At 42.7% G+C, this 123236-nt stretch overlaps 2 protein-coding genes across 3 annotated transcripts; one reads left to right on the top strand and one right to left on the bottom strand.

The window, feature by feature from the left end:
* Positions 1 to 3036: 3036 nt before the first annotated feature.
* On the bottom strand, positions 3037 to 27602 carry gcdhb (glutaryl-CoA dehydrogenase b). Its single transcript, XM_084328959.1, has 12 exons — positions 27536 to 27602; positions 26398 to 26518; positions 25788 to 25820; positions 25235 to 25375; positions 21066 to 21128; positions 19961 to 20131; positions 18120 to 18249; positions 14846 to 15062; positions 12501 to 12604; positions 11761 to 11886; positions 6932 to 7092; positions 3037 to 4245 (listed from the first exon to the last, which is right to left on the bottom strand). The coding sequence occupies exons 2-12, from the start codon at positions 26504 to 26506 to the stop codon at positions 4172 to 4174; spliced, it is 1329 nt and encodes a 442-aa protein (XP_084185085.1). The 5' UTR covers positions 26507 to 26518; positions 27536 to 27602; the 3' UTR covers positions 3037 to 4171.
* Positions 27603 to 36144: 8542 nt separating this feature from the next.
* On the top strand, positions 36145 to 116453 carry LOC311239948 (choline transporter-like protein 2). Of its 2 annotated transcripts, none has more exons than XM_084328393.1 (22): positions 36145 to 36280; positions 79934 to 79982; positions 80670 to 80743; positions 81981 to 82065; positions 83470 to 83554; positions 86070 to 86183; positions 86353 to 86413; positions 90678 to 90798; positions 96023 to 96106; positions 98600 to 98712; positions 100563 to 100694; positions 101321 to 101420; positions 101657 to 101749; positions 103863 to 103947; positions 104707 to 104969; positions 105753 to 105847; positions 108350 to 108453; positions 109149 to 109222; positions 109404 to 109474; positions 109740 to 109828; positions 111125 to 111209; positions 115341 to 116453. In XM_084328393.1, the coding sequence occupies exons 1-22, from the start codon at positions 36253 to 36255 to the stop codon at positions 115448 to 115450; spliced, it is 2115 nt and encodes a 704-aa protein (XP_084184519.1). In that variant the 5' UTR covers positions 36145 to 36252; the 3' UTR covers positions 115451 to 116453. The 2 variants fall into 2 exon arrangements, with proteins under 2 accessions (XP_084184519.1, XP_084184518.1); XM_084328392.1 differs by lacking the exon at positions 36145 to 36280 and adding an exon at positions 68448 to 68636.
* The last annotated feature ends 6783 nt before the right edge of the window (positions 116454 to 123236 follow it).

Here is a 123236-nt window from a genome sequence, read left to right as displayed (position 1 = left end):
GATCGGGGCTGTATCGGGATGGAGGAGCGGGGACCACCGTTATGAGCCTTGGGGAAGTTTGAAGTTCAGTTTGTGGTTTGGAAATGTTGGAGTATGAGTTATTATATGTAAAATATCTCATGAATATGTATTAACATTCTGTGTTGTTCATTGATGTCCATGCGGTTTAAGCCTGCAGACACCAGCACTATCATTAGTACCCATACTGTATGCATCAAGCTTGTCAAAGAAAGGAGTCCTGATCTTGGACCACTAACCAGGTTCCCTTTCCCATTTTACTCATTATTATCTATCAGGCAAAACTGGTCCTAGATCAGACCTTTGATTCTGACAGACTGATGGAAACCAGCGAGAACAAAAGTCAAAAGAACTGTTCTATTCCCCATTTTGTCTCGTGACCCTGTTCCCCTCTGAAGGCCGGACCCCACTTTGAGAGCCCTTGCTGTTTCCCTCGTGGCATCTGTATGAGTCATGATAGTGTTGAGCAGAGCTGCAATGACACTGCTATCAAAGTGCTGTTTGATGGTCAGTTAGATAGAAAATATTAACTACACTATATGTTCGGTGGTGGTATTTATTAATAATAAATTTTATTTGTGTTGCACTTAATATTTGGCATCTCAAGTATTTAACTTAACACCTAAAGGATAACTGCTATACTGTTACTTATCTTCACATTTGTAATGTTTTACTCATAGGCGGTGGTTATATATAGGCTAGGCGAGGCTATGCCTTACCCAAATCGTTATGATGGGAATCTTGAAATGTATATAATATATGCGCAGGCTGCTGGCTATTGTGTGTGTCTTGTGCTGCAGCCGGCTGGCCGAGGTGTCAACGACGAAGGTGTCAATCGGTGGCAGCGTTTAACATTCCAGGTACAGGCAGTAACCAATCACACATAGGCTCAGGTTAAATAATGTAGCCAATCGCATCATTCACATGATCATCCTGATCCCGCAGTAAAGCAAACATCTGCGTTCCGAATCTCCGCCCGCCGATCGCTTTGTAGCGAACACCAGCGGCTATTTTGAGTCAAATTTCTAAAAGCAAAATGGATATACGGTATTTTTCCAAGGCATAAACAAAGTAATTTAGAAGCTGCCCTGGACATAACTACCGATCACCTGAGGCTGTATGTTGTTTTATCTTGGCAAACAAGGGCTTGCTCTAAGAGGACATGATGAGAGTCCGAGTTCATCAAATCGTGGAAACCTTTTAGAGCCAATGTATGTACATTGTTTTCAAAGCATGATGAGATCTAAATTACGAAAAACTTTCCCTTCATTGCAACTTGTGATTCAAGTTGTGAACGGTCTTTCTCACCAAGACGAAACGTCGCATTTATCTGCATTAAGGTAAGACGATGGTTAATATATTATTGGATGCCTTCCTTTGAACACTTAATTTGCACTATATGAAATGAGTGGGGCTCGCTGTAGTAGCCTAGTAGTGTGTGTGTGTATATGAAATCAGAACCTGGACAGCATCATTTGCGTGCAACCAAAAAAAAAATAACATTTTGCGCGCTCCGCGCTAGGTCCATTCTAATGTCAAGCTCACCCGCCGCCTATGGTTTTACTCTCTTTGATTGTCAGACAAGACAATTGTGAATAGATGTTAAAAACATTTGGTTGATTATAAAAGAAAAAGTTGTGATTACTCTTGGATGCTTACCATTCTTCTCTGGTTGTCACAAATAATTTATCACATTGAAAGAGCAGCGCATCATCTTAGGTGATATTTTTAGAAATCAAACCCATCTCCTTTACTGTATTCCTCAAGTCAAGAGCTACAGTATGAATAGCAAAGTCAAACTGCACTACAGTAAAATAAGTATCCAATGGTTGTAATGGCACGTTCCTCCAGTTATTTTAAAACGTCTTTGGTAACTTGTAGAAGATGACAAAGGCAGCCTTTGGTCGAGAATCATATGATGTTCTCAACTCGATTAGTAATCATGTTTAACACTTTAATCGCCGATGACGTGTTTAGACATCATTCCTAACCATGCTCATTCTGCCGAAGACGCCGTAACTCGTCTTTGATATCAATAATTCAAAAATCTGTGATCGAAATCATATTTCTCCTCCGGAGACATGAGATGTACTGGTGAGCTCCACTCAACTGTCTAACGGTTCAAGAGTGCCATCTGGTGGCCGATCGGCAGATCGGCCAAGAGGGAGGGGCGCGCCAAACAGGAAGTGCTCATCCATATGTCGTCCGGGCACTCGCGATCGGTAGCCGGACTCCATCTCAACACACTGGATGATCAATCGCTGGCCCTAACTCAATAAACAACGTTATTTGGACGTATATAGTATTATACAACCTGGAAATGGTTCATCAGGATCAACATCCCATAATCGAAAACTGTCTACTCCACGCTGATCGTCCAACGGCGCGAGGAACATACGGTAAGATCCAGCGTTATTTTCTAACGTATTCCATATAAACTGCTCTGATGACCATATGACCCACACTAGACGAATGGTATAACGTTGCCCACGGAATTATAAACGCCCCCTCGCCCATCCGGTCAATATCAGATGATACGTAGTAACTTCTAGAACCACGTCCAGTTGAAATTTTCTATCTCGCGCCGATTGCTATCAAACTATTTCATCATCAATATAATGCATTTGGAGCTATAAATCAAGTTCTGGATAAATCTGCAGAAAACGATAACATACTTATACTTTAGACCATATTTTAGTATGAATATGTGAATGAAAAAGTATATCGTTGCTACACCCTGAACAATGGATATAGGACATTGAATGGGCCATAATAATGGCAATTTAGCAATAGAATTTAAAAAGTTATAGCCCTGCAAAGAAGGGGAACTTCTCCATAGACAAATAGAGCTGGCTAGGGATGGTAAATTATGAATTTAACCCATGGCGAAAGTGTTAATAATTGATTTCAATATCGATCAAAATATTGAGCAGCCCTAATTACATCCCAACCCACACCTTTGAAGAACAATGTTTAAAGACATTTATATCACGCCAGGGTAGAAAGCAACACAGTTGGTTTAGGTATAGCAATACACTTAATTTATTAAAAGCTCTGATCAACAACCTTGACCTTTGACAAAACCATGCAAAATGTCAACACCTGGGTTTGGGAGAAATGTCAAATAAAGTGCAAACAGCATCCATCATAGAATACTCTGAAACAGTCAGCTGTGATGAGATTATTTTCAAACAAAATAGTGTAATTAGATCAAACTGAAAGAAAACTGCAACACCTGCAAACATGGGGTTCATCCGAGTTGTATTTCTATATAATTACAATATTTAATGCTGTATTACTTTAAATGTTTCACATCAATAACACCAGCAAGGCAGTACCCACACGATTCTACAAACTCAAAACATACCCGTTGATCTTGACCTTATTCATGACAAGCTTGTTTATGCATTCTGTCAAACCATTTGAACTTCCGTTATACACTGTATAATATTGGAAGTCGGAAACTGAGAATAAACCGTTGCTAGGGTATGGTGACAGAGTAGAAAAATAGCTTTATTTATTGTTGAAAAAAAACTATTTTAATATAATTAATTACACTTCACAAGAGTCCAGAAGTTCAGTGATAAGACTTCCCTATAAAATACTGACTTGTTATTTCCCCTCAAATTAAAGCTTTCATATACATATTCTACTAAATGTAAGAGAGAAAACAACATTAGCGTTGTGTGTTGGTCAGCTAGAAGTGCTCAACCTTTTTTTGTGAGACCAGATTATGCGTCTCACAGAATTCCATACCTAACTAGGTGGGGAGATAATGGTGGAGAGATTAGAACCTATGATCAGAGTAGCCACTCTTATACATTCTGTCATTGGACTTAACTTCTAGTCAATTAAATAATAGTGAAATTGAACTATTCCCCATTTTTCCTGGGGACCCACTGGAACTGCCTCAAGGACCGCTAGGGGTGAGGACCACTGGGCTAGATGACAATCCATCAGAAACAATCTGAAAGCTACGTGTGCTTTGTTATAGAGTTGAGAGGAGGCTCCTGTTAAGAGTTGTTCATAAACCCATCCCTTACCTTAACCTCACCGGAGGCATTATGTCCCACCATAACCTACAATAAGAGATGGTGAAAAGGATTTTCAAGGAAACGCGGACACCTAGCCATGAGCGCCTTGCCAGATGATCTTAGTTCCCCACAGTGAAGGACTGCAGCCCTGTGATGGCTCTGCCCAGGATCAGAGCGTGGATGTCGTGGGTACCTGGAGAAGCAGAAAGAATCAAGTTGTGCGGTGTACCGGACGAATACACGAATACAACGTTACTTTAACCACTAACAGAACGCACTTGCGGAATTTGAGTGCAGAATTGAATTCAAAACTCCCAAGTTCACCCCCTTCCCAAAATATAACTTCTGCAAAGGGTCGGATGTTGTCCATTCAACCGACACACACCACTAGATAACCTGTCATTTAGCATAGCCTCATAGTAGTATGGTGAACGCACACGACAAGCTAGAGCTGGAAGACCTAGCCCCCCCCCCCCACACACACACACACACACACACACACTCTCTCTCTCAGTGCGTGAGGAGGAATTGGTGCTATAGAGAAGGGGCTGTCTCTCTCTCGGAGATCAAATTAATTAAAGTTTACGGCATATTAGGAACGACATTCATAAACAGCAACGCACCTCCGAACAAGGTGTGATAAACATGAAGAGATATCTTTTCCTTGGCATGAAACGGGAAATAGTAATCAAACCATTAGGGACCTGCATGACACTTCTTTCTCTATTCAATAACATTTTACCCTGAGGGATGACTTACAATAAAGTGCTAAAAACTGAAAAGTAGGCTACTTACATTCTTGACGCTAGAACTCCCAAAAGACCGTTAGCATAAACAAGAAGGTAGGCAAGCTGTAGTTTACATAGCTTGCATAAAACTGTCTCGAGGTTCCACAAGTTAATACAACCCCGAAGTATTTCCAACTGGGGCTTGAGATTTCTCAGAGTGCAAATCAAATCGATGGTTTAACAAGTCGATTATTAATTTGAATATAGAATATTCGTTGACAGCCCTACTTAACAGTAATTGGATACTACATCACCCCTGAGTGGAACATGGAAAGCCAAACCTTTCCCCACTGTACCGAAAACCCGTACCGAACCGTGACTTCAAAACCGAGGTACGTACCGAATCGTGGTTTTTGTGTACCGTTACACCTCTAGAGGACTGTGTGTATTGTAATTAGGAGGGATATGAGGACTGTGTGTATGTGTAACTAGGAGGGATATGAGCACTGTGTGTATGTGTAACTAGGAGGGATATGAGGACTGTATGTGTAACTAGGAGGGATATGAGGACTATGTGTAACTAGGAGGGATATAAAGTCTAGGTGTATGTGCTACTATGAGGGATATGAGGACTGTGTGTGTGTGTAACTAGGAGGGATACGAGGACTGTGTGTATGTGCTACTATGAGGGATATGAGGACTGTGTGTGTGTGCTACTATGAGGGATATGAGGACTGTGTGTATGTGTAACTAGGAGGGATACGAGGACTGTGTGTATGTGTAACTAGGAGGGATATAAGGTCTAGGTGTATGTGTTACTAGGGGGGATATGAGGACTGTGTATGTGTAACTTGGAGGGATATGAGGACTGTGTGTATGTGTAACTAGGAGGGATATGAGGACTGTATGTGTAACTAGGAGGGATATGAGGACTGTATGTGTAACTAGGAGGGATATGAGGACTGTGTGTGTAGCTAGGAGGGATATGAGGACTGTGTGTGTAACTAGGAGGGATATGAGGACTGTGTGTATGTGTAACTAGGAGGGATATGAGGACTGTGTGTATGTGTAACTAGGAGGGATATGAGGACTGTGTGTGTAACTAGGAGGGATATGAGGACTGTGTGTGTAACTAGGAGGGATATGAGGACTGTATGTGTAACTAGGAGGGATATGAGGACTGTGTGTGTAACTAGGAGGGATATGAGGACTGTGTGTATGTGTAACTAGGAGGGATATGAGGACTGTATGTGTAACTAGGAGGGATATGAGGACTGTATGTGTAACTAGGAGGGATATGAGGACTGTATGTGTACGTAGGAGGGATATGAGGACTGTGTGTATGTGTAACTAGGAGGGATACGAGGACTGTGTGTATGTGTAACTAGGAGGGATATAAGGTCTAGGTGTATGTGTTACTAGGGGGGATATGAGGACTGTGTATGTGTAACTTGGAGGGATATGAGGACTGTGTGTATGTGTAACTAGGAGGGATATGAGGACTGTATGTGTAACTAGGAGGGATATGAGGACTGTGTGTGTAGCTAGGAGGGATATGAGGACTGTGTGTGTAACTAGGAGGGATATGAGGACTGTGTGTATGTGTAACTAGGAGGGATATGAGGACTGTGTGTGTAGCTAGGAGGGATATGAGGACTGTGTGTGTAACTAGGAGGGATATGAGGACTGTGTGTGTAACTAGGAGGGATATGAGGACTGTGTGTATGTGTAACTAGGAGGGATATGAGGACTGTGTATGTGTAACTAGGAGGGATATGAGGACTGTGTGTGTAACTAGGAGGGATATGAGGACTGTGTGTGTAACTAGGAGGGATATGAGGACTGTATGTGTAACTAGGAGGGATATGAGGACTGTGTGTGTAACTAGGAGGGATATGAGGACTGTGTATGTGTAACTAGGAGGGATATGAGGACTGTGTGTATGTGTAACTAGGAGGGATATGAGGACTGTATGTGTAACTAGGAGGGATATGAGGACTGTATGTGTAACTAGGAGGGATATGAGGACTGTATGTGTACGTAGGAGGGATATGAGGACTGTGTGTACAGTAACTAGTATAGGCGAAAAAGACATATTTAAATTGCCTTGTGTACATTGACAATAAAGTCATCTTCTTCTTACTAGCTCACCTTCGTATGTGTTGACGGCCTCCAGGTTCATGACGTGGCGGATGATGTGGTACTCGTCAGCGATGCCGTTTCCTCCCAGCATGTCTCTGGCCTGCCTGGCGATGTCCAGGGACTTGCCACAGCTGTTCCTCTTCAGCATGGAGATCATCTCTGGAGCCGCTCTGTCAGCAGACACATCAACACACAGCGAGTGAGACACTTTTTTATTTAGCCTTTATTTAACCAGGTTTGTCCCAATTGAGATCCAGGATCTCTTTTACAATAGTGGCTCAGGAGGTAGAGCGGTGAAATCGGAAAATGTTCCCGGTTTGATTCCGGCTCCTCCCCGGCAGCGTGACAACGTGCCTTTGAGCGAGATACTAAAACTATTAACTGCTCCCAATGAACAGGTTGGCACCTTGCATGGTTGCCAACACAAAACAGTCACATCTAGAGACCTCAAAACCTACTCTAGCGAGGCCTTTAACCTTGAACTGGAGAGTCTGGACTGGTCAGATGAACTCAATGGTACACTGGTTGAAGAAACTTGGCTTGGCTTCAAAACCAAATTTTCATCAATACTAAACAAAATGGCCCCCCTAAGAACCACCAGGGTAAAAAATCGCGCTGAGCCATGGATGCACACTGAAATACTGACCGCTATGAAAGCCAGAGACAAAAAATGCTCTGAGTTTCGTAAAAGTCAGTCAAAGCTTACCAAAAGCACGAGCAGTGAACTCCAAGACCACGTGACTGAACTCAAACTAGAAAGAAACAGACTAAGAAATGACGTAAACTCCATGATCAAAACTGCTAAAAAAAATTTCATCAATGACAAAACCGAGGAAAACAAAAATAAACCACGTGAACTTTGGAAATTACTCAACAATCAACTAGGCTGCAGTAAAAAACTCAAAACCAGGTTCTCAAACATAAACATAAAGACGGACAACACGCTCATCACAGACAAGCTGGATGTAGCCAATTACTTAAACACTTTCTTCACAAACATAGCCACAACACTGGTAAACAAACTACCCTCCCACTCAGGGCAGTATGGGGTAGAACACATAGTAGCATACTACATGAACCTAGGCGTCCACAAAGACGACTTCAAACTGGAAATAGTAACTACAGATGAGGTACTCAAAAAACTGAGCGCCCTCCAACCAAACAAGGCCACTGGCCATGACAACATCCCCTCCAAATTCCTCAGAGACTCAGCAGCAGCCATCACCCCAGTCATCACACACATAATAAACCTCTCCATAAAACAGGGACACGTCCCCAAGGACTTCAAAATTGCGAGAGTAACACCCCTGCACAAAAAGGGCAGCAAATTAGACCCGGGTAACTACCGCCCTGTTTCTATCCTTACATCCATCTCGAAAGTCATGGAAAAAATAGTATACGAACAGATCGAAAAGTACCTCGCGGAAAAAAATCTAATCTACGAATTCCAATCTGGCTTCAGAACATCCCACTCCACTGACACATGCCTTCTCTACTTGAACGACCACATCAAACAAGAGGTGGACGCGGGCAAATACTGCGGCATGGTCATGCTGGACCTACAAAAGGCCTTCGACACTGTCAATCACACCATTCTGATTGACAAGCTAAAAGCAATTGGTTTTGATAGTTTATCAGTGAGCTGGATACAATCCTACCTGGAGGGGAGGGAACAGATGGTGGAAGTAAACGGTACCCTATCCCCCCCCCTCACAGTGAGCTGTGGTGTTCCACAAGGAAGCATACTAGGACCGCTACTATTCCTAATTTATGCAAATGACATGTCGTCAGCTTGTGACTGCAACTTGTTTCTGTTTGCGGACGACTCAGCCCTGCTGGTCTCTGACAAGAACAAGTTACAGGTTGAAAAAGCCCTCAGCTCGGAACTAGGCAAAATCTGCATATGGCTCGCCGACAACAAACTATCATTACACATGGGCAAAACAGAGTCCATTCTCTTCGGTTCAAATAACAAACTCAGCAAGACCGACGGCTTCTCGGTTACAGTGGGTGACAATATTATCACAAGGAAAGATGAAATTACCTACCTGGGTTCCATCCTAGAGGCTAATCTTTCCTGTGACAAAATGGCATCCAATGTAATAAAAAAAGTCAACCAACGAACGCGATTCTTGTACCGGATCTCCTCTCTGGTAAACAAGAATACCCTGAAGACTCTAGCAGGAGCACTCATTCAAGGGTACTACGACTATGCTTGCACCTCATGGTACCAAAGCACCTCAAAGGCACTAAAAAACAAATTACAAACATCTCAAAACAAGCTAGTCAGACTACTACTTGACCTGACTCCTAGAACCCACCTCACCCCTGCCCACTTTGACAACCTAGGATGGCTTAGAGTAGACGACAGAGTACAGCAACTTGCAATGGGCCTGGTCTACAAGATACACTACGCGACCAAGGTACCCATGTACATGTCAAAATACTTCCCAAAGGTCAGTGAATACCACGATCACAACACCAGAGGGAGCTCCACAAATCATGTAAAACCCAGATTCGGCTCAAACAAGGGACTAAACACGTTTCGCAATTATGCCACATCAATGTGGAACGCCCTGCCTAAAGCTGTAAAGGAATGTGAATCACTACCCACCTTCAAAAACACTCTCAAAAAACACCTACGTGAGACTGCAATTCGAAACTGGCCCCTACAAATGTCCTAACCTAGTTGTACAGTAAATGACCAAGTAAGGCTTTGTCAATATTCCAATGTACAGTGTAAAATGTGTGTGTGTCCCCTACCCAACCCCCCCCCCCCCACCTCCAATGTACAGCCCTCACCCAACCCACCCAACCCCACCCCACCAACCTCCTCCAATGTACAGTTTCTACGCCAAATGTATATACACTCCTTTTCTGGACACTTTTGTATCACAAACAGTACTGTATTTGCAAATCTGATATGTCATAAATGTATAGATGTAGCAGTACTGTCTATCTGTATGTCATGTATGTCATATATGTTATGATGAATTGAAAATGGGGGACCCTGATGTAAACAAGACGAAAGTCTTTCTCTGGTCTGCATCCCCTTAACAATTGTATGTATTGAGATGTACTGTACTGTACCCATTCTGCAATCTGTTAATAAACTTTTCAATCAATCAATCAATCAAGCCTCCTCACACTATATTTTTTATAATTTAATTAAATGTTTGTTTTAAATTATTGTTGTTATTATTTTCTTAACTGTGACAAGCTGCAGATGGTAATGCTGCCCTTTACAGGCAAGCATTAGCTCTTCATCTTTCATGTGCAATATAGTTTTTCTTCTTTCTTTTGTATGATGTCTTTTTTTTGGATGATTGTAATAAGTTAGGTTGTTGTATTGTGTATATACTGAATATGTATGTATGTGTGCATGTATGTGTATATGTATGTATATAGTGTGTGTGTATGTATGTATGTATGTATGTATGTATGTATGTATGTATGTATGTATGTATGTATGTATGTATGTATGTATGTATGTATGTATGTATGTATGTATGTATGTATGTATGTATGTATATGTGTATATATGTGCGCGTGTGTGTGCGTGTGTATGTATATTTGTATGTGTATATTGATATGTGGGACTTCGGACCCCAGGAAGACTAGGTGGTGCCATTGGCATCAGCTAATGGGGATCCTTTTTTAATAAACAATAAACAAACTATATAACGAATTGGCGAATGTGAGGCATAAGTTGTAAAGCACTTTGGATAAAAGCGCTATATAAATGCAGTCCATTTACCAACAGTCATCTATCAACGGCAAGGCTATTGCGTGCCAAGAGCTTCACGCCGGGTGTGTAGAGCACAGTGCTTTTCTTTGAAGAAAGCCTTGGTTTGTATCCACCATCTCTAGACGACACCTCCTTTGATGATGGCAAAAGTTGTCCAATTGTTGAATGGTTTTTTTAAGCCCAAAATATTAAGCAAGGCTTTTGTCTGCCCGTTTGCCTTCTATTGACAGTGCCACGGTGACCAAACATGTAAATACATTGCCATGTGTTCTGAATGTATTTATACACAACTAAACAGGTGCTTAGGTCATTTATAAGATCCCACCCACCCCTTAAAACAAGCCTCCTTTAGCTAAAGAAAAGAAAAGGTCTAGGACTTTAGGAAAGAGTCTTCACAAGCCGCAACATCCCAAATTAACCCCACTGGTGTGTTTGGACAAACGATGAGCAGTGGCTCGTCTCGTTACAGCCACCTTGAGCGTGACTACAGGCTGAGGCGACTGTAGTCTCATCTCCAAGCTCCAGGGCCGTCGCATCCTAAAATATCCCAGCCTGAAGCGAGTTGTCTCCAGGCACTGTGATACTGATGGGAAATGGGTGCAGTAAAAACCCAATGATACCAGTACAACTTCTTGCCGGTCCAGAGATGTTTTTAATAAGTACCCAGAAGTTATACTTAAGTGAAAGTATGGGTACCGTCTCAAAATCGTACTCAAGTAAAAGTCAGAGTATCTGGCTAAAAACACACTTGAGTAAAAGTCAAAAAGCTTCTACTTTAAACTAATTAAAATTGTTGGACCTGCGAGATTTGTAATTTGTACTTTATAGGTCTGCATTCTAAATGTAAGGAGTAAAAGTATTTTATTTTCTTCTGAAATGTAATTGAGTAAAAGTACAAGTATACAAACTTAATAATACTTGAGTAAAGTACAAATCCCCAAAAACAGTACTTAAGTATTGTAACAAAGTACAAGTACTCAAGTACTTTACACCACTACTAGTGGCACACTGTGAGGATACACCGGTAAGACCATCTCAAAGACCCATCTAGTGCACATCAGCTCCGTTAGCTCCTGGTGTGTTCATTTACTTCTTCGCGTCGATGAGTCTCCCCAGCTGCAGACAGGCCTGCAGGCCGATGGTGATCTCGGTCAGCATGTCAGCCATCTTCTTCTGCATCAGCTGGTTCCTGGCCAGAGGCACGCCAAACTGGATCCTGGTTCACAGAACAAAACCACGCTTAGAAATAGCAGAGGTCAAGGCTTCCAAGTGTGAACTGTTTGTCCAAGTGAAGAAGCCGCCCTACACTCCTCACTCACCTGTCTAGTAGTGTGCTGTTTTAACATGAATAAGCTGCCCTACACTCCTCACTCACCTGTTTCTAGTGTACCGTTACCACCCTACACTCACCTGTCTAGTGTGTACTGTTACCGCACTACACTCACCTGTCTAGTGTGTACTGTTACCGCCCTACACTCACCTGTCTAGTGTGTACTGTTACCGCCCTACACTCACCTGTCTAGTGTGTACTGTTACCACCCTACACTCACCTGTCTAGTGTGTACTGTTACCACCCTACACTCACCTGTCTAGTGTGTACTGTTACCACCCTACACTCACCTGTCTAGTGTGTACTGTTACCGCCCTACACTCACCTGTCTAGTGTGTACTGTTACCGCCCTACACTCACCTGTCTAGTGTGTACTGTTACCGCCCTACACTCACCTGTCTAGTGTGTACTGTTACCACCCTACACTCACCTGTCTAGTGTGTACTGTTACCACCCTACACTCACCTGTCTAGTGTGTACTGTTACCACCCTACACTCACCTGTCTAGTGTGTACTGGCGTGCCGCGTGAAAGCAGAACTCTGCAGCACCCAGTGCTCCCCAGGCGATGCCGTAGCGGGCGTTGTTCAGACAGCCGAAGGGACCCTGAAGACACACAGAACAGGATCAATTCCAAAGTATTTGACCAATCACTGTCAGATACATTGACATGAGAATGAATATGTAACCGAGTACAATCATTTGTGAAATACAATTTGTTCGCAGGTACGTTATCTGGAAGATAACATGGTCAGATGACCGCTTCAATCTGCCACAGAGTGACATGACTGACCTACCAGTGAGAATTCAGCTTCATGGGAGTGGATCATGTAAAGAGATGGCGGATGAATGAATCCTCTCTTTGTTTTGGAATTTAACACCACATTAAAAACTAACTAAGATCTTTGCAGGAAACTTTTTATTGTCTTGTTTTTACTCAGAAGACAGACGACAGGCACGGTGCCTCTTTGGTAGAATAGAATAGAAAGCATTTAGGTAGACAAAACAAATCACGAATAAGAATAACAAAAACTTACCTAAGAATAAAGAATAAAATAAGCCTATGAATAAAATAATAATAATAAGATAAAATGTGGTGAACAGTGTTTTGCATGTTCATGTCTTTCGACATGTCTTTTCTTTCTTTTCTAACCTAATGTTATTAGGTTAGAATGTACATTAACAGGCAGGGAAAATACTACATGGCGAAGCAGTACTGCATGATAGCCTTCCTGCTAGCATGTACACCTCTGTGATGATGATCGCCCTACTCCGCAGTGAGCGAAGAGCAGAATTCTGATCGTGTATAGGCTAAGGCTTGCGGAAATCAACTAATTCTAGTATGGAAGACTGTCAGGTTTTAAACTGTGGATACCAAACAGAGAAGCTAAAGACGACTTTAAACTGTTAAACAGTAATCCAGAACTATTTTATTGCATTGTAAAAAAACAGATTTTATGTCTGCACTTTATGTGCTCATTTCATGTATATTCTATTCTACTACTTATTGCACTGCACTATTTTTCTCTGTCTATTCTATCTTACTCTTTTAATTATTGTCTATTTTTAAAACTGAATCAAACCATAAACAAGGCCTGTTGGGATGTTAGATCCTAAAATGTGCAAAAACTGTGATTTTATATGTCTGCACTTTATGTGCTCATTTTATACCTGTCTTTTTTCTGTTGTGAAGCACTTTGAGCTGCAGTTTCTGTATGAAAGGTGCTGTACAAATAAAGTTTATTATTATTATTATTATTATTATTATTATTATTATTATTATTATTATTATTATTATTATGGACTCCTAGCATGGAATCCCTCCCTCTATCCAAGACGCCTGGGAGACATGATTCAGATACAAGACCACAAGCTGCTTACTCTGTTTCCATGGATATTCATATTGTATTTCTAGATGTGAAGACCCTCTTAGTCGTAGACCGGCAGTGTCTCTATAGCACGTTCTCCTCACCAACACATTCAGTCACTCACGGTTAGCCACTCTGCCCCCTAGTGGCGGTTCACAGGCAATGTGTTTGGTGGAAGATCAGTTAGCTTCACATCTGTGACACTGTGTCCTTGTTTCACCAAGTCTTCCTCGACAGGATCTCAGCAGGTCAGACTGAAGCACTGTGAAGGGCTCAGGAAGCCGACGGCAGATTTCTGGGTTACGACGCCATGATGTAACGTGATACGATGACAACATAATGTTAACTCCCATTAACTATGTGTTGACTGCTTTTTGGGTTAAAAGGTTTGGAAATGTTTAAATGTGCTTAAACGGTCACAGAAGAAATCTCAACCCTTATTTTTCTCCATCCTTTCTTTAATTTTTGTTCATTTTGCAATGTTAGCATTTTCTCTACAAACTGACGTCAGTGATCCCGGCCAAGTTCCCACCCACCCTGTTATCTTCATTATATTCCATAACCCACTCACCCCCAGGCCACTTCCTGAGCCATGTTATCTTCTATTCCATAACCCACTCACCCCCAGGCCACTTCCTGAGCCCTGTTATCTTCTATTCCATAACCCACTCACCCCCAGGCCACTTCCTGAGCCCTGTTATCTTCTATTCCATAACCCACTCACCCCCAGGCCACTTCCTGAGCCCTGTTATCTTCTATTCCATAACCCACTCACCCCCAGGCCTCTTCCTGAGCCCAGTTATCTTCTATTCCATAACCCACTCACCCCCAGGCCACTTCCTGAGCCCCGTTATCTTCTATTCCATAACCCACTCACCGCCAGGCCACTTCCTGAGCCCCGTTATCTTCTATTCCATAACCCACTCACCCCCAGGCCACTTCCTGAGCCCCGTTATCTTCTATTCCATAACCCACTCACCGCCAGGCCAGAGACTTTAGGCAGCAGGTTCTCTTCAGGCACTTCCACTTCGTCCATGATGATCATGCCGGTGGCGGACGCTCTCAGGGAGAACTTGCCCTCGATCTTGGGGGTGGAGAAGCCCTTCATGCCGCGCTCCAGGATGAAGCCACGTATCTTACCATCCTCACACTTAGCCCAGACCACAGCGATGTCTGCCACCGGGGAGTTGGTGATCCTGACGGTGGGGAGGGAGGGTGAGAGAGAGAGAGAGAGAGAGAGAGAGAGAGAGAGAGAGAGAGAGAGAGAGACAGAGTCACCGTGTTTGTAGAGCTATAACTATATTCTATATTATAGCTATGGATACAATACTATGGCCCATTTGACATCAACTATCTATCGTTTAGTATGTGAAAAAGAATAAATGTTTTCATCCATATGTTCCCGTGTTATACCGTGGTGAATATAAGTATGGTTTTAGAGTGGTCTGGGGTAATTCCCGAAAGGTTGTGTTATAGCCTCATATGTGAATCCTACTATAAGCGTTGCCGTTTCTTGCCTGGACACGCTACTATTCCCAAATCAAATCTATATAATAGGTATTATGTTTCATCATGAATGCATGAAAGGGGGGGGGGGGGTAGTTTATGATTATTTGATTGCCAGTAACGGCATTCGTATTGAACACTAGAAACGCTTATCAGCCCGATCGGTATAAAAGCATTGCACGGGAGCATTGTGATCGGGAGTATTCCAAAAATAATATTCCAATTGTTTGTTCGCCATCTGGTACATCCGATGACCATTTGGTCCACGACATAACCCACCACAGCATATGGATCAGGGATATTTGATACACTTCAATGTAACCGGGAGAACCGCTCGACTGGCCCGACCCAGAAAACTGCGCCCGGAGACATTTGACCATTGCACAGGCCAAGATATAAGGTTTCAAAGGGTGCTCGATACCGCCGTCTAGCTGGATGCGGCCGGTATTGCACTTTGGCGATCTCAGACTCATTCCTATGGTAACACCAAGGTCCCTGGATGAATAATGAATAAAAATATTGAATAAAAGAATAAACAACCAAAACCCGAGATATCTCAGGTCTGGCAGCCTACGAGTTAACCCGACTTATCTCGGGTTTGGCAATTAAAGAGTTAACCGTTCAAAACATGTTGAGGCTGTTAAAACCTGAAAACTGAAAATGTATTTCAGTATGACCCTTTCACTTTCTTTAACTACAGACTTTACTCTCGGTGTTGTTACTCTTACATAACGTATATAACGTGCCAAAACAGAGGTTAATACAAAACCAGGATTCAGCACGGTGTGCGTTTCAGCTGCTTAGTCACAGACAGTGTAAAGACAGACAGCACAGTCTGAGTCAGTAAAGCCCCATATATACAGTATATAGTCCAGACAGGTCCAGTACAGATACATAAATATTTGGACATTTTCACAATTTTGGTTCCACCACCACAATGGACTTGACATTAAACAATCACGATGTGCTTTCAGTGAAGACTTTCAGCTTTAATTCGAGGGTATTAAGGACAGTAGAGGTTGAGTACTTTCTTGTGATATATAACATTCACACTGCAATTCATATGGATGGAAAATGGAGTTATATGGTTCTTCGTCTCAAGGGTTCAACTGATATTAAATTAAATACAGTCATGTTGATACTTGATTTATCAGCTTCCAATGTTAATCTCATATCAAGATATATGCTGCAGGTCCATTCTAAGCCGCTTGTCATATTCAAGGTTCCTATATTATGAAGGTTTGGTCACTGATGTGGAAGTAAACAACTACTGGAGCACCGATTGGGACGGCGTTGGTTGCTTAGTCGACAGAATCCTAGTCGTCTGTGTTAAAGGCTGAGTTTACGCACGGTTGTCAATGTAACATTATCGACGTCTAGACCTGGTTTTCTAAAAGCCCTTGGTAATAGTGCTCCTAAGAGAAAAGTAACGAATGCACACATTATTGTTCACACAGTAACATGCTGAATAACCTTTTTTGTGATCAGTTTCGTCCTATATCACGATGTCAGCAGAACCTTCAAGGTTTAACAAATGTCTCGTCAGACATAATAAATTAAGTGTGCTGCGTGTTTGTAATATGAACCACCGAGAATTTACAGAAGCTATCCAACAGGTGGCGAAGGGTATTTCACATTGACTCACCTTGTGTCAGAGAACAGAACAGAGTCCTTTGTTCAAGCTAATAATTAAAACAACTGAGTGTAAACCTGGTGCTAAACACCAAAGCATCTTTCATGCCTGAAAACATTGCTGTGAAATGTTATTCTGTGAAATGTTATTCGTTCAAGCCTTATTTACACTCGATAAATACACTGAGTAGTTAAACTCATTTACAGTGTTGTCAAGATGTTACATTGTGCCATAGTGCGTTAATAAATACAGAAACATCAGATAATCAGAAAGATTAAGAGCACCCTTTTTTTATAATTAAAAACTAAAAGAAACAGAGGTAATAATTTAGATATAACCTAATGACATATTGTGGTGACCCGATTGGTCTTCAAGGTTCTGAACCGACCCATATACATGGTAACACAGTCTTGGGGGCCAAAGGAAGGTAATAATTTCCTACCCAAAATAGTTCTTGCATTTAAATGGAGGCCTCTCAACAGAAAGTGTTTTTCTACTATTTTCACTACTTCAATTACTAGTATCAGTATTATTAGTACTAGCATCAGTATTATAGTACTAGTATCAGTATTATAGAACTAGTATCAGTATTATAGTACTAGTATCAGTATTATAGAACTAGTATCAGTATTATAGTACTAGTATCAGTATTATTAGTACTAGTATCAGTATTATAGAACTAGTATCAGTATTATAGTACTAGTAACAGTATTATAGTACTAGTATCAGTATTATAGTACTAGTATCAGTATTATAGAACTAATATCAGTATTATAGTACTATTATCAGTATTATAGTACTAGTATCAGTATTATAGAACTAGTATCAGTATTATAGTACTAGTATCAGTATTATAGAACTAGTATCAGTATTATAGAACTAGTATCAGTATTATAGAACTAGTATCAGTATTATAGAACTAGTATCAGTATTATAGTACTAGTATCAGTATTATAGAACTAGTATCAGTATTATAGAACTAGTATCAGTATTATAGAACTAGTAACAGTATTATAGAACTAGTATCAGTATTATAGAACTAGTATCAGTATTATAGAACTAGTATCAGTATTATAGTACTAGTATCAGTATTATAGTACTAGTAACAGCTCACCAGGTCTTGGTGCCGGTGAGGGTGAAGGTACGGCTGGATGGGTTGTACTTGGCTCTGCACTCCATGCTTCCAGGGTCACTGCCGTGGTTGGGTTCAGTTAAGCCAAAGCAGCCCAGGATCTCTCCAGTAGCTGGGAAGGACAGAGGGTCAGTTGAGATCTTTATATCCAATCTGATACCTTTACCACGCCTATATCGGATACCTTTATGTCCCAAGACAGATTTTCATAAAATAATCTGGAATGTGCCAGCCTGGGACAGAGACCAGCCTGAACAAAGATCTTGGTTGATTATTGGAAGCTTCACATGGCAAAGATGTTCGTATCAATCCAATCTGTAGCTTCGCTGTAGCTGCCCCAAGGCTGTGGAACTCCCTCTCCCCCTCCATCCGAGGCTCTGACACCATCAACCTCTTCAAAACCCACCTAAAAACCCACCTGTTCACACTTGCCTTCACGCAACACGGCCCTGCTCCAAAGTAGCCCACCCCGACTCTTTTCTTTTAAGCCACAGATCCCGTTGTTTTGTTTTGTTGTTTGTTTGTTTTTGTTTTGTTTCGTTTTTTGTTTGTTAATTTCAACCACTTCATCCAATTGGACAGCACCTTGCTTCCTTTTTTTATCTTATTTGTTTTTTCCTGTTGTTACTATACACATATATTCATAATAATTATCTTTTCTAAAAAATGTTTGACCCTTTCCTTGTACAGTGTCCTTGAGTCTGAGAAAGGCGCTTCTCTCTTAAAATCCAATTTATTATTATTATTATTAATCTCTTTTGTCCAATCTATCTTTTCTAGACACTCAAAGCACTTTACAATGAAATTGCCTCCTTCACCACAACCGAGCTTGGGCTACACAGGCTCAATGGCTGCCATACACTGGGACCAGGCACACGTCACACTACACAATGGTTGAAAGGCTCATGAGACAGGGATTGACATCAGCCAATTAAGTGGGTGGGATGATATCAATCAAGACTTGATTGGGAATTTGGCCAGGAACGTCGGGGAACCGCCTACTCTTTGCTATATGCGCCCTGGGTTCTTTAACGACCAAATTCAGTCGGGACCTTGTTTTAACGTCTCATCCGAAGGTCAGCACTCGCAACTGTATGGTGTCACCATCACCATAAGGGCCATTGTTACTGCCAAGTCCAGAGGACAGAGTACCCCCTGCTGGACAACAACACCACCACTTTCCCACAACGGCATTGACCTGGGGCTCGAACCGGTGATCTTCCGATTATGAGTCTAGAGTTCTACGCATGTAGCCACACTGCCGGACAAATCTCCAAATATATTCCAAATATGCTACTCAAATACTCATAACAAGAATATATATGGAATATACTGTGTATAGTTTCTGAGATTGGCCGTTGGAAGTTTAACACCTGTACTGAAACCACCAATGTGCTTTGTGTTTATGCACGTGCGTGTGTTCAGAGGTGTGTTCTTTCTACGCGTAATGCGTTCTTTTAATCGTGTCGAGATTTACATTTATATAGCAGCTTTTATCCAAAGTGCTTTACAACTTATGCCTCACATTCACCCACTCACTCACACATTCACACACCGATGGCGGAGGTAACCATGCAAGGTGCCAACCTACTCATCGGGAGCAGTTTGGGGGTTAAGTCTCTTGCTCAAGGACACTTCGACGCGCTGCCGGGAGGAGCTGGAATCGAACCGGGAACCTTGTGATTGATTACCAGACGACCGCTCTACCTCCTGATCCACTGTTGCCCCAGATACCAGATATAATATAGAAGTAAGATTTGAGCACAGCTTTGCCCGATCAAGTGTTTAAGGAACGAGGAGGCCGTGCTGTTGACGTTTCTCACCGAGCCTCGGGAGGAACCTCTCCTTCTGCTCCTCGGTGCCGTAGGCGTTGATGGGGTGCATGACCAGCGACGACTGCACGCTCATGACGGAGCGGTAGCCGCTGTCCACCCGCTCCACCTCCCTGGCGATCAGACCGTAGGCCACGTAGCTGGTCCCCGCGCAGCCATAACCTGGACGTCCAGAGAGAGAGAGAGAAGGGGTGAGGATAGGAGAAAGCCGGGGGCGGGGGATATGTGGAGCGTGACGTGAATTAAGAGTGGATGATATATTAAATCTAGCTCTGTGATTTGAGTGTTTTAGGCAGGGTGGAACACGGGTTGTCACAGAGATTTCCTCAACACAAATAAACCTGTTGGCCCACAGTGTAAATGACCAAAGTCCACTTCAGGCAGTGTTTTTTTTTTTATTCTAGAGACAAATGAGAGAGTTGTATTTAGACTTTATAGCCTATGATTACTGGTATACACCATAATAAACATATTCATTAATTCAATGTGTTATGGAAAATAATACGAGTATAGGTAGCACCGGTTAGTTTACTTTCTCTTTGGGAGATGTTTTGACTGTGAAACGCAAGTGGAACGTCTTCCAACTTTTTGCATAGAAGTGTTGCTATGTTGATTAATTATTAATTAATTATGTTGCGCTCATAGGTCCACCAGTCAGGACAGCTGAAACCCGCCCAATTGTCTGCCCTTGACTAAAAACACTTTTCCAATCAATATCTAAAAAAAAAAAAAAAAAAAAAAAGTACTGTCTTTTACTATTATGTACTATGTCTATACTAATATCTACTATGCCTATACTACTATGCTAATATGTCTATACTACTATGCACTCAAGAGTGGAGCACTCAAGTTCGGCACTGCTAGACTAACAATACCACTTACCACTTAGCTGCCAAAGGTGTAGCAATTTGTAAGTCGCTTTGGATCAGCTAAATGACTGAATCTAAATGTAAATGTACTAAACAAGACACAGGATCAGAGAGCTTCCGTGTGGCCTTCACATTTGACCACCAATATATGTAACCAGTGAACAGTATCCTTGTTAACCCTTGTGTATAGGGCTGTGTAAGGGCTGACACACAGACTCTTGACTCACCTTGAATGGTGGGTCCCAGAACACCGAGTTCACCCATCTCTGACACAATCTCTCTGTGAAACACTGGAACAGAGTGACATAACAGCCGGTCATTTACCTTTGTCGTTAGGGATTGTAAAATCAGAACCAGGAATCCTCTCTACATGAGCGTGTCTGTCAAGATCTTAGCAATCCTATGTGTTATCAATAGGGATGTCTCGATACCAATACCAAGATCAGTATTAGGTCAGATACTGTGCTCGTAAAAAACGTCATACTCAGTGCCATGTTTGTTCAGGAAAACAAAGTTGCTTGTTGAAGTCAAGAGTTTTATTTGTCACGGCATACAAGCATACAGTGAAATGCGGGGGGTCATTCCCGCAGCGATTGTGCAATAATACAGTAATAAGAATAGGATGAGAATAAGACATTTGTGCAATAATACAAGTAATAAGAATAAGACATAACAGGTATATGTACATAAAGTTTACAAAAAGCATGGTAAGACATGCTAAGGTCCTGCGATAGTGCAATACACTGTTAGCTACGGATGAGGCACTGGGTCTTATGTACACTACTATACAATGCTATACTATACAATCTACAGTTATACTATGTGTCCTTATGCTAGCTTGCTATATCCATCTGTTTACTATACAAGAACCACTCCCGTTCTTGGTTTTAAAGTGACCTTTCATTGTGTAAAGTGACTGTTGAGTGTGAGCGTGTGCAGCATGTGTGTGTGTGTGTTCATGCTAAAGTGACTGCTAGTGTGTGAGCGTATACAGTGTGTGTGTTGTGTGTGTGTGTAACGGAGGTACCGCAGTATATCCACAGTCACGATGGTACAAGTAGTTCAGTGGCTGTGGATGGTAAGCGGTACTGCAAGTAAACTCACTCCCCAGAGGCATCCAGACCCGGAAGCAAGAAGTGAATTCACTTCTTGGTATAGTGGTCTGTGATGCCGCCCGCGACGCGGGAGATCAGGGTTCAACTCCCACTCAGGGCGATCCCTTAACAGGGGTCGAATCGACTAAAACACAACGCAACAAGATCAGACCGGCTACATGTGCTCATGTGTGCTTGTGTGTGGAGAGTTCAGTGTTCAAGACTCTGATGGCCTGGGGGAAGAAGCTGAGCCGAAGTCTCTCTGTCCTAGTTGCTGGTGTTCGCAGGCGTTTGCCTGACCGCAGCAGCTTGAACAGGCTGTTGTTGGGGTGGTGAGGATCTTTCATTATTCTGTAGGCTCTGGATTTGCACCTCTTGTTATACAAGACCTGCAGGGGTGGTAGTGCAATACCCGTAGTACGCTCAGCTGAGCGCACCACTCTCTCTTATTTATATAACCTTACTTAAAATGTCAGCGACAGCGTCATGTTGTATATTTAATTTGTCACAGTCAGAAAGTGAGGAACGTCTGATAAAAATAAAATGTGTTTTTGAAAGCCACCGTTAGAACTGTGATGGTATTGTTAAGTACTCATATTGGTACTCTGCGAGTACCCAAATATATATATATAAAATATTATATTAAATTATATTTATTATATAATATTATACTAATTATCACAGATTATTGCCGCTGTCTGTATCTCCTGAAAGGGATATTAACACATTGTGCACCAAGAACAGCGTAAATCGTTATTGCCCGCCATGCGTTGAACGCCAACAACGGCGTATCACGTGTTTGGGATCAATATTTCATTTTTTCCCCATGGCATTCATAATTCATCCAGCCTCCCTCCGGATCGCAGCTAGACCCTGTTCTGATATTGCAATGCCTCAATACCGCCGCCTGGTGGATGGTCGGGCGAGTTACACTCACGCCAAACCGGAAGTGGCGATCGGTGCATCGAGGAAATTCCTCCGCCAGAGATATATTGTGGCGTGGATCAATATACTCACTCGAGTGCATTTGGATCGCTTTCAAAACGCAATAATCGATATGATTTCGCCGTTTATTGAGTCATACAAACCGGAAATGGATCTAGCAGATCGACGTCAAATAATTGGGATATTTTTCCTCCAGTCTCATCGGCGAACGGTAAGAGGAAACTAACGTTACTTTCAGCTTGATTGTCCATTTCTTTGTTTGCAATCAGTCTGATCAATATATCAACCCATACTAAATAAAGCCGTTACTGACGATCAAGGAATTATAAACGACCCCCCCCCTTTCCTTCACGCATGATGAAGCATAATGTATACCGATCATATACATTTGAATTTTTTAATATAGCGTGTATAGGAAAGAAACGCCAATCGATAATCTATCATATGCTTCAGGGCCTATAACTAGTGTTTTTGGAATTACAGCAGAAAAGCTTAAAAACATACTTATATTCAAGACGGTATTAACACGACAATGTATGAATGAAAAAATATAACGTTCCCACATCCGGAACGATAGATACCCGATGTTGAATGGGCCATAGTAATGCAGATATAGCTATAATATTTAAAAAGTTATAGCCCTGCAAAGAAGGTAAACATCTCCATAGGCTTACAGCGGTAGCAGAGAGGGCATAATGATGGGCACAATGCATGGCGCCCAATGTGTTAAAGAGTATCCAATGGAGTTTTTGACCACTAGTTGATGAAAGTGGCACTGTAGCACAGTAGGAGGAAAGGGGGGTGATGTAGAACAGGGGTTCCCAAACTTTTCAGGCCGGGGCCCAGAAAATAAGGCGTCAGAGAGCCGCGGCCCAATGCACATCGTCTGGCTTTTTTTTTTTTTTTTTTTTGCCAGGCGATTGATTTTTTAAGCCAAATATCACTTCAATCCTATTAAGTTAGTTCAAGTTAGTTATTCATTTATATGTGCTATTTATGAGAGGGCTAACTTGTTGCAAAATAATAATGATAATAATAATAGCCTCATTAAAATACTATTGTTGCTTCGGTTGTTTTCAGCGTTTTATGTGCATAATCTGTTATTTAGTTTGAAATGTTCGTTGAAATAAATAGATTTTTCGTTTTATTAAGTTAATATAAAACCATATAGTCACATTTTAGAATACAATAGAATAGAATTTTAGAATACAACTAGAAACACTGTCCTGGCCTGCTTCTAAGTTCAGTAAAAATAAATAAAATAAAAAATAAAAAAATAAAAAAAATAAAATAAAAAGAAATATATCTTTTTATTTTTTTTTATTTTTTTTTATTTTTTTTATATTTTTTTTAAATCATCTCGCGGCCCACCCGTGGCTGCTCGCGGCCCACCTTTGGGTCGCGACCCCGACTTTGGGAACCACTGATGTAGAACATAAAAAGATTTCACTGGAGGTGTGTGAATTTCACTTTTGGTTTTGGGGAAGTTGTAATGAGTTTGAAGCAGATTGATTGATTGATTGAAAATTGTATTCACAGATTGCAGAATGGGTACAATACAGTACGGCTCAATACACACAATTGTTTTTTTTTTTTTATCCACTTTTTCTCCCATTTTCTATATTTTCTCCCATCCCAATTTCGTATCATCCAATTCAACCCTCCTCTGTCACGGACGCTGTTTCTTGCCTCCCACAAGCCGGCTGCAACGTGGACTAAGTCATACATAGCACAAGTCCCCTCCGGTACTTGAGGTAACAGCAGTCGCATCTTTTCACCTGCGCAGCTCGATCTCTCAGTGGCGAGGAGTAACGCGTGGGAGGCTCACGCTGCCCCCGACACTTCCTGATTCTACTGCGCAGGCGCACCAACCGACCTGTAGGAGTCGCTGTCCACAACGCCCGATCCCCACCCATCAGTTTCCCACCCCCTAATACGGCCAATGTGTATTAGTACGGACGACCAGCTAAACTGAAAGCAAATGTGGAGTGCTGGGCTCGAACTGACGAGCCCAGCGTCTCCAGCATTTCGTGGCGAGCGCCTTGCCCACTACGCCACGTAGCCGCCCAATACACACAATTGTTAAGGGGATGCAGACCAGAGAAAGACTTTTGTCTCGTTTACATCAGGGTCCCCCATTTTCAATTAATCATATTGAATGTTCTTCTGCTTCAAACTCATTACAACTTCCCCAAAACCAAAAGTGAAACTTAACACGGATGGGATGTAAACCAAAAAAACTTTTTAAATGAAGATTTACTTTTCAGAATTTTAAAAAGATTAAATTTTTCATTCTGTATTGAGATTCTTAAAGCCCTAATACGCACCCCTAGAAACAGCCTCTGACTCAGACCTACCTTCGTTCCTGTTGGCCAGCAGGATGCGGGGCATGAGTTTCTCCTGGCAGTAGGTGCGGAAGGAGTCCCTGATCATGATCTCCTCCTCGGTCAGCTGGCTCTCCAGCTCCAGAGCGTCCTGCCATCTAAACTGCACCTTGGCTGGAGGCCGAGAAGAGGACTATTAGATGGCCCATCAAAACATAGTCAATACAGACGCTAGGTTAGAGAAACTCGTATAGCAACACTTGTAGAAACTCTTACAGAAACACTTGTAGAAACTCTTATAGAAACACTTGTAGAAACACTTGTAGAAACTCTTATAGAAACACTTGTAGAAACTCTTATAGAAACACTTGTAGAAACTCTTACAGAAACACTTGTAGAAACTATTATAGAAACACTTGTAGAAACTCTTATAGAAACACTTGTAGAAACTCTTACAGAAACACTTGTAGAAACTATTATAGAAACACTTGTAGAAACTCTTATAGAAACACTTGTAGAAACTCTTACAGAAACACTTGTAGAAACTATTATAGAAACACTTGTAGAAACATTCATAGAAACTTACGTGCTTTAGATTTCTTCTCAGCCTTCTCTGCATCTGTGAAAATACGGCCCTGCAATGTTAATGTTTAGTGAACTGCCATTTGCCATCTGTGAAATCTAACAATTTCACAGTCCTCATTAGTCAAGTTAAAAAGGATATCTGGTTGTTTTAACCATGCAAGTGTTTCAGGAAGAGGGCGAGTGGTGTTATTAAGCACTGTTGAAGGTGTTCTTCAGGAAGAGGGGTGAGTGGGGTTTTGTATAAAGCATTATTTAAGGTGTTCTTCAGGAAGAGGGGTGGGTGGGGTTTAAAGCATTGTTTAAGGTGTTCTTCCCTCACATGTTTCTCCTCAAGTCAATAATAAGAAGAGGTAGGGCTGACTGATATGGCCTGAACGTATCATATCACAACGATAGTTTTCTTAGTGATGATGGTATACCAGGATTTTACTGTATAATAATATAGTTTTGCAGTACAAATTACAATGTGATATGTCCTACACCCAGCCCTAATAACAGGGATAAATACATATACCAGTAGCCTACTTTATTAGTAGATCCTCATTCCTCTAGGATCCCTTCCCCTCTCGTTATGGACGACCTCCTTATAAGTAACAGTTGATAATATATACCTGATCTGGCAGGTGCTGCAGCTGCCGTGCCCTGGGCTCTGGAGGCTGAGATGATGGCACATCTCTGGGGGTTGAGCAGCAGACGGCACACAGCGCTTCTCAATGCCATGGTGGTTTATCTCTACAAGGAGGAGGAGATACAAGAGATTAACCTTCCATGGATACCCGTTTAGCTACCTATGAAAAACATGAAAAGAAATAACAACCATATGTTGTTTGTGCATTTATATTCACTTTCACACACTCCCCATTACAGGTATACTGTGTGATTGTGTGAAGGGCGGACTAGCAAAGTACGTTTTTCATTGTACGACAAACTGTCTGTTTTAACTGTACTGTATATTTGCATATCTTGTATGTCACAAATGTAACAGTATTGTATATCTGTATGTCATAAATGTCATGATTAGATTATTAGATTATATTATTATGTCTGTATATCTGTATGTTGTGTATGTCATAAAATGTCATTATTATGAATTGAAAATGGGGGACCCTGATGTAAACGAGACGAAAGTATTTCTCTGGTACGCATAGCTGTACTGTACTGTACCCTTTCTGCAATCTGTTAATTAAAGTTTTCAATCAATCAATCAATCAGCACATGACAATACATCATCTTGAATCTTGAATACTGAAGGAGGGGGTCATCTTGCTATGGACTCACTTCTCGTCGACCTTATTTACCCTGGAAGGTCCATTGCACAAGAGGTAACGTAACGGTCACGATCACGATGGCACACCTGACCGGTGCTAGCCTGGAAGTGATAGACACTTGTCTATGTTGATGGTAGTTTGGTTATTATTATGGTGCTAAGCTAACCAGCTAGCTAGCAGGGTAGCTAAAGTAACATACTGTATTTGCAAATCTGGTATGTCATAAATGTATAGATGTAGCAGTACTGTCTATCTGTATGTCGTGTGTGTCATATATGTCATGATGAATTGAAAATGGGGGACCCTGATGTAAACAAGACGTACTGTACCCATGTACTGTACCCATTCTGCAATCTGTTAAAGTTTTCAATCAATCAATCAATCAAACCAGTGATATATGGGTCATTTGAGAATAGCCGTAATGGCATGTCTTCTATAAACACTTGATAATGTCATAATAACGCGTAACAATAACCCTTACCTGTGATTCTCGTACAACAGACCCGTGTCCTAGTTAGCTTCCCTTCTTCACCTCTCAGGAGGTGGACAGACCAGTACAGGCTCGAACGTCAAAATAGACATCTACGTAATCACGTAAAGTAGGTGGATACGGGTAGCTATGGCTACGGTCCGTCGCCATGTTGGATGTGGTATTAGGCTATGAATTATGAGCCAATGACGAAAACACGAATAGCCTAAACGATATTCTGGCTGTAAATATTTAGGTGATAAAAACACAATACAGAAACATGCAACAGGAATGCTGATACCGCAGTGGTCGTTGTTTGAGTCTTTCTCTTCATCACTCATAATGGCTTCTTTCTCAGTCTTTCCGGCTGCCTCTAGCTGTCAACTGCAAATGCTTCTGATTGGCTTGTCCGCAGGGGCGTGAGGATTCAAGGCGTGGCGACGGTTCATGTTTCTGTTCCCAGAATAAATTGGCCCCTAGCCATTGGCCCCAGGTTGTGAAAATCTCTCCAGGGTATACATTCTTGCTTCTAGGATTCTTCTTCATGTATTCCTGTAAACATATGTATTTATTTATTGTACAGGAAACACTTGTGCAGTATTTACTTACACTGAACATCTACGGAAGGTGCCCACTTGATAGCCCCAAGGACATAACCAACCAAATTCTGCAGGATATCAGCAGCCCAGGAGGATAGGGAGGCTGGTAGGTCAAGGATGGTGAGGTAGGGTTGTTGATGGTGAGGTTGTGGACGGCAGTGGTGTTGGGTCTTTTGGGTGTAGAGGAGGATGGTGTGTTGGGTCTACTTAGAGAGGGTGTAGAGGAGGGTGGTGTTGGGTCTACCGAGAGAGGGTGTAGATGAGGGTGGTGTTGGGTTTATTGGGTGTAGAGGAGGGTGGTGTTGGGTCTACTGAGAGAGGGTGTAGATGAGGGTGGTGTTGGGTTTATTGGGTGTAGAGGAGGGTGGTGTTGGTCTACCGAGAGAGGGTGTAGATGAGGGTGGTGTTGGGTTTATTGGGTGTAGAGGAGGGTGGTGTTGGTCTACTGAGAGAGGGTGTAGATGAGGGTGGTGTTGGGTCTACTGAGAGAGGGTGTAGATGAGGGTGGTGTTGGTCTACCGAGAGAGGGTGTAGAGGAGGGTGGTATTGGTCTACCGAGAGAGGGTGTAGAGGAGGGTGGTATTGGTCTACTGAGAGAGGGTGTAGAGGAGGGTGGTGTTGGTCTACCGAGAGAGGGTGTAGAGGAGGGTGGTGTTGGTCTACCGAGAGAGGGTGTAGAGGAGGGTGGTGTTGGTCTACCGAGAGAGGGTGTAGAGGAGGGTGGTGTTGGTCTACCGAGAGAGGGTGTAGAGGAGGGTGGTGTTGGTCTACCGAGAGAGGGTGTAGAGGAGGGTGGTGTTGGTCTACTGAGAGAGGGTGTAGAGGAGGGTGGTATTGGTCTACTGAGAGACGGTGTAGAGGAGGGTGGTGTTGGGTCTACTGAGAGACGGTGTAGAGGAGGGTGGTGTTGGGTTTATTGGGTGTAGAGGAGGGTGGTGTTGGGTCTACTGAGAGACGGTGTAGAGGAGGGTGGTGTTGGGTTTATTGGGTGTAGAGGAGGGTGGTGTTGGGTCTCTTGAGAGAGGGTGAAGATGAGGGTGGTGTTGGGTCTACTGAGAGACGGTGTAGAGGAGGGTGGTGTTGGGTTTATTGGGTGTAGAGGAGGGTGGTGTTGGGTCTACCGAGAGAGGGTGGAGAGAAAGATGGTTCCATGATGCTGGAAGTCACTGTTGAGCCTTATTGAGATGTTGTGGGCCAAACTCAATTCAATGTTTGATGAACATTGTTACTCAGCTGATAGAGTTGTGCCCTTCCTGCTGACTTGTCGTACAGAACTTGTAAGTCGCTTTGGATAAAAGCGTCAGCTAAATGACTAAATGTAAATGTAAATGTTAACATCTGAGATGAGGGGTACACGTAATAAACACTTAATACACACTTAATACACACTTAATAAACACTTAATACACACTTGCCAGCAGCAATAGATAATTTAACACCATATCCTGGTGTTGGTACAGTAGGTGTAGCTCACGGCATGGTGGTGCAATAGTTAACACAGCATCACAGCAAGAAGGTCCTGGGTTCGAATCCCACTTGGGGACCGGGTTGCTGGGTTACTCGGTTGCCAGGTACCCAGGTGGGGTTTCTCCCTGGCCTTTCTGTGTGGACTGGAGTTTGCATATTCTCCCCGTGCTCGGTACTCGCAAGGGTTTCCCCCCCAGAGAAAGAGATAAACGGACGGACAGGAGCACTCGGATTGGTCCCCGGGGGCACGGCCCACACCGCAACCCATGTCTGCTCCCGGCTGCCCTTGGGGGGAAGGACGACGGGATGGGGCAAGTGCAGAGAGGACATTTCATTGGCTACCCAAATGAAAATGCATGTGCGTGTGTCACCCATCTCGCATAATTATGTGTGTTTGCTGCATGATAATGTAGCAATATGTGTGTTACGTTCCAGCATGTGGCTGCTGTATTTTGTTTGTCCTTTTGTGTCTCCCCCTCTCTCCCTCTCTCACTCACTCACTCACTCACTCACTCCACCTGCTACTCTGATCCAGGTTCCTCTCAGCCAGTCATCAATCAATCACCAGTTGACCAATCAGAAGCCCTCCTCTTGTTTTAAAAACCATGTGGCACTTCCTGTTAGTATATTGTCTACTCTAGACACACTAGGTTAGGAGTGATGCCGCACATTGTATGTTTTGGACATAATTATGTTTGGTTAGTTAGTGTAGGTAGTGAGGAGTGGGTTTTTATTTGACTTTTCTGTTAGTGTATAGTTAGATAAGTATATTCCTTACTGAGTTAGTTTTGTTTTGTTTTACTCAGTTAATTCCTTTGGCATCATTCAAGCTCCTTTTTTCCTTCCCCCTCCCCCTTGGTTGTGTGTCTTCAGAATCCACCATTTTCATTGTGTATTGGTCTGTGTTTTTGTTTGATTGTATACACTTATATATAAAATGCACAATAGATTACTTTATTTCACCTACATTTGTTGTGGGCATTGCTTTATTTTTCCTTTGGTTAATTTATCACACATTACAACAAAATCATCCTTTATGTTATTTACCCCTTCCCCTTGACATACTGGGGTTGTAACAATGTGCTACCAATAAAGACTTCAAGTCCAGTTTAATTTTCCTAATTGTCTTTCAATGGCACTGGTGCAGGTGCTACAGCCAGAAACTACAGGCACTAGGCACAGCATAGAATGATGATTTCACTTTCATTGTCATGCTATGATTCACCAGTAGGGTGCAGCATTCAACAAGACAAACCAACAAACCAAGGTCCTTGGCAAGGACCCCTAAACCGACACAAATTAGACCACAGACTCACATTTCACAAGATATTTGCTTTTAAATGCGTTTTATTACAGAAGTATATGTCTATATTGTATATGAGGAGATAATTAAAGATGAGAGTGAAACCTTATGGATTGTAAAATGGTAAATGGACTGCATTTATATAGCGCTTTCATCCAAAGCGCTTTATAATTTATTGCTTCACATTCACCCATTCACTCACACACCAACGGCAGAGGCGACCATGCATGGTGCCAACCTGCTCATCGGGAGCAGTTAGGGGTTAAGTGTCTTGATCAACGACACATCGACACGCTGCCAGGAGGAGCCGGAATCGAACCGGGAACTTTCAAATGACCAAACGACTGCTCTACCTCCTGAGCCACTGTATTCCCACGTGTGAGATTATGAGGGGGTGAAATTATAGTGAAATTTAACTATTCTTAATTTTTACTAGGGACTGCCTGGAACCCCTTTAAGTGCCCCTGGGGGTCACCACCGGACCCCACTTTGAGAACTACTGAACTAGACAAAACACAACACAAGTTTCATCAGACCATCACATTGCAATTGCATTGCAAAAAAGTCTACTTTGCAATAACTTGCCAAGCCTTGACATTCCTCAGATGGTTGTTTATTAAACTGCATGTGAACTGTTTTACAAACCTGTGCAGTATCCAGAGTTATTCACATTTGGGCCTAATTTATCCGGCATAAAAATACAAACTTTTGTATTGAGAGATTTCAAACTCACTTTCCACTTTAGGATTATTGCAGAATGGGTACAATACAGTACAGCTCAATACACACAATTGTTAAGGGGATGCAGATCAGAGAAAGACTTTCATCTTGTTTACATCAGGGTCCCCCATTTTCAACTGATCATAACATAAATGACATACATGACATACAGATAGACAGTACTGCTACATCTATAGATTTATGACATACCAGATTTACAAATACAGTACTGTTTGTGATACAAAAAGAGTTTGAAAAAGAGAGTATATACATTTGATGAAGAAACTGTACATTGGAGGAGGTGGGGGGGGTGGTATAGGTGGGGTGGGGGGGGGGAACTGTACATTGGAGGTGGTTGGTGGGGTGGGGGGGGGGATGGGTAGGCGGGGTGGGGGTAACTGTACATTGGATTATCGACAAAACCTTACTTGGTTCCAAGAAGAGGGTCTTGTGTATTACTGGGTTCGGACATTTACTGTACATTGGAGGGGGTTGGGTAAGGACATTTACAGGGGCCAGTTTCGAATTGCAGTCTCCCGTAGGTGCTCCTTGAGAGTGGTTTTAAAAGTGGGTAGTGATTCACATTCCTTTACAGCTGTGGGTAGGGCGTTCCACATTGATGTGGCATAATTGCGAAACGTGTTTAGTCCCTTGTTTGAGCCGAATCTGGGTTTAACATGATTTGTAGAGCTCCCTCTGGTGTTGTGGTCGTGGTATTCACTGACCTTTGGGAAGTATTTTGACATGTACATGGGTACCTTAGTCGTATAGTGTATCTTGTAGACCAGGCCCATTGCAAGTTGCTGTACTCTGTCGTCTACTCTAAGCCATCCTAGGTTGTCAAAGTGGGCAGGGGTGAGGTGGGTTCTAGGAGTAAGGTCAAGCAGTAGTCTGACCAGTTTGTTTTGTGATGTTTGTAATTTTGTTTTTAGCGCCTTTGAGGTGCTTTGGTACCATGAGGTGCAAGCATAGTCAGGGTATTCTTGTTTACCAGAGAGGAGATCCGGTACAAGAATCTAGTTCGTTGGTTGACTTTCTTTATTACATTGGATGCCATTTTGTCACAGGAAATATTTGCCTCTAGGATGGAACCTAGGTATGTAATCTTTCCTTGTGACATCTTTCCTTGTGACAATATTGTCACCCACTGTAACTGAGAAGCCGTCGGCCTTGCTAAGTTTGTTATTTGAACCGAAGAGAATGGACTCTGTTTTACCTAGGTGTAATGATAGTTTGTTGTCAGCGAGCCAGGTGCAGATTTTGCCTAGTTCCGAGCTGAGGGTTTTTTTCAACCTGTAACTTGTTCTTGTCAGAGACCAGCAGGGCTGAGTCGTCCGCGAACAGGAACAAGTTGCAGTCACAAGCTGACGACATGTCATTTGCATAAATTAGGAACAGTAGCGGTCCTAGTATGCTTCCTTGTGGAACACCACAGCTCACTGGGAGGGGGGGGGGGGATAGGGTACTGTTTACCTCCACCATCTGTTCTCTCCTCTCCAGGTAGGATTGCATCCAGCTCACTGATAGACTATCAAAACCAATTGCTTTCAGCTTGTCAATCAGAATGGGGTGACTGTCGAAGGCCTTTTGTAGGTCCAGCATGACCATGCCGCAGTATTTGCCCGCGTCCACCTCTTGTTTGATGTGGTCATTCAAATAGAGAAGGCATGGAGTGGGATGTTCTGAAGCCAGATTGGAATTCGAAGATTAGATTTTTTCCCGCAAGGTACTTTTTGACCTGTTCGTATACTATTTTTTCCATGACTTTCGAGATGGAGGTACGAATAGAAACATGTGATGACTGGGGTGATGGCGGCTGCTGAGTCTCTGAGGAATTTGGAGGGGATATTGTCATGGCCAGTGGCCTTGTTAGGTTGGAGGGCGCTCAGTTTTTTGAGTACCTCAGCTGTTGTTACCATTTATAGTTTGAAATCGTCTTTGCGGACCCCTAGATTATTGTAGTAGGCTATGATGTGTTCTACCCCAAAATGCCCTGAGTGGGAGGGTAGTTTATTTACCAGTGTTGTGGTAAAAAGAAAATGTTTAAGTAATTGGCCACATCCAGCTTGTCTGTGATGAGCGTGTTGTTGGTCTTTATGTTTATGTTTGAAAATCTGGTTTTATGTTTTTTTACTGCAGCCTAGTTGATTATTGAGTAATATTTTAGTTTTCCTCAGTTTTGTCATTGATGAAATTATTTTTTGCAGTTTTGATCCTGGAGTTTACTTCATTTCTTAGTCTGTTTCTTTGCAGTTTGAGTTCAGTCACGTGGGCTTGGAGTTCACTGCTCGAGCTTTTGGTAAGCTTTGACTGACTTTTACGAAACTCAGAGCATTTTTTGTCTCTGGTTTTCATAGCGGTCAGTATTTCTGAGTACATCCACGGCTCAGCGCGATTTTTTACCCTGGTGGTTCTTAGGGGGGGGGCATGTCATTCAGTACTGTTGAGAATTTGGTTTTGAAACAAAGCCATGTTTCTTCAACACGTGTACCACTGAGCTCTTCTGACCAGTCCAGGCTCTCCAGTTCTAGGTTAAAGGCCTCACTAGAGTAGGTTTTGAGGTCTCTAGATGTGACTGTTTTTTTTTTTTTTTCTTTTTTTTTTTTAACTTTTTCTCCCCATTTTTAAATTTTTCTCCCATCCCAAGTTCGTATTTACCCAATTCTTCCCTCTCCTGTCTTGAACGTTGCTAGACCATGCCTCCCACTGGTCGGCTGCAATGTGGATGAAGCCTTGCATCACGTGTCCCCTCCGGTACACGAGGAGGCAGCCGTCGTATCTTTTCACCTGTACAGCGCAATCTCTCAGTAGTGAGGAGTAACGCGTGGGAGGCTCATGCTGCCCCCGATACTTCCTGATTCTGCTGTACAGGCGCACCAACCGACCTGTAGGAGTCGCTGTCCACAACGTCCGATCCCCACCCACCGGCTTTCCCACCCCCTAATACTGCCAATTGTATTAGTATGAACGACCAGCCAAGCCGGAAGCAACGCCGAGAGCTGCATCCCAGCATCTCCTGCGTTAGTGGCGAGCGCCTTGCCCACTGCGCCACTTAGCCGCTCTGTAGATGTGACTGTTTTGTGACAGCCGGCCTTTTGTTTTAGCTTTTTGCGGGTACAGAATATCATATAATGATCGCTTAACCCGCATGCTAATGCTATAACCCCTTTACTGGAGATCTTGGACTTGTCAGAGGTCAGAATGAGATCAATGGTAGTCTGTGTTGATTCACATACCCGGGTGGGTTGGGTTGGGTGATTAGCTGGCTGAAGCCATGCAGATCACAAAACCTACTGAATGACTTGAAGACGGGTGCATCTATTCGTTGCATATCCGTGTTCCAGTCTCCAATGAGAATTGTTTCTACATCCTCAACTCCAGCTAAACACCCATCCAGTGTATCATAAAAGCCACTCTGTTCTGGCGGTCTGTATATTGTGCCGACTAATACTGATTTAGCCCGTTCAAAAAGAATTTCAACCCATACAGTTTTAAGAGTCTCCTGATTCAGGTCAGTACGGATAATGAATTTGGTGTCTTTGTGTATCAGTTGTGTATCAGTTTCCGAATCAGAAAGGTCTTTATTGCCAAGTAGTTTTCACATACAAGGAATTTGCTTTGGTCGTTTTCGGTGCAACATTAACGGACCGATAATAAAATAAAGAAGTGGAGTAAAATTTTATTAAATATAAACTAAGTTAAGCACAATATAATATAATTATGAAATAAAATATAGGCCAGGGCTGTACAACTGTAAATAAAGAGGTTGAATCAAATACAATATTATATAAACTAAATTAAATATAGCACAATAGAATATAGTACAATTATAAGTAAAAAATGAAATAAGAATATAGGCCAGGGCTGTACAACTGGGCAAGATGTTATTATAGCTTTATTACATACATTAGCCTATAATACGACATGGTATATGTTTTAGACCCATATTCTCCTTCTGTCGAGGTAACAATGGACTGTCAATGGTGATGAAAGGTGATGAAGGATAATGGGCACCAGACCAGAGTCACCCGGAATTATGGATGAGGAATAAATAGATAACGTTCATAATTGAGCTCATCCTTTTTTTTTATCAGACCAATGAAATATAAGTGTTGTGTTCTTTGTCGTTGCTTTGGATAAAAATACAAACTGCTTTAATAATGGGCCACCAGGCAATTTAGGCGGTGGGTGGCATGATTAATTTATGGGCAATAATAATATACTGTACAGTACAACTATACACACACATGCTTGTGTCGGGAAAATTTGAGTAAAGTTATATTATCGTTAGTTCTATTATCTAAAGGTGGGATTTTAGGTTAACAATGCGATGTATATCACCATCACTCAGTGTAGCTCTAAAGTCCGAGACCTAGAATACATGAGATGTGTCCCGTTAGAAAGGCTCCACCCGCGTTCCGTGATTCGCTTATGTGCTTGTCAATCAGAGTTTGTCCATTTTCATTGGTCACTACCCTCGTCTAAGGAATGTCTCTGTGTGTTGTGAACTGGCAGTCCAGATTTGGGGTGGACTTCAACGAAGTGTCATCGACTCACTCATGCGGCCACGCTAATCTGGGAATTATGATATAGTCTTCAAATTTCAGTTTATTTGCAAAAAAAATACTCGCAGCTTCACCATGGAACTGGAGGAGAAACCGCAATACGGTAACGTTGACTATTTTAAACCATAACGAGTCAACGACTATGCTTCATCATTGCATCTGTCCTGGGACATCACTCAAGCTGTAGCCATAGTTTCACTTTCTTGGGGCATGATATCCTGAGCTACTGTTTGTGTTTAAACTACAGGATGCAAATTTTTTTTTTGTTCCGCACCTAAAAAGTAGCCTAGATACGAGGCTATATATAGCCTAGTTATATTATTTTATTTTTTTTGTCTATCCGTGTCCTCATTATGGAAACTATTAAATAAAATGTTTGCTTCACATCTCTGAAGATGCAGAACATGTGAACATCTAAACATTTACAGTTTTGTGGCTAGTGCAACACATATATTATGCAGTAGTGTTGGGGAAGCTACTTTGAAAGAATAGTTTTACAAGCTATACCAATTAGCCAACTTCACACTGGAAGAAGTTGAACTACAGCAAATAATAAATAAAAAATCACATATGCAAAGCAATACAATTACAAAATATAATACAAAAGGAAGTCACATGACTGCATAATATAGGCCTTCCACTCAGTTGGGTTTATTGCACTAAAGATTCTTCCTTTATTTGACAGACAAATAAATAGTTTGTAGTTTAAGTAGTTAACTACACCTAAAAAAAGAAAAAAAAAAGTAATTAACAACTACAATAACTTTGCCAATTTGAAATTAGTTGGAACTACCAGCACGCCACTGGTAGTTGTGTAGTAGCAAAATGTAGGTAAACTACTAGTTTAATTACATGGAGTGAAGCTACTCCCCAACACGTAATACATGCGGCAGCCTACAGTATATGCTCAAATATTTTGTCTGTCATGGAAAAAACAAAGGAGGTTTCTAGTGGGACAGTATTGCCAGTAGTTGTGGGGGTCTACAATGTCCCACATAGCCTTTCCAGTTGCTGCTACATTCCTCAGATTATTATGGCAGGCGAGAGAATGACTTACCATCTTCGTGCAGACAAGTCTGTCACCCGGCTAAGTATAGAAAGTTTAATTAGGAAACACGGCACCTCAAAACATTAGAACGCTGACTTAATTTATCAACTGGACGAGTAGATTGTATCTTGGGTCAAAATGTGATACTGGATCAGATGTTTTCCAAAACGTAAACATCGTGGCCTTTATTCAAGGCATATACAGTAGGCTGCGTTTCCTGCAAGATCTTTATTATAGGTTTGCCAGAGCAGAGATTATACTCTGTAATTTAATGTTGAGCATGTAGCCTTTGGCCTGAATGCTCCTCAATATAGTACACGTGTTTTAGTAGCGAGTGACACACCCTTACATATGTTGGGCATGGCATGCGCCCTTTCTGCGTAGCCTGTGCAATAAAAACATTCACTAAAACCCAGTACTACTAGTCCTGCAGATTTTCTAACAGGCTCGCGCTTTTCTTGTTTATCAGATCATTATGTGGGACCCCTTGATCAACAAGATGGTGGTGGTGTGCGATGGTCTCTGGGTAAAGGGAGTTCAGTACACACATACTCAGATGTTGTTTCTTCTGGTGTCTGCAGGGCGCTGTCAGATTAGGACGGAGGAAGGAGATGGTTTAATGGGTGTCTCCCCTCCTCTCAGGCAACCATAATGCAGCGTTAATGCACAGTAGTGACTTTTCTCCCCACCCCTCCGCACCCACCCTCTTCCTCTCTGTCCTCCCCATGAGCGCTAATTGGTTTTCCTTCCCCCGGTGGCTCAACTCAACGTCAAACACTCATCTTAAGCCCTCCTGCTTGGCGGTGGTGCTGTATGGTACACATCCTGTTCTTTTGGTAGCTTTTATTTCTCGTACAGAATGCTGCTTTTCGAGCAGTATGGGTCAGAAACTGTGTGTCTCAGAACGAGACGTCAACTAGTACAACAAAGTAGTAGAGAAGAATGCATTTAGTCTCAGGGGAGAAGTGAGCAGTGACTTGACAGGAAAACACAGCTGAGGAGGACTGTCTATGGTCTGAGAGAGCTGGGATGTTGTCCTGAGTGGGCCCTCAGGAACACTTTCACTGGTCAGGAACACTTTCACTGTTTCAATGTTCTGCCACGTCAACATTTCTCATAGAAACAACGGAGGCATCCTGTGACTGGACTGTCAGAAAAGAGAGACGATGATTGTATTCTAGTGATGACTAATGAGAGGATATTTTAAACAGTCCCTTCCCTTATTTTCGCTTAGCTATTGGATGATCCCAAATGTTGTCGTTGCTGCTTCTGCTGCTTCTGTTGTTGTTGTTGTTGTTGTTGTTGTTGTTGTTGTTGTTGTTGCTGACAGTGTTTTTCATAGTCATGTTAGATGTTTGATCATAATATGAGATGGTCAGAGAATACACGCATTTAAATTCTGAGTTATGTATCATATAGGATTTATTATTGCACATTTTCCACTTCTAAAGAATAAGCCTTAAAGGGATTGTTCAGATCTTTGGCCCCCTAGCCCTATTTCTTACTTACAGTAGCAACAATGATGACGATGATGAGTCCTTCCTCAGCACAGTACATGCTGTTCCTCACACTGGCTCAGGGTAGTTGACCACAAACAAATGCAAAGTCAATGGGGTCGAGCTCCCGCCACAGTCCATGCTGTTTCATACCTGCCCTGTACACATGCTGGCAGAGGTCCACTGAAATCTACGTTGTGTGTACTATGGAGTGAACTCTATCTTCATTGTTAAGTGAGATATAGGGCCATTTCTCCAAAAACTTTAACTATCCCTTAAAGTGTATCTCTAGCATCATTACTCTTTTACTTGACATTCTTCCGTTTCCTTTGCTGTAATAATTTAACCCTTTGCACTGAAGAACCATATGTCCGTTTTGAAATTTCTTGGACAGCTCATGTATTTGAACTTTGAAGTTTTAAAATCAGTCCAAATCACTTGGAGTATGAATGTGATATGTCACCAGAAAGTACTCAGCCTCTACTGTCTTTAACTACGAATGAATGAATGAAAATGAATGAAAACTTTATTTAACAGATTGCAGAATGGGTACAATACAGTACGGCTCAATACACACAATTGTTAAGGGGATGCAGACCAGAGAAAGACGTTTGTCTTGTTTACATCAGGGTCCCCCATTTTCAATTCATATAGACATTTATGACATACACAACATACATGACATTTATGGCATAGGGACATATAGGTATTTAGTACTGATACATTTGTGACATAAACAGTATTCAAATATACAGTACTGTTACCCCTAGATCCTGACAGAGTATATACATATGATGGGGAGGGGACTGTACATTAGGAGGGGGTGGGTGGGTGGGAGAGAAATATACATACGGCGGGGAGGGAATATATACATGCGGTGGGGAGGAGACTGTCTATTAGGAGGTGGTGGGGGTTTTGGGCATTTACGGTGGCCAGTTTCGAATAGCAGCCTCCCGTAGGTGCTCTTTAAGAGCGGTTTTGAATGTGGGTAGGGATTCACATTCCTTTACAGTGTTGGGTAGGGCGTTCCACATTGATGTGGCATAATTGCGAAACGTGTTTAGTCCCTTGTTTGAGCCGAATCTGGGTTTAACATGATTTGTTGAGCTTCCTCTGGTGTAGTGGTTGTGGTATTCACTGACCTTTGGGAAGTATTTTGACATGTACATGGGTACCTTAGTCGTATAGTGTATCTTGTAGACCAGGTCCATTGCAAGTAGGGTGGACGGTATGGTCTAAAATTTATATCACGGTATAATTTGAAGCATTGACGGTAACGGTATATATCACGGTATCATCGTTTTTGATAAAAAAAAATGTAATTTAATTTTATATAATTTTTTTTTGTTTTTTTTATAAAATATATATATTATATAATTAGACTTGTACTTGTATTATCTGCGAGACATCGCCACCACGCAACAAGCTCCACTGTCTGTGTGTACTCTAGTAGCCTCCAGCTACGGCCAGGATTCTCCGGAGCTGCACCTGGACCAGATACTCGAGTAGCCTCGAGCAGAGCTACGGCCAGGATTCTCCGGCGCTGCACCTGGACCCTATTGTATTGGTATAACGTTACTTAACTGTGCTCAGCAAGCCCTTAGCTCGAATACGCATCGAATCAGTGTTATAAGACATTGATATCAGGAGCTATCTGTAGCTACTGCTAGCCGGATAATATATAACGTTAATACAACGCCTCAGTGAATTATTTAGTTCAATGGGACATTTCGTTTTGAACGGTGAACTAACTTGCGTTAACGTGAGCTAACAGCTAACAGGTAGCACACACGTCTCTACTAGACTTTGTGGAGCGTTTGTTGATGTCAGGAGCTATCGGTAGCTGGCCGACTAGATACCGTTCGGTTAGACAATGGCTCATCATGTATTAAACTAAAAGTGAATAGTTGACTGGGTCATTTTGTAACGGTAGCTAAGCTAACGTTAGCTCAGGGAGACGCCGCCGTCCTCCTGTGTCCCGTCCCACTAGACTACTAGACCCGTGTTTACATGCATGCGGTAGGGGCTGGCACGCCCACTGCGCGAAGCCTCCTAAATAACTTTTTCCAGTTCGCACATATCTATTATCTATGACTAATTCGATCTATTTTTAGGGGCAAATGCGAGTGAAATAGTCGCGCTGTGGTTACATGACGTCATTGCTATTTTAGAGCTGCACTACCGGTTACACGGTATAGTCAAAATCCATACCGTAGAGCAAATTCATACCGTTTATACCGTATACCGTTTATACCGTCCACCGACGTCTACTCTAAGCCATCCTAGGTTGTCAAAGTGGGCAGGGGTGAGGTGGGTTCTGGGGGTAAGGTCAAGTAGTAGTCTGACCAGTTTGTTTTGTGATGTTTGTAATCTTGTTTTAAGCGCCTTTGAGGTGCTTTGGTACCATGAGGTGCCACATGAATGAACACAACACTCTTAACTCACCATCTTTAGATAATAAAGTACTCAGCCTCTACTCTCTTTTTTTTATTTTTTTTTATTATCTTTCTTCCCCTCCTTTTTCCCGATTTTTCTCCCATCCCACCCTTCCTGGTTGTTGCGTACTTTCCCCTACTGTTGGTCCGGGAGACCGGAGACTGTCACATGCTTTCTTCCGACGCATGTGCAGCCTGGGGCAGGCCAACCTGGCCGCGCAGGTTCTCACCGGGGAGAGTGTAGCGTGTGGGAGGCCACACTATCTCTCCTTAGTTCCAACCCTTGCTGAGCAGGCGCCCCGACCGAACTGTAGGGGTCGCTGTCCACAACGCCCAGGACCCACCCTTCAGCTTTCCCACCCCCTGATACAGCCAATTGTATCAGTGTGAGAGGCCAGCCAAGCTGATAGCAACGCCGGGAGCTGGATTCGAACAGGCGAATCCAGTGTCTCCCGGTGTTGGTGACGAACGTAATCTCCGTGCGCCCCCAGCCTCTACTCTCTTTAACTATGCATGAACACAACACTCTTAACTCACCATCTTTAGATAATAAAGTACTCAGCCTCTACTGTCTTTAACTATGCCACAACACTCTAACTCACCATCTTTAGATAATAAAGTACCCAGCCTCTACTGTCTTTAACTATGAATGAACACAACACTCTTAACTCACCATCTTTAGATAATAAAGTACTCAGCCTCTACTGTATTTAACTACGAATGAACACAACACTCTAACTCTCCATCTTTAGATAATAAAGTACTCAGCCTCTACTCTCTTTAACTACGAATGAACACAACACTCTAACTCACCATCTTTAGTAAAGTTTGAAAACATTGTTGAAACGTCAAACAGGCTTATATGGTTCTTCGTCTGAGGTACTCAGTTGTATTCATAAGGTTGTAATTAAGTCCCAGTGGGCGGGGCAGTGGGCGGGGCACCTCATGCCACTCCCCTAACGCACTGAAGGATCCACTTCTCGTTCACATCTTGGAGTAATTTCAGACTAAGATATAAAAAGAAACCTAAATGACAGGATCTGAGCCAGCCTACAGCCATGCCCGGCTGTAGATTAGCTGTAATTATAAGCCATATTTAGGAGACTGGTTTTGAAACCTGATCTTTAGAGTCTCTGATCTTTCAAGGACAGGCATTTTGCTAGATTGTATATTTTCATTTAAAGCCTTTTGAGAACATTTAGGCTATATAGGCCGACTTCTTGGGTCTACTTCTGTTTTCTGTTAAAGCTGCAGTAGGCAACTTCGTAGAAATGAGCAAGAGTGAGTTGACCTGCCCAGCAGATATAGAGCGAGCTCTGCATCATTTCTCAAGCCCATGCTCACGCAATGTTGTGCTTTCCAAAGGCTCCCAGAGGCACCAGCAGCTGTAAGCTGAATTAAAAGAAATATATATTTACATATCTTATATATATGTATATCAAAATCTTTTATCATTATCATATTATCTTTTTTAAATTCAGCTTAAAGCTGCTGGTGACTCTGGGAGCCTTGGAAACCTTTGTTGCGCATGCATGGGCTTGAAGCTCGCTCTATTTTCTGCTGGGCAGGTAGAGTCACTCTCATTTCTCTGAAGTTGTCTACTGCAGCTTTAAGTATGCCCTGTTCTCACCCTCTTTTTTAAATTGATTTTTTAGAATTTTTGTATGGCATTTTCTGCTTTATTGTGGATAGGACTGTTTGGGAGAGAGAGAGAGAGAGAGAGAGAGAGAGAGAGAGAGAGAGAGAGAGAGAGAGAGAGATGGGGAGGACATGCAGCACATGTCATGGGCCGGATTCGAACCCAGGACGCTGCGGTTCTCACGTGCCCTGTTCTCACGCTCTCTTTCTACTGAGTGAGTTGACTGCAGCGAGTTGACTGCTGAGAGTGACATCCGTGCCTGTCGGAGGAAAGACGTCTCCACTTCCACTCTAATGTGCTTGATCATGGCCGTAAAAAAAAACCCAAACAGAAGCACGTGACTGTCTGGTGATTCTTCCGTCCAGCCAGCAGTTTAAAAGAGCACTATGGGAAATTCACTTACCGTCTTCTCCAGAGCCAGACATGACGATATATAACAATTTCCTCTCTGTGTGTTCAGTAGAAAGCTATCTAAAAACTCAGGGAGAGGTGTTCTTGGCCAACAGCTAGGCTAGCTGGTCCATATCCACTTCCATTCATTTGTGCTAAGCTAGGCTAGCTTGCAGCCAGATAGCTTTCTACTGAACGCACAGAGAGGAAATTGGACTCTAGCTGATGGTTTTAAATGACATAGGTTTTAGACTCTAGCTGATGGTTTTAAATGACATAGGAATTAGACTAGCTGATGGTTTTAAATGACGTAGGTATTAGTCTATAGCTGATGGTTTTAAATGACGTAGGTATTAGTCTATAGCTGATGGTTTTAAATGACATAGGAATTAGACTAGCTGATGGTTTTAAATGACATAGGAATTAGACTAGCTGATGGTTTTAAATGACGTAGGTATTAGTCTATAGCTGATGGTTTTAAATGACATAGGTATTAGTCTATAGCTGATGGTTTTAAATGACGTAGGTATTAGTCTATAGCTGATGGTTTTAAATGACATAGGTATTAGTCTATAGCTGATGGTTTTAAATGACGTAGGTATTAGTCTCTAGCTGATGGTTTTAAATGACATAGGTATTAGTCTATAGCTGATGGTTTTAAATGACGTAGGTATTAGTCTCTAGCTGATGGTTTTAAATGACGTAGTATTAGACTCTAGCTGATGGTTTTAAATGACGTAGGTATTAGACTAGCTGATGGTTTTAAATGACGTAGGTATTAGACTCTAGCTGATGGTTTTAAATGACGGGCTATTTGTATGGTGTGGCCACTGAGCTTCTCTCCTGAGAGCCAGTAGCCATAGCCGTTGGTATTGGCTGATCTTGTTGACCCTTAGATGTGAATCTTTGATAATGGGAATACATTCATTATTCTTTATATGTGACAAGTTTCCTTAAATGTTCCTTAAAATTATTTGTCCAAAGGTGATAATTAGGAGGACTTGGCAACATGAATGAATGAATGAAAACTTTATTTAACAGATTGCAGAATGGGTACGTAGTACAGTACGGCTCAATACACACAATTGTTAAGGGGATGCAGACCAGAGAAAGACGTTTGTCTTGTTTACATCAGGGTCCCCCATTTCCAATTCATTCAATTCACACACACACACACACACACACACACACACACACACACACACACACACACACACACACACACACACACACACACACACACACACACACACACACACACACACACACACACACACACACACACACACACACACACACACACACACAAAACAAAGGTCAAAGAGGATTTTGAGGTGAAAGCATGTTATCATGTTTAGACCTACTTCCTGGTTCGTTTTTATCTGCGTGTCCTTTGTAGCTTAATTAGATTGATTCTGTCTAGTGGCCTGGTGCTGAGTTTCTGTTTTGTTTATCTCCACATTGTGGAAGAAAAGCTAAAATGAAGCAGCTGAATGGGGATGTTTGTTTCAGTGGCGTGGTTTCTGTTTTCTCTGGCAGAGAGAGAGATGTCCTGACGGGCCGCTAGCCGATCCAGCACCACGGGAGGAAACAACAAGAGTCAAACGCTAGAATCTTATCATTTCCCAACATGCCTGCAGACAGTAGGACAGGGGTGATGTTTCACTCAGACACCGATACAGTCAGCAGGGGACTCCACTGAGAATGTAGTACAATATAGGCTGAAGATGACGAGGAGAGGATTGTGTGGGGAGATGGATTGAGGTGGATTGTGCGAGGCTGACAACATCGCCGACTTACTGTACAGTATAGTGGTGAGGGAGCCAGGGTTGAATTGCTCTGACTCCAGGGAGACGTCCTAAATATAGTGGATAAATTAATAAATATACTGTACCGACTGATGCTTGATAGGGCACAAATATCATTACGATTATAACAGATGTTGCGATTGCAATGTGACTTGCAATATAATCTTTATCCTATATTCCTATTGGATCTCCCAGTAATGACCAATCTCCTTGTATTCAGTATGGACCTATAGTATTTTGTGAGTTAAGTGCAGGTCATCTAACAGACTCTTCCCAATCTCATTATCTCGCTCACACACACTCTCTCTCTCTCTCTCTCTCTCTCTCTCTCTCTCTCTCTCTCTCTCTCTCTCTCTCTCTCTCTCTCTCTCTCTCTCTCTCTCTCTCTCTCTCACACACTCTCTCTCTAGTCATATCACAGTCTTCGTGATATGGATATTGTGTTCTTTCATTTTGCGCCATCGATATATGAATTTGATCTATTGTTCAGCCTTAAAGGAACACACCAACATTATGGGAAATGCTGTACGTGCTTGAAACACTTGATTTTTCATCTCTTTGGGGCTTTTCTGCTATTAAAAGAGGTTTGTGACGAGAGGGAAGTGAGACACAGTGTGGATGGATAACAATAGGCTTTCTTCTTTAGGCTCAGGTTCACGTCCTATTCCAACTTGTAAAACCACAGTCTGGGCTGCAGCTGTCATCTCATCTCTGGCGGTCAGCGGCAGCACGCAGGCTCGCTGGCTGTGGAGAACTCACTGCAATACTGTCAATCACAACATGGAGCATATTCTTGCGTATTCAAGAAGCGTGTTTAAGCTCCTGTTAGGCCCGAACGCAGTTGTTGAGATCTGTGGTTCTCACAGTGAGATCCGGGGAACCCCCCCCCCGGGTTCCTCGAGGAGTTCCCCAGCCAAATGAGTCATTTAATTTCACTGTTATTTCTCTGACTAGAACTAGAAGTTAGCCCAGTGAGAAGAAGGACTACTCTGTCTGTCATACTGTCTCTGTCATAGGTTTCACTTTCTCCTCCTGAGACCTACTGGTTTAGATGGTGTGTTTTTGTGGATTGAGTAAGATAGTGGTGTTGCTTCCCTGTGAAAACCAGAGTTGGGTAAATAAATAGACAGAGCAACTTGGACTTCAACACTGGTGTGTGTGTGTACGTGTGTTAGGTGTGTATGTGTGTATGTGTGTGTGTGTGTGTGTGTCTACGTGTGTATGTGTGTATGTGTGTGTGTGTACGTGTGTATGTGTATGTGTGTGTGTGTGTGTGTGTCTACGTGTGTACGTGTGTATGTGTATGGGGGGGGGGGTTAAAGGAAGGTCACTGCTACTATATCAGAGTCTGCCTACTGTATTGGCTGGGTATGACATCATCCCTGTGTCTCATGTTTTGGTGTCCTGCATTAGTGAATATACACACTCTAACTACACACTCTCAAGATCCCTACACTCTGCATCTTCCAGGCAGCCTGAGACCCACTCTCCTATTCGGGCTCCTGGAGGGTCATTGAAACAAAGCAGGCCATTCCACGGTGGTGGAGCGGACGTCCCACCACAGTCAGGACAACTGAAACATGCCCAAGTCTCCGTCGTAGACTGAAAACACACTTTTACAATACATATCTGAATAATAAAAAATAAGAAAAATTTAAAAATATATAATAATAATATAAATACAGTAATATATTTGATTTGTAGTGCGCAAATCTCAAAGCGCTACATTTGAAAATAACATAAAAACTAGCAGGAGTAAAAAATCATATAAAATAAGCAAGACTAAAGCTGGTAAGGAGTAAAAAGAACACAAAAACTAGTAAAAGAGTAAAAAAACATAAAATAAATAAGAAGGGCTAAAACTAGTAAAAGAACATAAAATGTGTGGAGCTAAAACTAGATAGAAATCAACAAAAGGCTCTATTAAAAAGACGAGTTTTGAGGCCCGTCTTAAAACCCCATATATAACTTTATTACTGTCTTTTACTATTATGTATTTGCTACTATGTCTATACTACTATCTACGATGTAGTATGCTACTACTACTACCTAGTACCTACTATGCTAATATGTCTATATTACTACTACTACTATGCATTCTAGTGTAGCACTCAAGTTTGGCACTGCTAGACAAACAATACTACTTACCCTTGGCTGCCAGACTTGTTGTACACAATTTGTAAGTCGCTTTGGATAAAAGCATCAGCTAAATCATTGAATGTAAATGTGACCTTGACATTTGACCAATGGACACTGATATGTAACTAACCAGTGAAAATGTAAATGTTAATGTAAATGTGAATAGATGAGGTCTAACAGTGATAAACTTAAAGGGATAGTTCAGATTTCTGAACCCTATTCCCATGAAATCTGCTGTGTGTGCTCTGCGGAGTACGTTTCGGTGAGCTTCAGTCAGCTTGCACAGACAGGAGCTTGACCCCATTGACTTTGCATTAGTTTGTGGCTAAAAAGCCGAAGCTAGCATGGATTGTGCTGAGAAAGGACACCATTGGTAAGTAGTAGGGCTAGGGTTCCTAAAATGAGAACTATCCCTTTGAGTGTTGGTTGTACAGTATTAGAAAACATGGTGATTCAAATAGGTCATGTACTCTTATAAGAGAATATTCATCTCTAGGTGCATCAGTGAATACTGTATAACAAAGAGCATTGTGTGGGCTAATTTGTACACACAGCTATTGTTTTTATTAATCTGTTTAATTCATCTCCCTATAGTTCACTTTCTGCCTGGTCTTGTTTTCAGTTTTCATTGTGTTGAGCGGTGGAGGGTGGGAGGTGGTGGGGATAGAGGGGGTGGCGACCTGTTTCACATATGATTTTCTTTTACTGTACATGTACCATATACCAATAAATAAATGTATACATCTGTGAAAACTGGCTAACACGACACTATACGACTAGCTATAAAGAGATAACACAACACCATGGCTACTGTATGGAAGTATGTACAGGAAGCATAACAATGTTTTCTAGATGGTAGAGAGGTGACAGTTTACTGGCAAGGTGATAATGGGGGAAACTTGGTTCAGGAAACTCAAACTTGGATCCAAAGTAAATAGCAAGACAAAAGTTCCGTGGAAACAGTCCCCAAGACATTCTCCTCTTAAAGGGATATTTCACTTCAGTAGAACATTTAAAAACAATCTTTAACACACAGCCCCATGAGTTTATTAGCAGCAACTAACGACTATGCAAATCATATACAGTATAATACAAATATTTTTTATGTATACCCCCCCCCCCATGTTCTGTGTCAACATTTCAAGGTTTTTTCTGTCCCTGCTCTTTCCTCCGGATTTCCTGTCATTTGCTGTCCAATAAAGCAGAAATGCCCTACAACTATATATATATATATATATATATATATATATATATATATATATATATATATATATATATATATATATATTTCATTGATATGATTAAAGTACTATACAAGGACCCATCGGCCAGGATTACAACAGGCACATTCATCTCCGATATCTTTCCGGTATCACGCTCAGCCAGACAAGGTTGCCCTCTTAGTCCCGGACTATTCGATCTATCATTAGAACCTTTAGCACAATTTATAAGACAATCCCAACACATAGAACCAATAGTAATCAAGGGCACACATCATAAAATTAGTTTATATGCGGACGACGTAATATTGTTCATGCAAAACCCCAACAACACATTGCCGCTTATACTCAAGTTGATAGAGAACTTTGGTGATTTATCGGGATTTAAAATAAATTGGCCTAAGTCGGCTTTTCTTCCTCTTAACACCAGTGCAAAAAAAGAGACAACCCTCCCAGGTGCGATACCCATGGTCAAACATTTCAGATGCTTGGGTGTGGAAATATTTCCCACCATAAGACAAACGGTGAAGCACAATTACACAAAAATACAGAACAAAATCAAAGACGACCTGGACAGGTGGGCAAAACTTAAAAACTCAGTACAGGCAAGGGTATCAATAGTTAAGATGGATGTATTACCAAGAATCAATTTCTTCAGCTCAATGCTTCCGTTACCTCCTCCAGAGGGCTACTGGAAAAGATTACAAACCTCCACATACAAATTTATTTGGAATAACAAACCACCTCGCATAAAAAGATCCACCGCACAGAGAAATAAAGCAGACGGTGGCATGGCAGTCCCAGATTTTTTACAATATTTTAATGCCTTCACATTAAGACCATTGAAGAAGATATGGTTTGACCCCGAGGCTTTGGTATCTTGGAGAAAATTAGAAGAAAACATAGTAGCCCCACAGAGATTGAAAGACATAGCATACACTAAACTTTCAATCAAGCATTGTGAGCGAGAATTTGGCCCAATAATTACCCATGCAATCAGGACATGGCGGGAAACACAAAGGAAATTTCCTAACCCTCAAGTATGGCATAATCACACTCCCATATTCAATAACAATGCTCTCTTAATGGGAAAACGACCTATAAGATTCCCTATATGGGAAGAGAGAGGCATACACTCATTAGGGGATATTTTTAATAACAAGGGCCTCTGTAGTTATGTCGAAATATGCATAAAGTTTAACCTCACCGAGTCCACATGGCTTTTTTACATACAGTTACGACAGTGGAGGCTGCTGACCAAATTTTTAGGTGAAGCACAAATTATTATATTATATTATATATTAAATTATATTTTTTAAACATCCCCAACGCTGTAACACCCCCATTCCTCCCATGTGTCAGGCTCCTCATTCGCTTCCATTCATTTTGGGGACCATGTTTAAATATCATACTTGTCATACTGAAGTATAAACAAACTATACTGCTGTGACGATTTAAATAACACAGACCATTCTGAGTCAATGGTATGCAAAACTGTACATTGGAATATCTAACATGTATTTAACACCTTCCTCTGCACGAGGCCACAGATGGGTTTTTATGTAACACAAGGACAATGAATGAATGAATGAATGAATGAATGAATGAATGAATGAATGAATGAATGAATGAATGAATGAATGAATGAATGAATGAGAGAGACCACGGCGGGTTTATATTAACACAACAGAACTGAATGAGAGAGAGAGACAGAGAGAGACCACGGCGGGTTTATATTAACACAACAGAACTGAATGAGAGAGAGTGTGTGTGTGTGTGTGTGTGTGTGTGTGTGTGTGTGTGTGTGTGTGTGTGTGTGTGTGTGTGTGTGTGTGTGTGTGTGTGTGTGTGTGTAATAACAAGTATACTATAATCACAGGTGTATTATGGTGCAGTGCAGGGTCCATGTGTGTGGCTTGTGTCCAATAACAATAGTCCATGTATCTTTTGTGTGTGCGTGTGTTTAAGACTGTGGTCTTTGATAATGAGAATGTTATAGTTCTTCGTTCTACACTGAATGAATGAATGAATGAATGAATGAATGAATGAATGAATGAATGAATGAATGAATGAATGATGAATGAAAACTTTATTTAACAGATTGCAGAATGGGTACAATACAGTACGGCTCAATACACATGTTAAGGGGATGCAGACCAGAGAAAGACTTTCGTCTTGTTTACATCAATTCAGTGCCACATACAGTACACACAGTCCTCATATCCCTCCTAGTTACACACAGTCATCATTATCCCTCCCATACAATACGCACAACACAACAGACTAACTCGTCTTGCTCAATACTTGTTTATGAGTTTTAAGAGACAGCACTGTAATCTCTCTCAACCAAAGCTCTGACACCTTGCTATCTGAAACACTGACACCATTATAATATCAACCTAATAATATCAACCTGATAATATTGAAACATTATCAATATAACGTTAGCTACCAACTTTAGCAGGGCTCCTAATAACACAAGATACATTTCACTATGAATTGAAAATGGGGGACCCTGATGTAAACAAGACGAAAGTCTTTATCTGGTCTACTGCATCTCCTTAATAATTATGTGTATTGAGCCGTACTGTATATTGTACCCATTCTGCAATCTGTTAAATAAAGTTTTCATTCATTCATGCCTTTTGAAAAGTGACATGGTCGATGTAGGAGTTATGATGCGGTTTAAATTCGGTTACAGTAAAGGTGCTCCCATAGTCCAGCAGACTGTACACAGAGCAGACTCCGCGGATGTCCGCGCGGCTCTGTGTACAGTCTGCTGGACTATGGGAGCGCCTTAACGTTACACAAACTGACATTCTAAAGCCAAGACACTTACCCATAAAGACGGTATCTCGATCGATCTCATCCATCGTTGAATAGTGCAGCTTCTCCATGTGACGAGTCCGACTCGAGCCGCGTGCATTAATCCCATGGGAAATGTAAACAATATAGCATCGCGAGCCAGCTTGTTGCATCAAATTGATGTTTGGCTTTTGTCTCCCGAGTGAAGTTAGAACTACTACACTTCGGCTGGTCCAGGCTAAGCACTGCAGGCTTTCGTTTGACAACAACTGAGATAAAAAAATATATATATATATCATCAAACAGCAGTCTTTTGTGATCTAATCCAATCGATCCTTCATTTGCGTGAGGATGCTGTCGAAATCCACTATTCTGTTGATGCGTGACACACGTTCCATTTTCGGGACTCCGACTCCAGACAGTCACCCAAGCGATTCACCCAAATAAAGTTTTCATTCATTCATTAATTTGCTGTCTCCTTATAACCGTCTGCTTTTACTCTTAGCTTTTCTTCATAGGAGAATGTGTGAAAAGATTCCTGTATGATCCGATCTACGATGTTTGGAGGAGCATCCATAATTCTTTGCAAAAATAATTTCCTATATTAGCCAGCTACAACAACAAGGAAGTTAGTTAGAACTACACTAGTCTTCAAGTTCAACTGAGATTTAAAAAAATATATATTTATATCATCCAAGTAAACGATGCAGTGCACAACAATAACTGAACAAGTGAATAAAGATATTAAAATATGAATGATTATATTAGGCAAATAAATGTTCTTCTTCAGGCAAACAGATGATGCAACACAACGTTGACTATAGTAGAACACTGACGCCAGTCCAGCTGCAGACTTCCTGGCACCACTTGCAGACAGTCTCTGATTGGATTTTGAAGGTTGTCAATCATTCAACCTCTGTGTAATATTGGATGTCAAGGCTGTCAATCAATCAATCCTCCATTCAGTGGCAAGAGTTTAACTGCACAGACCGTGCTTAGATGAAATTAATAGCCTATTTTGATTCGCTGTTATATATTATTTATTTAACAAAGGGTCACACCTGTGAAGTATTCTTCACGAATAATTAAGGCAATACTGCAGTGCAGGCATGCTCAGAGCTGTCAATTTTGGCCATTTAAAAAAAAAAAAAATGCACTGGCATTTTTTTACAGAGGAAAACATATATATATAAAAAAAAATAAATAAAAAAAAAAATATATATATATATATATATATTTTTTTTTATATAGGTATATGTAAATTAATAATAATTATGAATTATGAGTGAATTTGTGTTTCACGTGTTGTCATAGAGAAACCTCCACTGAGTTACGACTTTGTATGAGATCTCACGGTGTTCCATTACACATACCAATTGAACACCACAGATACCACAAATTTTTCTATGAAAGAGATACATTGGGAGGTTTTGTATCAGGTTTTTATTATCAATTACTAACGTCCTCGTATGAAACCCTTCAACTAGACAATGTCTGGAGGAGGGATATACCAGACCTGGAAAATGACTTTGATTGGCAAGGAGCCTGGGCAAATGTCCGACTTACATCAAGGAACCCGGATCATCAACAAATCAATCTGAACTATATTCACAGGACATACTTGACTCCTATAAGGCTGTGCAAAATGGGGCTTATACAAGACTCCAAATGCTCCCAATGTACTAATGGGGACGAAGGAACATTTATGCACATGTATTGGGACTGCCCACCAGTTAAGGCATTCTGGAAAGATGTGTCCCAACAATTATCAATACTCGTATTTTGGAATATACCTGTACACCCCGCGGTATTGCTATTGAATGATGTTTTTGAGTTTGCAGTGAATCCACAACTAAAAAGATTGGTTTTATCGGGTATCACAGTAGCTAAAAAACTGATCGCATCACGTTGGTTTCAACCGGAAAAAATGTGCCGGAAAGTGTGGTTTCTTACATATCTCGATGTGATATATCAAGAAATATCTACAGCAAGAATTCTGGGGCTCAATGAATCCAAAATGTCAATGTGGTTAGAAGTGGTGGAGAGAATAAAAGCTAGCCTATAATGGTAGTGTCTGGTTAGGAGTGAGGGATAATGGAGGTACTATCCAAGAGGGGGTCCGGGAGGGGGGGGTTTGAGCTGGAGCATATGTGTGTAGGGTTTTAGAACATAGGTATTAGGGGTATATTATATACTAACATTTATATAATTGTAACTTCGCTGGATATACACTGTATACGGTTAAAATGTTATTATTGACTATTTTTGTTTTATCCTGTTTCTGTACTTGCATATATTTTAACCACCTTTACTGAAAGTTTCATTATACATTGTGTGTTGAGTACTGACTTTTAATAAGTTTTGTTTTGCAATAATAAAAAAAATAAAAAAAAAATAAATAAAAAAAAAAATATATATATATATAGTTGTAGGGCATTATATATAGTATATAGTTATATATAGTTATATATATATATATATATATATATATATATATATATATATATATATATATATATATATATATATATAGTTATATATATATACACACACACACACACACACACACACACACAATGGTGGTTCATGGAAATTGGATTAGCCCCTTAGAAGAGGACACTTAGCAGATTGCCCATTATCGTTCATTCCCACCTCCATCCCCACCTCTCCCCACGACCACCATCCACCCCTACCTCTCCCCTACAGCCACCCTCCATACCCACCTCTCCCCTACACCCACCATCCACCCCTACCTCTCCCCTACAGCCACCCTCCATACCCACCTCTCCCCTACACCCACCCTCCATCCCCACCTCTCCCCACGACCACCATCCACCCCTACCTCTCCCCTACAGCCACCCTCCATACCCACCTCCCTCCTACACCCACCATCCACCCCTACCTCTCCCCTACACCCACCATCCACCCCTACCTCTCCCCTACACCCACCCTCCATCCCTACCTCTCTCCAAAGTGCCCCTCTTTTTTGGGTCTGATGTGTGGGTTGGCGTTGAGTGGAGATAGGGGGGCGGGGGGGGGTTCTTTTATTGGCCACACCTCAGGCTCGACCAAGAGAGCCTGCAAACACGTAATCACTTTTGATTTATACTGAAATAGTAAGTTCAACCAGATGTGTGAACAAGTTTGCATAACAAATAAAAGTGACTTAGGCAAATCTTTACACATGCATACATAATCAAAGTTGCAGTTGTTTTACTTGCCTAAACATTTTCTGTCCATCAAAACGGACACAAATCTGGTGGAGACAGACCTGCTCATTGAAAATGAATTAAATTCATTTTCGCGCGTAATGTAAGATAGGCCGATAAGAGAGAGGCGCTTGTCTCTGGTTTTATAATAAAATGGCAAACAGACAAAGGTATAATGTTCAGTGCAAATGTGTATGTCGTTTACAGTTTATTAGGCCACCTATGCAGCTCGTTTATTTGGTCCATTCTCTGCCTCTGCCACAAATGTACGTCTTAGTTATAAGGTGGTCTGTCACAGAGAGAGTTAAAATGTTTTCACTATCAATATATTAAATTAGCCATTGTTTTTGTTTCCGGCCCCCCATACAATGGCTTGGAAAAAATGTGGCCCTCGGCCAAACTTAATTGCCTACCCCTGCCCTACAACTATATATATATATCTGAATAGCTCAATGTACTCAATGGGGAAAATTTTAGCTTTATGGAAAAAAAACTCAAGGTTCTTAAATGTGTTTCTTAAAACGCTTCAGTTCCTCAGTACAGAATTGTAGGGCTGCTCAATTATGGCAAGAATCATAATCACAATTATTTTGATTGATATTGAAATCATGATTATTAAACATGATTACTCTTATCTTAACTATTATTAGTCTGAAACTACTGTTTAGGCTTGGGGGGGGGGGGCACACACTGCTGTGAAGGAAGGGTGTGCTGCATTTACACCACACAACAAAATGAGAGCAACGCAGCATGCAGCACAATAATCGTTTTATCTCAATTCTCTCTTTTTTTTTATTGTATATTTTATTCCATTTTTATTCTATTTTATTCTACTCTTATATTAGGCTATTTGATTTGATTTGATTTGTTTTGTTATTCTTATTCGTGACCTGTTCTGTCTAAATGTTTAAATGTTTAAATGTTGAGCGATTTGCAGTGTCAAATTTCCCTCGGGATAATAAAAGTATTTCTATTCTATTCTATTCTATTTTCATGGTTGTGGGAAGCCAAAATCGTAATTGAAATAGAAACGTGTTGCTCAGTCATACATAATTTCTAGAAAAAAAGTATTATTATAATAATGATAATAATAATAATACTGTTATGGTTTGTAACCGACCCCAATCGCACAACACAAGACAGGTATGAGAGTAAGCCAAGACAGGGCATTTATTGAATACAAACAAAAAAGCGGCACTGTCCCTTTAAGGGAGAACACAAAAACACTGGAACAAGAAATAGGGAAAAATGAGGCACTGTGCCTTTAAGAGGCGAGCAGGCTAAGGGGAAGGCTAAGGGACAGGGCCAGGGCAAAGGACAGGGCAGGAACAGGGGCACTGGAGAGGGGAACAGGGACAGAGGCCCGCGGAGGCGGGCTGGAGACAGGGACAGAAAAAACAGGGTTAAGGCCTTGGACAGGGCGAGGGCCAGAGCTGCTTACAGGGATGGCAGGGTTCAGACGACGGAGGCCTGGCAAGGAGATCCTCCTTGGAAGCGAAGAGACGCATCCTCCCGTAGAGGATTAGGAAGCGATGCGCGTCTGGAGTGGGGCGCGTCGGCTTGAAGAGCGCGCCGGCTCGGAGAGCGCGCCGGCTCGGAGAGACGCATCCTCCCGTAGAGGATTAGGAAGCGATGCGCGTCTGGAGTAGTAGCGCGCCGGCTAGACGTCTGGAGTGGGGCGCGTCAGCTTGAAGAGCGCGCATCCCCCCGTAGGATAGGGAGCGATGTGCGCCGGCTTGGAGAGCGCGCCGGCTCGGGGGCTGGAGTGGGGCGCGTCTGGCTTGAAGAGCGCGCATCCCCCCGTAGGATAGGGAGCGATGTGCGCCGGCTTGGAGAGCGCGCCGGCTCGGGGTCTGGAGTGGGGCGCGTCGGCTTGAAGAGCGCGCATCCCCCCGTAGGATAGGGAGCGATGTGCGCCGGCTTGGAGAGCGCGTCGGCTCGGGGTCTGGAGTGGGGCGCGTCGGCTTGAAGAGCGCGCCGGCTCGGAGAGCGCGCCGGCTCGGAGAGACGCATCCTCCCGTAGAGGATTAGGAAGCGATGCGCGTCTGGAGTAGTAGCGCGCCGGCTAGACGTCTGGAGTGGGACACTGGAAAACCTCCCGTAGAGAATTAGAGAGCGCACCGGCTGTGTCCCACTCCAGGCAAACGGCGACAGGTGGCGATGGCTGGCACCTCGTCTCACGCCGGAGAAGAACCAGCATACAGATACAGATAAGATACGGATACGGAACGACCCGACGAGGACTGGAGGGGAAGTCCAGGTATTTAAAGCCCTCTGGGGCGCTAATCATAACTTAACACAGCTGTGAAAGGTAGTCCAAGGGTGTGGGCTGCTGAAGAGCAGAGGAGAGTAAACGAACGCGAGGGTGGGGGCTGGAGAGGTGAGGAGACAGGGAATTAAAGGTCCAGGGAACAGGCGAACCTCACAGTACCCCCCCCTCCACGGGAGCCACCGGGCGACCCAAAAATACAGACAGAGGGGCAGGGGACATGACAAGGCAACAAACAAAAAAAATTGGGCCATGCTAGCAGGGGAAGCTACACCAAAAGTGGGGCTAGCAGAGGGACAGGGTAGCTGCCAGGGCACTGCTAGCTACAGGGCCTATGCTAGCTGTACTGCTACATTAACATAGAGGCTGCGCTAGCTGCCGGAGCTAGGCTAGCAGACAGGGCTGGACCAGCATGAGAGAACAAGCTAGCTGGAAGGACAGTCCTAGCTGTGGGGAACTGACCTTGCTAGCTGAAGGGGCAGTCCTAGCAGTGGGGAAACTGACCTTGCTAGCTGAAGGGGCAGTCCTAGCAGTGGGGAAAACTGACCTTGCTAGCTGAAGGGGCAGTCCTAGCAGTGGGGAAACTGACCTTGCTAGCTGAAAGGGCAGTCCTAGCAGCGGGGAAACTGACCATGCTAGCTGAAGGGGCAGTCCTAGCAGTGGGGAAACTGACCTTGCTAGCTGAAGAGGCAGTCCTAGCAGCGGGGAGACTGACCTTGCTAGCTGAAGGGGCAGTCCTAGCAGTGGGGAAACTGACCTTGCTAGCTGAAGGGGCAGTCCTAGCAGTGGGGAAACTGACCTTGCTAGCTGAAGGGGCAGTCCTAGCAGTGGGAAAGCTACACAAAAAGTGGAGGCCATGCAGAGGGACCGGGTTAGCTGCCTGGGCATGGCTAGCTACAGGGCCTATGCTAGCTGCAAGGGCTGCATTAACATAGAGGCTGTGCTAGCAGCCGGGGCTAAGCTAGCAGGCTGGGGCCAAGCTGGTAGTAGAGGCCTGGCAAGCTGCAGGGGAGCTAACGAGGCTAACAGGGAAGCTAACAGGGGAGCTAACAAAGGCTAAACTCAACATACACTGTCTGTGCTGGCTGGGGTCGTCGACTGGTCGGGTCGTACTGTTATGGTTTGTAACCGACCCCAATCGCACAACACAAGACAGGTATGAGAGTAAGCCAAGACAGGGCATTTATTGAATACAAACAAAAAAGCGGCACTGTCCCTTTAAGGGAGAACACAAAAACACTGGAACAAGAAATAGGGAAAAATGAGGCACTGTGCCTTTAAGAGGCGAGCAGGCTAAGGGGAAGGCTAAGGGACAGGGCCAGGGCAAAGGACAGGGCAGGAACAGGGGCACTGGAGAGGGGAACAGGGACAGAGGCCCGCGGAGGCGGGCTGGAGACAGGGACAGAAAAAACAGGGTTAAGGCCTTGGACAGGGCGAGGGCCAGAGCTGCTTACAGGGATGGCAGGGTTCAGACGACGGAGGCCTGGCAAGGAGATCCTCCTTGGAAGCGAAGAGACGCATCCTCCCGTAGAGGATTAGGAAGCGATGCGCGTCTGGAGTGGGGCGCGTCGGCTTGAAGAACGTGCCGGCTCGGAGAGCGCGCCGGCTCGGAGAGACGCATCCTCCCGTAGAGGATTAGGAAGCGATGCGCGTCTGGAGTAGTAGCGCGCCGGCTAGACGTCTGGAGTGGGGCGCGTCGGCTTGAAGAGCGCGCATCCCCCCGTAGGATAGGGAGCGATGTGCGCCGGCTTGGAGAGCGCGCCGGCTCGGGGTCTGGAGTGGGGCGCGTCGGCTTGAAGAGCGCGCCGGCTCGGAAAGCGCGCCGGCTCGGAGAGACGCATCCTCCCGTAGAGGATTAGGAAGCGATGCGCGTCTGGAGTAGTAGCGCGCCGGCTAGACGTCTGGAGTGGGACACTGGAAAACCTCCCGTAGAGAATTAGAGAGCGCACCGGCTGTGTCCCACTCCAGGCAAACGGCGACAGGTGGCGATGGCTGGCACCTCGTCTCACGCCGGAGAAGAACCAGCATACAGATACAGATAAGATACGGATACGGAACGACCCGACGAGGACTGGAGGGGAAGTCCAGGTATTTAAAGCCCTCTGGGGCGCTAATCATAACTTAACACAGCTGTGAAAGGTAGTCCAAGGGTGTGCGCTGCTGAAGAGCAGAGGAGAGTAAACGAACACGAGGGTGGGGGCTGGAGAGGTGAGGAGACAGGGAATTAAAGGTCCAGGGAACAGGCGAACCTCACAAATACATAAGATTTATGTAGTGCTTTTCTAGCACTGAAACTGGGGGGGGGGAGTGAAACAACAGACAAGCACAACAGACAAGGACGGATGAGGTAGGAGTAGGGCTGGGCGATATGACGATATTATATAAATATCGGGTACAGTTCATTAACGATACACTTTTTTAACGTATTGTGGATATCGTGATGTTTTGCCCAAGAGGATTGTGTCGCGTCAATCTGGTCCACACCCGTTCAAACTTTTGAACAACGCCGCCCCCACACACACTACTGCATCAAAGTTACTAATTATTATTAACAAAGGCATTCGTTTTGTGGCATTAACGTTATATAGTTAGTTACACGTTCAATAACATTAGCGTATTTACCCAAACATAGCAACGTCCGATGACGACATAGATAGCAAGCGTTACTGTTCATATCTCAGCCCGTGCGGAGTTGTGCATGCCCATTCTGCGGTCTGTTAATAAAGTTTTCAATCAGACAGATGTATGGAAAGGCTTTTATTATAACATTCGTTGCAATAAAATCATTATGGCTTGTTTAGTCATGCTGCGGTGCGCTGGTAATCACTCGTCTGCCGCAGGGAGCTGTTGTTGTCGTTGAGCTGAGCTCAGCTCTCGTCAAAATCAATTGCGGAAGTAAAAAACGCATAGAGCTTGCCGATTGGTGCTAAGAACAGCAGGGCGGGTTCAATCGGTGTGACGTAATTGGCAGACTCGACTGTCAATCAAAATTATGCTGTTGCCGGCTGAATGATCGAATGAATGAGAACGTTATTAACGATTGCAGAATGGGTACAATACAGTACAGCTCAATACAACAACAGTGGACTGGGGGATGAAGACCAGAAAAAGACTTTCGGCTTTTTTACATAAGGGTCCTCCATTTTCAATTCATCAAAACATTTAGAGACATACAAATATACAGTAGTTTCATAAAAATGCTAAAATGCTATTTATTGATTGATTGATTGATTGATTTAAAACTTTATTAACATATTGCAGAATGGGTACAGTACAGCTCAATACATACAATTGTTAAGGGGATGCAGACCAGAGAAAGTCTTTCGTCTTGTTTACATCAGGGTCCCCCATTTTCAATTAATCATATTTCATATCTAAATCATATAATATCTCATTGCTAAATATATGCAATATATAATCTAATAATCCAATAATCTAAATCTAATATATAATATAAAAATGCTAAATGCATGGGTATTTTATTTAGTCTTTAATGTTAGCTTGCAAACTCAAATACTGTCTTGGTAAGCCTCATAATGAATTGTTTGGGGAAAAAAATAAAAACATCGTGATGTGTATCGTGTATCGCCGAAAGGTCAGAAAATATCGTGATATCATATTTAGGCCATATCGCCCAGCCCTAGGTAGGAGGACTAAAGAGAAGGCACTGGTGAAGAGACGGTCTTGAGACAGGGAATGGAGACAGACTGGGAGGCTCCAGTGAGCACCAGGATTTTATTTATAGACCTAATTGATCTGACGGGAGACGGTATAGTCTACCAATAGCATCTCCGATTAATCCAATCCAAACTCTTACTCGTGTGACAAATTATGTTTGTCTTTTTAATGATTTTAGTTGATACAGTGAGGCATCTAGGCCACACACACACACACACACACACACACACACACACACACACACACACTCACACTCACACTCACACTCACTCTCACACTCACACTCACACTCACACACACACACACACACAATGGTGGTTCATGGAAATTGGATTAGCCCCTTAGAAGAGGACACTTAGCAGATTGCCCATTATCGTTCATTCCCACCTCCATCCCCACCTCTCCCCACGACCACCATCCACCCCTACCTCTCCCCTACAGCCACCCTCCATACCCACCTCTCCCCTACACCCACCATCCACCCCTACCTCTCCCCTACAGCCACCCTCCATACCCACCTCTCCCCTACACCCACCATCCACCCCTACCTCTCCCCTACAGCCACCCTCCATACCCACCTCTCCCCTACACCCACCATCCACCCCTACCTCTCCCCTACACCCACCATCCACCCCTACCTCTCCCCTACAGCCACCCTCCATACCCACCTCCATCCTACACCCACCCTCCATCCCTACCTCTCCCCTACAGCCACCCTCCATCCCTACCTCTCTCCAAAGTGCCCCTCTTTTTTGGGTCTGATGTGTGGGTTGGCGTTGAGTGGAGATAGGGGGGCGGGGGGGGGTTCTTTTATTGGCCACACCTCAGGCTCGGCCAAGAGAGCCTGCAAACACGTAATCACTTTTGATTTATACTGAAATAGTAAGTTCAACCAGATGTGTGAACAAGTTTGCATAACAAATAAAAGTGACATAGGCAAATCTTTACACATGCATACATAATCAAAGTTGCAGTTGTTTTACTTGCCTAAACATTTTCTGTCCATCAAAACGGACACAAATCTGGTGGAGACAGACCTGCTCATTGAAAATGAATTAAATTCTGATTCTAGACAGAGAACATCAACATATATATATATATATACATTTACATTTACATTTAGTCATTTAGCTGACGCTTTTATCCAAAGCGACTTACAAGTTCTGTACGACAAGTCATCAGGAAGGGCACAACTCTATCAGCTGAGTAACAATGTTCATCAAAGTGTTGAGTGCTACAGTGTAGGTTAGTTAGGGTTAGATTTTTTTATATATATATATATATATTTTTTTTTAATTCAGATACTAATAATAATAATAATAATAATAATAATAATAATAATAATAATAATAATAGATTCAATTTGTACCGCACTTTATATTCGCGAGAATCTCAGAGTGCTACAAAACAATTAAAATGAATAAAAACAATTAAAATGACTAACAACCAATGAAATGGAAGAACATAAGAGTAAAATAAAATAAAATTATAATAAAATGAATAGAAGTAAAAATAAAAAGAAAAGAAAAGAAAAAGAAAAGTAAAAGAAAAATTCAGGCAAAAGCCTTGTTAAAAAGAAATGTTTTTAGGCCCCTTTTAAAAGCCTCGACGGATTGTGGTGATCTCAGGTGGATGGGGAGAGCATTCCAAAGTCTGGGTGCGGCAGAGCAGAAGGCTCGATCGCCCATGGTGTGCAGCTTAGTCCTGGGGGCTTTGAGGAGGTAGGCTGTGCCGGAGCGGAGGGAGCGTGAGGAGGACTGGGGGGTGAGGAGTTCCTTGAGATAGGCAGGGGCACCACCGTGTACGCACTGGTGAGTGAGGAGGGAGACCTTAGAGCCATATGGAATCCGCGATCACGGAATCGCGGACGGAATCGCGGAATTGAGCAATAAAAATGGAATCAACTATAAAAAAAAAAATGTTTAATTTTTTTTTTTTTTTTATGTTGTGGGACTTGTACAGCACTTTGTTCAACTTTGTCAGTGCTGTAAAGTTTAAACCTTTTTAAATCTTAGACAAACAAAACACTTTGCTTTCATGAAATATTGTAAGCCGTCATTTGAGGCTTTATAAAAGCAGCACAATGAACACAAATCTGTCAGTGCCGAGTCCGACCTCATCTTAAATAACAAACAGCATTGCTTGTTGTAGTTAACAAAGAGAGGCAGAGTTGATTTTGCAAAAATATATATAATTATTATTTTTTTTATAATCGAATTTTATTTTCATATTCGAATCCCATGCCCATCGAAAGAAGCTTCCAAGCTTCGAAGTATTTAAGACAGCCCTATTAAATGGACTGTTATATCTTATTAAATTGTGGACATTTATTCATTCCCACTTATTAGACACTATTTCTGATGGTAAAATTAGCGTACAAAGCAAAATACAAAATTCTGAAATATTAAAACGAAAAAAACGGAATTTGGAAAAAAATAAAATGGAATTTGGAAAAAAATAAAACGGATTTCATATGGCTCTAGGAGACCTTGTACTCAATCCTGTGTTCCACGGGGAGCCAGTGAAGGGATCTGAGGGTGGGGGTGATACTGGTTGAAGAAGTGCGTCTTTAGTTTCGGCTGTCCTAACTGGGGTGGGTAGTTCATTCCACCATTGTGGGGCAAGGACTGAGAATAGGCGACTTCTCTTTGATGACCCTCCCGGAGCTTGGATAGGAGTAGGTCTGAGGCGGCCAGAAGATGCAGAGCGTAGGGGTCTTGAGGGTGTGTACTGTAGTTAGAAACCATTGACCGGAGGTAGGCGGGAGCGGTTCCCTTTGCTGCACGGTATGCTAGGTCGAGGGCCTTGAAGCGGATTCGTGCAATGGGGAGCCAGTGCAGGTCCCTAAGAAGTGGGGCCGACTTCGGTAGGTTTGAGATCAGGCGGGCCGCTGCGTTCTGAATGAGTTGAAGAGGCTTGGTGGCAGTGCCCGGGAGGCCAGCGAGCAGTGCTTTGCAGTAGTCGAGGCGGGAGATGACGGTTGATTGGACGAGGAGTTGGGTGGCTTCTTTTGTCAGGAATTCTTTTGTTTAAATTTCGTTGTAACAACTGTAACAATGACAATAAAGATCTATTCTATTCTATTCTATTCTATTCTGAAGGGGCGGATCCTTCTGAGGTTGCTCAGGAGGAATCTGCAGTTTCTGGTTGTCGCTGCGATGTGACTGTGAGCAGAGAAGTTCAACTGGTCGTCGAGGACAACACCAAGGTTCTTGGCGGTCGGGGACGCGGTCACAGCTGCATTCTCGACTGTGATGGAAAGGTCGGTCAGGGGGGAGGATTTGGCCGGCAGGTGGAGCAATTCTGTTTTGCTTAGGTTCAGTTTGAGGTGGTTGGTCGTCATCCAGGCGGAGATGTCGGACAGACAGGCCGAGATCCGCTCAGAGACGTGGATATCTGAGGGAGGGAAGGAGAGGAAGAGTTGAGTATCGTCGGCATAACAATGATAGGAGAAGCCATGAGACGTGATAATGTTACCCAGTGATTTAGTGTAGAGGGAGAAGAGAAGGGGTCCTAGAACCGAGCCCTGGGGGACACCCAGGGGGCGGTCATTGAGGTATGATGTCAGCCATGTCAGCGCAGAGCCAGCCACTCCCATGCGAGGGCCGCGAGGAGGATCTGATGGTTGACTGTGTCGAAGGCTGCAGATAGATCTAGGAGAATCAGGACACTTAGGCTTTTGCTAAGTGAAGTGCCTCTGTGACCGCAATGAGGGCCGTTTCTGTGGAGTGGCCAGACTGATTAGGGTCTAGGACAGGGGTCAGCAACCTTTACTATCAAAAGAGCCACTTTTCCCCCGTCCCACAAAATAAAATGCTCAGGGAGCCGCACAACCTATTTACCCTTAAAATGAAGATAACACAGTGTATAACATTTTATATATCCCCAAGCATACCCCAAATTTTGCATAAAATGCCTGACAATTGCATACCCAAAGTAATTTGCGATTTATTATACTTTATACTTATAGCACACAGTTTGTTGCATTAATGGGATTATAAAGCAACAAAAAGAAAAAAAATTACTTTTTAATTGCTGTTTTTACCTGTTATAACAAAGGAAAACCTCAAACTCTTATGAAGTGGAGAAAAAATACTGGCTGTGTAGACCTATTTTTTTTTATAAAAAACAGAAGAGGAGACAAAACACTGGTGTCTGTAGACCGACTTTGAAATAAAACCCAGAACTATTCAGGTATATTTGAGTCCTTCCCTCATTTGTGGAACATTTATAAAATAAAAGTAGTCCACTTTGAAAAAAGACTACCATGTGTATACTAGTATAGAGTATAGACCTACTTTGAAATAAAACACAGAAAAGGAGAAAAAACACTTGCATCTGTAAACCTACTTTGAAATAAAACCCTAAACTATGCAGCTCTATTAGAGTCCTTCCCTTATTTGTGGAAAATCTATAAAATAAAAAGTACATTTTTCGTTGTTCGCAAATTTCGCACCACATATCAGGAATACAGGTAAGCCTTTTGTTGACTAAATATCTTAGCTGATGAAATATCTTTTCATTTCAGTGTCACAGTATGACATCGATATCCAAAAAAAAAAAAAATTGGCTAAAGAGCGGTTGCCGACCACTGGTCTAGGAGGTCATTCTGTAAGAGATAAGCAGTAAGTTGATTGGATACAGCATGTTCAAGTGTTTTAGAAAGGAAGGAGAGAAGAGAGACAGGACGATAGTTGCCTATGACGGTGGGGTTCAGGTTTTTTTTTTTTACGAGCGGCATGACTATGGCTTGTTTTAGGGAGGTGGGGACCACCCCCGAGTTGAGTGAGGATGGTTGCAGTTAGGAATGGGAGGATGTCTGGTGCTATGGTCTGGAGGAGTGGGGAGGGTAGCTGGTCCAGCTGGCATGTAGTCGGACAGTTCGACGTTACCAGTGTCAGGGTCTCGGCTTCTGTAATGGGAGAGAAAGATGACAGAGTGAAGGACGAGGTTCTCGATTCAGCATTTGGAATGGGTGGGGGTTGGGAGAAGGAGCTGCGGATGTTCTCCACTTTTTCCTCAAAGAAGATTGCGAAGTCTTCGGCAGAGAAAGATGAGGGAGGAGGGGGTGGGGGGGGGGGAGTGAGGACATGGTATATATATATATATATATATATATATATATATATATATATATATATATATATATATATATGGAGTCTACTGGCTCTTCATCCGGTCAATAGTCTTCGACAGGGTGGAAAGTTGGCCATGCCCACACTGGAGCTCATAAGGCCCTCCGCCCACAAGCTGCACCATTAGTCATAACAAGAGAACAGACTCGATGGAAAGTTTGAGTCATTTTTCAGCTCTGTAAGGTTTCTGTTCATCTCTGTGATTTTAAACAGTCAAATGTTCTGTGTGCATTCTCCAAACACTATCCTCACACGAGCCACCGAATGACACACACAGTGATTGCCTTTGATGGCTGAGAACAAAATAACAATCCGTGGTCGTCATAAGTCCCTTGTGTGCCAATCCTGGAGCATTCCAAGCTGTTTTGTGAATCTCAGGTATTTGTGGCACCACCCAGTGCAGTACAACAGTTTGCCCACAAGAGGGGAGGAGACACCTATGCTACAGTTAGCAAGGTTTGAGAGGACACACCTGGGCCATGGCTGATCACAGATCAGCTTTTTGGATATATTATACACTAAATAATAGGATCATAGGATTTGGTGACTAGGCTAATCAATTAGTTGATTTAATCGACAAATATGTTGAATCAGAGTATAATACAGAGGGACCTCTTTAAATCTAGTGCTGACCAGAGATGTGCGCTTATCATTGAAAATCGAATGCTTACCATAAATGTGCTTATCATTGAAAATCGAATGCTTACCATAAATGTGCTTATCATTGAAAATCGAATGCTTACCATAAATGTGCTTATCATTATTAATCGAATGCTTACCATAAATGTGCTTATCATTATTAATCGAATGCTTACCATAAATGTGCTTATCATTATTAATCTAATGCTTACCATAAATGTGCTTATAATTATTAATCTAATGTTTACCATAAATGTGCTTATCATTTAAAATCTAGTACTGACCACGGGGCGCCCCGGTAGCGCACCATATACACGCTGCACTCGCAGCGTCCTGGGTTCGAATCTGGCCCAGGACATGTGCTGTCTGTCCTCCCCATCTCTCTCTCTCTCTCTCTCCCTCTCTCTCTCTCTCTCTCTCTCTCTCTCTCCCAATTTCCAATCCACAATAAAGCAGAAAATGCCATAAAAATATCTTAAATACATTTTCTTATAATCTAGTGATGACCAGAGATGTTCTTATCATTTCTCAGGAAATAAATCACTCTGCATGGAATAAAATCATAAAACAAAGTCTTGGTCGACTAAGACCACAGCGAGGACTCATCGTCTGGACGTGTAGGTGGCAGCCGTCCAGCAGAGTGTGGCTGCTTTAAGAACCGCTAACTGAAACACAGCGCCTCGTAACAGAAGCCTACATGTAGCCTACAGTAGGGCTGAGCAATTAATCAATATATATATATATTTGTTTAATCAAAATCGCTAAAGATGGCGGAGTGCAATATCCAAATCACAAGAGGCTGCGATATTAGCTTTGAAATTTGTGTCAAAATACTATTCTAATTGAATGCACCAGTCGTTTTGATTATGAAAAAAAAAACATTGTAAACAAAAAATGTGATTTTTGTATCAAGAATGACTTGGAACCACATGTCAAAAAGACTGTATGGCGATTTAACCCTTTCACTGCCACACTACCAAAACGGTTAACCCTTGCACTGCGACAATACACAGAAGGTTAACCCTTTCACTGCCACACGACAGCCGGTTAACCCTTTACTATCACACAACCGACGGTGTGGTGCTGCAGAGAGGCCCTGGCCAGCAAATCATATTCTATAGATGTAAGAAAACATCTTTGTTTGGTACAGACCCCCGCAATCATCACATTTTGATATTTTTTCCCCATGAAAATAATGATGCAAAACACCATTCAATATAACATCATGAATCATATCACAACATAATATATTTTCACTATTGGGCAGCCCTACCATTTAGTGCTATGTCAAATACTGCAATTGATCCATCTCAAACCCTGCCCTCTTTTCTTGATGCTCCAATCACAGGATTTAGAAAAGAGGGCAGGGTTTGAGTAAATGATCCTACACACCTGAATCTTATCTACTCTAGGCCACACCCTATACTCTCCCCCCAGGCCCTCTGGGCGACGCCCCACTCCCCCCCCAGCCAGGCCCTCTGGGCGACACCCTACTCCCCCCATGCCCATACAACCCAAATCAACCGAACTCACTGACATGGAGGTTGACTCCTCCTTGTTTTCCACAGACATGGTTCTGATAGAATCTCTACAACTTGGTGTTCAGCTTCCAACCGCCAACATAGTTCTGCCTCCAACCTTCCTCTCTCTCTCTGTACACATTGCCAAACCATATTTAAATGTTGAAAAGATTTACAATAATACATCAACATCATTGAAATGATTATCCCTCTCTCCTCCCCCTTCCTCCCTCTCTCCATCCCTCTCCCCCACTTTCTCTCTCTCTCTCTCTCCCCCCCTCTCTCTCTCTCTCTCTCTCTCTCTCTCTCTCTCTCTCTCTCTCTCTCTCTCTCTCTCTCTCTCTCTCTCTCTGTCTGTCTGCCTGCCCCTCTCCCCCACTTTCTCTCTCTCTCTCTCTCTCTCTCTCTCTCTCTCTCTCTCTCTCTCTCTCTCTCTCTCTCTCTCTCTCTCTCTCTCTCTCTCTCTCTCTCTACCATGGGAGGGGGAGGGTCAGTGTGTCAAACAAGTATGTGTGTCTCCACCCCTCTGCCTGCCTTTCAGCTGTGCTCCCTCCCCACACTTCCCAGTCTGTAGGTGAGCCTGGCTATCAGTACCTGCCTGCCCTCTGGAGAGAAGCCCAAAGAAAGCTATAGAAACGAGAAACAAAAGAGACGGACAACAAGAGGCTTGTTTGTGACAGAGAGAAGGGGTTCGAGAGAGAGAGAGGACAGGTGGAGCAGGGGTTGGAGAGAGAGAGTGCGGCAGCAGCAGCTGTTGCAGGAAGGAGGCTTGTGAGGTGGAGCAGTGGTGTCTGCCGTCACAGATACTAGACAGGTTTGGCGGGTTTCTCTCCCCCCACAATACCTGTGTCTCCCTCTCAGTCATTTATACCAACCTACACACACTGGTGGCAGGAAAAGGTAAAAAAAAAAAAAAAAAAAGGAAGAAAGTGGGAAAAGGTTTTCCAGCCGTTTCAACGTTCCAGCTGAGCTTCCCTGAAAGGAATTCCAAGATGCCTAAAAAGGAAGGAGCCTATTATGGGAAAGATGGTAACATTTTTTATTCACTTTGCTCTGCTTACCTTGACTTAAACAAAAGTGTTTTTCCTGTAAGATTTCCTATGAGAAAGTGAGAGAGAGGTGTTCTGGCTCTGTGTTCATGTACTGGGGCCTTGGTGTATTCTCTCTGCCGCACAACGGCTTGGTGGTTTGGAGGCTCCTCGAGTGTAAAGTCTCTTGTTTTGGGTGAAACCAGAGCAGCAGTATCAGCATGTCAACATGGCCGGGAGGGAATGGGTGCGAGGAGGCGACCGGCTGGCTGGTGCCGGTGCACAGGTGTAATGTTGACTTCATGCCAGGCGGGCCTTTTCATCAGCTGTTTGTCTTACAGGCCTAAACGTCACCGCGCTTGTGTGTGGATAAGGATTGAAGCCAAGGTGCTGATTAGTAGTCAGGATAGGCCGTTGCTTTGCAAGTCACTGAAATATATTAAAATGGTGACTGACTCACGCATGCATTTATACGTGTGCTGTTAGTTGTTGTTGTTGGCTGGATAAAAGCGAGCAAAGACCTCCTTTTCTTTTTGACTTCCAGTCTTCTAGCTGCAAGTAACAAGGATAATGAAAACATGCCCCTCTATCCCCCCCCACCCTAGAAATAGGTATACTTTCTTTATGTGTCCTCCATATCTATGAGGGTGTTGTGGGTGTGAGCTCAGGACAGCCTTTGCTTAACTTTGTTCCATTGCCAGATCTTGAAGGGAACATTGGTTTGGCAATCTGCATTCATTACCAAAAGCCGCTTGACACCACATCCATTTTCTCTGCACTTTCACTGCACTTTCCTCCTAGTAGGTGTTGTTTTCAAGAGGTTTTCTGCCTCCCGAGCACAGCAGGTCCGGTAAACGCACGCTGCCGCATTAGCACCCTCGCCACGTGCATTATTAATGGGCCAAGACGCCACAGAGAATATCATACTCTCCCCTCTCGACCCAGAGGCTCGGATGTCGGCGACATATGCTGTACCATAGATGCATAGTACGATACACTCTTCCATAGACGGCACACTTGCATGCTCCCATAGATACAGTAAACTGTTTCCAGGGGTGTAAAGTACTTGAGTAATTGTACTTCGTTACAATACTTATGTACTGTTTTGGGGGATTTGTACTTGAATGAATGAATGAATAGTTTTATTTTCGGTCTTTGTTTACAGATAAATCAAAAACACACACGTGTGGACTTTCAAAAGGAAAAGAAAAAAAGAAAAAATCACAAATGTACATATTCAAAGTAAGCTCACTCGCACACAAAATCCAAACTCAATGACGGAAAAAAGGAATAGGCTGAAGCACATGCTTATTTTTGCCTATCCTTTACAATGCTTTACTCAAGTATTATTAGGTTTGTACATTACATTTCCGAACTAACGTTAACGTTATTAATCCTGCAGCCTTACTTTATTTAAAAACAGCCAATCAAATCCCCATCAATGGAAAATTAACCCGCCCATACCCATGCTGATTGGTCCTTGTGCAAGACTAGAAAGCGGCGGGGATCTTTGATTAAACACCTGCTATCAGAAGAATAGACGGTCATAAAAAAAGTTTTTACTTTAACTTTTTAGTACTTAAGTACATTTAAAAGTAGAAGCTTTTTGACTTACTTGAGTAATATTTTGAGACTACCCATACTTTCACTTAAGTATACTTTCTGGGTACTTTTTACACCCAGTGTACGATACACGCTTCCATAGATGCACACTGGCATGCTCCCATAGATGCAGTAAACTGTTTCCTATCTATTGTGGAACAATGTGTGTATTTGAACAAGCTCCTCTCAGTGGGCCCGGGTCTCTCTCTCTCTCCGGCTCAGAGCTGATGTCTCTCGCCCTGGCCGCTGGTCCCCTCCCTTGGTTAGTGTATTAACCCTTTCACTACCACACTACAGAAGGTTAACCCTTTACTATCACACTACAGACGGTTTCTGTAGTGTGATAGTAAAGGGTTAACCTTCTGTAGTGTGGTAGTGAAAGGGTTGATTAAGGACACGCATGCTTCAGTGTTGGCAGTGATTTGAGCCTGGAAGATGTTTTATGAACTGTCCTTGACGTGCCAGACACAATGCAAGGGTAAAATGGAGAAGTCGCTACTGTCATTTCTCATCATTATCCTGTGAAGAACGTGAGAACCGGTATAACAGAAAAACTGAGGCCTCCCCGACCGCCCAGGTTGAGAACCGCTGTTGTAGAAGAGCATTATATGCCCCACATGGCGTCATGAGGAACAGGGTCTTTCAGAAGTGCTCAGTCTATATCACTATCTATCTCTGTGTATCTCGCTCCCAACATATTTGCCTTGGCATGAGGCGGATAGTTTGCTTCACTCAAGCATTTCCTTAGTGAGCAAGGCTACTAAATGTAGTCCCCAGTCAGCCATCCAATGGGAGATGGTGGTTTGGTGCATGATGGAGGTATGTGCTGGTGGGACAAAGAGTTGTAACGCGTGCGGTTTGTGTCATACTCCTAATGTTAATGACATGGTGACATCTGTTGTGACATCTCCTGGAGTGGCATCTCCTGGATTATACCCTCCTTGATGGTGAGTCACCTGTGTCGGTTGGCCTACGCGTGTCGATGGCGCTTCCTCATTGTGAACGGAGCTATTCACTTCCTACAAGATACAAGATACTTTAATGCCACACAACGATGGTGTAGAATGTAGATGGAGTCCAGAGAGGGGAGGGCTGTTTCTCATTCAGCCACGCGTGAGAATATCGGAACAATATTATAGAATATTATTTCAGAAGTTGGGTCTACTGGTGGTGCCAGGGGAATGGATATGAGCAGAGATGCCTGCAGCTAATTGACCTGATCACTAATGTGATTAAGCAGACCCTTTCTCTAGGATGATAATAATAATGATAAGCGTTATTTTTTAAAGCACCTTTCATACAAGAAATGGACATAAAATAGACATGATGGGCATAAAATGAGCATAAAAACGTTTAGCAACTTATGCCTCTCATTCACTGCATTCATTCACACACCAACAGCAGAGGTGACCATGCAAGGTGCCAACCTGCTCGGTTAACTTCGACACGCTGCTGGGAGGAGCTGGAATTGAGCCGGAATATATATATATATATCTCTAATACATCATTGAAATGATTATCCCCTCCTCCTTTATCTCTCTCCCCCCCCCTCCCCTCCACTACTACTAATCCAATCAATATATAAATTAATTAATAAATGATTATTAATAAGGTATTAGTAAAAAATGTATTGTTAATTTGTTAAATATAAGTCTAGTAATGTATGAATTAGTAAATATAATATAGTATGTTCTGATGAGTAAAAGGGGGTGGGGTTAAATAAGTCTATGCTTCTTCCCACTCCTTTTCAAATATGTAAATGACAAAACAAAGACATTTTGTTTGACTTGTTTGTTTGTTCTTTGTTATTTTGAATAATTTTATATACAGTACATTTATTATTTGAACGGCTTAAGGCTATATCTGTACTTGATGTTTGTTTGTTGTGTTGCATATTTGAAATAAACTTCAATCAATCAAAAATATTTTAATCTGTGACATTTGCTCAATGGCAGATGACCTCTCTCTCCTGAAAAATGATCAATAGTCACTGAATGCCAAAATGGCCTTCGACCCTAAAATGACAACATTGCAGGCCTGTGGTCATGTTCCCTGGGTTTTGACAGCTCATTTTCCAACTATGCACATTGGGCATGGAATAATCTGCAAAAACATAAAAAATTAGACCGATTTATGTCCATGGATGAATTTAACCCTTGTGTGGTGTTCTCCTTTAACCCCTGTGTGGTGTTCTCCTTTAACCCTTGTGTGGTGTTTTCCTTTAACCCTTGCGTGGTGTTCTCCTTTAACCCTTGTGTGGTGTTCTCCTTTAACCCCTGTGTGGTGTTCTCCTTTAACCCTTGTGTGGTGTTCTCCTTTAACCCCTGTGTGGTGTTCTCCTTTAACCCTTGTGTGGTGTTCTCCTTTAACCCCTGTGTGGTGTTCTCCTTTAACCCCTGTGTGGTGTTCTCCTTTAACCCTTGTGTGGTGTTCTCCTTTAACCCCTGTGTGGTGTTCTCCTTTAACCCTTGTGTGGTGTTCTCCTTTAACCCTTGTGTGGTGTTCTCCTTTAACCCTGTGTGCTGTTCTCCTTTAACCCCTGTGTGGTGTTCTCCTTTAACCCTTGTGTAGTGTTCTCCTTTAACCATTGTGTAGTGGTATCCTTTAACCCTGTGTGCTGTTCTCCTTTAACCATTGTGTGGTGTTCTCCTTTAACCCTTGTGTAGTGTTCTCCTTTAACCATTGTGTAGTGGTATCCTTTAACCCTGTGTGCTGTTCTCCTTTAACCATTGTGTGGTGTTCTCCTTTAACCCTTGTGTAGTGTTCTCCTTTAACCATTGTGTAGTGGTCTCCTTTAACCATTGTGTGGTGTTCTCCTTTAACCCTTGTGTAGTGTTCTCCTTTAACCATTGTGTAGTGGTCTCCTTTAACCCTTGTGGGGTGGTCTCCTTTAACCCTTGTGGGGTGTTTTTTCCTGATTTTTTTTTTAATGAGCCAAGGCCAATGCGTCTCAGGCTGAAAGAATAATTATTTGTATAATTTATCTTTTAGTAAACATTGAAAATAGGTCCCACAGACCTGAACACCACACAAGGGTTAAATGCATCATAGAAACTGTAGTGACTAGTTACTGAGGCATGCAGTTGTTTTTCTCGAGTGGCCATTGTGGTTAAATCGCTGTTCTTATGTATTATTGTGCACTGTTGTATGTTATGGTGGATGTTATTTATTATATGGCATTGGTTACTTTGTACGGCTGCTACCCTGGCCAGCTGTCTCTTGTTAAAAGAGATTTATTTTAATCTCAATGGGACTTCATCTCCTGGCTGAACTGAGACAAACTTCTTCCTAAGTGAGGCTTAAATCCGGGTCTGTAGCTCATAAGTCATAGTGAGGTGCAGAATTGTCATGCGAGTGACCCCAACACTGATCCTAGATCAGTAGTCTTGAGAAATACAGGCCCCGGTCTTCTGACATAAGGTTACGATACATAGGGTAAAGATAGCAGGGTGCTGGTGCAAGCGAAACAGTATTTATTTCAAAGATCCACTCCATTCCAGCTCTTAGATAGGACACTCAGTCTTATCCTCCAGCTAACTCAATCAACTGGTTTATCAGAGGTCTACACAGCACATAGAATAGAAACTCCCCTTAAACCCCTTTGGGACTCTCAGCTGGACAACAAGGCATTGCAGGAGTGACTGAAATCTGAGTGTATTTCTGGCCTGGGCATGTAAGGAAATAGTTTTAACTACTTTGTTTTTTCCTTTTTTTTTGTTCATTCAGGAAACGTTCAGGTTATTGTCAGATTGCCTAATCAGATGACATACAGTACATGTGGGAAATATATAGTTGTGTCCATGAATACTTTGACATCAACACAAACAAAAAATATACTAAATTAACTTTTTATTACAAATGTGCAACTTTCAAAGAGTACAGTCCATTATGATGGGAAAGTACAGGTATTTAGCTTGTTTCACCCGTTTGGAGACTAAATAAGTGATGAGATAGTCAATCAATGCTATGATTTCATAGATGGTTGGGTTGCATAGAGTCATTGAGCATCCTGATGGCCTGGGGATAGAACGGGATCACAAGTCATTAGACTAACAAAGATGGGGCTGCTTCTAAAGGACCCAGAGTCTGTGTCTGGTTACATAACTACATTTTATTACATATTATATTCAATATGAGCCTGAGGCTGCAGAAAGTCCCGACATTGTGAAAAACCTCCTGTGTGGTCCCAGTCCCTAAGTGCTCGCGTCCCAGCATGTCCAAGGACTACAGGCCGGTGGCTCTAACCTCTCATATAATGAAGACCATGGAGAGGTTAGTCCTGGAGCAACTCCGCCCGGCGATTAAACCCCACAGTCTAGACCCACTCCAGTTCGCCTATCTAGCCCCGACTGGGGGTAGAGGATGCTGTCATCTACCTGCTGAACCGAGCCTAGACTCACCTAGACAAGCCGGCGAGCACTGTGAGAGTCATGTTTTGTTTGCAGTGCTTTTGATACCATAAGGCCGGGGCTGCTGGGTGAGAAGTTGGAGGCGATGCAGGTAGAGGCCCCCCTGGTAACCCTTTTGACTTGAAACTGTTCAACTTGACACCTTTGGATAAAACATCCTGTCTGTACGACTGCACCCTCTGTTTGGAACCCACACGTCGAGCAACGATTCTTTATCGATTCCCTTATCGATCCCTGATAAATTTATAATTTAAATTGGAAATGCAACAGAACTAAGCTGGTTAGAATAACAACATACAACTTGACATTTCTGATTGTCATTTATTGTTGAGCCCCCATGTCAGAAAAATACAAAAACTGTAAAAATCTTTTTTAACTATAGCCTACACTTAAATAAAATAATGTATTTTATTCTTAAACTAATTTAATCTATTGAATAACGACCTGTTGAATGTAACTACAGTTCAATATCTTAAAACTAATTTAATCTATTGAACCGTAGTTGCATTCAACAGGTCGTTATTCCTCTGACTTCTCTGTCTCTGGTCTTTCAGAAGACCAGCACACACACGCAGACGCACACACACACACACACACGCACGCACAGACAGAGCTCCCTCCCCGGTCCCCGCTCGCCCCTGTCCTGTAAGGTATTGGCTCGTGTTGCTACACGGACATGTTTGTATGTTGCACGGTACTTCCTGACTTACCTACTAGTAAACAACAGTCAACTTGATCACACCCTCTCCGTCTCTTATTATATGTGAACTAAAGAGTACAAGGTTTACACAACAGCCCCCATACACTTTCTTTTGTATTTGTACTACCTGCTGTCAGCTGTTATCTCTCTCTGTGTGTCTGTATGCGCTTGGTTAGCTAGCGTTAGCTCTGCGGCTGTTAGGTTGCCCCGAATTAAATGAATGACTCGGTTCTAAAGCATTCGAGTAGTTTTCAATCACTGCACTTAGAAACAGTCAAACAGCGGGAGCGTTTCGGGAGCACATGACCAAAACCCAGGCAATTTTGAGCCCTTAAGGAATCAAATAGTCTGCTCTATGGCTGCATGCTAACGCTAACGTTATTGTTTTGAAATGCGCAACTGTCGGAAAAACCTGGCAGCGATAAGAGGAATCGATAGTCACGGAGGCATGCGATTCCAGGAATCGGACAATTAGGAACCGGCTCCCAACTGGAACCGGTTTTTGATTCCCATCCCTAGCCACAAACGCCTATGTCTCAAGAGAAATAGCGAGGGGCTTTACTTTAGTCGTTAAACCGTGAACGGTTTCCTGTGGCACTTCCGCACATGGAAACTTTCTCGCAGCACACCTTTTGTTCTGTTTTGACTGTGTCCGGCCGTACTCAAATAAAGACAAAACGATACGTTTCTCTGATTCCAGTTAATCTTTATTTCATCAGCTCTATCTAATCATTATCTTTTCAATTACAATCTTCTCAGGCAGCTTGATCAGCGGAGGGCCAACAAAGATCCTGGTGAAGTTAGGATTGATCTCCCATGTCTGTAACGGAATCAAGGAGCTGTCCTATTGGCCCGGATTATTTGTTGTCTGACAGAGTAGCCCCATCAACTTCAACAATGAGACTGTGCAGTGGAAGTTCACCAGTGTGCAGGTTGCACACCAACCAGACCAGCTTTCTCCCCAGGTGCAGCTCCAGCTTCCGCATTACACCTGCCTTCACTCCAGTGTTGTTATTGGTTGAGTCTCCTCCAATGGCCCACAGGTCTCATCAGAACCTCTCTTTCCGACCAGGAAAACAGGACCTTAGCAATCTGCTCTGCATGGGACTCCTCTTTAGTTGCTTTCTCTGGTGTAAAGTGGAACAGATAGTTGCTGCCAGGCTCACTAGCAACACGATAGTGTTCTTCCTTGATCTTTGCAGGAAAAGATTGGTCACTGCCCTCAGCTTCCATCATCACATTGGTCATGTCAATCCGCCCGTCAAAGAGGATACAGGAGATGACCCCCTCCTCCCTGGACTTCTCCTCAAATTCTTCACCCAGCTCTTGCATTCACTTTAGGGTTTATTTCAGGCACCTGTGTATGACCAAGGGGTTCAAAATGGTAAAATCGGCCATTTTGAAATCCAAAATGATGTAGGTTAGTTTTCCTTTTTTTTATATCCACTTTTTCTCCTTTTTTTCTATTTTCTCCCATCCCAATTTAGCCGTGCCAATTCTCCCCTCCCCTGTCTTGAACGTTGCTCGCATGTGCCCCCCACTGGCCAGTTGTAGGGAGAATTGAAGCCCATCGCATGTCCCCTCCGATACATGTGTAGGCAGCCAGTCGCATCTTTTCACCTGCCAGCGCGGACTCTCATTTGGCGAGGAGTAACCTGTCTCTGCTGTGCAGGCGCCCCAACCGACCTGTAGGAGTCGCTGTTTACAACGTCCAGATTACCACCCATCGACTTCCACCCGCTAACTCTGCCAATTGAGTTAGTATGACGGCCGGCCCAAGCCGGAGGCAACGCCGACAGCCAGATTCGATACCGGTGTCTCGTGCGTTGGATCAAGAGCACAATGTCCGCTGCGCCACCCAGCTGCCCAGGTTAGAGTTTTCCTATCTGAAAAATTTACTAATTTTATTCCACATTAAGAAACTCATCATTTAGACACTTTGCATGTTAGGATTTCCTTCAGATTCATGTTGGCATCCATGTATGGCCAAGGGGTGAAAATGGTAAAATCGACTATTTTGAAATCCAAAATGATGTAGGTTAGAGTTATCCGATCCAAAAAATTATCCGATAAAAAAAGTATGGCCCGCCCTACCCCCCTAGTGTCCTGGGTTGTTGACTATCTGATGGGCTGACCACACTATGTGCGCCGCCGCCTACAGAGCTGTGTGTCAGACAGACTGGTCAGCAACACCGGGGCCCCGCAGGGGACAGTCCTCTCTCTCCCTTCCTCTTCACGGTCTACACTCTACACCAACGACTTCCACCATCGGTCAGAGTCCTGCCACCTTCAGAAGTTTTCTGATGACACTACGATAGTGGGATGTATTAAGGACGGTGATGAGGAATACCGTGCACTGGTGGTGGACTTCGTCACATGGTGCGATAAACCACCTGCAGCTAAATGTGATGTAGACCAGGGAACTGGTTGTGGATCTGGGGAGGAACGGGAGTGCATCTGTGAACCCCGTTTCCATCAGGGGAGTCGATGTGGACACGGTTGAGGATTACAAATACCTCGGTGTACACATCGACAATAAATTAAACGGGTCAAAACATGCAGATATTTTATATTGTAAGGTAAAATAGGAAATGTATATCCCGGACTGCATTTTATTCTTAGGCTTATTTTTATTGTTATTCGTGACTTTTTGTTTTTGTCTACCTAAATGTTTACTGTGAGTGATTTGTAGTGCCAAATTTCCCTCAGGATGAATAAAGTATTTCTATTCTATTCATATGACCTGAAACACCTCAGAATTCATCCTGCTGCTTGTCAATAGTCGCATCAATAAATATAAGGGAAAAGGTTCCATTAGCAGCCATACATGCCCACGCCATAACACTACCACCATAATTCACTGAGGTGATATGCTTTGGATCATGAGCAGTTCCTTTCCTTCTTCATACTCTTCTCCTCTTCTCTTCCCATCATTCTTGTACAAGTTGATCTTTGTCTCATCTGTCTATAGGATGTTGTTCCAGAACTACATGCTTTTCTTTTAGATGTTTTTTTTGGCAAACTCTAATCTGGTCTTCCTGTTTTTGAGGCTCACCAATGCTATCTCTCCGAGTTTGATTATATTTTTGGCTTGCTTCACTGATAGTGACAGCTCTTTGGACCTCATATTGAGTGTTGACAGCAACACATTCCAAATACAAATAACACAACTCTAGACCTTTTATCTGCTTCTTGTAAATGAAATAATGAGGGAATAACACGCATGGAACAGCCAATTGTCCAATTACTTTTGGTCCCTTAAAAAGGAGGAGGCACATGTAGAAATTGTTGTAATTCCTACACCCTTCACCTGATTTGGATGTAAATACCCTCAAACTAAAGCTGAAAAGCACATATTGATTGTTTTCTTTCAAATCCATTGTGGTGGTGTATAGCCAAAATGATGAAAATCATGTTGATGTTCAAATATTTATGGACCTGACTGTATGTCTGTCCGATCTAGATTCGTATAACTGCTCATGCTTTAAAGAGGCTCCAGAGAGACTCCACTGGGTGACGTCACCCAGAGAAGAGCAGACCTCTAATGTCACTCAGAGGAGGGACTACTTATTGATTGATTGATTGATTGAACATTTTATTAACAGATTGCAGAATGGGTACAATACAGTACGGCTCAATACACACAATTGTTAAGGGGATACATATTACAGACCAGAGAAAGGACATTTACAGGGGCCAGTTTCGAATTGCACCCTCCCGTAGGTGCTCTTTGAGAGCGGTTTTGAAGGTGGGTAGGGATTCACATTATTTTACGGCTGTGGCTAGGACATTCCACATTGTTGTGGCATAATTGCAAAACGTGTCTAGTCCCTTGTTTGAGCCGAATCTGGGTTGGACATGATTTGTGGAACTCCTGACCTGCAGACATGTCTGTCGTCTCGACTGCAGTAGACTCACCATGAGGAACGTTGGAGAAACACTTGAGGAGATAATGTCTGCAGGTCACTGGACGTCTGCTCTCCTCTGGGTGACGACATCCCACTGAGTAGGAACATGTTGGTAAATGTTATGTCTGATTATCACGCATCCTTCAGAACGATGGGATTCAGGTTGAAAATCGACGAAATGGCCCTTTAATATACAGTCAAAGCATGATATTTTGAATAGGTATTAGCTGTAAAAACCCTTTGCGGTTGTGTGATGAGGAGGAAAAGTGTCTTTTAGGTTTTATCCTCAATACAGTCCGAGTCTATACAATATGACGATACAACATGTCAACATATTGTTTTCAAAAACACTTATGTCCTCCTCTGGTGGTTGTGAAGGGTATTTCAGGTCCTTGTGTCACCGAAACTGTGTTGCCGGGCGTGTCTCTTGCCTGAGGGGAGGAGGAGTGGTGGGGGGAGGGGGTTTGTGGGGCGCACAATCTCTTTAACCTGAATTTTCCCTGTAAAACATCCTGTAGCCTCTTTTCATGAACCATAGTCTGGGAGCAAAGTTGGCTCTTGGTACTAAAATGAATAATCATTTAATGGATTGAATCTGCAACATTGACTCCGTCATCTGTGTTCCACGTTGCTGGCCCTAAACTCTCTGATTGTAATGCTTTTTTCTTTTCTTTTGCAGGTGAACCTAGAAAATATGACCCCACCTTTAAGGGCCCGATCCACAGCAGGTGAGACGAGAGGTTTGATACGGTTATGTGGCCGGTTGCACTAAACATCCCCCGTTTTCTCATTTAAGATTTAATTTAAGGTTTTATTTAAGTTTAGGAAATTGCCTAAGACAGTTGGAACAGAAATCTCAGACTGATTCCTTAGGTAAGGGAAAATATACTCCGCTGTTTACCACAGTTCAACTGAAATATGGCGTGAATATTCCACAGTTGCCGAGGTGATGGAATATTGACCAAATATTTCTGTAGCTATAACTTGGCCATAACATTGAGTTGCACTAAGCAAACGGCAGTAGCCTATAATGTCCGCAACTCAAAGGAAAGGAAGACCACATTGGACGGAGGAAGAAGCTTCACATAATTATCCAGAGAAAATATGATCCAAATGTTACATCTAGTCTGAAACAACGAATGTGGCTAGAGATAATATGGATTTAACACAAGAAATCTGGCAGTGAAAAGAACAGATGAGGGAAAAAAAAATTACTTTATTACTGTACTTAGGATAAGGAAAAATAAGACCTAAGACTGTATTAAGAATAAATCCTAAGGACAGGACTTGAGGTGAATTCTTTAGTGGATTGTTGAGGAAATATGTAAATGAAGATGCTTCATACAACTGGCCGCTGGCTTTCATAGTATTGTTTGTAGTATATTTTGATCTCATCGCTCTTCTCTTCCCCTCAGGGGATGTACTGACATTGTGTGCTGTATCCTGTTCATCCTGGCCATCCTGGGTTACATCGCCGTGGGAATACTCGGTAAGAAAACAACAAACCAGTAGTGTAACCGGGGCCGTCCTCGACTAAAATACATTCTCAACAGTCCATTATTCGTCATAGAATTTGTGGACTAATCGATTAGTTGATTTAATCAGCAAATCTGTGAAATAATGTTTACCTTGTGCGATACCGCAGAAGATAGATAGATACTTGATTGCCATTTCAACACATGGTTGATTGGGATTTGTCTCGGTGCAATGCTCATTTCAGCATAAAACGGTGGAAAAAACATACAAGAATACATACAATGCAATCCCTGAAGTAGAATAAGTATTTCACACACATTAAAAGACCTTCCCAGTAGGAGTTAAATCATTTTGTGTCATGTACTGTGTAATCACAGTCCTGTGCCACTAGGGTGAATGCAGGAGGACAGTGGTTAAACGGCAGGACAGTGGTTACTAACCTTCTAGTACAAAGTGCCTGTGCATTAGGGCTTAGTGACGGACAACCTCGGGATATGTACTATTCTTAAAACGAGATGATCTACACCGGAGACTTTGGACTCTTCTACCAGAGGGAAGGGGGTTAAAGAGGTAGTAAGCAGGGTGAGAGGGGTCACCAAAGAAGGACCTCTTTACCAGAGATGTTCTGTTTACTCCACCAGTAGCTGCAAGGAAGTAGCAACACACTGTAGTGACTGTTTCACTGGAATTCATGTTGCCAGGGGAACAGTTTGGACCCAAATGTATTTCCTGTCAATTATTGCATCAGAAAACATCGCAACAGGAATAAACGTGGGTCCTTTTTTAGAATGGTACTATTGTCACTTTGAAACCGTCTATAGGTCAGGGGTCTCCAAATAGTTTCTCCCAGTCTGCCCTTTGAGTGACTCACCAGTCATTTATTAAAAGAAAATATATATGTATCTCAAACCACAAATTAAATCAATCTGTATCCGAAGTTTAATTATGAAATGAATCAGAAGTGTATGCGCTGTGATGCATTGAGAATCATTTGGTAACAGAATCATACTGTAATTATCATAATTACATTATGGGTTCCTTGGTGGTTCCCAGTCCTAATTACCACCATGATGCTCTTCTATAAACTCTCCTCTCCCTCCTCTCCCTCCTCTCTCCTCTCTCTTCTCTCTCTTCTCTCTCTTCTCTCTCTTCTCTCTCCTCTCTCTCATCTCTCTCCTCTCCCTCCTCTCTCTCTCTCTCTCTCTCTCTCTCTCTCTCTCTCTCCCTCCTCTTTCTCCTCTCCCTCCCAGCCTGGTCGCAGGGGGACCCCAGGAAGGTCATCTACCCGACGGACAGCAGAGGGCAGTTCTGTGGGCAAGCTGGCACCCCGCAGGAGTAAGTTATCTTGGTGTCATGGACTGAATGTTAATGTGGATGTTACTATTATTCACACATAGAAATGTGGCATACCTGGCTACAGCACATGTGATTTTGAACACTCCTTTTGTTATCGGTAAAGGAACACATCAACATTATGGGAAATGCGCTTACCTTGGTGTGATCTTTGACCAGCAAATGCACTTTGATCACCACATTAGGTCTATGTTTTTTCCATCTGCGAAATATTGCTAAATTTGATCTGTTGTGTCCCAGACGGAGCTGGAAATAATTGTTCATGCTTTTGATTTATCCCGCCTGGACTATTGTAACTCCCTTTTCACTTGCCTCGATGCGTCCACTTTGGGCTTTGTAAATACACTACCAACGGCTAAAAATGGTCGAGAATGCAGCTGCAAGGCTGCTGACTAGGTCTAGAAAATCTTGCCACATCACTCCCATCTTAGTTTCCCTTCACTGGTTCCCCATCAAATTTAGAATTCACTTTAAGGTTCTGGTCATCACCTATAGAGCACTCCATGGTCAGGCACCTGCCTACATCTGCGACCTACTGCGTCCATACACTACGAACAGATCGCTCAGGTCGTCTGATCAGGGCTTGCTGGCTGTCCCCCTGTCTAGATTAAAGACAAAAGGGGACAGAGCCTTCGAAACCGTGGCCCCCAGGCTATGGAATGCTCTGCCCTTGGACCTTAGATCTGTGGTCTCTGTAAACACTTTTAAAAATCAGCTAAAGACTGTGCTGTTCAAACAGGCGTTTGGCTAATTATGCTCTGTGTAAATATTTTATGTCTTTTTATCCGTTTTGCTTTTCCTGTTCTTTCATGTTTTTAATTATTTTCTTTTAACATGTTATCTTTGCACTTTATTGATGTTTTTACTCTGTGAAGCACTTTGTGACCCTGGTCTGTGAAAGGTGCTATATAAATAAACATTACTTACTTACCGTCTTCTCCAGAGTCAGACAAGAAGATGGATACCAATTTCCCCTCTGTGCATTCAGTAGAAGGCTATCTGGCTGCAAGCTAGCCTAGTTTAGCACAAATGAATGGAAGCAAATACGGACCGGCTAGCCTAGCTGTTCCCACTACAACCTCTCCCGGAGTTTTAAGCTAGGCTAGTGGTCTGTATCCGCTTCCATTCATTTGTGCTAGGCTAGCTTGCAGCCGGATAGCTTTCTACTGAACGCAAAGAGAGGAAATAAGGTACTGTAACTATCTTCTTGTCTCACTCTAATAATTTTGGCCGGTTCCTTAAGTAATTTTTAATGTGCAAAAATTATGGTTTGTGTTTGACTGTGTAACTTGAGTACATTTCAAACTTTTAAGTTTTAACCCAAATACACAGTGAGTTAGTGTTAAATGTACTCTGTGTGTGTGTGTGTGTGTGTGTGTGTTACAGGAAAAAGCCACTGCTGTTCTACTTCAACATCATGAAGTGTGCGAGCCCCATGGTCCTGCTGGAGTTCCAGTGTCCGACCACACAGGTGGGAACAACTCTTCTCTCTCATTGGATATAAGATAATAATGTGGGCGTCATAGCAGCACGTGGGGGGGGGGGGGGTAATAAAGACATAAATATAGGCAATACAATTATGGTAAAGATACAAATAAGCAGTGTAAACAATATAATTAACTCTTGAGTGTAAGAATATGAGAAAGTAAACGGTGTAGTCAAAGGTGCAGATGAGGGTCTGTATGCCCCATCAGTTGTGTTATATGTTAGAATAAATATGGGCAATAAAACACTTAGAATCTGAATATACTGTATGCTATGAGTAAGTAAAGTCAACAGTATATACACAGGTGCAGTATAAGCAGGGGTGTAAAAAGTACCCAGAAATTGTGAAAGTATGGGCACCGTCTCAAAATCGTACTCAAGTAAAAGTCAAGAGTATCTGGCTAAAAACACACTTGAGTAAAAGTAAAATAGTTTCTACTTTTAAATGTACAGTAAAAGTAAAAGCTTTTTTTATTCCGGGGCAATGAAATGTTCCGTTTCGTCCTCTTCATCACTCGTACTATCGTTTGTGGCCATCTTCTGTAGCTCGTCACTCTGGCCGTCTATTCTTCTGATAGCAGGTTTAATCAAAGATCCCTGCTTTCTAGTCTTGCACAAGGACCAATCAGCATGGGTATGGGCGGGTTCATTTTCCATTGATGGGCAATTGATTGGTTGTTTTTAAATAAAGTGCGGCCACAGGATTAATAACGTTAACGTCCAGAGAAACAAATATACTAATTAAAATGGTTGGACCTGCACTTTGTAGGTCTGCATTTTTAATTTAAGGAGTAAAAAGTGTTTGATTTTCTTAAATGTAATTGAGTAAAAGTACAAGTATACAAACCTAATAATACTTGAGTAAAGTACAAATCCCCCAAAACAGTACTTAAGTATTGTAACGAAGTACAATTACTCAAGTACTTTACACCCCTGAGTATAAGGTACCCTAACTGGCATGATATACGTCATACATTATACATTGTAGTCCGTGCTGTTTATGTGGTAAGAGTCGGACACACTTAGTGATCAGACATCCTAGTAGTAGTTCTCAATAATCATGACCTTTTACTTCTACATTTTCAATACAACACAGTTATCCACACAAGATGGACGTTTGCTTTGGGCCACGACGGGGACATCAAATAAATATTAATGTTCAACACATAACGCAATAAAAGCATAAAAAAACATTTAAAGGTAGAATCTGTCATGTCGTCAAACGGCAACCTCTAGGCTTAAAGAGGACGACATGGAACTGTGCTTTGTTTACGGTTTCTGCTTTTGTCTGATGTGTGGATTGGATGTCAGTGGGTCCAGGTGGGGGGGGGGGGGGGGGGGGGGGTGCTACTGCTGGCCACACCTCAGACTCTACAGAGAGAGGTCTGGAGACACTCGCAGTATGATGAGTTACTAAACTCTCCAACCCACGGGTCAGACCAAAACTAAAAGGTAAACGAAGCACAATACCAAGCGAGGCTCTTTGGCCCAGATGTCGCTGTTTGATGGCATTACAGATTCTACCTACCTAAGAATTTAATAACACTATAAAGTAGACGTATCTTTGCATAAAGAAGACGGTACGTTTGATTTTTCCTACATCCTACTTTGGTTTTCGCTAGATTAGATTCAAATGTATATGAATGTTGTATATGTAACGGATGCTACCGCGAGGCGCAGTCACGATGGACTTCAGATGTTGTGAAGTGACGGGGGCGAGTAGCGGTGCTACGGGTAAAACTCACTCTCACCCTCAAAAGACACATAGACACGTTACAAAGCAGTGAGTTCACTTCTTGGTATAGCGGTCTGTGCCGTTGCCCGCGGTGTGGGAGACCACAGGTTCGAAACTTCCTCTGGGCATAGAAGTTTAAGGTGATGATGTCACAACCGTTACATATATATATATGTATGTTCCTTTGTCCAACTTAGAAACATGTGGTATTGATTTAATGCCATATTATCTCTGATGCATATACATCTATTCAATCAATCAATCAATCAAGACCAGGGTAATTAATTTATACAGCACATTTAAAAACAACCGAGGTTGACCAAAGTACTGCACAATAGAAAGTACAAAAGTACTATAAATGCAATGCTAATAAAAATACAACACAAGGTGCTGTTGACAGAACAGAACAGAAATAGTACTGCAAACAGTACTACACATAACATAACAATGAAAATACAATATAAAATGCACAGCAAGTAGAAACACGGATGTACGGCTCAGCCTGAATGAAAAGCCAGTGAGAAGAGGTGAGTCTTTAACAAAGACTTAAAATATCAACCAACCAACCAACCAACCAACCAACCAACCAACCAACCAACTACTAGACTAAACTATGCTTATGGGTTTCACCATTTATTCATCCACCAACCTTTTTGCCTTCAAACATTGTATTTTATATAAAACCACCAGCCCTGAAAGCCTTCGCTGGATTTCTGCAGTTGTTTTAACTATTATCATGATTCTGACATATTTGTTTAAATTTCAGATATGTGTGGAGAAATGCCCTGATAAGTTTATGACACTCATCAAAGCCAATGTGAACAGTAAGGACTTTGAATACTACAAGAGCTTCTGCAAGGAAGGCCTGACTAGTCATATGGTGAGTGGTCGTATAGCATGGGGAAACTTAGCCAGTTGTGACAAATTATTAAATGGGTTTCATGAATTCCTCCAATTTCAAGAACATGTACTTTTAGACTTTCAAAAAAGCATTTTCCATAATAAATACAAACCACTGACGTGTAGTTTTTGACCATGCTGTGTTTCAGAGTGCACCAGAGATCCTGAAGCAAGGCCTATGTCCTGCTATGCTGCTTCCCAGCAAGCCCTGTAAGTCCACTACCAACCATTCTGTCTCTATAGGAAGTACAGTATATCACTCCTCTAAATACACTACCAACACTCTGTCTCTATAGGAAGTGTATCACTCCTCTAAATACACTACCAACCATTCTGTTTCTATATGAAGTATATCACTCCTCTATAAGTACACTACCAACCATTCTGTCTCTATATGAAGTATATCACTCCTCTATAAGTACACTACCAACCATTCTGTCTCCATCTCAGCCAAACATCTGTCGTCTCTGTCCACTATAACTCATGTTGCCAAAATATGCCACCTGTCCCCTTGTCTTTAGTGTTCCTACTTGCCTAATGTCACAATAGGAAATACTAAATATTTGTTACATGTAATAATAATAATAATAACTTTATTTGTATAGCACTTTTCATACAGAGGTTGCAGTTCAAAGTGCTTCACAACAGTAAAAAATACAGGCATAAGCGAGCATAAAAAGATAGACAGGTAGAATCACAGTGTTTCACATTAGGATCTAGCATCCCAATAGGCTCTCCGCTTACAGTTTTCAGTAACACAAATAGTAAAAATAGTTTAAAATGATTCAGTTTAAAAATAGTAAAAAAATTATAAAATAGAACGGACATAAAAAATACAGACATGAGCGAGCATAGCAAGATATAGCAAATCACAGTGTTTCACATTTGGATCTAGCATCCTAATAGGCTCTCTATTCAGTAATACTCCTGTAATTCCCAACATACTTCCCAGTACATATTGCTGTAACTTTAGTGATATTAGATCACAGGGACACGAACCCACACTGTAACTTTAGTGATACTAGATCACAGGGACTCGAACCCACACTGTAACTTTAGTGATACTAGATCACAGGGACTCGAACCCACACTGTAACTTTAGTGATACTAGATCACAGGGACTCGAACCCACACTGTAACTTTAGTGATACTAGATCACAGGGACTCGAACCCACACTGTAACTTTAGTGATACTAGATCACAGGGACTCGAACCCACACTGTAACTTTAGTGATACTAGATCACAGGGACTCGAACCCACACTGTAACTTTAGTGATATTAGATCACAGGGACTCGAACCCATACTAAATAGTGGGACCTATTGCATGAACAAATAATCAGTGTTTCACATTTGGATCTAGCAAATAATAAAAATAGTTTAAAATGATTCAGTTTAAAAATAGTCATCAGTAAGAAGTAAAAAGTGCAATAACCGACACATGAATTTGATAGGCAGTGTATAAGAGTAGGCAGGGTAAGAATAGTGCAGGTAAATACAAGTTGTGTCAGGATATCCCTGATGTTTCCTCTTGCCACTAGGTGGTAGCAGATATCTATCAGTGAAATGCCTGAGCAAAGAGATAGGTTTTAAGCTGTCTTTTAAAGATGTCTAGCGAGTTGGCTTCCCTGATGTTTTGGGGTAGTTTGTTCCATAGTTTGGGGGCATAGTTGATAAAGGCTGCATTACCGATCCTCTTTTGACTGCTTCTGGGAGCCTCTAGTAGTCCAGCAGCTGATGATCGCAGTGTTCTTGCTGGTGTGTAATTTATTAGAGTGTTGGCGATGTAGCTAGGTCCCTGTCCATTTAGAGCTTTGTATGTAAGGAGAAGGACCTTAAAGTCCATTCTAAATGTTACAGGAAGCCAGTGTAAAGCAGCTAAGACTGGACTAATGTGCTCTCTCCTTTTGGTTCTAGTTAGCAGTCGGGCTGCAGAGTTTTGGATTAGCTGAAGCCTCTCTGTGGTTTTCTTAGGGAGACCTGTGAAAAGTGCATTACAGTAGTCTAACCGGCTAGATATGAATGCATGAATTGGCTTCTCAGCATCGTTCTGATTAATAAATGGTCGTACTTTTGCTATATTTCTGAGATGGAAGAACGATGTTTTCGTCACTTTGCTAATATGAGAATTGAAGTTCAGTTCTGAATCTATGATAACCCCAAGACTAGTGACCTCAGATTTGATCCAAGGGGTTAGTCCCCCCAGGTTCTTTATTAATGTTTCTTTTCTAGTTTTGGAGCCGATAATTAGAATTTCAGTTTTGTTCTCGTTTAGTTTCAGGAAGTTCTTACTCATCCATTTATTTATTGCCAGTAAGCAGTCTGTAATGGAGCTAATCGCTGTAGCATTTGGTTCAGCAGATATGTACAGTTGTGTATCATCCGCATAGCTATGGAAATCTACATTATGTTCTCTGATGATATCACCCAGTGGTAACATGTAAAGGGAGAAGAGTAAAGGACCTAAGCAACTCCCTTGTGCAACTCCATAGTTGTTGTCGTATATATCAGACACCGGATCTCCTCTCTGGTAAACAAGAATACCCTGAAGACTCTAGCAGGAGCACTCATTCAAGGGTACTACGACTATGCTTGCACCTCATGGTACCAAAGCACCTCAAAGGCACTAAAAAACAAATTACAAACATCTCAAAACAAGCTAGTCGGACTACTACTTGACCTGACTCCTAGAACCCACCTCACCCCTGCCCACTTTGACAACCTAGGATGGCTTAGAGTAGACGACAGAGTACAGCAACTTGCAATGGGCCTGGTCTACAAGATACACTACGCGACCAAGGTACCCATGTACATGTCAAAATACTTCCCAAAGGTCAGTGAATACCACGATCACAACACCAGAGGGAGCTCCACAAATCATGTAAAACCCAGATTCGGCTCAAACAAGGGACTAAACACGTTTAGCAATTATGCCACATCAATGTGGAACGCCCTACCTAAAGCTGTAAAGGAATGTGAATCACTACCCACTTTCAAAAACACTCTCAAAAAACACCTACGTGAGACTGCAATTCGAAACTGGCCCCTACAAATGTCCTAACCTAGTTGTACAGTAAATGACCAAGTAAGGCTTTGTCAATATTCCAATGCACAGTGTAAAATGTGTGTGTGTCCCCTACCCAACCCCCCCCCCCCCCCCCCCACCTCCAATGTACAGCCCTCACCCAACCCACCCAACCCCACCCCACCCAACCAACCTCCTCCAATGTACAGTTTCTACGCCAAATGTATATACACTCCTTTTCTGGACACTTTTGTATCACAAACAGTACTGTATTTGCAAATCTGATATGTCATAAATGTATAGATGTAGCAGTACTGTCTATCTGTATGTCATGTATGTCATATATGTTATGATGAATTGAAAATGGGGGACCCTGATGTAAACAAGACGAAAGTATTTCTCTGGTCTGCATCCCCTTAACAATTGTATGTATTGAGCTGTACTGTACCCATTCTGCAATCTGTTAATAAACTTTTCAATCAATCAATCAATCAATCTCCTAGTTTAACATAGAATTTCCTCCCTCTGATGTATGTTTTAAACCAGCCCAGCACATGTTCTGAGAAACCGACATGGTTTTCAAGACGATCGATTAGAATATCGTGATCGATTGTATCAAATGCTGCACTGAGATCTAACAGGATAAGGATGGAGATCTTATTCTCGTCAGAGTTTAGTCTGAGGTCACTGATTATTTTGGTGAGGGCAGTTTCAGTGCTATGATATTTTCTGAATCCTGACTGAAATTCTTCTAAGATGTTGTTTTCTTCAAGAAAGGAATTTATTTGAACTGAAACTATCTTTTCAAGTACTTTACTAATGAATGGTAGGTTGGATATTGGACGATAAACTTTGATTCTTAGTCAGCTAATAGTCATATCATTTGTCGACTGTTTAGTTAATTTCATCGACAAAAGTCATGCAGAGGGACCTCTTTAAATCGACCAAGTTTATCATTATTCAGGAAATGGAAAATAACATCAACCAACAGATCAGCTAATGGACTAGGAGGGAGCAGTTCTACTGTGTTGTTTAGTTTAGTTCTACTGTTGTTTAGTTCTTGTTTATCTGACATCTAAATCACATGTAGACAAAACGGTAACTTGTGTTAAAAGGTAGAATCTGTAATACCGTCAAACAGCCACCTCTAGGCAAAAGAGCCCCATCTTGGTATTGCACTTTGTTTACTTGTGGAGTTTAGTAACGTATCATAGTCTGAATTCCTCCAGACCTCTCTTGGCCTCCCCTTATATCCACTCAACTCCAAACCCACACGTCAGACAAAAACAAAAGATGTCAATGGAGAATAATTCCAAGCAGGGCTCTTTTGCCCCGAGGTCGCTGTTTGACAGCGTTACAGATTCTACCAAGGGTGACAGGAAAAAGTCCTCCATGGAACAGTTATTTTGCAGTAATACTGCAACTTATCCCCTCCTCTGTTCTCCTCTAGTCACCCGGAGGTGTTTCCCTGCCATGGGCCTGAAGGGAGGGTCCATCACTGTGGATGGCAACTCCCAGTTTGACGATGGAACCGGGATGAGAGATGCCAAGGACCTCTTGGATGGAGTCAAGTGAGTCCATTACTGGCGACATTGTAATGTAACTCATGCTAGGGCTGGATGATGTTAAAAATAAAATGAAATAAAATGAATATCACTATATTAAGAAGCAATTCTTTAGGGATGTCTGGGTAGTGCAGAGGTCTAGGCACCATGGCAGAGACCTGGGTTAAATTCTTCCGGCTTGGTCAGACGTCCCTATGACCACGATTGGCGGTGTTCGCAGGTGAGAAGCCGGTATGAGTCCTGGTCATTGCAATAGCGACTCCTACTGGTCTGTTGGGGTGCCTGTTCAGCAGGGAGGGGATCTGGGGGAGATGGCGTGAACCTGCACGCTACGCTCTCCCAGTGGAACTCCTCGCTTTCTGGTGGAAAGAAGGGAGGATGCATGGTGCAGCACAGCGACCAGGAAGGTAATTGGGATAGCGACTAAATTGGGGGATGGGAGATCAGGTGAAAAGGCAACAAAAATAAAAAGAATACCATTTATTTTCACCGTGGTCAGGTGAAAAGAAATGGCTGGCGACTCCACATGTATTGGAGGAGGCATGTGGTAGTCTACACCCTCCCCAGAATGAAAGTAGGGCAGCATGTGGTAGTCTCTACACCCTCCCCAGGCGGACAGTAGGGCAGCATGTGGTAGTCTACACCCTCCCCGGACGGACAGTAGGGCAGCATGTGTGGTAGTCTACACCCTCCCCGGACCAACAGTAGGGCAGCATGTGGTAGTCTACACCCTCCCCAGGCGGACAGTAGGGCAGCATGTGGTAGTCTACACCCTCCCCAGGTGGACAGTAGGGCAGCATGTGGTAGTCTACACCCTCCCCAGGTGGACAGTTTCAAGTTTCAAGTTTCTTTAATAGTTGTCATACAGAAGTACAGAATACTTTTATACAAAATGCTTCTTACTGTTACGCTCCAGAGACTGTGCAAGACAGGATAAGTATGAAATAAAATAACATAGTAAAATTAGAAGTAAAAAAATGAGGTCACAGTGTTCAGTTTAGACATATGTACAATGTTCGATGCAGAGTAGACGTAACTGAGTTACCATACAATATACAATACTGTGCAGTGTACTAATATACAATACTATATAGTGCAAGGCAGAAATGGGACGAGGTGCAATTTAGGTACAATTCACAGTAGGTGTACGAGTTGTAGTGCAAATCCTTTATCAATAAATATAAAGTGTAAAGTGTGTTTGTGTGATCTAAAGTGTGGAGAGTGGGTGCTGCAGTGTGTTGTTTGTTTGAGTGAGTGTGTGCGTGTGGGTGTGTGTGCTGTGTGCATTTGATGGTTGTTGCATAGTGTTTATTGTTCGTTTAGCAGCCTGATGGCCTGGGGATAGAAGCTTCTTCTGAGTCTTTCTGTGCTCGCCTTAAGACTCCGGTATCGCTTGCCTGACCGCAGCAGTTCAAAGAGGCAGTTGTTCGGGTGGCTCGAGTCCTTAATAATTCTCTTAGCCTTCCCCTTGCACCGCTTGTTGTAAATGTTCTGGAGGGTGGGAAGCCCCCCTCCAATTGTGCGTTCGGCTGAACGTGTCACTCTTTGTAGTCTGCTACGGTCTTGTGCAGTGCTATTCCCAAACCAGGAGGTGATGTTGCCGGTCAGGATGCTCTCAATTGTACATGAGTAGAAGTTCCTAAGGATCTTCTGACTGACTTGGAACTTCCTTAGGCGCCTGAGGAAGTAGAGGCGTTGTCGTGCCTTCTTCACAACACTGTCAATGTGTGTGGTCCATGTCAAGTCCTCGGATATGTGGGCTCCGAGGTACTTGAAACTGTTCACTCTCTCAACCGGTGCCCCGTCGATGCTGAGGGGGCTGTAGTCCTTGACCCCCGACCTCCTGAAGTCCACAATCATCTCTTTTGTTTTGCTGACGTTCAGGGAGAGGCAGTTCTCCTGACACCACTGTGACAGGTTCTCTACCTCTTCCAGGTAGGCCCTTTCGTCGTTGGCAGAGATCAGGCCCACCACTACTGTGTCATCAGCAAATTTGATGATGGTGTTGTTGTTCCGCTGTGCTACGCAGTCATGTGTAGCATGACTCATGTGTAGGGCAGCATGTGGTAGTCTACACCCTCCCCAGACTGACAGTAGGGCAGCATGTGGTAGTCTACACCCTCCCCAGGTGGACAGTAGGGCAGCATGTGGTAGTCTACACCTTCCCCAGACTGACAGTAGGGCAGCATGTGGTAGTCTACACCCTCCCCGGACCAACAGTAGGGCAGCATGTGGTAGTCTACACCCTCCCCAGGTGGGCAGCATGTGGTAGTCTACACCCTCCCCACACGGACAGTAGGGCAGCATGTGGTAGTCTACACCCTCCCCAGACGGACAGTAGGGCAGCATGTGGTAGTCTACACCCTCCCCGGACCGACAGTAGGGCAGCATGTGGTAGTCTACACCCTCCCCGGACCGACAGTAGGGCAGCATGTGGTAGTCTACACCCTCCCCACACGGACAGTAGGGCAGCATGTGGTAGTCTACACCCTCCCCGGACCGACAGTAGGGCAGCATGTGGTAGTCTACACCCTCCCCGGACCGACAGTAGGGCAGCATGTGGTAGTCTACACCCTCCCCAGACTGACAGTAGGGCAGCATGTGGTAGTCTACACCCTCCCCACACGGACAGTAGGGCAGCATGTGGTAGTCTACACCCTCCCCGGACCGACAGTAGGGCAGCATGTGGTAGTCTACACCCTCCCCACACGGACAGTAGGGCAGCATGTGGTAGTCTACACCCTCCCCGGACCGACCGTGGTGGGCTGCATCACAAAAGGCGACGAGACCGCGTACCGCGATGAAGTAGAGCAGCTGTTAGCCCTGTGCAAAGATAACAACCTACAGCTGAATAAGCTAAAGACCCAGGAGATGATCGTGGACTACAGGAGGAGGAAGAAGACTGACATACAGCCCCTGTACATCGACGGGGGAGGTGTGGAGAGAGTCTCGGTCATCAAGTTCCTGGGTGTCCACCTGGAGGATGACCTGACCTGGAGAACCAACACCACGGCGATAGTGAAAAAGGCACAGCAGAGACTCTACTTCCTGAAAATACTGAGAAGCTACCACCTCAGACCAGACCTGCTTGTGTCTTTTTACCGCTGCTCCGTGGAAAGCATCCTCACCTACTGCATCAATGTGTGGTTCCTCAGCTGCAAAATCAGTAAAAATACTGAAAGACCCACACCACCGGGCAACAAACACTTCGTACGGCTGCGCTCGGGCAGGCGTTTCAGCGTCATGCCCACCCGGACAAACAGACTGAAGTTTAGTTTTTATCCCAGGGCCATATGTGCACTAAACTCAGCTAAATTTTAAAACAACAGTCTCCCTTGCACCCCCCCCCCCCCCCCCCCCCACGCACACACAACAACCTGTTCCCCCCCCCCCCACAGGGTCGGTACCGACCCCTTTTGACATTATGATCATATAGGCATATTTTTATGAGTGATGGAAATAATTTGCGATTTTAAAATCAACCATTTTCAAGTATTAACATCACTAACATGTCACAAAAGCATGTAGAATGTAAAACGTTAGGTTGGCAATAGGTTAGCAATAGGTTAAAAGTGTCCTTATATCGTTTTAAGTTTTCGATATGCGATCGTCTATCCCAGCCGGAACCGGAAATGGAAATTTTGAACCATGGGAATTGTAGTTTTTTGTGGCCATTTTGTAGAGGACATTCATAGCTGTCGGCCAGCGTTGAAATTTCTCCGATCTACACTTCCTGTCACATACTATGGTGGTTCAAAGTTCAGCGTTCTGAATGAATCATATCAATAATTGTTATGATTCGCGATAATAAGCCACAAAAGGTAAAGTTTTTGACAAATATTGAAATGCAGTCAGTTTCTCCTCACTATTGTTAGCATGTAGGAACAATTAGATCTGAAATTAGTTTCAAAACGGTTACACTGTGGGGGAAATAAAAAAGTACAGTCGATTACAGTAGATATCAGTATCTGTTATTATGCACGCCTGGTGATACTAAATCCAAATTGAACTCGGGCATTTGAAAGATACTATATGTATATATATATATAAATGTGCGAATTGGCTATAATAAGGTAATGTATAAGCATATATTCTATATTCTATAATAATATTTCAAATTGCATTGGTCCGGATGGGAGAATTCAGTACTGTATATACAGAACCTTCGGTTTTATCATCTTCCCTTTATTAATTTCCTTAGACTTTTTGTACACATGATCTCAAGAGGGTACTGAACGAGGTCAGTGGTAGTTTTTTAAGTTTGGTCATTATTATCATGGTGTTATTCACTGTCAAAGATGCAAAGAAAAATCGTAATTCAGATTTTCCTTTGTTTCATCACAATTTAAGCAAGCCTAGTAATAGACACAATATTTCTGACACTGTGAATATATTCACTGAGGCCCATAGATGTACCTAGATACCAAGAATATGCAAATAGCCCTTGTAAAAGTGGAGCAATATTCCATTTACCTAGGTATACATTTTATGCGGATTTTAACCTGGGGTGGAACAGGTTACGGGATAGTGCAATTATCTTTTACACCCCCCTGTTTATATTAATGTTATTTATGCCTTACTCCTGTTTTTATATTTAATACTGTGTTTAGGACTGTTTTTATATTTTTACTAGCACCTAGGGCTGCATTTAAAATTTCGTTGTAACAATGACAATAAAGATCTATTCTATTCAGTAGGGCAGCATGTGGTAGTCTACACCCTCCCCAGGCGGACAGTAGGGCAGCATGTGGTAGTCTACACCCTCCCCAGGCGGACAGTAGGGCAGCATGTGGTAGTCTACACCCTCCCCAGGCGGACAGTAGGGCAGCATGTGGTAGTCTACATCCTCCCCGGACCGACAGTAGGGCAGCATGCCATGTGGTAGTCTACACCCTCCCCAGACCGACAATATGACTAAATTGGGGAGTATTTGGAGAAAAAGGCTAAAGTAAAGAAAAAGCTAAAGACAACAAAATGCGTATCATGATTGTATGTTTTTAAAATCCACGATTTTTTTGTTGTATGTTTGACTGTATAATTGGGGTATGAAAAATGGCTGTCCTGTACTGCAGACTTGCCCTAACCTGCCAACATACAGTAAGTCTTGTAAGCTTTAGCTTAGCTCACTAAAGCCAGTTTAGCAGGACCTAAGCACTATTCAGACGTGGTGAAGGCAGACTCTGCTATTAAGTAACATTGTTGTTTCCCGGTATCTCTCTCTCTCCCACAGGAATGCCACTGTGGTGATGGAGGCGCGTCAGGTGGTGATGAAGATCTTTGAGGATTTCACACAGTCCTGGTACTGGATCCTCCTGTAAGTCTTCATCCCACAGAGAAAAACATTCATTCAACCTTTATTTACTTCACGGGAATACACAGACCTCTCACTGGTTGCTCCCGAGTCTTTGCTGCAGCTATAGGAAAGTTAATGGACTATTAATAGATCCTAGCTTCATCTGTGGTCCATGCAGCTGTGGTCCCGTAAAAAACAAAGCCTTCTGATGTACATTTCTCTCTCTGATAAGGCAGGGGATTAGAATTTTAAGTGGCAGTTCAGCTGTGCTGTGGCCTCGTCCACTAGCCAGAGTTCAGCCGTGCTGTGGCCTCGTCTCCACTAGCCAGGGTTTAGCCGTGCTGTGGCCTCGTCTCCACTAGCCAGGGTTCAGCCGTGCTGTGGCCTCGTCTCCACTAGCCAGGGTTCAGCCGTGCTGTGGCCTCGTCCACTAGCCAGAGTTCAGCCGTGCTGTGGCCTCGTCTCCACTAGCCAGGGTTTAGCCGTGCTGTGGCCTCGTCTCCACTAGCCAGGGTTCAGCCGTGCTGTGGCCTCGTCTCCACTAGCCAGGGTTCAGCCATGCTGTGGCCTCGTCTCCACTAGCCAGGGTTTAGCCGTGCTGTGGCCTCGTCTCCACTAGCCAGGGTTCAGCCGTGCTGTGGCCTCGTCTCCACTAGCCAGGGTTTAGCCGTGCTGTGGCCTTGTCTCCACTAGCCAGGGTTCAGCCGTGCTCTGGCCTCGTCTCCACTAGCCAGGGTTCAGCCGTGCTCTGGCCTCGTCTCCACTAGCCAGGGTTCAGCCATGCTGTGGCCTTGTCACCACTAGCCAGGGTTCAGCCATGCTGTGGCCTTGTCTCCACTAGCCAGGGTTCAGCCATGCTGTGGCCTTGTCACCACTAGCCAGGGTTCAGCCATGCTGTGGCCTTGTCTCCACTAGCCAGGGTTTAGCCGTGCTGTGGCCTTGTCTCCACTAGCCAGGGTTCAGCCGTGCTCTGGCCTCGTCTCCACTAGCCAGGGTTCAGCCGTGCTCTGGCCTCGTCTCCACTAGCCAGGGTTCAGCCATGCTGTGGCCTTGTCACCACTAGCCAGGGTTTAGCCGTGCTCTGGCCTCGTCTCCACTAGCCAGGGTTCAGCCGTGCTCTGGCCTCGTCTCCACTAGCCAGGGTTCAGCCATGCTGTGGCCTTGTCACCACTAGCCAGGGTTTAGCCGTGCTGTGGCCTGTCTGGTACACAGTGAGCGTCTCCATTGTCTTTAGAACCTGGCCAGACCTGGCTGGACCCTGGCTGAGACACACCTTTCACAACCTGGCCAAAGTTGGTTGTATCATCAGGGGTTAGCTTGTGTACCACAGTTGTTGGTGTGAATTTTGAAACGACCAAGAGTTTACAAGAAATGCAATGGAGACGTAACCCAACCATACCATACTGTACCATACCAAGCCTGGCCATGGCTAGCCCCAGCCAACCTAAACATGGCTAATGGAGACTAGGCATAAATCCTCATCCCACAGAGAAAAACCTACTTCTGATGGGCTGATACGTCTGATATCTTAGCCTCTTAACACTTTGAGTGCCACGGACGCGTTTGTCATTAGTTCATGCCGACTGTTGAATGCCACCAACGCTATATAGCGTTTGTTTGTCGTATTTTTTTTATTAGCGATTTGAATTCATATTTCATCAATCGAGCCTCACGCTAGTGCTGCAGACTCTCTCTGAGCTCCATTGGGAAAATACCGGCCCCTATCGTCTCTCCGGATGGTACTGCACCTTAGACTGATGGGGGGGTGGGGGGGGTCCAGCCTCCTCATTTTACTTCTCCGGCGAGGCATCTGAAGAGACCCAAGTGATCGCCGAGCCGGAAAACACGTGGAATACATATTTACAGTACCCAACGCTGAATCAATAAACGTGATCGATATTTGGAATGGCGATCAGGAATTGGAATAATCTTTTTGGAGAACATCTGATCTGAGGTAAGCTATTTATTTTACCAGTCTTGGGGTAATCGGATCTATATTCACAGAGATATCAGAGTGTGCCCCGTGTGTGTGTGTGTGTGCGATCAGGAAATGAGAGAATATATTTTTCAGATCGCTTCTCTAGCGTGCATAAGTACACATATACTATCGATAATCTAGTGTTTATTTGAAAACGATTCATAAATATGGCGAAAAATTACACCGTTTTTGTGTATTCCAGAATATTCCAGTAAATGCTGTTTATCACGGAATTTATATATTTTCCTGAAAAACTAGGGCTTTTCAAAATGCTATAAAACGGAAATGAACCGATTTTAATTTAAAAAAATCCGTTTCGACAATGTTGACTGTAAACTAGTCATTGATAAGCGACGGGCAGATTATAGACACATAGCCATGTTTGACCATGTTAACAAGTGGCAACCAAAGTGTTAACACTTATCGACCTACCTACAAATAAATGTAACTGTAACATCTCCTCAAAGCACAGAAATTATATTAATTATTTCTTCGTTTCACCTCCCCTCTTCTCTCCCTCCCTCTATTCTCTCCAGAGGGTTGGTGATTGCGATGCTCACCAGCCTCATCTTCATCGTCCTCCTTCGCTACCTGGCCGGCATCATGGTCTGGGTGATGATCGTCATGCTTATACTGGTCATAGGCTACGGTAAAGGCTACAGCAGTGGTTTTCAACTTGGGGTCCTTGAGAGGGTTCCAGCAGGTCCCCAGCAAAATGGGGGACTAGTTTAATTTCACTATTTCATGCTCTGAAAGTTGCCAATGAGAGAATATAATAACATTGATTATTCTAATCATAGATTTCACTCTCTCCTCTGTCCTCTCTGCATATATATACACTGTATAGACGGCTATGGAATTCTGAACTTACGGTAATCATATATGGAAACAAAGATATTCTCAGATGAAGGCTCTTACTACATGGTGATGTGTGGCCTAATATGGAGGTTCCTGACACAAAGGTTAAAACCACCGGGACTATAGGGAGGTGTAGTGGTTACGTCATTGCCGTGTTTCGTGTTCCACCCTCTGTCCAACGCAATGTATTGCCCATTTCTAAATAGTCTCGTAATAAAGCATTAACATTTGCATGGTGTACCTTTCTATGATTATTCATCTACAATCTATAGCTCATCATGAAAATATTCGCAATTAATCATAAAAAATAATTGCCATATTTTATTTCAACCAAAAATGCTTAAACAATAATGTTAGTGATGGAAGGGAACTCATTTTGTGCAAAAATGGAAAGCCTTTCAATTTCCATGCGGCAGAATTGTTACAATAGCCGATAATCCATGATAAATCCCTATACGGGTGGAACAACCAGTGACGTCAGACTACACCTCCCTATAGTGCTCACGAGCACTTGCACGCAAGTCACGGCACTTTGCGAGTGTCTAGCGGCTTGGGCTGCATTTTTCGCTGAACATATAATATACTGTTAATAAAGAACTATTTGTTGCCGTTCGAATGCCACCTCACTCGACCAAATCCGTGCCTCGGTTCTCGAGTTACATGACGATATGTCAGGCGAGCGTCTTTTTACACGCCACACATCAAATGACCAGGACTCCAGACGCTCCAGAACTGCCAATCATCCGCTGATGGCGAAAATGATTGGTCAGCGTTGTAGCCAACGAGTGTAGGTTTCCAACGATAGGGGGGGTGCGAATAAGGGAACTAGGTGAAAGTTGACGAGCGAAAACGGGAAGTGAATCAGACTTCACAATGCACTGCTGTGGATGAGGAAATGGATTTTGGAACGCTTTTTTTCTTGGCGTCAGTTTATCAAATTTGGACCTGTACTACATAAGACCTTCAGGCTATGGAATCGCGTTTTCCAGCTAATACCTCTATGCTGGAATATGGAATATTGCAACCACTAAAGAAAATTGTGAATACACAAGTTCAAGTTCAACTCAAGTTCAGACCTCTGTTACTCTATTTCATTAGCACTAAAAGTGATTTTCCTTTTTTGCATTAGTAACTTCAGAATGTTATCTTTCAAAAGAGACCAGGCTCATGCATGTGCTATAAGTATAAAGCTAAGCTTTGCAAAAAGAAAATGTATGCCGTCCTCAAGTTCAAGTAAAAAGAATTGCCACTTTTCTGGGTCTCTGAAGAGGGAACCTTTGGGCAACAGTATATATTTTTTTTATCTACTTTTTCTCCAATTTCGTATCGTCCAATTCTACCCTCCCTTGTCTCGAACGCTGTTTGGCCATGCCTCCCACAAGCCGGCTGTAATGAGGACAAAGCCATACATTGCACAACAGTATCTTCAAATGAAAATGAATCCTCATAATAATCACAATCATAGGATTTATGTTGCAAATTTGTGAAATTTCCCCCAGAAGTAGTCTAAAATACTTCTGTTATCGTCTGTTTTAAATACCCTGCTTCCTCAAGGCAAATAGTTTTGTTTACTGCCGTTGTCATTATTCCATAATGTAATATCTCCCCCTGGTGGTTTGTCTGTGTATTGCTGCTGGTCAGGTATCTTCCACTGCTACATGGAGTATGCGGCGCTGAAGGGAGATCCTGGTGCTAATGTCACCTTACAAGACCTGGGCTTCCAGACCGACTTCTCCGTCTACCTGCAGATCAGACAGACCTGGCTGGGCTTCAGTAAGTCCAAAACAGACACGCACGCACACAAACCTCAATATCTACTGCTGTAGTGCCCTTGAGCAAGGCACTGAATCCCCTACTGCTCCAGTGGTAGCATGGTGGTTGTACAAGGCAGCTCCCTGCTGTAAATGTGTGGCAGGATGTTGCTGAAAAAGAGCATATATTACCAATATCCTGATGGCTTTTATAAAAGAAACATGTAACACACCCATCAGAATCACACCTACCTAGACCTACAGTAGGACTGGACAACATTGTAAAAATATTACATCATGATTTCAAATTTTTGACAGTATAACAATATTTGACTGTCTTGGGTTTTTTTCAGTGTAAATGATGATTTCTTTCTGTAATGCACTTGTTGTCACAGTGGTTTCTAAACACAAGTGTAAATGTATGTAATTCTGAAATGGTCTATTTTTATCCCTAATAATGCTGCAGCAAGGAACCATTATTATAATTTGTTTAGATTAAGTTAAATCTAAAGTACGGTATATGTACATATCATTGACAACGGTATTGCAAAAATGCATTCATTTGCATGGATCTATGCTTTGCTCTCAGGTACAGTTAGGGTCTCTCACCCCAGTGCTTTGCTCTCTCTCTCTCTCTCTCTCTCTCAGTGATCATCCTGGCCATCCTGGAGGTCATCATCATCCTGCTGCTCATCTTCCTCAGGAATAGGCTCCTCATCGCCATCGCTCTCATCAAAGAGGCCAGCAGGTCAGACATGACGTCAGAACTGTGGGCGTGTGGACAGACACTGAGGACATGTAAAAACAGATCGATATACAAGCTAAATGTCAAATGACAATGAAAATGATTTTAGTGCGACTCATTGCATTCATCAACATGTCAGGTTAATGGCTCCAGTCGTAGATGATGTCATCTAACTCATAACCACGGCGGGTGACCTTTCTCTCTTTTCCTCTGTGCTGTTATTTTGGTTTTGTTTACAGAGCCATCGGACATGTGATGTCATCGCTGTTTTACCCCCTGTTCACCTTCGTCTTGCTGGCCATGGTCATCGCCTACTGGGCTGTTACTGCTGTGTATCCTTCAGAGATCCAGGACATGATGCTGTGATCACAAACCGGTTACAAAGCCAGAGCAGGTAGTTCCTCTCCACAGGACAGCTAATGCGGCAGCCTCACAATTACTGCGCCATTTAGAGGCCAATTCCGAAAACTCCTTGTTTTTCTTCCCTTTCTAGAAGACACCACTGCTTCTTCCTCATTTGAGATTCAGTGGTGGTTGGAACACTGAACTTTACACATAGTGGAAAGAGTGATTGGGATCAGTAACCTGAGCCTCACTTCAGGTGGCGCTATACTTGGTTTATATGTTGTAGAAGAAGAGCTTCTTACTCAATTGACTTTGGTAGAGTTGAGGTAAAAGCACTCGTCTACCAACGTGGAGTTCAATTCCTGGTAGGTGGATTGATACATTTTCTCAAAACAGAAAAAGTTTACTTTGTTTTAACCCTTTCACTACCACACTACAGAAGGTTAACCTAACCGTCTGAAGTGTGGTAGTGAAAGGGTTCATCTTCTGTAGTGTGGTAGTGAAAGGGTTAACCATTTGGTAGTGTGGTAGTGAAAGGGTTAATATGTACTTATTTGTAATACCTACACATTGTAAATGTATTACTTATGCACAGCTTTCCCCATGATTTTCAAACAAGAGTCAACTAGGGGGTGGTCCTGAGGGGGGCTGTGCCCCCTGTCTGCGATGCAAAATAATTAGCAATAAAAAAAGCCATTTGATGTCATTTACTGCAACTTAAAAACACAATTTCAATAAAACACAATGGTAAGTTCCAAATAAGTTATTTATTTAAAGGGGAACTATCTTACTATTTCTTTCACTATTTGTGCAATTTTACACAATTCCTGTGAGTCTATGGAACACGTCTGTACGCTTTAATTTTTTTTTTTAAATCATTGTTTTGTATTTCTAATCAAGAGTGATGGAGAGGGACTAATTAATTGTCGCCCACGGGACAATGCATTGGTAACTTGTTTCAAATTACAATATATACCCCCCTGAATATTATTGCATGGATTGGAATACGTGTGGGAGCGTGCACTATGATATTTTGCAACAGGTTGACGTGAGTGCTGATTAGGGGTGTAACGATGCGACCTCACTTCGATTCAATTACGATTATTTAGGCAACGATTCAATGCATCATGAAATCTCTTCATTTGACCACGATTAGATACATTTTCTATCAGTTAATTCCCCCAAACATTTTGAATACACAAATGTGGCTGGGGGGGGGGGGAACTGATTCACTCAGCATGAATGGACTATAGGTCAATAAAAACAATACACACAAAAAAAAATAAAAAAAGAATAAATAATTAAAGAAAATTCTTTAATTTTATTATAATCGATTCTAACATATTAAAATCGATGCATTTAGATTAATCGATGCATCGTTACACCCCTAGTGCTGATACGAGAGAGGGAGAGAGAGAGGGAGAGAGAGAGGGAGAGAGAAGAGAGATCGCTCCGAGAGCGGCTCGATTCGTGACTGTGTAAATGCAGCGGGAGAGACCGCTCCGAGACGAGTCTCACTGTATGAGAGCCTCTCTCTCCCTCTCTCTATCTGTCTGTCTCTCCCTCTCTCTCTCTCTCTTTTGAGGAAGTGTCAGTGACAGGGAAACCGCTTCCGCATTATTCCCACTCGCTCTGTTGTTGAGCGAATTGTTGATTGTGAGTGATGGAACTAAACCACAGAAGGGGCGGAGGTACGCATATCATTATGCAAATAATTCTGCTTCCGTCACAGGGGACCAAAATTCAGAATGGCTTGGTTCAGTGGGGGAGGATCTAGTATACGGTAGTCTCATGTGAACTAGAGGAATGCGCCAAAATGAGAATTTGAGACATAGACGGTGTTGGTACAACCCCACATTGCTAGAAAACAATGCTAAACACTGGAAAAGGCAATTTATAAGATAGTTCCCCTTTAAGTAGTGTATACGGTTTTCACAATAGTTTAATGTTGAACACTTAAACACACACACACACACACACACACACAATGCTGGCATGTCATAGTGGCGCTGCACTCCTATACCATTGTTTAGTGTTATGTCTTGCGAGGCTGGGATTTGTAGTCACATTGCAGTTGTAGTCCTTGACAGGTCTGCTCAGCTTCCTGTCGACCTCCAACCAGCCCATCTATAAGGTGTTCAATGAGACGACCTGTGAGCACTCCAGGATGACCTGCGAGCCAGGTGTAAGTTTCCCCTCATGATGCATTCCGCTACGCATGGTATCTGCCTTCGCCGCCATGTTGGTCAAGTCTGACGGAATGTGAGATATGGATGTGGAAGTGCCCGTTCACTTAAATTTTTTAACTCTGCTACAGTATAATTCAAGAACCAAATTCGTCAAAACGACAGATGGAATAGCACTGTCTGAATGATTCATGATTACCCGACTCGTCGCCGTGGTTTTTGTGTTTTGAAATTCAGTGAGTTAAGTCATCAGCTCATTGAAATGCGTTCATAGCAGATCTACGAAAACAAAGTGAAGTGAATAAGGTGAATTCTGGTAAATTATCCAGCATTGAGTTGTACCCAAATTACTTGCTGCTGGTCTCTGACTGTAATATGTAAATCTATGCTAGCTCCATACATATGTTAGCTAGCGTTACATAAAGGCATATATGCACATTTCCCGTCAGGAATTGGCCAATAATCTGTTAATAAGGTTCTAATACAGTGAACACTTAACCATAATGTTTCTTTATATCCTAATTTCATTCTGTTTTGTACGTTGTGTTTAAAAATTCAACCCTTATCACTTGGTGGTTGATCCTAATTTATTTCCATTATTAATTGTAAACTAAATGTTCACTCATCACAGACTATGTTTTCCTCTCTTTTATCGACCTGGCTGTTAATGTACATAATATCCCAGGAAATGGTCAAAATCACAGTTTGCTCACATTTACCATAACATAAAGGCTATATACCCCCGTATCTGTCCTCAGAACTTCACAACCAGTCAAATCAAAGCGGAGTGTCCTGACTCGGAGTGCCTGTTTGCCTTCTACGGAGGAGAGACAGTCTACCACAAGTACCTGATCGGCCTGCAGTTCTACAATGTCTTCCTGTTCTTCTGGTGCGCCAACTTCGTCACAGCGCTGGGCCAGATGACGCTGGCAGGGGCCTTTGCCTCCTACTACTGGGCCTTCGTCAAGCCAGATGACATCCCCGCCTTCCCCGTCTTCGCCTCCCTGGGGAGGTCTCTCAGGTAGGGGAGTTGAGTGTGTGTGTGTCCTTCTTCTAACCTTGTGGGGACCAAATGTATGTAAAAGTAAGGAAAACAAGAATTGTTTGTTACTTGTGGGGACATTGGTCACAAGCATGGATAACTATTTTTGTGTTAGAGGTTAGATTAGGCTATGATGCAGATAACGGTTAAAGGCCAACATTATGGGAAATGTGCTTAACGTCTTCTCCAGAGTCAGACAAGAAGATGGATACCAATTTCATCTGTGCGTTCAGTAGAAAGCTATCCGGCTGCAAGCTAGCTTAGCTTAGCGCAAATGGATGGAAGTGGATACAGACCACTAGCCTAGCTGTTGGCCAAAAACACCTCTCCCTGAGTTTTAAGCTAAGCTAGTGGTCTGTATCCACTTCCATTAGTTTGTACTAAGTTAGGCTATTTGCAGCCGAATATCTTTCTAAACATACAGAGGAAATTGGTATCTATCTTCTTGATACCTCTGGAAAAGATGGTAAGTGCATTTCCCATAATGTTGGCGTATTCCTCAGTTGTGGATGAGGGTTAAGACTCATCCATGCTTCACAGGCTGGGTAGTGGGCACAATCTTTACGAGATTGTGGCCAAAATGGCGTGTTAGGTGTCGTCCGCCTGCCTCTCAACATGTATAGGGATGTGATGTCACAAATTACTTCCGTGTCCACTAGCATGTTTAGTCTAATGCGGCCAATGATGACGTAGCGCTTAGCCATCCCTATAGCAATGCAGTCTATGTATTTAACAGCAGTTGTCTCTGGGCTCTCTGGTCAGATATCACACGGGCACGTTGGCGTTTGGCTCCCTCATCCTCTCCATCGTCCAGATCATCAGGGTCTTGCTGGAGTATGTGGACCATAAGCTCCAAGGTATGTTATTCAGTCTGAACCTGCTTCCAGTCTGGCAGATTTCAGGTGTTATTATTCTGGTCTGTAGACCTGATGATGAGTGTATGTAGACTCTTCCTATTAACAGATGTCGATTTGTCCTGGTAGATCAGTGGTCACCAACCTTTTTAAGCCCAAGATAACTTTTTCTTTTTTGGTGAAGGCAAGATCTACCTATTGAAGCGTTGAGAGAAAAAGACAGCCAAGATTGTACTTTAAACTAAATGACTTTTATTTGCCTGTATTCTAATTACATGCAATGCTTTGGTCCAACATTAAAATGTCAAAGTATAACTGTAATATGTACTTTCTCAGTCAGTGCTAAGTGCAGTCATCTTATGCAGCATCACTTTTCACATCAAAACAAAAGTAGAACTGTAATGTGGAATTTCTCATATTATTAACATTGCCAAACATATTTACAATTAGCATTTTATAAAGTAGAACTGTAATATGTACTTTCTCAGTCAGTGCTAAGTGCAGTCATCTTATGCAGCATCACTTTTCACATCAAAACAAAAGTAGAACTGTAATGTGGACTCTCATATTATTAACATTGACAAACATATTTACAATTAGCATTTTATAAAGTAGAACTGTAATGTGTACTTTCTCAGTCAGTCCTAAGTGTAGTCATCTTATGCAGCATCACTTCACATCAAAACAAAAGTAGAACTGTAATGTGGACTCTCATATTATTAACATTATAAAATGCTAATTGTAAATTATGTTTGTCAAAGTAGAACTGTAATATGTACTTTCTCAGTCAGTGCTAAGTGCAGTCATCTTATGCAGCATCACTTTTCACATCAAAACAAAAGTAGAACTGTAATGTGGACTCTCAGGGAAAGATCTAAAAAAAAATAAAAAGATTTGAGAAACTTTGAGAGTCTCAAAGATGGACCAGTCGATCGCGATCGACGGGTTGGTGACCACTGTGGTAGATGGTTCAACCAGAGAGAGAACCATATCAGGGCAGCAGGACCAGTCCTTGAATCACAAAATAATTCAAGGCTATTATAATTAATTCAAAACAGTCTGAAGTGACCATATCGATACCCTCATAACATTTGGACGCTTTAGAACCATGATCACAAACGACTCTGTTTCAGTATGTAATTGTTGTAACAGATTATAATTTATTTTTATTAATATTATCATTTATTTTATTAATATTTATATACAGTATATATATATTATAATGTTATTTTTCTTGTGTTTTGTCTTGTTTGAATTTTGTCTTGTACTTCAACATCATTGTTAATGAGGGCAAACTCGATGTTCTTTCAAGATTTAACTAAATTAATGGATTCATTAATGGATTAATGAATAAGGCCTCAAGGTGCCTTATTACTAGGGCTGGGTGCCGGCCGGTACTGGTACTCTTATGATATGGATTGAATTACTACTATTGAGTATCGAAAAATGCGGTTTCTAAATTTGGTATCGACACTGTCATGTGTTAGATCCTGATCGATCTGGCCAGTATCACGTCTTCGTCTGTTTGGCTCTCCATCCAATTCCTCTGCGTTGTGTCATTTTAATGGTCCTGACGTCTCCGACACTGGCTGATAAAATCCTTATCTGTCCCAGTTAGTACCATCCGCAAACCATAATAATTCTCTGCCTCCGTAAGAATTCGACACTTCGACAACGTGAAATACCTTATAAGGAGAAGCGTTGTTTATTCAATAAACAGAACCTCATAATCGGATGTTATCAGATGTTATCAAATTGTATCGTCCTTGCTATTCAGTCCAATGGTGATCAGGCCTGGTCGTTAGCCAAGACCATCCTCGTGGTAGCCGAAGCTAATGATGATGTGTCATTCTCCCCCCCCCCCCCCCCCCCCTCCGTGATGAGAGGAGAGAGAGTCTCTTCTGGTTTCTTCCCTCTTAGTCTCAGTCAGATTTTAGTCTGCCCTACCCGGAACCACCGTTCGACTTATAGATCTTCGTCGTAGCAACGACGGCCCCGCCTTCTGGTTGTCATGCGACGTGCTGTCATGACAACTGCTAACCTTTCACACATTAAAATGCAGTTTCTACTGTTTCATTAAGATGAACCGCTCTCCCTCGCTCTGGGAGACACTCGCTATCAGTGTTGTGTCTTCAGCTCGGAATTCAAAACAAACACCCTCCTCGCGGCCCGTGCCTGTGAAACCGCTTCTTCTCCACCGTCAATATCATCCCGTGATGATAATGATATTACCCTCTTAAAGCAGTTTATAAACCAAATATACATTGAAAAAACCACCATTTTCTCTCACATGGGAAGTGTGATACAATATCAAACTGAAACTGTAGTTTTCATTTTACATTCTCAAATAACACGTAATAGCTTTTTATCATTCATTTGGACAACAAAAGTAAAAAAAAATAATAATAAAACGACAACATGATAACACATAGACCATAAACAATAGGTATCAGTGTTTTCCCCTGCCCTAATACCCTGCTGTGTATCTGTATCTGTCCCTTACAGGAGCCCAGAATAAGTGTACCAAGTTCTTGCTGTGCTGTTTAAAATGCTGCTTCTGGTGCCTGGAGAAATTCATCAAGTTCATCAACAGAAACGCCTACATCATGGTGCGTGTTCGGTGCTGCTTTGGTGCATTTGTACCTTTTTATTCATAGTATTCTCATAGCCTTGCAAGCCAGAATTGGTTGCATTGTTTTTTTTTACCCTTATTTACCCAGGGTAGGTTCGCTGAGCATGAATGCTCTTTTACAGCCACGCCCTGCTTCACACTCACACAGTTCCACATATTAACACCTGGGAGCTGCCCAGTACGACCAGTACAACCACTACAACCACAGACACTGTTGGCCACTGAGCAGCTCCACTAGAAGAATTGGGGGTTAAGTGCCTTGCACAAGGGCACTTCAGCGGTTGTTATTTCCAGATTCTTTATTCCGGTCTGTGAGATCGAACCAGCGACCTTCCCGCTTCTCTAACCTCTCTAGGCCATCTATTTTTGTCTACATTTTTCTTTTTTTGACATTAAATCTTTTACAGACATCACATTTAATTACAAAAAACGAATTAGTACTTTTATTGATATAGTGGAAGTAAATGTCAAATATTAACCATATAATATGCTGCCTAGATTTTTGTAATTGAGATGCAGTTAACACATATTTTTACATGAATTGTTATGGCTTTATCTTGTCATTAAATGCTTAATTGTGTTGTTGGTCCACCAGATCTGCGGACATTTGGGCGAGTAACAAAAACACCTCACAAGAATCTTTTAATCTTATAAGTGCCTTTTTGCCTGTAGGTGGCGATATATGGTAAAAACTTCTGCACGTCTGCCAGGGATGCCTGCTTCCTTCTCATGAGGAACATGATCAGGTCAGTGTGTGTGTTTGTAGCTGGGCAGTATTGTAAGAAGCTTTTTATATCAATGGGTTTCCTGAAAGCCTATTAAACCTGGCAAATAAAGCATTTAATGTGTGTGTGTATGTGTTGAATATGCACAAATGACTTTATTTTTTTCATTTTATAATCATTACGTCTCTGTTTGACCTCACAGGGTAGCCGTCCTGGACAAGGTGACAGATTTCCTTTTGTTCTTGGGCAAACTCCTCATTGTGGGGATTGTGGGTGAGTCACCACTGTTTAAAAAAATAATCATTCTGTTTGTTTAATCTGTTTTTAATCTGGGCCCTTCCAACATTTGATTCTGAGCTTGATGAATGTTCCATGATAGCGGAGCTTGATTCTGAGCTTGATGAAAGTTCCATGATAGTGGAGCTTGATTCTGAGCTTGATGAACGTTCCATGATAGTGGAGCTTGATTCTGAGCTTGATGAACGTTCCATGATGGCGGAGCATGATTTGTGAGTTGCTTTGGTTCTTGCATTCCCAGGGGTCTTCGCCTTCTTCTTCTTCTCTGGGAGAGTAAAGGCGTTTGAGGACACGGCCCCCAGTCTCCACTACTACTGGGTTCCCATCCTGGTAGGTCTGATCACCGCCTCAGGCTTCCTTTACCTGACGGTGACCTGCGTTGTCTGCTCTGTTGACACTGACACCACTATTCAGGAGAGAAATCATCATCCAGCCAGTCCAGATATGGCGGTCATCCAACAACCGCAGTAGCGGAGCTGCAACCATAACATGATAGTTCTAAAAAGCAAGAAGGATGTACGCCACACTCTGCCCTTGAGTTTCAACGTTTATTTAAACCTGCACTATGTAATGGCAAGCTAAACTACGGTGTTGAGCTGCACAAGAAAAATAAATACATGAATGAATAAATAAAAATGCAAAATCTAAAAGAAATACAAAAAAAACGTGTTTACTATTATGTAACACTATGTACTATCCCTATACTACTACCATGATATTATGTCTATACAACTATACAACACTCAAGTTTGACACTATTTGACGAACAATGGCACTGACCCTTAGCTGCCAGAATTGTACCCCTCCTGCTGACTTGTTGTAAGTTGTTTTGGATAAAAGCATCAGCTAAATCAAATGTAAAAATGTAAACAAGAGAAACCCTCCTAACAGTGACTCATGAAACACAGTGAAATTGCCCATACGAGCTCTTCTGGTCGGCCACGACAAAGTGCAGCAATATCCATAAAGGGCTACGGTCTCATTTCTAGAGCATGAAATGTAAAGGAAAAAGTGACCTCAGTTGAAGGAATGGTGCAGTTACCCAAATGTCCACAGGGTGGCAGTCTTCCATAGTGCAGCTCAGATAAAAACACATAGGGCTAGATCCACAAAGAATGGATTGCACTGTGCTAATTGCACCCTTACTTACAATTCATTATGAATTGAAAATGGGGGACCCTGATGTAAACAAGACGAAAGTCTTTCTCTGGTCTGCATCCCCTTAACAATTGTGTGTGAGCCGTACTGTATTGTACCCATTCTGCAATCTGTTAATAAAATTTTCATTCAATCAATCACCGCGCAGTAAGGGTGCAATTAGCCCATAGTCCCCAGCCAAGCCTCCACTACTACTGGCTTCCTGCGAGGTCTGATCACTCCTATCAGTTTCACATAGGCGAGGTGGTTGTCAACCCGGGGGTCGGGACCCTCTAGGGGTCGATACAATTATTTTGCGGGGTCACAGATAAGATATACAAATGATCATATCGTCTATTGATATAGATGCTTCACTCTTGTGAAATAATGAATCGTTGGAAGTTTATAGCCCTCCAATTATTAATCAAGTTTATTTGTCATCAAAGTTCACAATTCTGTCTTAATTGTGTTTTCCGCTCGTCTCCATAGACCGTGGTGGTCGGCTCCTACCTCATCGCCCACGGGTTCTTCAGTGTGTACGCCATGTGTGTGGACACACTCTTCCTCTGCTTCTGTAAGTAGCACATTTTGGCAGTCTTACCTTTTGCATTTTGAATCAATAATATATATGGATTATATTCAGATACACAAGTGCCTAACATGTACGTGGTACATGCATACCTACATGCCTATATAACCCGCTGGTCACAAGTTACTGGCAGGCACTTCGCACTCGGCTCCTGTCCTCTCGATGGCCTTGAACCGCCGACCCTACGCTCAACCAGCGCCATGTGACCCCTAACGTTAAATACCACGGTATTAAAAAATTTTAATTGCCGTTTTTTCACCCGATATCCCATCCCCCGATTTAAGCGTTATCCCAATTCCCTTCCTGGTCGTTGCCCTGCACGTTATCCCACCAGCTGCTTCTTTCCACCAGGAGTTTCACTGGGAGAGCGTAACGTACAGAGTTTCACTGGGAGAGCGTAATGTACAGAGTTTCACTGGGAGAGCGTAATGTACAGAGTTTCACTGGGAGAGCATAATGTACAGAGTTTCACTGGGAGAGCGTAATGTACAGAGTTTCACTGGGAGAGCGTAATGTACAGAGTTTCACTGGGAGAGCGTAATGTACAGAGTTTCACTGGGAGAGCGTAATGTACAGAGTTTCACTGGGAGAGCGTAATGTACAGAGTTTCACTGGGAGAGCGTAACGTACAGAGTTTCACTGGGAGAGCGTAATGTACAGAGTTTCACTGGGAGAGCGTAATGTACAGAGTTTCACTGGGAGAGCGTAACGTACAGAGTTTCACTGGGAGAGCGTAATGTACAGAGTTTCACTGGGAGAGCGTAATGTACAGAGTTTCACTGGGAGAGCGTAATGTACAGAGTTTCACTGGGAGAGCGTAATGTACAGAGTTTCACTGGGAGAGCGTAACGTACAGAGTTTCACTGGGAGAGCGTAACGTACAGAGTTTCACTGGGAGAGCGTAATGTACAGAGTTTCACTGGGAGAGCGTAATGTACAGAGTTTCACTGGGAGAGCGTAACGTACAGAGTTTCACTGGGAGAGCGTAATGTACAGAGTTTCACTGGGAGAGCTTAATGTTCAGAGTTTCACTGGGAGAGCGTAATGTACAGAGTTTCACTGGGAGAGCGTAATGTACAGAGTTTCACTGGGAGAGCGTAATGTACAGAGTTTCACTGGGAGAGCGTAACGTACAGAGTTTCACTGGGAGAGCGTAACGTACAGAGTTTCACTGGGAGAGCGTAACGTACAGAGTTTCACTGGGAGAGCGTAACGTACAGAGTTTCACTGGGAGAGCGTAACGTACAGAGTTTCACTGGGAGAGCGTAACGTACAGAGTTTCACTGGGAGAGCGTAACGTACAGAGTTTCACTGGGAGAGCGTAACGTACAGAGTTTCACTGGGAGAGCGTAACGTACAGAGTTTCACTGGGAGAGCGTAATGTACAGAGTTTCACTGGGAGAGCGTAATGTACAGAGTTTCACTGGGAGAGCGTAACGTACAGAGTTTCACTGGGAGAGCGTAACACGCACGGAGGTTCACGCTATCCCTCCCTATAGATCCCCTCCCCCGCTGAACAGGTGCCCCCAACCGACCAGTAGGAGTCGCTATATCAGCGACCAGGACTCATACCGGCTTTCCACCCCTGCGCAACACTACCACTTGTATTCATAGGGATGACCGAGCAAGCCGGAGGTACACCAAGGGGCTACTACGGCGAGGTTTCAATAATACATGCATACATACATTTACATACAAGAACGGGACATTGCAATATAAAAAAGTACGGATACAGGAATGCTTATTTCTGAACTAACCGCTCTGACCTCGGTGTAATGCCAAGCTTTATACTGCGCTGAATCAAATCATCTTTCTCACTTGGAGAACTTCTTTAATGCTAACGGTGTTGGGCTGTCACTAACTGAATCGCATGATGAATTGCTCGTCTCTGCCATGTCTTCAAATTCAACAAATCTGTAGCTCGTGTTCACTTGCTAACTGCTTGGTTTGGGGAGTTGACATGTTCATCTGAAATGCTTGCGGGTGCTTTTGTTGACTTTTCTCTTTCTCTCCCTTTTCTCTTGTCTCTCCCTCCATTCTCACTTCCCTCAATTCACCTTCTCTTCCTTCCTCCCTTCCTCCATCTCCTCCTCCTCCCTTCCAACTTGTTGTTTGGCCCCCGTCGTCCTGATTTCAATGATTGTCTGCTACAACCCATAACCCTGTGAATATACATTCTCACTCACTTGCACACGCACACACACACACACACACACACACACACACACACACACACACACACACACAATGCATGTATGTATGTGTGCACGCACACACATACACACATACATGCATACAAACACACACACACACATACAAACAAATATACACACATACCTACACATACACACACACATACAAACAAATATACACACATACACACACACACACACACAAAGGCGAAGACCTGGAACGTAACGACGGCTCAGCCGAGAGGCCTTTCTACATGTCCTCGACGCTTCACGAGATTCTGTGGGAGAACAAGGCCGAGATGGAGACAGAGGACAGTCCTCCGTCTCCCGGTCAGCCTCCCGAGGACCGAGACGTCCCCCTGAGACACCAAGCGCCTCAGACGGAGGAGAAGGACGATGTGGCTTAAAGAGTGGTCCGCTGTGGGCATCTCTAGTGGTTGTGTGGCGTAAAAAGTTCTGAGTGTGTAAAGCTCTGGCCGCGTTGAGAACCCAATCGAAGCCTGAACAGGCTGAGGATCTTCCATCGGAAACGAGGCTGTAGTTTTTAAAAACCAAGTTGTCCCCCTTTACATCGGTGTCTTTCGTTACCGGTTATATCTTTGTATATCTGTTCCATGGTGACATTGTGCTCTTAGTGGCTGTAGTTGGCTAATGGTAGTTTTGTACACGACGAACAACGGATTAATCATTGTGTTCATTTAATTTTCTGCAAATTATTTGTAGTCATTTGAAGTAATTGCTTGGTTAAGGAGACAAGAGACTTTCATTTGTGCCTTTTTCTTATGTTCTTGCCACTGCCACTGGCCAAAAGAAACTTGAAGCCAATTATGTGCCTAATTTAAAGTGTGTTACTGTAGTATGGGTTAAATTGTGTCCTTGAACTTAACCCTTAAAAGCTGTCTGATATTGTTTACAGTTAATGCACTTAAAAACCAGGTATCTATTATGCTAATACCACTTAAGTATGTACTATTAGCAATGCACTTGTTTTTTTTCTCTATTTCACTGAATACTTGTTAAGTGATTCTCTTGAGACTTTTATTTGGGTTACTTTGCTGTAAAGCAATGCAATCCCATTTTGGTAGCTCTTTGCCACATGTGTGCCTGACAGTGCAGTGTGTTTGAAACACAACGTTGTGGGCAGTGAGTTTTCTGCATGAAGCGAAGGGGTTTGGACCTGCTGACATGTTGGATCTCTTGTTTCTCTTGGTGTATTTTCTGCATGTTGGTAGTGATGAGTATTGATTAAAGCTACCAGTATGTCTGTTTGCTGCCTCTCCCACTGGTTGTCTCTGCGTCGAATGTGTGGATTGGCAACAAGAAAAGGTAACTTGAGTCAAGTTTAGGTTGACATACACTAGGTATTATATATAATGTACTGTATATATCTTTTTTTTGGTTGACATATACCAGATATACTTTTTGTTTTAGCTTGACATATACCCGATATACTTTTCTTTAGCTTGATATATACCAGATATACTTTTTGTTTTAGCTTGACATATAACGGATATACTTTTTGTTTTAGCTTGACATATACCCGATATACTTTTCTTTAGCTTGATATATACCAGATATACTTTTTGTTTTAGCTTGACATATAACGGATATACTTTTTGTTTTAGCTTGACATATACCCGATATACTTTTCTTTAGCTTGATATATACCAGATATACTTTTTGTTTTAGCTTGACATATAACGGATATACTTTTTCAGGTTGAAATATACCAGGTATATTTTTTACACTGACATACATCAGGTATTTCTTTAGTTTGAACCATTAAATTGTGGAACTTGACTGTTGCAATGTGAATGACCCAGCGTTACGTAGTGCCTCTATAGCTACATTCAGGTTTAACCCCTTCAGAACTCATTACATTTTATTGCTTTAGTCTGACATGGTTGTCTTTTCATCCCTGCAGTGGAGGATATTGAGAGGAACGACGGCAGTGCAGAGAGGCCATTCCTGATGCCAGAGAGCCTTCGTAAAGTCCTGAACAAGAAAAACAAAACACCACCGCCAGCTGAGTAATAGATCACCCCCCCCCCCCCCCCCCCTGGTGGTGTGGAGGTGTCTGTGACAGATGAGGCTCTGAGGTCAAATCCATATTGGGAGTGTTTTTTTGTTTGTACAGTGGAATATCCCTTTTAAATGCAGTAACAGGATTGAGCCAAAGGCCTCATGCTGTTGATCACTAAAGTGCCTATGAGACGATCAGTAATGTCATCCGTCAGTTGTGTCATAATAACTAATGTCCAAAAACGTGGCTAAATGCTGCCCCCTCAGGTTCACACAGGGACCACATTCCCCAGCTTGAGTTTTAATGCTGCATGGCTCCTCTTCTGAAGCGTGAGGCAGAAGTCCTCGTCATGCTGCACAGTGTCTATTTAGACGTTTTTTTTCTTTTTAAATTATATTTTAAACATGTTTTAATTTTTTTCCCCGATTGCTGTAGATTTCTGTTTATCAAATGCAGCTGTTTGAACGTGTTGTTTCTGTTATTATTCTTGGAGCGTGTTACATGAAGTCGAGCACAGAACTGTTGTATTTGTTTTGTTGTAAATTGGGTTCACGGCTGTTGTTCCTCTGCTGCGGTTTCTTTTGTTTCAAATAAGCTTATCAGAGATGTGCAATATTTAAATAATACCTAATAATCCTTGTTTTTTACCAAAGCCATTATGCTTGCTACACTACCTGCCGCACATTGATGTCAAGATCTTAGCATAGAATGTTAGCCGTTTATTAGACTTCCAGATGGTTAAAGCGGTAATCTGATGCCACAATGTTGCCAGCTAATCTGTGCAGGAGGATTTAAGTGAGGTCTAAAGCTAGACATAGAATAAAATACAATTTTGGGGGGTATATGTTTATTTTATGCCTGTGGAGTTAGATTCAGCATGATTATTTGCATTTCATTTTTTAATAAAAAGTTTGTTCTTTTTTTACATATAAATTGTGGGATTGTGTTTCTCTGTCTTGAGGCAAATTGTCATTGCTTGACTATCATGATTATAAAGGTTATGCAGTTTGAGGAGAGACGTGTTTACGTTGGCAGAGGCTGATCTAAATCTTGTACTTTTTCTATCTTATGTCGTCATAAATCAAAACCAGAAAATGTTGAGGCACACATGTATGTAAATATGAAACTTCTCGAAATAATGTTTGAAACCGTAATGATTCCGGTAGCTTTCAAGCCTCAAACAGTGTCCCAGGGACTCATTTAGATCTACTGTATCTGTATGCCTCGTCTCGTCTCCATCAGCCATGGCCTGGTTCTCGTCAACTCTCCGGTTGCTAGGCAACCTTTCAAAATTCACACCAGCGACTGTGGCACACGAGCTAAACCATGCTGATGCAACAGTCGCCGGTTTGGCCAGGTAGTGAAAGGTGTCCGTCTCAGCCGGGGTCCAGACAGCCAGGTCTGCCCAGGTTCTAAAGACAATGGAGACGCTCACTGTGTGCCAGACAGGCCAAAGCACGGCTAAACCCTGGCTAGTGGAGACGAGGCACTGGTTCACTCATGTATGAAAATATACCATTGATTTTATATCTGCTGTGAGTTAAAAAGAATTTCCTAAAACTAGACCGCACCTTTACACATTCATTTATTTCACAGCTGCAGTTCCCCATTTGACCACGGGATGGTGTCATTCAGTCAGAATTGTCCCCAAGCCCAGAATCTGTTATAGATCTGCATGACTGAATGAATGAATTAATGAAAACTTTATTTAACAGATTGCAAAATGGGTACAATACAGTACGGCTCAATACACACAATTGTTAAGGGGATGCAGACCTGAGAAAGACGTTTGTCTTGTTTCCATCAGGGTCCCCCATTTTCAATTCATATAGACATTTATGACATACACAACATACATGACATTTATGGCATAGGGACATATACAGTAGGTATTTAGTACTGATACATTTGTGACATAAACGGTATTCAAATATACAGTACTGTTACCCCTAGATCCTGACAGAGTATATACATATGATGGGGAGGGGACTGTACATTAGGAGGGGGTGGGTGGGTGGGAGAGAAATATACATACGGCGGGGAGGGAATATATACATGCGGTGGGGAGGAGACTGTCTATTAGGAGGTGGTGGGGGTTTTGGGCATTTACGGTGGCCAGTTTCGAATTGCAGCCTCCCGTAGGTGCTCTTTAAGAGCGGTTTTGAATGTGGGTAGGGATTCACATTCCTTTACAGCTTTGGGTAGGGCGTTCCACATTGATGTGGCATAATTGCGAAACGTATTTAGTCCCTTGTTTGAGCCGAATCTGGGTTTAACATGATTTGTTGAGCTTCCTCTGGTGTAGTGGTTGTGGTATTCACTGACCTTTGGGAAGTATTTTGACATGTACATGGGTACCTTAGTCGTATAGTGTATCTTGTAGACCAGGCCCATTGCAAGTTGCTGTACTCTGTCGTCTACTCTAAGCCATCCTAGGTTGTCAAAGTGGGCAGGGGTGAGGTCAAGTAGTAGTCTGACCAGTTTGTTTTGTGATGTTTGTAATTTTGTTTTAAGCGCCTTTGAGGTGCTTTGGTACCATGAGGTGCACGCATAGTCGTAGTACCCTTGAATGAGTGCTCCTGCCAGAGTCTTCAGGGTATTCTTGTTTACCAGAGAGGAGATCCGGTACAAGAATCTAGTTCGTTGGTTGACTTTTTTTATTACATTGGATGCCATTTTGTCACAGGAAAGATTTGCCTCTAGGATGGAACCCAGGTAGGTAATTTCGTCTTTCCTTGTGACAATATTGTCACCCACTGTAACTGAGAAGCCGTCGGTCTTGCTGAGTTTGTTATTTGAACCGAAGAGAATGGACTCTGTTTTGCCCATGTGTAATGATAGTTTGTTATCAGCGAGCCATATGCAGATTTTGCCTAGTTCCGAGCTGAGGGTTTTTTCAACCTGCAACTTGTTCTTGTCAGAGACCAGCAGGGCTGAGTCGTCCGCAAACAGACGCTGGTTTGGGTTGTTGGTTCAGGTGACGGAGATGTTAAAGTTATCTCCATGTGTCCCTGGTTGGGAGTTCTGGCTTTAAGTCAGTGTTATATGAATGTGTCTGTCTCAGATCCCTACATGCCAACATAACAAGACATGGTCACAGTGTTGTATGAATGTGTCTGTCTCAGATCCCTACATGCCAAGATAACAAGACATGGTCACAGTGTTGTATGAATGTGTCGGTCTCAGATCCCTACATGCCAAGATAAAAAGACATGGTCAAGACCAGGGTAGCCCAAGGAGAGAATATATAAGAATGACTGCATGTTTTGATAAAAAATGTCACTCTCCAGTCTCCACTGTTATTTGCCTACCTGCATTAAAGACTGTTATGGAATTCTTAACTGAATCACATCTAACAACAAAAATCTTCTCAGATAGGGAGCTCTTAGACAAAATCTTATCAAATAGGGCAGTGAAGTCTAATCTTCACTGGAGCTTGTGACGTATTTTCTGGGGGAAGAGCTTGAGGATTCAACTGACAACCTAAACCGGTCCTACCGAGCCTCCTATTGGCTTACGTTCATTCAAAGACTACAGCCAATCGCAGTGTCTTCATCCTCCAATCATTCTCCTCATTCCCACAGAATTCAAACTACGTCTGACAGCTCACTATATCCGAGCTGTCTTCTTGCACCAACACCAACCACCCCGCTCTCCTCCTTAGATTTTAGATTTGTGTCGGGTTACTTGTAAACAAACAGTCTCTACAGCCTAGGGCTTGATATCAGCCCCCATGGATGTCAGGGCAGAGCCTTGGTCTCTACGACCTTGGGCTGACACCACCCCCTGCACGTGTCGGCAGCACAGCCTGCGTATCAACGGCCTCGGGCTGATATCGCCCTGCTGCATACAAGCCAAACCGGCCTTCACTTAATCCAACTCCAATCATTGACCTCATCCTCCTCCATCGTCCATTCTTCACCGTAAGTTGATAACAAGAAACTCAAACCTGTGAATTGTGGGGGGTCCTTGACAAGAAGAAATACTGAGAACCGTTGACGTAAAGTCTATACAGTCATTCTCTTGCTCATCTCTTCTAGGAAGCGTTCATATCAGTGTTGTGAAAACACAGTCCATCGCCACCACGCAGCTGTTTGACATTAGCTTCTTTTTGGCCCAGCATCACCTGTCCGTCCGTCTGTCTGTGTATTTGCTGTGGCTTTTCTTCTTGAATCAGCCCGATTGATACTATTTCATAACCTTTTGTATGGTTGTTGTGTAACTCACTTTAACCTACAAATCGAGCATCACCTGACCGTCTCAAAGATATTACATAGATATAGTCTGCTCTAGAGGGTCTAGAGACTGTCGACCCGACTGTTAGATGACTCCCTGCCCATAAGATAAGATAAGATATTCCTTTATTGATCCCCTTGGGGACATTCGGTATCATAGCAGCATGGGGGAGGGGGGAGGGGAGGTACAAGTAGTAAAAAACATACAGGTACAGGTCACAGAATTATAGTACAGTGGAGAAGTAAAAAAATAGAATAAAAAGGCAATGTAAACAATATATTTAACTCTGGACATGCGCATATGGGCAACAAGGTGCGAGATGAGGGTATGTATGCCCTCTCAGTTATTTTGCCCTACAATAAACATAGTTACAATATATAATCTAAATCGAATCTAATAGAAATAGAATAGAATAGAAATACTTTAATCATCCCGAAGGAAATTTGGCCTAACATATAATCTAAAAAAATAAATAACTAAATGCTAAATATATGCAATATATAATCTAATAATAATCCAATAGTCTAAATCTAATCTAATTTGTAGATTTAACATCACATTAACCTTAATTTAAATAGACCACATGATAAGCACACTCACATCCCCAGGTCAACTCAATAGTGTGAGTGTTGTTACGTGATACAATGATTTCAATTGTAGTTGTTTGCAATGGCGCAGTATGAAGAGCAGCATGGAGTGTGCTGAGGAAAGGACCAACCAGTGTGAAGTCAATGGGTCGAGCTCCTGTCTGTACAAGCACACGCTTGGACACAAAGGAGATTTCAGTGAGCCTCGTCAGCATGTATAGCTGGAGCTCGACCCCATTGACTCTGCATTGGTTCGTGGCTAACTAGCTGCAGCTATAGTATGAGGAACAGCATGGATTGTGCTGAGAAAGCAAGCTAGCCTAGCCTAGCTTAAAACTTTGAGAGAGGTGTTTTTGGCCAACGGCTATAGTGGTCCATATCTGCTTCTATTAATTTGTGCTGAGCTATAGGCTAGCTTGCAGCCGTAGGCCTATAGGTTTCTACTGAACGCACAGAGAGGACATTGGTATTTATCTATGTTGGACTCTCCACTTTCCTTAAAGGGGAATATCACTCATTTGAACTGTGTTTGATCATTTGCCTGCTTGATAACTTGCCTGAAATTGGAGCTTGCTGTAAATGTTTTATCTGTATTTTATTGTGATGTTCTCTTTTTTATGTTGAAACTTTCTGCTGCCTTGCTTGGCCAGATCGCTCTTGAAAAAGAGATTTTAATCTCAATGATGCTTATCTGGTTAAATAAAGGATTTGATTGATTGATTGATTGATTGATTGATTGATTGATTGATTGATTAAAGAATGCACATGTTCTTCCTGTGCCCCAGAATATTTGTGAATATGAGTATTTATTTTGTGGCCGTTAAAGTTCTGTTTACATCGATAATGTTTGTAAACTCTTTATTTACTTTATTTTGCACATAATCTCACACACATCCAAAAACTGAACAGTTTTGCACACATTCATTTAGTTTGACAGTTATTGAGAGTACATGAGTTAGAATATGACCAGTGATGTCATCTGGGACATTGCACACTCGTGTTGAGTTAATTACAGCTCAATGATATGATGTAGATGAAATAATAGCAGTATCTTGTCTTATAGAGACTGATACCTTATCATGCCATTGAGCTGTAATTAACACAACACGACACTCACTCATGCGTGTTTCAACAAGGGGGAGTCAGTCAGTCAGTCAGTCTGGGACATGTAAGCCGGCCCTATGGGTCTGGCAAAAAATTATAGAAAATCTGCATCAGGACATAAATAAAGTATACTGTATATTGTGAGAGCTGTGACATTGGTACGTAAGTGAGTGTTTTAGGGATTCCTGTCATTTCTGTCCCTTTATAAAATAGCTGAGTGGACTCAGTAGCTGCCAGGTCATGAGGTCACGAGCAGGAGTGAGTATAATTTATAATTTAGGACCTGCTCAGAGGTCATCAATCGGCACACATGCGATGCATGCATGCAATTTGTATCTGCGATTAACCCATCCCATCGTCCTTCCCCCCCAAGGGCAGCCGGGAGCAGACAGGCGTCAACGTGAGCCGCGCCAGGGGACCAATCCAAGTGCTCCTGTCCGTCTTCGTCAAGGACCCCACAGCGTTAGCGATCTATTGTTGTGCATGTTTTTCCATTGGGTTTATCTTATCGGGGGGGGAAACCCTTGCGAGCACAGGGAGAACATGCAAACTCCACACAGAAAGGCCTGGGAGATACCCCACCTGGGTACCTGGCATCATGGAAACCTGGTCCCAAGCGGGAATCGAACCCTGGACCTTCTTGCTGTGAGGCTACAGTGTTAACCACTACACCACCGTGCCGCTATAACATTGACTTTGACACCCCACTCCGCGTTCGTTCCTTCTCACACAGAACGGCATGCTGGCATAGTGGGTGAGATTCCCGGCTTTACCGGGCAGTGTGAACGGGGCTCTGGAGACCTGCGTGGTGATTGATTGATTGAACATTTTATTAACAGATTGCAGAATGGGTACAATACAGTACAGCTCAATACACACAATTGTTAAGGGGATGCAGACCAGAGAAAGACTTTCGTCTTGTTTACATCAGGGTCCCCCATTTTCTATTCATACTGAATTGTAAGTAAGGGTGCAATCCATTCGTTGTGGATCCCGCCCCTGGTGTGCACTTGAACAGTAGCTTCATTGTTACATCTCAGCAGAGAATAGGCATTTGCAATAAAGGGTATTTTCAGTATCATAGCATATTAATCCTTTATATTAACCCTTTCACTACCACACTAACAAATGGTTAACCCTTTCACTGCGACAATACTTACTTACTTATCCTCTTCGTCCCGGTTGGGGCATAAGGCCGCAATCATACACTGCCACTGAATCCTGTCTCGTGCTTTGGCCTGCGCTTCGTCCCAGGAAATCTCCTTCAGCTCCATCATCACTGTCCTTCGCCAGGTGTTCTTTGGTCTACTGCGACAATACAGAATGTTAACCCTTTCACTGTCACATGACAAAGGGTTAACCCTTTCACAACCACACTACAGAAGGTTAACCCTTTCACTACCACACTACAGACGGTAGTGTGGTAGTGAAAGGTTAACCTTCTGTAGTGTGGTAGTGAAAGGGTTAATGTTTATAGACTGTTTCAAAGTGACAACAATAGCGTTCTAAAAGGACCCTAATGCAATAGTTGACAGGAAATACATTTGGGTCCAAATGGTTGCCTAGCAACAGAATTCCCAGTAAAACCCATCTATACCGGTGTATATATGTTTTTCCAGAGTAATCCAGAGGAATGTTCAAGTGAAGAGGGATTGTCTTTTTCTCAAAGCAAGGGGAATGTTCAGGCTTACATTCACAGTGGAGAGTTAAACAAAGGTGTGTGCCCTCTTTTTGTAAGCAATGGCATTTGACCCCAATTCAACAGTTATATATATTTCTAAAAACAAGACCATGGTCTAATAATAAAACTATACCAAGGATGAAACCTTTAGCATACAGATTCTAGACTATCTGGAGTACAGATCTAGGA

This window comes from Notolepis coatsorum (genome assembly GCF_963971535.1).
Source record: "Notolepis coatsorum genome assembly, chromosome: 14".
NCBI lineage: Eukaryota > Metazoa > Chordata > Actinopteri > Aulopiformes > Paralepididae > Notolepis > Notolepis coatsorum.
The sequence above is the reverse complement of the archived record's forward strand: the minus strand, read 5'-3'. Positions and strand labels throughout refer to the sequence as shown.

What these genes read in the sequence shown, in the direction of transcription:
- gcdhb (XM_084328959.1), bottom strand. Translation starts at nt 26,506, where the DNA reads ATGGCATTGAGAAGCGCTGTGTGCCGTCTGCTGCTCAACCCCCAGAGA. An exon ending in GCTGGCCAACAGGAACGAAG is followed by an intron (nt 21,129 to 25,234) that starts GTAGGTCTGAGT and finishes ACTCTGTTCCAG; the next exon opens with TGTTTCACAGAGAGATTGTG. An exon ending in CTAAAGTCTCTGGCCTGGCG is followed by an intron (nt 12,605 to 14,845) that starts GTGAGTGGGTTA and finishes GTGTGTCTTCAG; the next exon opens with GGTCCCTTCGGCTGTCTGAA.
- LOC311239948 (XM_084328392.1), top strand. Translation starts at nt 68,600, where the DNA reads ATGCCTAAAAAGGAAGGAGCCTATTATGGGAAAGATG. An exon ending in AAGGGCCCGATCCACAGCAG is followed by an intron (nt 79,983 to 80,669) that starts GTGAGACGAGAG and finishes TCTTCCCCTCAG; the next exon opens with GGGATGTACTGACATTGTGT. An exon ending in GGATGACCTGCGAGCCAGGT is followed by an intron (nt 103,948 to 104,706) that starts GTAAGTTTCCCC and finishes ATCTGTCCTCAG; the next exon opens with AACTTCACAACCAGTCAAAT.